At 38.5% G+C, this 135,299-nt stretch overlaps 5 protein-coding genes across 5 annotated transcripts; 3 read left to right on the forward strand and 2 right to left on the reverse strand.

Moving 5' to 3' along the window:
• Positions 1 to 8,764: 8,764 nt before the first annotated feature.
• On the reverse strand, positions 8,765 to 16,120 carry LOC119776867 (SH2 domain-containing protein 3C-like). Its single transcript, XM_038275493.1, has 7 exons — positions 16,066 to 16,120; positions 15,317 to 15,774; positions 13,699 to 13,814; positions 12,028 to 12,199; positions 11,446 to 11,557; positions 11,155 to 11,361; positions 8,765 to 9,225 (listed from the first exon to the last, which is right to left on the reverse strand). Exons 1-7 carry the CDS (start codon positions 16,118 to 16,120, stop codon positions 9,056 to 9,058), a joined length of 1,290 nt encoding a protein of 429 aa, XP_038131421.1. The 3' UTR covers positions 8,765 to 9,055.
• Positions 16,121 to 16,920: 800 nt separating this feature from the next.
• On the forward strand, positions 16,921 to 21,869 carry LOC119776868 (UDP-glucuronosyltransferase 2C1-like). The gene is made up of 2 exons (XM_038275494.1): positions 16,921 to 17,058; positions 20,247 to 21,869. Exons 1-2 carry the CDS (start codon positions 16,921 to 16,923, stop codon positions 21,549 to 21,551), a joined length of 1,443 nt encoding a protein of 480 aa, XP_038131422.1. The 3' UTR covers positions 21,552 to 21,869.
• Positions 16,923 to 38,905, forward strand: LOC119776866 (UDP-glucuronosyltransferase 2B31-like). Its single transcript, XM_038275492.1, has 2 exons — positions 16,923 to 17,058; positions 37,137 to 38,905. The coding sequence occupies exon 2, from the start codon at positions 37,151 to 37,153 to the stop codon at positions 38,729 to 38,731; it is 1,581 nt and encodes a 526-aa protein (XP_038131420.1). The 5' UTR covers positions 16,923 to 17,058; positions 37,137 to 37,150; the 3' UTR covers positions 38,732 to 38,905.
• LOC119776865 (UDP-glucuronosyltransferase 2B31-like) lies at positions 16,927 to 44,324 on the forward strand. Its single transcript, XM_038275491.1, has 2 exons — positions 16,927 to 17,058; positions 42,617 to 44,324. Exon 2 carries the CDS (start codon positions 42,631 to 42,633, stop codon positions 44,209 to 44,211), a length of 1,581 nt encoding a protein of 526 aa, XP_038131419.1. The 5' UTR covers positions 16,927 to 17,058; positions 42,617 to 42,630; the 3' UTR covers positions 44,212 to 44,324.
• Positions 44,325 to 47,068: 2,744 nt separating this feature from the next.
• LOC119776869 (SH2 domain-containing protein 3C-like) lies at positions 47,069 to 91,410 on the reverse strand. Its single transcript, XM_038275495.1, has 6 exons — positions 91,294 to 91,410; positions 84,312 to 84,936; positions 54,028 to 54,067; positions 52,855 to 52,977; positions 48,034 to 48,413; positions 47,069 to 47,219 (listed from the first exon to the last, which is right to left on the reverse strand). Exons 1-6 carry the CDS (start codon positions 91,310 to 91,312, stop codon positions 47,069 to 47,071), a joined length of 1,338 nt encoding a protein of 445 aa, XP_038131423.1. The 5' UTR covers positions 91,313 to 91,410.
• Positions 91,411 to 135,299: the final 43,889 nt, after the last annotated feature.

Raw genomic sequence — 135,299 nt, forward strand, 5'->3', positions numbered from 1 at the left:
TTCCTTAAGTTTTTGCGCCTGCTCCCTGAGCTGCATCTCATGCTCCTCCAGAGCTCTTTTTTGTTTCAATGTAGCTGCTTTATTTAACAGCGTAGCTTGCTCTAATTCAACTTTTAGCCGTTCAGCACGAACTGCTGATATCACAGAAGCAGAGGAGACAGACCTAGCTTTTTTACTCCTTCTGGATGTAGCTGAAGCGCTATCTTCAGGATTCACTTCATTGTTCACTTTTTTAGACACTTCTATGCGAAGCATTGCATCCTGCATCCATGAATCAACTTCTTGCACAAAATTACTGTGCTCATCATATCTTGGCTGAAACCAATCACTTTGATCTGCCTTCATGTTTTCTAGACATCCAAGCTGACAGTACAGATCTTTGACATCAGCATTTATTTTACTGAATTCTTCTATCAGCTCTTCATACCTGTTTAACAGTTCCTGTGTTATAATTTCCGCGTTTGCATCTTCATCCATTAAAGCAAGGATTTCATTTCTTTTCTCAGTCAATTTGCCTAGCTTGGCTCTTCTGGAGCTGATTTTTGTTTGCAAATTATTTTCCAATGACACGTGTTGGTTTAACCAAACGTTTTTCCCCCGGAGGGCTTACCGTCTTTCCCTCTCCGTCTGTCATGATGCCTTTTTTTTTTTTTTTTTTTGAAAGTCAGTCCAGTTTTTATTTTATTTTCCACTTGCGAAGGTCCCGTAGCAGTCACTAGCCAGTTGTCCACTCACCAGTCACCAATGCAGTGCGTGATCATGCTGCTTCAGAATTCCCTCCGTAAATCCTTTGCTTAAATCTTCTTTCCACCTTCAGAAAACCTCTCCAATGTTTGTAATCCAATGTCAAGCAAGTCTTCTTACTAATGTAGAGGTTTAATCTTGGTGAGACTGCAAGGAAAGTGCTATTTCTTACGCTGATATTCTCCGAACCAAAGTTACAGTTTCCACTGTGAATGTCCATGTAATTGAAATAAATCCACTCCACAACGTCTTGAAGATGAAAACTGAAGTTTAGTATTCTTCTTAAAGCTTACAAAACGTACATGAATGAACAAAAATATCCTATGATGAAAATAAAAGGTTTAAAGTCTTTCATAAAGTTGAAGAGCAACAGCTAAGAAGACTGTTCGCTTCCACGGTTCCATGCAATCTAAAAATAAACATGCGAGAGGCTGAGGAAGCCGGCTCGTCCATCCTTAAAGTAGGGTGACCATATTTTCATTTGGGAAAACCAGGACACCTTGGAGCGGGGGGGGGGGGGGGGGGGGGGGGGGGGTGATATTGAAAGAACAAATGTCTCATCATCGGGATTTGCTCCGTGATCAGAGGAAATGTTACTTGGCGCAGAACAGTTGTGAAAATTTGAAGTTCAGTTTAATATAATAATACAACTCTGTGAATAGTTCCATCTGAAATTAATGAAAATAGTTGTTTTAATGGTTATTGAGTCAGATATGTGGTGGTAATGTTTGGTTTATCTAAAGGTTTTTATCTGTTACTCTGTAAATGAGTTTGGCTGTAATTTAAGGACAGATTCTAATAGATCTGCAGAGTGGGAACTATAAATCTGATAGGATTTTAATTTTTTTTATTGTTGTTTTGCACAATATGCTTAACTAAGTATTTTTTGTTGTTGAATATTAGAGATTTTGCAGATATATTTTGTAGATACATTGTTTAGATTTACTTATATATTTCTAACCCTTTTATAGAATAGAATAGAACATCCCTTTATTGTCCCACAATGGGCAAATTTACAGCAGCAAAAAGATTATTGAAAATGGTCACACAAATGAGGACCTTAGACAAATGTATAAGAATAACATAATAGGGAAGAGTTAAATTATAAAAAATAAAATTCTGTAAAGTGTTTTAACAATATAAAACTATCATTACATTTGATTTGATTTGTTCCTGCTCCCGGTGGTTGGAACATTTATTCCACTCTGGATTCTTGTGAGTGTAGTCTTTGTTCACTTTAACTTTTTAAAAAATAAATAAATAAACAAACAGTTTTGAAAACCTCGGTATTCATTCTTTTCCTGCTTTGTGTGTCAACTTTCACGGTTGCTAAGCAACAGAGCATACCGCGGTAAAACCCGCCGAAGGGAGGACCTGTTCAAATTTACAGACAGAACTCTTCCGGCCTCCTTATTTTCAAGGACTCCGAAGGATCCAGTCTAGGTAGACCGCGTCCTTGGAGGATGCAGCCCAGGATTTCGAACGGAGGCTCTGATTAAGAACAGGGCTGCCCGCACTGACGCGGCTCAGGGATTACGTCACACGGAGCGTTGTGCGCAGTGAAATCAGGACATTTCCTCACTTTCTAAAAAAAAACCCGGGACGCCCGGGACAGGACGTGAAATACTGATATGTCCCGGGAAATACGGACGTTTGGTCACCCTACTCGACAGTACACATTTTTTTTTTATCCAAAATCCAAGTAACCTTATAAACATGAATTCTTATTCTTTTAACTTTGTACATAAAATATTTATCATTTTAATCATGAAATATATCCATCTATCAAATTAGAAATTCAAATTAAATTATTATCTATCTTTTTAAGCATTCTTAAGCAATTTCTATTTATTTAAACTAAAAGTCCACTTTGGCCGCTACAAGGAGTATTAATTAATATTAACAAAAATTAATAAAGCAAGAATGCTGAAGGACTGTTGAGGGGAGCTTCTGTGCTGAAAATGTTTGGCTCTAATCAAAAGGCAGAAAAATGTGGCACAAATCTGTTCTTTTTCTTTTTTGATGAATTGATCAGGTCATAATTTTTAAAACAGATATAAGCGCTCAGATTTGCCCCATATCCAATTTATTCAAAGTAACATTTGGTCTCACTCATACACGGTCTTAAATGTAATTCTTCCTGAACTTGCAAACTGATGTCATTTTCCATCAACATCTGTCCCAATTCTGCGCCGGTAGAAGGTGATAGCTAGCCTGACGTAGTCCGGCTCAATTCTAGTCAGAATATGAGTCTGATACTGCTCCATAGAGCTGTGATTATGCGGCGTGTTTCGAACGAACCAGGAAAAAAAATGCCTCTGCACTCAATTGGATAGACCTACAACCAATAAGAGCAACGGAGTGCGTGACGTATGTTAAGCGAGGCATAGTTGTTGTCCACAAAAATCAAAGCGTGCAGTTTCACGCCTAGAATAAAAAGATGAGACTTGATCGCGTTTCTCTGTTCCTCTTTTAAAATTAATTTGCTGTCGATATCTTCTAGAACAGACCTAATAGCAGAATCTACTCACCCAAACTCTCCAGCGGCAGCCATTATTGTTTTCACCCAAGCGCGCTTTGGTCACGTGGTTGATTACGTTACTCTTGATCATCTGTCCATCATCGTATAAAGTCCGCCCTGACAATTTGATTGGATCGCCTGACAGTGGGCGATAATACTCGCGCTACTATGGAGCAGAGCCAGACCGAACTTCCCCGAACTCAAACCTTGTGGGCGGGACTAAGTTCTGACTGGCACCCAGGCTAGGTGATAGCAGCTAGCAAGATGGAAATCTTGCTACTTAAAAAAATTAAAGGAACACTTTGTAATCAGAGTATAGCATCAAGTTAATTAAACTTCTGGGATATGGATTTGGCCAGGTAAGTAGCAGAGGAGGTCGTTAATCAGTTTGAGCTGCTTTGTTGTTACTGAAATTAACAACAGGTGCACTAGAGGGGCAACGAGAGGACCATCAAAACAGGAATAGTTTTACAGGTGGAGGCCACTGACATTTTTTCCCCATTTCATCTTTTCTGACACTTTTTCACCAGTTTTGCATTTGGCTAGGGTCACTGTCACTACTGTTAGCACGAGGCGCTACCTGGACCCTACAGAGGTTGCACAGACATTCCAATTACTCCAGGATGGCACATCACTACGTGCCATTGCCAGAAGGTTTGCTGTGTCTCCCAGCACAATCTCAAGAGCATGGAGGAGATTCCAGGAGACAGGCAGTTACTCCAGGAGAGCTGGGCAGAGCTGTAGAAGGTCTTCAACCCATCAGCAGGACCGGTATCTGCTCCTTTGTGCAAGGAAGAGCAGGAGGAGCACTGCCAGAGCCCTACAAAATGACCTCCAGCACGCCACTGGTGTGAATGTCTCTGACCAAACAATCAGAAACAGACTCCATAAGGGTGGCCCCAGGGCCCGACGTCCTCTAGTGGGCCCTGTGCTCACTGCCCGGCACCGTGGAGCTCGATTGGCATTTGCCACATAAGACCGGAATTGGCAGGTCCCCCACTGGCACCCTGTGCTTTTCACAGATGAGAGCAGGTTCACCCTGAGCACATGTGACAGACGTGAAAGGGTCTTGAGAAGCCATGGGGAACGTTATGCTGCCTGTAACATCGTTCAGCATGAACGGTTTGGTGGTGGGTCGGTGATGGTCTGGGGAGGCATATCCATGGAGGAACACACAGACCTATACAGGCTAGACAACACCACCCTGACTGCCATTAGGTATCGGGATGAAATCCTTGCACCCATTGTCAGACCCTATGCTGGTGCAGTGGGTCCTGGGTTCCTCCTGGTGCACGACTATGCCCGGCCCCATGTGGCGAGAGTATGCAGGCAGTTCCTGGAAGATGAAGGAATTGATACCATTGATTTTTTCGCACGCCAGCCTGACCTAAATCCAATAGAACACATACATTATGTTTCGATCCATCCGAGGCCAACCAGATTGCACCTCAGACTGTCCAGGAGCTCAGTGATGCCCTGGTTTAGATCTGGGAGGAGATACCCCAGGACGCCATCCGTCGTCTCATTAGGAGCATTCCTCGACGTTGTCAGGCATGCATACACGCACGTGGGGGCCAAAAAAATTACTGAATACCATTTTGAGTTGCTGCAATGACATTTCAGCAAAATGGACTAGCCTGCCGCATAATTTTTTCACTTTCATTTTTGGGGTGTCTTTGAATTCAGCCCTCTGTAGGTTAATAATTTTACTTTTAATTTCCATCAAATGATGTGGCATCCTTTTGGTCCTAACACAATGAGATCTGATGTGTTTTCAAAGTGGTCCTTTAGTTTTTTTGAGCAGTATATATATATATATATATATATATATATATATATATATATATATATATATATATATATATATATATATATATATATATATATATATATATACACAAACACACACACATATTCTGATGTAGTATTTAACAATTTAATGTTCAAATGGCTTTTGCCACATTTAAGGTTTATTTTTAGTTTAGTTTTTGCTACATTATTAAATATGTCATATTTTCAGTATGAAAACATACTGTAATTTTGTTCCACAATCCATACCAGGAGGTGGCGGTAATGCACTTTCAAATGTTTTGCCAACCGCCATTAAACCATTAAAAATAAAAACTACTCCTGTTCGTCTATACTGGTCCAAACTCATCCTTGAAATAAATTTAATTATAATGTAAACAGGAAGTCCCACTGATTGCATTAGTTTGTTTTGTTTTCGTTTTGTTTTCCCCCCAGGGGTTTGGGGTAGTGATGGTTAATAAGGCATCTTGAAGCCAAACTATTGATACTGTGAGTCTCACAGAATACTGACACCTACTGGACATTTATAGACACTACAGGCAGCTTATTTGACAGACTAAACTGAATTGATTTGATGACCTAGTACAATGATATTTGATAATTTAACTTATTGTAGGTTATATTGTATTATTTTATATCTATGTTTAAATTGAAAATATCTTTGATAAATAATGTAACCATATAACGTGAAAATTTAGGGGAAAATTTGAATGAGGATGCTTGTGGAATACATTTAAAAATGTGATTTAAACTCCAATAAGTAAAGTAAAAACAGTAAATAGACTAAGAGTCAGTTTGAAATTAACTGTAATTCAGATAAATTGTGTGATAATTGAGAGGAAAAGTATGACACAACGAAAAAAGTAAAATAAAGATGCAACGGTTCAAGTGTTCCTATTCCTTTTAGACTGCTTGAAAATACTGCAAAAGATGAGATATTTTTTTAGCAGATGCATCATGTTGACAGATATGTTTTTAATTAATTATAATAATTTAATTGAGCCACTCAGTTAGAACCGATAAAGTGTTTTTTATGGCAAGCCAAGAGCCCCACTATTCGCATCTATTATCATGTTAAGATAGAAATTCACCCGTTTTCAAAACAGCACCCATTTTCCAAAATTGTGCCGCCTTTCACATCTGTCATGATGACAAGTACCGCTTTTTATATCCGTCATGATGTCAAGCGTCGCTTTTTACGTCCGTCATGATGGTTCCTGACGCGCGTCGTTACCCAGACAACACTCGTCGAAGACACACATTTTCCTATTATGATATTGTATTATAATAATTATTTCCTTCCTTCTTGTCGGACATGAATCGACATGCATCGCTAACCAATGTTTTGTGCTGTACAGGTATTACTTGCAACAGTTCACATTTTCTACAGCTAAGTGTTGGCGCAGTGGTTAGAGCGACAGCACGTCATGCAAATCTCTTGCTTCAACACTATGGCGAGTCAAGAGTGCCACTATTTGCATCTAATAAAACATGATAATTAGAGTTGAATAGTGGCCCTCTTAGCTTGCCATAGTTTTCTCTATGGACTCGACGCATGCATGCATCGGTGTTAATGGACCCATCGCTAGTTTGGGGGGAGGTGGAGATAAACCTTCCTCTTTATCAAGTGTTACTACAAAATACCACATGTTTAATTTGATTTGCTGCCTACATCCATGAACTAGAAATTTGTATAATTTTAAGTTTTTTAAAACAGCAGCATATGAAACAAATTCAGAAGCTGATCATCACTGAAGCCAGCTCATAATTATTATAGAAAGCAACAGCATCAAATTCCAGAGATTTGTTTTCCTAAGAATATATTGGCATCAAGAAACTATGATAAAAAAAAACATCTGAATAGATCAGGATAGGATTAGAAATAAATTTAGTAAAAGAAAATATTTTCCTGCATTTTATTTGCTCTGAAGCTGATCTTTATTTTATCAAAACAATAAATAGAGCACATGGTGTTATGATTTCTTTTAAACACTAGAAGGCGCTATTTCACACTACAGAAGTTAAGTTTTTCTTTTCCTAATCTTTTAATAAACTCAGAAAAAAAAAACACTTCAAAGAAACTCACCAAGAAAAAAAAAAAAAGTTTTTTTTATATATAAATTTATGTTCAGGAACATTAGACATCAACATAAGTCCATTACATTTTGAAATAACATTACAGAAACAAGAATCATGCAGGAGGAATTTTTATTCAATTAAGATCATTTTCAAAAAGAAAAAAAGAAAAATATTAACAGTTACAACACCTATATATAAATATTAGATATCAACAAAGTTTAAGACTAAAAACATTTCTTTACATATTTGAGTTATTGCTGTGAGAAGCTGCTTCCTCAAACGGATACGGCTTTCATATCTATTTCTTTAAAACATTTGAATATTTACTTTAATAAGTTCATTATTTTATATTAAATATTGATTGATAAATGTAGTAAATTAAGATTTGAAAATAAAACTGTAGAGACATTGTCGTTGTATGAGTTATATTCAATGAAGGTCCAGCCTTCAGGCGGATTGAAGCATTTCTACACATTGCTTGGCTATTTGCTTCTTTCAATCGTGTTTGGAGTTTAATCTTTTTCTTGTTTTTATAAATGGTCTAAAAGTTTTTATATATTGTTTGTTCGTTTATCTGTTTATTATTGTTAAAAATTTGTATTTTTTTATTAGTACAGTTCTTTTGTGTTTAGTTTTTTGTTTATTCTTGTTTTATTTGTTCATTCAGATTTGCTTTTCTTAAATCAGCCTTACTCTTTCACTCTGTGTGAGGAGTTTCTCTGTATCTCAGAGTCATTCTGTTTGAGTTCATTAGTGTTCCTGCCTCAGCTCCCCTGCTTTCATTAACCAACAGCTGTTCCACACCTGCTTTGGATAGCTCATCTGCTTCCTTAGGCCTGGTTTATGCTTGATGCGCGGCCAAATGATGTCATTTTGGACTTCTACCCCCCCCCGCGAGGTGGAGCACCTAGGAAAAATTTTTAACCACGCAGATGGATACATGCAGAAAACATGGCGAACAAGCAGCAGCTCTTGCTGGCGAGGGTTCGCAAACGTAAACATCTACAGACTTCCTGTGATTTAGCCCCTAAATATCAGCACATTGTGGAAAAACTCCAGGAAAGAAATATTAATCTGGAATGGCATGAAGTGGCTGAATAACGAGGCCTTCAGTCATTTCCCACTCCTGCCTCACAATCTAAGCTCCTGTTTTCCATGTATTTCGCTGAATTCTTCCATTATTACAGTAACCGTTTCTTTGCCTCTGCTCCATATTCTTTACAAGACCTGTAAGATTTCTGTTTTATTTTTAGTAAAACCTCCACTATGCTCAAACTAAATTCCTGTCTTTATTTCGGTCCAACAAAATACCTACAACACCTGACAGGTTTATCTTTGTCTCAGTTATCGTTTTCATCAAAAGAAACCAGGTATCGATCGCAATATTAGCGGCAATGTTAACAGCCTCCTGCTGGGACGTTCTGATCTGGACTTTAGTTTCCTCTGTGGCTCAGGAATACTACAATGATGCAAAAAAATCTGTTAAGTTTTAAAGTTACATATTTCTAGGGTTTAAGAGTTAAAACTCATAAATGTAAACACGCAAACAAAGCCATAAGATATTTTATATTATATTCCCTTTCAGCAAAGAAATGTTGTCATGTCAGAAACCATTTGTGCTTTGAACCATTTTGAACGGCGTATATAAAGTTACAGGTCTTTGTTATTTTGCATTCCCTGCTTGTTCACACTCTTCTTTAGACTGTTTGGAACAAGTTTCCCTCAAGCAGGCTCGGATAAAAAAACAAAAACTGGCTCAGATAAGAAAAAAAAAAACCCACCTCCATTTGGTGACATAATGATGTGGGACATTTAAGATGACATGAACTGATGTCAGTTACATAGAAGCAGGATAATTAATAACTTAAAGCTTGTTGCACAGTTTATGATCAAAGGTTTGGATCAATGTCGTCTGGTTGCCGGTTCGAGTCTGTTGGACAGGGCGGTCAGCACCTGGTCGAACTTGGAGTATCTAAGAACCTGGTCCTCCTCGGCTCCCCTGCTCCCCCATAGCAGCCTCATCTGGAAGTCCGTGAGGAAGATCTCCTTAACCCCTTCCTGCTCCTGGAAACCTGGAACAAAACATTCCAACATCAGCATTTTGGCTCCAGCTCACATCAGTTACACGTATTTCTTTTACTGTTATCAGCAATATCTTGTGCAATTTACTATTTAATACCCTGTGCAATAACCTGTTTCTCTACATTTGACACCCAATGCAATAACTAATATATAAATATCCATTAATGTAAATACCCATGTAAACACCCTGAGCAAATAACCCTGTATAATAATCCTACTATAAAAATCTGAAAGCACTGTATATACTGTATATATCCTTGCACCTTTTCTTCCTTTGGCACCTTTTTATTCTTTGACAATTTAAGCTGAGGTCACGAGAAAATTTCTCCACTGTGAGATCATTAAAATCAATCAACCAATCAATTGATCACTCAATCACTCGTCTTAACAATGCCACCTCTGAGATTACAAGCATGTGTTGCTGCCACTCAGAGTAACTTTTATCTTAATATTAAACTGGGTTCAGTTTTTTGTTGGGGCTTTTAGAAATCACATAAAATGATCTTCACTATATTCAAATGTTTATCCTCTAGCAGAAGTAGCGGGTCTAGCTAAAAACATAAATAACCAATGTTTCAAATCAAGAAGCCGACGCATGAGGTTATTGTTGCTTTAACTCCTGCTAAATGACTTAGGGGAACTTTTTTAAACTGGTGTTTTGTTTTCTTCCTACAGAAAATATTTGTTTGTAAAGTCTGTTGGATTTATGTCCCGTATAGACAGTAACTGTGTCGACATACATTTATTTAAAATTCTATTTACTTTTTCCTCCCAATTTTTAACTTCTTATCATTACATTCAAATTTTGATAGAAACAGAGTCTGAACAATGTGAGACAGATGCAAAAAAAGAGGAAGAAAACATTTTCACTAAAATGAATATTGAGGTTTCTAGCATAGAATCTAAACAGTGTGTAGTGAAGCTATTCTCTATTTTATCACTTTTTTTAAACAGTCCAGAGACACATTACGACATTACGGAGTATTAGGGCCAGGCAAGAGATTTTTTTTTCTTCTATTTCGGGAATAAAGTCATAACATTACGAGAATAAAGTTCTAATATTACGAGAATGAAGTCATGATACCACTACCCGTTTCAGAGAGAAAGCTTCGAGCTCCGACCAGCATCTGATGGCCGACCAGCTCCACCAATCAGCAACCTGAGTCCATTTTGACATCCTGGCTAAAATATTTCCTTATTTGTCAAACCAGAACCAAAGTATAACTTCACATAATGCTCGACATTCCACATTTTAGGGAAGAAAGTGCTTCTTGTAAGAGTTGTCATAAAACACAACTTGTTTCTCGTAATTTTAGGACTTTATTCTCTTGATTTTAGGACTATTCTCATTGTGACTTTTCTCTCTTAATATTATGACCTTATTCTCTTAATGTTACTACTTTATTCTTGTAATTGTACGAATTTATTCTCGTAATGTTACAACTTTATTCTCGTAATTATACGAATTTATTCTCGAAATAGAAAAAAAAAAAATCTCTAGCCTGGCCCTAATACTCCGTCATAACAAACAAAATGCAGAAAGAGCTTTTTTTTAAAATCTCTATTGTCAAAAATATTTTTAATACAGTCCCTAAATCGTTTACATAACATTGAGTAGAAAAATGATTAATGTCAACGTGAACAGGTCCTTAGTATACTGCTGCGGTCTCTCTACACATTGTTATAAACCTTTGGCCAAATTATTGATTCTAGAGATGTTTTTATTTACATTATAAATTATAATTAATTTGCTGGTCGTAGGTCGTTTTAATGACCTGAATCCTTTTCTGGCATCCACCATGATTCTGTCAGTTTTAGAAAACTCTTAAAATGAAAGAGAAATAATAATGTGGGGTAAAAGAGCTTTTATTCATCACAATTCAGGAATCTTAATGGAACCATAATTTCCAGATTCTTACCCCGTAATCTGCCTTCAGAGTTAGAGCTGTAGATCCCCCCCAGCTGAGCCATAGTTCTCGCTGCTGCCAGGTGCAGCATGACCACCTCCACCCCGACCTCTGCGGTCTCCCAGGGCTCTGTCCCGTCTCCAACTGCAGAGCTCTTCTCCAGCAGGGTGAGGAGGGGGAGGACGTGGGGGAAGGTAGTACTGGACAGCGGACAGCTTTCTGCAGGACAAACAGCAACAGAGACTCATTGATCAATTCAAATCTGGATTCACAGATTTTATTAAATTATGTAATATTATTTACCTCTTCCATCATTCAAGCCCTTAAGAAACGGACGCAGGGTTTTCTCAAAGAGAATGGCGCCCTCTGTGTGTCGCTGCCGTAACGTTATCCATGTCTGCTCCAGACGAGACACCTGAGACATAAATCATCAAAAAAGACCCAAACGAAATCAGACAGAGCATTGAATTGCAGAAGCCTCACAGCGGGAATCTCACCATCTTCCCTCCCTCAATTAAAAGCAACCAGTAAAGCTATGCAAGAACATTTTGTGGTAATTATGACACTTTTTTTCTAGCAAAACCTAAACTAAATCTTCACCTTCAACATAAATAAATCCCTCAGGATAGTTATGAAAGCAATATTCACATCTTTACGACCAGAGATAATGAAGAAGTGCTGGTAATGTTCAGTTCTCTGTGTGTAGGGAGTAATATTTTATGGTTTACTTATGACAGACAGTGTATTTATCAATAACCTGTAGATCTTGTTCAACTCTACCACAGTTGGAAACAAGCCCACTGGACATTTGTTGCATGTCAGCTTGTTCTCTCCTATCTCCATCCATAAAGATAAACAAATAGCACTATCATATGCTTCTCTCACCTGCGGCAGCTCCAACGCTCTCATAACGGCGGCAAAGCCGAACATGTTGCCCAAGGTTGTCTTTAATTCGGCTGCGATCTGGATTATTTTATGCAGCAGGGCGGCTCTCTCCTCCGTCGTTCCAGTGCAGCCCAACACGTTTACAGCCAACATGGTGGCCATGGTCTGAAACCTGCAGAAACACATCAGATCCTGATCAGCAGTGGTATTCACTCAGTTTAGGCGGATATAGTTAAAGCCACAAGTCATCTGAGAAAAGTGAAATAAACTGGAAAAGTCATGCAAAATTATACTAACAGTACTTGGTCATTTTTAGATTTGCAGAAATATTTTAAAGTCTAAAAAGTCAATTGTAAGAATCTTTGGGTTAGAGCAGTGCATTTGTGCTCTGAGAAGGTTGCAAGTCCTGGTTTGATCCACACAGCCTCTAGTCTGGGTTCCTGAGCAAAACCCTTAGCTTCACACTGCTCCCCGGGGGCCACACAATGGCAGCCCACTGCTCCCCAAGGGGATGGGATGAATGTAGAGAGTAAATTTCCCCCATTGTGGAAAAATAAAGGGATTTACATTCGCATAAAGTCATAATGGTGACCTGAATTAGAACAAAAAGTTACTACACTGAAATGCTATATTTTTAGTTTTTCTGTTTGCAGAATATAGAATCTGATCTTTGGTAGTTTTGACTCAGCTGAGCTTTTAAGTAATCAGAAACATCAACCATTCGTTGTTTATTCCCTGCTTGCCGATGCATGGTTACGGGTTTGGCTGGCGAACATTTCACTGGGAAAAAAAGTGGGACACAGCAGATCAAATACAAGATTGTGACATAGAAGAAACAACCATGTGCTGCATGTATGCCTTGTGGGGATCTAGAGACACCACTTTACCCAGTTATCATGATTTTAGGCTGCTAATTAAATCAGAAAAACTGACTTTCCGTGCATTGTTAACTCAGGAGCCTTTTCTAGATCAAACATCCTTTCTTATCTGTGCAATATTTTGCAGATTGCGCTGAGTTTCATTGGTGACTGCTAAATAAGGGAGCAGCAGAAAAAACGTCTCCATCTTTATCTTATTTTCTTAAATGAGTAATTCTATGGTAATGATTTGTTTTAAGCGTTCCAATCAGGTTTTAAAGTTCATCAAAGCACTAAAACAGTCCTGGTCAAAGTCACCAATGATATCCTCATGGCTTTAGATAACAGACTTTTGTCTGTGCTTCTTTTGTTAGATTTCAGTGCTGAATTCAAGATACATTAGTGTTACTGTTATTATTAGTTTAAAACTATCTTTGACATCATGTCTTATTTCTAACACTGTGTCTGTAAGAATGTTTTTAATCAAACACTATGTAAATCTTCTGCTATTATTCCTGTTTTGCTTAAGTTGCTTCCCTGTGAAATGACAACCTCAAAAGGATGTTTTTCTAATGAATTTGGTGTAAAAACGTGTACGCATGGAGGTGTAGTCGGTTCATGGACAGAAACTTGAGCAATCAGAAACTGAATCTGAATAGGATAGTGTCAACCTTAATATGAAAAATATGAAATTAAGTGTATTGGTTTGAAAATATAAGTTAATATAAACAATATATTAAATGAAGCAAAGTATGAAATTGTCTCTTTTTTTACAGAGAGAGCAGGAGACTTTGTGCCTTAATGTGGGACTCACCTCTCCAGTAGGTCCAGTCTCAGCTGCTGTCCATGTGGCAGCGTCAGCAGCTCCATCCCAGAACCCACTCCCATCTTGCTTTTCATCTCCGGAGTTACTTCCAAAATTCTTGCCACCTGGGAAAATAGCAGTTATTTCTGTTGCATTGGCCATCAAAACATATAAGAATACTAGAAATATGGCATATAATATTGTGTATTTTGGTTATTTTTCAGAATATCACCAGAAAAAGCTGAAGACTTGTTTGAACCAGATGCTGTTTTAAAGATTTGAAGTCCATTTAACCCCTTGCTGCCTGAATTTATAAACATACACATATATATATACACTGTTTGCCTTTAAGTAGATGAATTTGTTTAATTTCTATTTATCTGAAAAATAAGAAAAATGTCTGTATAATACAAATCTGTGACATTTATAGCGGTCAATTATAACATACACTGTTAGGGGCAGAAAGAAGACCTTGCCCTGAAAGTGAAGGGTTGACGGTTCAAGCCCCAGCTCTGGCTTTCATTGTCATTGTATCCTTGGGCAAGACACTTCACCTGCATTGCCTACAGAGTGGGGGTGCCGGCGTACGGTAGCCTTGATTCTGTCAGTAAGCCCCAGGGCAGCTGTGGCTACAATGTAGCTTGCCACCATTAGTGTGTGAGTGAATGACTGAATGGGTGAATGAATGAATGTAGTGTAAAATGCTTTGGTGAAGTCTCCTGACTTTAAAAAGCGCTACACAAGTACAGGTCATTTTCTATTTACCATTTGTGAAAGGTTCCTAGGTCCACACTGAACATGTAATATTACATATGCTATCTTGGTTGTGTATGTAACATAAAGGGTTTATTACATATTTGCAACAATGAGTGTTAAGGGGTTATTAAAAAAACTTTCATGTTTAAAAGTTTATGCCGCAGATGATGAGCTTTATGACCTGGTGCATCTTCTTGTTGAAAACATCAACCAGAGGAAGGGGAAACAGTAAAAGAGGGGACGGACTTATATTTTCCTCTTTTAGCTAAATTTTAATCAGACCATTGCGGCTGGACCTGAGAATAGACCAGGCAATGTTTTCCAGGTTTATAGTCAGTTCCCTGTTCTTAGCAGACAGGATTAGCCTCATGGTTTGACCTCATGTGTGACTGGAAATGGTGCTTTACATTTTTTGTTAATTACTAACTTCCATTGTCATTGACTTTCTCATAATAACATTTTTTGCCTAATATTTTATGCCAATTTTTGTTTTAGAACATTAACTATAAACCCAAAAGTTGATTTTCTAGATTTCCAAATGCAATAAATTGTTTCTATGTGACCAAAGATTTCTTATTTCATGCTACAAGCCTTTCAATAGATGTGTCCAGTGGGTGTACACAGGGCAGTATATTAAAATTCTTGTTTCGAGGTATTTTTTATAAGTACTGATTTAAAACACACTTAAACTTAAATATAATTTTTTTCTATTTTTTTTCTATTTTTTTTTACCAGGCTTTTAAGATAGTAAAAATCAATTTAGATGGATAAAAAAACACCCACAGGTTAAAACATTTAACCACAGCTTTAAAACATTTTTTGACTACTTTTGTTACTATATAGCCCTTGATTCATAGTGCTTCAGTATTACCATGCAGTCAGTCTTGGTGATGTGTTTGGCTGCTATCCTGGGGTCGACCTCAGCCAGCAGCTCCTTCACCTTTCGCAGGATGCTCACTTCTAGGGGCTTGTTTTCTTTTGGCATCAGTGGTGAATTGTACATTCTAGGCTTGAAACAGGAAACCGTCTCCACAACCGCAGAGAAGAACACATTTCCTTCCTTTAAACTCAGTGGGTCTGCATTCAATGGCCCTTCGTCGGTCTGGAGCCTCTCCACGTAGCTCTGAGGGTACAGCTCTGTATAGCCATCTTTAATGGGGGAAGCCAGGCCCTGATGAAGGGGAGGGTTTGAGGGTACATTAAGACGCCTTCTATGCAGGGGGCAGCTGGAAGAGGTCAGGGACTGAGCATTGTCTGACAAGTTTGATAATGACGGAGATGGTGCGACAATGGCTGCCCGGCTGCAACAAGGGCTTCTGGATTGTGGTGCTGGAGGAGAGAGAAAAAAAGAAAGTTCAATGCTTCAAAGTGCTTTACAGTACATTCAGTCACCTTCATGAAAACCTTAGCCTTAATTTGATGCTAAAGTTCTTCTCTTATATAATAAATGTTCGTGTATATGATCCTTACACTCAATCAATGGATCAGTTTCATAGAAATATGAGAGAAAGGGTTGCTCTTTTTTTCATATCAAATTTGTTCACAAAGGCACAAATTAACTCTGCAAACTATGAAACATGTGACCTGCTTCCTGGAAATGATCCATCCATCCGTCCTGACCTCCACCATTTCCTACAAAATCAGTGTTTAACGTCAGAATGGAGTAAACCACCATTGCCTAATGTTTTTTGTTGATTACTTATTTAAAGTCTGGCAGTCTAGGGGCGAGAGGTGGGGTACAACCTGGACAGGTCCACCCTCAAAAAACACACACACACACACACAATACAGACACACTGTGTGCTACATTGATGAAAAACCATCGTTGATTAGAGTGATATGAAAATATATCTTTAACAAGTTCACGTGATCATCTGCATTACAGCACCTTCCCTGAATTCACATTTTTATCCATGATTTATTTGCTGCATGGAATCAATGATCATCTAAATCTCACTAAGGCTGTGATTTGTCTGAATCTCCACTTGTGTAACAGCTTTTTAAAAATCCTGCTCTGTTTACACCACTTTGTTCCCTAAAAAGAGTCACTATAATGTAGGCTAATGTTAAGGTTTAATACTCAGGGTAGGTTGTTCTATTATTTCTTATTTCTAGGATTTTTAAATGTCTTTTTCAGATCAACGGATTTCATATAATCATGTAATAATCATAATGATATAAAATTAAATGTACTTGTGCTAAAGTATGTATTTATTCATCAAAGTTTAAAAGCCAATCTGTTTTTAAATCTGAACAAAAGCAGAATTGACCACGGCAAATATTTGACATTGCCATTTAAAATTCAATCAAAAGAAAAATGTTAAGATGTAAGAGGAGCAAACAAAAGACATGCCATATGGTTACTGTCTTTGCTCTGCATGAACCTGCAGCCACCGGTCAATATTATCTCAGTACTACATCTAAAGTTCAGCACAGGGCCATTCCTGCTGTTCCTGAGTGCTGTAAACCACTCACATGCTGAACTTCAGCCCACTTTCCTCACTGCCAACACCTAACGCATACCTCTGCCTGTCCAAGCTTGAATTCACTCAAGGCTTAGCTCAGAGGGAAACTGGAAGCACAGAGAGGTATCTGCAGGCTGCAGCGCTACAGGTGAGTTTTACCATCAAAGGGCAAGAAACTGATCAATGATTGATGATTAATGAAATGATCAGTGGAAAAAAAAATATTATTCACTACAGACGTTTTCTTAATTTTTGTGATTTTTTTTCTTCATTAACAAACTCAGAGTAGTTACACATGGTGCTATAGCTTCACTGAGGCAGATTGAGGGTTTCCAGATGTTTTCTGCAGGAAGAAAGCAACGCTGAACCTGATAGTAAGGTCAAACTAGAGGAGACTTGACTTTGCCGGAACATTTCTGTGTGTTTTTTTAAACTGCTTACTGGATGAAATCCAGTCCCAGTTTGCAAAGTGTTCAAATTGCATGATATAAGCAATAAAATCTGCAGGGAAGAATGTTAATGTTGCTTACTGCAACTAATAATATTCCTTTTTTGTAAACATCCTAAATCATTACCTTATATATGACTTAATTTTGTTTTCATTATTTCCATGACAAAATCATGTCAGTGGTGAGTGTCAAAAAACAATCTTAATCCGTTCTAGAACAGAGGAATGTAGATGTGCTTATAAATAATACAGCTGAAACCTTTTCTTGCTACCTTTAAACACAAAGACACTTCTACTGTTTCACTTACAGAGCAAATGTACACTTCAACAAAAAAAGCTGGGAAATCTGAGAGAAACAACTTACTAAATTTCCATGTAAACCTCCTGAGACTTAAAAGAATTTCCCCATTGTCGTTGTGTAATCAGGAAACCATTACCGAGCTGCACATGGTCTTGGAGTTATGTAAAGTGAAGAAAAAAGCCCCAAAGCTTTCTGAAAACCTTGAAAACAACCCATGTAGTGAGACTTTTTTTCCCCCCCAGATGCATTTGTTTTGTGCATACTTTGAAGTATTTGCTCTGGAGCAGGGGTTCTCAAAGTGCATGTTCAAAGGTACAAATCAGGGTTTCAGATAAGGTAAAAGGTCAGCTACTGTAGCAATGAGCAAACACTGTTTAACAAACACAGAGTAATCTTTAATGGTAACACAGAGATGGTGTTCATCCAAGGGTTTATATGCTGGTTTTAAATATTGGAGGCAAAATAATCTTGTTAAGGTAATGAACTCTATATGCTTCAGACACATGGATTTGGCCAAAAAAATAATTATTTGACAATAACTATGTCAAAATGGTAAGACTGCAGTGGCGGCTGCTCCTCTGAAACAGGGGAGGCTCAATGGCAGTGGCTGCTGGCCAATAGAGGGCGCTAGGGCACCACCCCACCCAATAACCTTGATTAAGACATAAAAAAAAAATAAAAAAAATTTAAATGTAAAATTTAAATATTTCAAAATATATATTGATACATAATTTTTAGATGTGCAAGATAAATATTTAATCTTTAATGGTGAGTAAAACATTTTATTTATTTTTTTGTCGGATTGGTGATGTATTTCTGCCATGAGGTGCAAAAATGTTCGCCCATTGACTCTCGTTAAAAGCTGTACATGTGCAGTAGCTCCTCTGCAATACATAGATATAGGAGAGTTCCTGCGCCCCGAGGTGGCAGGTACTGTCGTCACAGTTGTAGTGCAGGTGATTGATAGGACGAAGGGAAGCAAAGGGAAGCAAACTTACCAAGAGAAGCTGGAGGTGAAATCGTTTTGACCTAATCAGCCGAAAATCAAAATGAATAAAAGATGGATGGAGACGGTATACTGTCTTTTTCTACGACCCTGTTTAGCTGCAAAGCTTGGCTAACCATATGTAGGCTAATGCTTTATTCTGCTGACTTGACTTCCGGCCTCCTTTTTCAAACATCAGGATCTGAGCCAGCCTGGATAAAGACAGGTAGGACTGATTTAAAGGACTTTTTAGAAAAGGCAAAGAAGAATAAACAATCTTAATATAGTGTATTTTTTCTAGATGTTTGGTCATTTGCATAGTTGCTTAAATAAAAGACATTCTCAGAAAATAAATAGTTTTTATATATTAAAAAATATAAAGCTGTTAGGAGCTTCTCCATTATTAAACTGGTACATCATTTTTTTTTTTTGGTTTGTGAGACCAAACCAATTAGACCTTCTCAATGTTGCGGGTGGAACTGAGAATAGACCAGGCAATGGGTTGGACCATGCAACACACAGATTTGCCTCAGAAGGGATACATTTATGTACAAAAATTAAACCTGTACATGAAATTATGTTTTTGCTTTAATAAAGTGTTTTCATTATGTTTTTTGTTGTTGGCATTCATATAAATGTACTGGTGTAATAACATAGTATACGGTTTTTGGTATTCCATCTATTTTAAATTCATAGCCCCCTTTGGAGAAAACTCCTCCAGCCACCTCTGACTTGTACTCCTTTCACACTGGCCGAAAAACCTGTTAAAACCCAGGAACAATCGGCTTTTAGTGACAGTGGGAACAGGTCATTGACAAGGGTCTACCCAGGTCAAACGACTCAGCAAGCAACCCACGTTAAAATTGGCTCGGCTCCGATCCGCTAATTTATGTGACATCATTGAAGGCAACGAATAGACATCAACACACTCGGCATTTCGGTCAAATGGAAAAATAGCCAAAAGCGATTGTTAGCAGGTCAGCTCGGCTTTGAAAAACACAGATTTTCAGTGGCAAAGCGGCTTTAGTAGGAAAAGCATTACTTCTGCTTTTCATTTTGTTTCAAAGTCTTGTGACTCGTTACTAATAATTTTTACCACTGTATTTAAATAGATGGCAAATAAAGCTTTACATCTTGATGGATTTTTTTAGCGTAATAATGAGTAATTTCGTTAAACTGATCACGCATCAAACTTTCGGTAACTTTAAAATGGGTGTGAAGATTTGGGGTAAATATATATTCAAATGCATTTTGGATTGGATTGATCGCATCTCCATCTTGGTTTCCAGATTGGTATATATTATTATTTCCAGAAATTATAATATATACAAAATAAAATAGAAAGTAAATGTCTTTTCCATTATACCATTACTGGTAACTTTGATTCATACCTATCGTGTAGCCATGTACATATATTAGTACATAAAATTTATCTTGAATATTGTTTAACAGAAGAACTTTCTTTGTTAACTTTTGGTATATTTTCTTCAATAAAATGAACAAAGTATACCTAATATACCTCCATACAGATTGCCTTTGAACATGTGAAAAGAAACAGAACCCCACTAGATGTCAGCTTTTCTGAATAAAGCCAGATTATAGCCCAACACATATCGTCTTTTTGCTTTTCTCTGGACTCGGATAGTTCTAGAGTATGACCTTATGATACAAATGAATCAGTTGCATAAGCAACAGCTTAAAATGCTAGAGGCTATTTTTGAAGATAAGCAACTGATGCAGTATCTTATTGATGCTAAATATGACCTAGTTCTCACTGATCCTGCAGTTGGTGGTGGTGTTCTTCTGGGACACCGTTTGGGTCTTCCACTTGTCTTTAATGTCAGATGGACTATTCAGGGCGAAGGACATGAAGCCATTGCACCTTCCCCTCTTTCCTATGTCCCAATACCAGGATCAGAGCTTACTGATAGAATGACATTCATGCAGAGGGTCAAAAATTTACTATTTTATTTGATCTCACGCATGCAAGTTTGGTATATTACAGAACCAAACTACAAACCCTTTGTCCATCAACATTTCGGCAAAGACGTAAATCACATGGAGCTGTTTCAAGCAGCTGACATCTGGCTGATGAGAAACGACTTCACCTTCGAGTTTCCACGACCAACAATGCCAAACATTGTCTATATGTCAGGGTTCCAGTGCAAACCCTCCAAACCTCTCCCCCAGGAACTGGAGGATTTTGTTCAGAGTTCAGGAGAACATGGTGTCATAGTGATGACATTGGTGACATTGGTGGGACAGCTTCCTGAGGATCTCACTGAGGACATTGCTGCAGCTTTTGCTGAGCTCCCTCAAAAGGTGATCTGGAGGCACAAAGGAAAGAAACCATCCACACTTGGCAACAATACCTTACTCTTGGACTGGTTACCCCAAAATGATCTCCTGGGTCACCCCAAAACTAAACTATTTGTAGCTCATGGGGGCACTAACGGAATGCAAGAGGCAATCTATCATGGAGTCCCTCTCGTTGATTTGCCTCTCATGTTTGATCAGCAAGATAACTTCTTCAGAATGGCATCAAGAGGAGTGGCCAAAGTCCTGGACTATGGAACAGTGAATAAAGAAATCTTCCTGGAGGGCCTGAAGGAGGTTCTTTATGAACCTTCTTACAGAGAAAAGATGAAGAAGCTGTCCAGTCTTCAGAGAGATCAGCCAATGAAACCTTTGGACCGAGCCATTTTCTGGATCGAGTTTGTTATGAGGCATAAAGGAGCAGCCCATCTGAGGACAGAGTCCTACAAGATGTCGAAAATCCAATACTACTCCATTGATGTTTTGGCATTCCTGTTAAGCATTATTCTGCTTCTCTTTAGTGTTTTCATTTCTGTTATTAGGTTTCTCTGGAAAAGACTCTTTTATAGACCCAAAGCCAAAAAGGAATGACGAACATGCTGCCAGGCAGTAGCAAATGTACTGTATATAGAGGGCAGTTCTTAAACATGCAGCCAGCTGGTTATTGTTCTACCATTTTCTGCCTTTATTTTTGTAGTATATTTTTTAATGGCAAAGGCTATTTGGTAGAAACAACATTAAATACTTTTTAAACAAGTTGTGCCAGAAGGGCATGATTTCATGTAACAAAAAATATAAATATATAATCTAAAACCTGAAAGAAATAAACATCACTTCTCTTTTTCCGCTTTTAGCAAATGCCTTGGGGCAGTTTTCCTCTGTATCTTTAAGCACTGTTTTGAAATATATGCCAATTAAAGCTTAACATATTGACAAATTTGTAATGTCTTATTATTGAGTTAAATTTGTGAGTTTGATTTTGGTGAAAAATATAAGCACACTACATATTTAAGCTGCAGAGAATATCTGATGCAGGAAGGTCATATATTAAACTGAGTCAGTTTCAATGGTTGGGTAAATATAGAATGGGTGAGACTGAGTTTGGTTAAAATACTTAATCTAATGTACTCAGATTTATTACATCTCCATCTCAGGTATACAGATGTTTGCATGTGTTCATGTTTTACCTCCAGACATATAAATTATTAAATGCTAAATAGATGCTTTTTCAATAGGCCAAACAAACCTTTGCTAATGCAAAGTTTGCTGAGCGTATTATGTAGAGATTTTTTGTTACATAATGTCCCAATTAGATGTTAGCATTTTTGTCTAAAACTAAATGTAAGAGCTAACACGCATCTTCTCGTTAGAGACTAACAGATTGAGTCTTGTTAGTTAGTTTTCAATGTTACAGGACTGCTCATTTTTGTACAAAATTATCAGTTAAATTTGAGTAGCACTGCACCTTTTAATGCCAAATTGCCAAAGGAAGAGATGTGCGAGACGGAGAAAGTGGGGCTGCAGAGCCGGGCTAACTGTGAAGCTAAGGAGAAATCCTCACAGACCTCCGCTTCCATCAATCCTGCTCTCAAACGTTTGCTCACTGGAAAACAAAATGGATAATTTTCGACTGGAACTCTCAACAAAGAAGGAGATTAGTAACTGCTGCGTCATCATTCTGACAGAGTCATGGCTGCATCCAACAATACAATGCCATACAAAGACAATGCTATTAGCCTGAAAGGGCTAACGCTATACCGCACCGATAGGAACAAAGAACTAAGGGGTACGACTTTGGGGTGGTGGACTCTATGTTTACATCAATCAGTCGCCAGCTTCTGCTCTCGAGACATCGAGTTTCTGACTGTTAGTCAGAGTTCAGTGTGGTTAGCATCACTGCTGTTTATGTTAAGGTGACCAGATTTCTGAAATCAAATCTGGGGACATTTCTTGCTCGTGGATAAAAATCAATACATTTTATCGAGATGAAATTAGGAAATGGGGACAGTAATGGTTTCATATATTTTTACATATTTATTAATATTTAAACAACAAAAATCAAGTGTAAAAGCCAGGAATGTGCCTTTCCAAACGTTTAGTGTATCCTAAGATTAATAACATGAATAGTGTTATTAGTAGAAAACTAGAACTGTGTCTCTGGGCTGGGGCAAAGTGGTGGGGATGGGAGCGGAGGGGTCAAGGGTCATTAGCAGGGCTTTCCAATTTTGTCGGGCCCAAAGAGCTCTGCCGCCTCCTAAGGGGAGAGTGACATGAGGAAAAGAAATTTAGAAAAGTAAATACAAACATTTATTCTATGCCTGTGGCTGTCTGTTGAGACAGTTTCCCCACCTCTTCAAAAAAGTGCAACAAATACTTATTCTGTTTACATCTACTGTACATGCCTATAAGAAATATTTTTTTCTTCATTAACATAAAAAAACAAGTAGTAGTCAAGCCTGCAGGTAAAGGTTCATATATGTTTCTTATTGTCACCTAGCCACATCAGGGGCCTGTGTGTCTCAAAGTAGCAGGTTCATTTTTCCTACTAACCTGAGTATACAGCCACTCTGTGTTCCACAGCATACTTTGCACACTACATCACTCAATATGTTAGTTTATCACTCAAATCATGTCAACGCTTTATCACTTGAACTTTATTAATACATATTATACATTTTAAATATTTGAAACAGAAATATTAACTGAACAGGGTCTGAGGCAGTGGCCCTGGTAATTTGGGTAAAATAATATAAGAGAAGACATAGCAAGTAAAAAGCAAAATAACCTTTTTAAATATCTTAAACAAGTTTAACCATTGAACAGCAGAATAGGCTTAACATCAACACAATGTATATAATCCAAGAATAGTCCATATTTATAAACAGCAATAACATATACATATATAATTTCCCAATGGAAATTCTGATTATAATTTCTCCGTAAAATGACACTTCCTCTTCTTTGAAAGAGCCATCTGGTCATTCAGTCTTGTCTGTTTTCTTCCCTCTCCACCTTCGCTTTTGTTTCTAGCCCTCTTTTGACTTCTGCCTGCTCTCTGCTTTACTCCTCAAAGTAAATTTTTCTCCCTTCTTGTCAACCGTTTTTTCTATCAGAGTTCCTAGTTTCCTCCTCTCTCATTCAATCTCCTTTCTGTCTTTCTATCTTCTTCCTCACTCCTCCAGCATCAATCTTACATTATTCTAAAACAGAGACATTATATAATCAAAATCACCACCAAAACAAATTAGGATGTGCAACATGAAAACTTATTATTATTAATATCTCATCTAAATACTAAAAATGCTAATTACCACAATATTAGGAGCTACAAGCAAAAACCACATAATAAATAAACATTAAACAGGTGGTTATCTCTTCCTCCATCATTCTCAGATCATGTAGATCTTGTCTTATTCAGTTCTCCTGTTACTGACTCCTATTTTTTCACAAGGAACGTTCATATATATCCAAACTGAGCAGTAAAAAAGCACACCAAAAACTGGAAGTCTATGCTCATAAATCACAACCATAAATCATCAAAACAAATTGAAATAACTCTACTTATAATAACTATCTGAAATATAAACTAAAGGTCACCTATCCATTCTAAATCATCTTTATACAAACCCTTGTTGATCCCTGGAGAACCAGCGTACCAGATTAGCGCTTTACAAGGAGTTTTCAATCATTTTGCTACATTTTAACCCAGCGTCTTTTACTCATGCTCAACTCGTGGTCTTGTCTTACTTTTTATTATTTTTTTAACCTGGACACAAACCAAACATTCATCACAAGATCAGCCCGATCAGAATAAAATAAATTGATTAACACACTTACCATCACTCAGCGTAGCTCCCCATCAGTTGCCACAGGTTGTAAAAAACGAACTTCCACTTCTTCTGTTTTAAAAGTGATGCGCTCTTCTTCTTCTTTGTGTTTTAATGGCAGCTGACATCCAAACGGATCATTACCTCCCTTCTAGTGGTGCGCTCTGTTCCTTATCTTTATGTTATCAGCAGCGCAACCAGCTACCGTAATACCTATTTTTGCGCGCAACAGCTCTACCGTAATAACAGTCTCCATGCAACATTTTTCGCCTCGGTAAAATCGGGGACATTTCCGGGGACAGCTTTAGCCGGGGACAGGTGGTCCAAAACGGGGACAGTCCCCGGAAATCGTGGACGTCTGGTCACCCTAGTTTATGTGCCCCCCAGCACTAATACTAAGGAGGCCATGAAGACTCTATACAAGCTATCTCTGAACTCCAATCTGCATACACATAGGGTGTTTTCATCATTGCTGGGGATTTTAACCAGCCTAACTTGAAGACTATTCTCCCTCAATTTTACCAACATGTGGACATTTTAGACCTGGTTTACTCTAACATAAAAGATGCATTTGGAGAAGCCCCCCGCCCCAATCTCAGGTCATCAGATCATCCCCTGGTCATGCTTATACCTGCATATAAGCCCCAGCTGATCAGATCTAAACCAACAGTTAAAGTGGTCCGTATGTGGTCTGAGGGCGCCATGGAGACACTCAAAGACTGTATTGAACGCTCTGACTGGAACATCTTCAAGACTGCAGCAACATATGATAGCTTGTTAAATATTGATCAGTGTGCTATGATTGTGTCAGCCTACAGTACATCAACAAATGCATTGAGGACGTCTGCATTAAAAAGAATATCACCACCTGGGCCAAGCAACCACCCTGGATAAATGGAGAGGTTCAGAAATCGCTAAAAGCACGGAACTCAGCTTTCAAGTCTGGTGATAAAGAGGCAATGAGAACAGGGTGTGCCAACTTAAACCATGCCATCAGATCAGCGAAGCAGAACCATGACTAGAAAATCCAGGGTCTTTTCCATGACTACAGCAACACCAGCAGGATGTGGAAAGGCATTCGGATGATCACAGACTACAACACACCCTCCCCCCCGGTAGATGCAGCAAACACTGACTTCCTAAATTAACTGAAGAACTTCTTTGGAAGGTTTGAGGCACTAAACAGCACTCCAGCAGTGAAAGCCATTCCACACCAGGGGGAGGAGACACTAAACCTAGACGTAGCTGAAGTGAGGAAAACTCTGAGGAGGGTCAATCCAAGGAAGGCCCCAGGGCCTGATAACATACCTGAGTGGCTGTATAAGGAGTGTGCAGATAAGCTGGCTGGTGTCCTCACAGACATCTTTAACACCTCGCTGGACCAATCCATAGTGCCAGCATGCTTCAAGTCTGCTACCATTATTCCAGTCCACTCATTCAATGATACTGGCCTGTCGCACCGACTCCAATCATGATAAAGTGCTTTGAAAGGCTGGTTAAAGAACACCTACCAAAGAAACCATTCCACTGAGGACGCCATCTTTGCTACTCTCCACCTGAGCCTGGCACACCCGGAGGAGAAGAACACCCACATGCGGATGTTGTTCCTGGACTTCAGTTAAGCTTTCAACACCATCATCCCACAGCATCTGATGGGCAAACTGGAACAGCTGGGCTTCAACACAACCCTTCGAAATTGTCATTTTAGAGGTGGTCAAATGCACCAAATTTCTGGGGGTGCACATCACAGACTACCTCACCTGGAATGTAAACACCACCTCACTGATCAAAAGGGCACAGAAGCGCATCTACTTCTTGCGGAGGATGAGTAGAACCCACCTGCCCCCACCCATCCTCACCACCTTCTACAGAAGCACCACAGAGAGCATTCTGATCAGCTGTCTCACTGTGCGGTGTGGAGGCTGCAGCGCCTCAGACTGGAAGAACGTGAGGAGAGTGGTGAGAACAGCAGAGAGGCTCCTCTTCCTTCCATTAAAGAGATTTCATCCCATCATCAGTGACCCCTCACACCCCCACCATGGACTGTTCTCCCTGCTGCTCTCTGGGAAGAGGCTTCGAAGCATCTGAAGCAGTTCCAGCAAATTCCATAATGCTGCGTTCACACCGGACGCAGCTGGCGCGACAGAAGCAGCGAGTTTACATGCAAAGTCAATGGTTGACGCGCGTCAAGGGGCAGCAAAAGGTCCCGCGGCGCGTTTTGAGCAGCAGGCGCAGCGCGTCTGAGCAGCTGAAGCTGAGCTGCTGCTCGAGATGGAAAAATTGAATTTTTGCTGCTCGGCGCACCGCGTCAACCAATCAGAGAAGCTGATCTGGGAGCTGGCAGGGAGAGAGACACAGCGCTGATGATCAGAGCGCTATGATCACTCCTCTTAAACAGTTTATTGACGCCTAAATTAACTTAAAATGCAGAAATCTGCCGGCAGAATATGTTCGCTTTTATTATCCTGGTGCCTGCAGTTTGGATTATTTAGATGAAAAACACCTACCAGCTGCCGCGGTGAACCGCGAGGAGGTGACCCGGCCAGAGGCTGCTGATGAAGGGATTCCTACTCTCGGCGCACCGCTGGTATGTGGGGGTCTGAGCGGCTCCGACAGAAAAAATATTGCAAGGCAGGAGAATAATCTGAATGAACTGACTGCACTGATTACGTTTTCACTCACTTAAAATCATATTATAACTACTTTATTCCCACTGATCACAGCAAATATAGCTGCAAGGCAGAGAAAGGATAGTGAAGCTCCGCCCAACGCGCGCCAGACACACTTTTGCACCACGCAGGCAGAGCAGCAAAGCTGCTTCAGCCGCGCGTCAGAACTAACTGGTACAAGCAGCAAAAATGAAGCAGCAGACGCGATTTTTCTGCTTTTGCTGCGTCCGGTGTGAACATAGCATAACAGTTTCTTTCCCGCTGCCACCAGACTGCTGAATGTTGTGTAAAATGGGTTATTCTATTCATAAAAAAATAAATCTAATGTTAAAACTGTAAATATACAGTCATATGTTTATATTACTATTTTTTATGTATTTATTACTATTTTTTAAGGCTGCACTTTAAAAAATGAAATTGTCTAGAGCTATTTTAAACTAAATTTCTTTTTGTATACACTTGTGTATACAAAATGACAAAATAAATCTAAGTCTACATGTTTACCAAGGATTCAATCAAATCTTACTGTCTTATATCTGAAACAATTAGAAAGATGCAATGACTGACCCTTATGACATTGACAGTGTTGCTCTGCTCATCCTTGGTAGAAGGAGGAAAATTCCTAGTGTTTCCTTTAAATCATAAAGCCAGTGGGTCAAGATGAATGTCGTCATAGAGGAGCTATACTAGAGGCCATAGAGGCAGCAAGGTATGAGTTGCTCCCAGGGACATAAATCAAAATTAACTTGTATGTACACATATTAAATTAAACTCTTCCATATAATATACTGAAAAACATGCATAAACACTAGTGAAAAGCTCTCACATAAACTAATGAAAACATTTACCTCTTATATAACCTACTCAAAGGCTCTCATACAAAGTAGTGGGAACTGTTCATATAAACTAGTGAAAAGCTTTACCTTTCATAAACACTACTAAAAAGCTTTCATACATACTACTAGAAAGCTTTCATATACACTACTAAAAGCTTTTATACATACTACTAGAAAGCTTTCATATACACTACTAAAAAGCTTTTATACATACTACTAAAAAGCTTTCATACATACTACTAGAAAGCTTTCATATACACTACTAAAAAGCTTTCATACATACTACTAAAAAGCTTTCATATACACTACTAAAAAGTTTTTATACATACTACTAAAAAGCTTTCATACACACTACTAGAAAGCTTTCATATACACTACTAAAAAGCTTTCATACATACTACTAGAAAGCTTTCATATACACTACTAAAAAGCTTTCATATACACTACTAAAAAGCTTTCATATACACTACTAAAAAGCTTTCATATACACTACTAAAAAGCTTTCATATACACTACTAAAAAGTTTTTATACATACTACTAAAAAGCTTTCATACATACTACTAGAAAGCTTTCCTATACACTACTAGAAAGCTTTCATATACACTACTAGAAAGCTTTCATATACACTACTAAAAAGCTTTCATATACACTACTAGAAAGCTTTCATATACACTACTAGAAAGCTTTCATATACACTACTAAAAAGCTTTCATATACACTACTAAAAAGCTTTCATATACACTACTAAAAAGCTTTCATATACACTACTAAAAAGCTTTCATACATACTACTAGAAAGCTTTCATATACACTACTAAAAAGCTTTCATATACACTACTAGAAAGCTTTCATACATACTACTAGAAAGCTTTCATATACACTACTAAAAAGCTTTCATACACACTACTAAAAAGCTTTCATATACACTACTAAAAAGCTTTCATATACACTACTAGAAAGCTTTCATACACACTACTAGAAAGCTTTCATATACACTACTAAAAAGCTTTCATACATACTACTAGAAAGCTTTCATATACACTACTAAAAAGCTTTCATACACACTACTAAAAAGCTTTCATATACTACTAAAAAGCTTTCATATACACTACTAAAAAGCTTTCATATACACTACTAAAAACCTTTTATATACACTACTAGAAAGCTTTCATACACACTACTAGAAAGCTTTCATACATACTACTAAAAAGCTTTCATATACACTACTAAAAAAGCTTTCATACATACTACTAAAAAGCTTTCATATACACTACTAAAAAGCTTTCATACACACTACTAGAAAGCTATCATATATACTACTAAAAAGCTTTCATGCATACTACTAAAAAGCTTTCATACATATTACTGAAAGTTTTCATACAGTACACACTACTAAAAAGCTTTCATATACACTACTAAAAAGCTTTCATACACACTACTAAAAAGCTTTCATATACACTACTAAAAATCTTTCATACATACTACTAGAAAACTTTTTATATATACTACTAAAAAGCTGTCATACATACTGCTGAAAAAGTTTTCATATACACTTCTAAAAAGCTTTCATATACACTACTAAAAAGCTTTCATATACACTACTAAAATGCTTTCATACATACTACTGAAAAAGTTTTCATATACATTACTAAAAAGCTTTCATATGTATTACTAAAAAGCTTTCATATACACTTCTAAAAAGCTTTCATATACACTACTAAAAAGCTTTCATATACACCACTAAAAAGCTTTCATACATACTACTGAAAAAGTTTTCATATACTTTACTAAAAAGCTTTCATATGTATTACTAAAAAGCTTTCATATACACTACTAAAAAGCTTTCATATACACTACTAAAAAGCTTTCATACACGCTACTAAAAAGCTTTCATACACACTACTAAAATGCTTTCATACATACTAATAAAAAGCTTTCATATACACTACTAAAAAGCTTTCATACACACTACTAAAAAGCTTTCATAAACACTACTAAAAAGCTTTCACACACACTACTAAAATGCTTTCATACATACTAACAAAATGCTTTCATATACACTACTAAAAAGCTTTCATACACACTACTAAAATAACTTCATACAAACTAATAAAAAGCTTTCATTCACACTACTAAAAAGCTTTCATACATACTACTAAAAAGCTGTCATATAAACTACTAAAATGCTTTCATACATACTACTAGAAAGTTTTCATATACACTACTAAAAGCTTTCATACATATTACTAAAAAGCTGTCATATACACTACTAAAAAGCTTTCATACACTCACCGGCCACTTTATTAGGTACACCTGTCCAACTGCTCGTTAACACTTAATTTCTAAGCAGCCAATCACATGGCGACAACTCAGTGCATTTAGGCATGTAGACATGGTCAAGACAATCTCCTGCAGTTCAAACCGAGCATCAGTATGGGGAAGAAAGGTGATTTAAGTGACTTTGAACGTGGCATGATTTTTGGTGCCAGAAGGGCTGGTCTGAGTATTTCAGAAACTGCTGATCTACTGGGATTTTCACGCACAACCATCTCTAGGGTTTACAGAGAATGGTCCGAAAAAGAAAAAACATCCAGTGAGCACCAGTTCTGTGGGCGGAAATGCCTTGTTGATGCCAGAGGTCAGAGGAGAATGGCCAGACTGGTTCGAGCTGACAGAAGGGCAACAGTGACTCAAATAACCACCCGTTACAACCAAGGTGGGCAGAAGAGCATCTCTGAACGCACAGTACGTCGAACTTTGAGGCAGATGGGCTATAGCAGCAGAAGACCACACCGGGTGCCACTCCTTTCAGCTAAGAACAGGAAACTGAGGCTACAATTTGCACAAGCTCATCGAAATTGGACAATAGAAGATAGGAAAAACGTTGCCTGGTCTGATGAGTCTCGATTTCTGCTGCGACATTCGGATGGTAGGGTCAGAATTTGGCGTCTACAACATGAAAGCATGGATCCATCCTGCCTTGTATCAACGGTTCAGGCTGGTGGTGGTGGTGTCATGGTGTGGGGAATATTTTCTTGGCACTCTTTGGGCCCCTTGGTACCAATTGAGCATCGTTGCAACGCCACAGCCTACCTGAGTATTGTCGCTGACCATGTCCATCCCTTTATGACCACAATGTACCCAACTTCTGATGGCTACTTTCAGCAGGATAATGCACCATGTCATAAAGCTGGAATCATCTCAGACTGGTTTCTTGAACATGACAATGAGTTCTCTGTACTCAAATGGCCTCCACAGTCACCAGATCTCAATCCAATAGAGCATCTTTGGGATGTGGTGGAACGGGAGATTCGCATCATGGATGTGCAGCCGACAAATCTGCGGCAACTGTGTGATGCCATCATGTCAATATGAACCAAACTCCCTGAGGAATGCTTCCAGCACCTTGTTGAATCTATGCCACGAAGAATCGAGGCAGTTCTGAAGGCAAAAGGGGGTCCAACCCATTACTAGCATGGGGTACCTAATAAAGTGGCCGGTGAGTGTACATACTATTAGAAAGCTGTCATATACACTACTAAAAAGCTTTCATACAAACTACTAAAAAGCTTTCATATACACTACTAAAAAGCTTTCATACACACTACTAAAAAGCTTTCATACATACTACTAGAAAGCTTTTATATACACTACTAAAAACCTTTTATACATATTACTAAAAAGCTTTTATATACACTACTAGAAAGCTTTCATACATACTACTAGAAAGCTTTCATATACACTACTAGAAAGCTTTCATACATACTACTAGAAAGCTTTCATGAGGGATTGTATTTGAGTCAATGAGTCAATGCAATCAACTGGTTTTCCTTAGATAGAAAACTTTGTATCAATTTGACTGTATGATCTGGTAGAACTGTAAAGTGCCTTGAGATGACATGTGTTGTGAATTTGGCGCTATATAAATAAACTGAATTGAATTGAATTGAATATACACTACTAAAAAGTTTTCATACATATTATTAAAAAGCTTTTATATACACTACTAAAAAGCTTTCATACATACTACTAAAAAGCTTTCAAACATACTACTAGAAAGCTTTAATATACACTACTAAAAAGCTTTTATATACACTACTCAGAAGCTTTCATACATACTACTAAAAAGCTTTCAAACATACTACTAGAAAGCTTTCATACTGTATACACTACTAGAAAGCTTTCATACATACTACTAGAAAGCTTTCATATACAATACTAGAAAGCTTTCATATACACTACTAAAAAGCTTTCATACATACTATTAAAAAGTTTTCATATACACCACTAAAAAGCTCTCATATACACTATTAAAAAGCTTTCATATACACTACTAGAAAGCTTTCATATACACTAGTAAAAAGATTTCATACATACTATTAAAAAGCTTTCATAGACACTACTACTGAAAGCTTTCTAGTTCAGAACACATGTCATCTCAAGGCACTTTAAAATTCAACCAGATCATACAGTCAAATTGATTCAAAGTTAGCTAAGGTAAACCAGTTGATTGCATCGACTCATTGACTCGAAAGCAATCCCTCACACTCAGTGATGGGACTAACGGCGTTGAAAGTAACGGCGTTACTAACGCCGTTACCTTGTTTTAGTAACGAGTAATCTAACTAATTACTTTGACTGTAACTATAACGCAGTTACCATTGCAGGCACCCCGTTACTGCGCGTTACTCAGGTCGCACAATGAACCTTTTTTCATGATAGGACTCGTGCGCAGCTGCGTGAAGCTGACACCCCACCCACGTCAAAAAACTCTGCAAATAGACTGAATGGTTAGTGCAACGTTAGTGCAGATTTGTGCAGAAAAAAATATTGTTTGTGCTACTTTTGTTTAAGAGATATTAAGGATTTATTTTAGGTCATCCAGAGGTGCGCGCCTTGTCCTGAGAGGGGAGGATGAGAATGGCTGATGAATAGTGAGATTCCGTCTGTCAGTTGAATAGGTGGGTGTTTCTGCTGGCGGGTGTTAACGTACAGCACACACAGAGAGATGGAGAGTGAGGAGGATCCAGCAGCAAAACAGCGTTTTCCACATGGAAATACCGGTGTTACGTAGAGCTGCGTTTCCCCATCACATAACGGTTTCCTCTGCATCTCCACACAGCGCAGGCGGCAAGAGTCACCGCGCAAGCGACAGGAAACGCGCATGCTCGCTAAAGGCGCGCAACAGTCGCCCTGTGCTCGCGCCACAGGAGAACTATGGAGAGCGTGAACGATCAAATGAATCTGACAACAGCCAGAAATTATAGCCTATATGGAGAAAGGGAGAAATCTGGATGGATGGTTGGATGGATGGATGAATGGATGGATGGATGGATGGATGGATGGATGGATGGATGGATGGATGGATGGATGGATACTCTGCCTTCTCAACCTACTGTTTTTTTTATTTTAAACATTATTTGATGGCCTTTGTGGCAGGGGTGGAGATCCATATTTTATGTCACACACAGAGTATACATCTAGATAGATAGATAGATAGATAGATAGATAGATAGATAGATAGATAGATAGATAGATAGATAGATAGATAGATAGATAGATAGATAGATAGATAGATAGATAGATAGATAGATAGATAGATAGATAGATAGATAGATAGATAGATAGATAGATAGATAGATAGATAGATAGATAGATGTTGCAGTATCTATAAAAACCCAAACACACAGGATTTCAGAATTAGACATCCCCAGTTATTAATTTCATATACTCACCGGATCTGAATGTCCTGTTATAAAACTTCACATGGCGTTCCCCCCTGATGTCATTTACGTTGAGTTGCAATAAATGCTAAACTCTCTGCAGGTTCTTGTCTTTGTCGTCCGCTCTATTCAGCTGGCTTTGGAAACACACGGCGAGAAGGTGGGGGCTGGGTGGTGAGGTTTACGGGGGCGAGAAACTCAAAAGTAACGCAATAGTTACTTTTACTAGTAACTAGTTACTTTTATTGTGGAGTAACTCAGTTAGTAACTCAGTTACTTTTTGGGAGAAGTAACTAGTAACTATAACTAATTACTTTTTCAAAGTAACGTGCCCAACACTGCTCACACTAAGCATGCTTGTAGCAACGGTAGAGAGGAAAAACTCCCTTTTAACAAGAAAAAATCTCCAGCAGAACCAGACTCAGTGTGAGCGATCATCTGCCGAGGCCAACTGGGGTTCAAGGAGACAGAAGCAGACATACGGTAAGAAGCAGAGATACAAAAAGCAACTGTAAACAAGCTCCACAAGTGGACCCATCTAGAAAACACACAGCCCGACAGCCGAGCTATGAGCCAGCTCCGATGTCAGAGGATAAAGAGAGCACATCCAGCCGGTCATGGTCAAAGAAACAGGATACACTGGAAAACAGGCAGAGCTCAAACATCTATAAACAAAGGTATTGATGGCAGCAGCACAGCTGATATTTCTCTCCAGGATGGTGTCACAGCCAAAAAGGAACAGACCAGATGAAGCTACTTTTAGAAAAAGCAGAGAGCATAGCATTAAGATTGAACTAACAAATTCTGCAGAGTGATGAAGTAGAATGATGAAAATTAAGTCCTTATGTCCTTCAGCAGTCTAAGCCTATAGCAGCATAACTATAGAGATAGCTCAGGATAACCTGAGCCACCCTAACTATAAGCTTTATCAAAAAGGAAAGTTTTAAGCCTACCCTTAAAAGTAGACAGGGTGTCTGCCTCACAGACTAAAACTGATAGTTGGTTCCACAGGAGAGGAGCCTGACAACTAAAAGATCTGCCTTCCACTCTATTTTTAGAAATTCTAGGAAGCACTAGTAAACCTGCAGATTGAGAGCAAAGTGCTTTGTTAGGGACATAAGGAACAATTATATCTCTGATATAAGATGGAGCTTGGCCATTTAAGGCTTTATATGTGTGAATTTTGTGAATTTTAAATTATATTCTGGATTTAACAGGAAGCCAATGAAGAGAAGCTAGAATAGGAGAGATATGATCTCTCTTTTTAATTTTCATCAGAACTCTGGCTGCAGCATTTCGGATCAGCTGAAGGCTATCCCTGATAGAAAAGAATTACATTTACAGTCCAGCCTTGAAGTAACAAATGCATGGACTAGTTTCTCAGGATCACCTCTGGACAGGAGATTTCTAATTTTTGCGATATTCCACGGATGAATTCTCACCTTGCCTTCTATCTCTAATAGTATATAAAAGGACAACGGACTGAATAATTTTCAATAAAGTTTAATATACAAGTATCAGGCTGAAACTTATGGCAGCAGTCATAATGGTCTGCAAAGTTGTTGGTCTTTCATCTAGCTCTTGGACATCTATTCCTAGAGCTATATTGGCAAAAAAGGACACAAAAAAGAAAAAAGTTAGATCAGTGGCCCCCAACCTTTTTCAATGTCTGGTCTGAAGCTGTAGTACTCTGTGGTCACTATGGAAATCTTTAACCTGCATTTAAATAAGCCACCACAAAAGCTTAGTGTATGAAAATGGCCAACTAACTACTTACAATAGTAGTAAATCAGTGAAAGCTCTGAGTTTGTGGTATCGGGACCTACAGTGTGAAACATATATCAAGAGTGAGTCATAGACGCATGTTATGGAGACAATTTTATAAACGACATTTATAAACTTTAATTTTAACCAAATCCAGATTACGTTGGATATAAAAGCACAACATAGTCACCAATGGCGACTGGTGGAGTTTTGTCCAGGGAGAGCTATAACTTAAAAAAATATGTATACAAAAAACCAATCAAATGTATCCTAAGATAATACACAGTATATTTACATGAACGCCAACAACAAAAGACATAAAAAATAAAAAAAAACATTCTGAAAAGTTCTTTAAATAAGTCATACTTGTCTCTATCTATGCTGGGTCTGGTCCTGACATTTGAAAAAGGACGCAGGGAAAGTAGAATAAAGCATTAACCTCGCTGCATGCTGTTAGCCAAGCCTTGTTGCTAATTAATTATATAAATCTGTCAATCAGCCGAACTTTATAACAGACGTCAGCACTGTGGCGGGTGGTGGCATGCAAATAAAGTTACTTTCCGCTTTGGGTGTCCTAGAGCTACAGCCCAGGATGGTCCTATCATTTTGCGCTGAAGAGGAGCTACTGCGCATGAACAACTTTTAATGAGAGGCAATGGGCAAAGATTTTTGCGACCTGGGGTAGAAATAATCTGACGACAAACAAAACAGCTTTACTCGTCAATAAAGATTACATATTTATCTTGCATGTCTAAATATATATAAATATATTTAGAAATATTTTAATTTTATAATTACATTTTTATTAGTTTAGGCCTCGATCAAAGTCATTGGGTGAGTGGGGCGGCGCCCTTGCACCTTCTATTGTACAGCCACCACTGATAGGAATCCTTTTTGATTATTAACTTATAACCTAGCCTAAGCTGGGAAATCTCTGGGCTGCTGGCCAGTCTGGTAATAACGAGTCTCTGTGGGTGACATGAGCTGCAGGTACAAGGATGTCTGTTGTGTGCTTAGGGTCACATCAGCCAGAGCTGTAGGGTGTGAATAAGTTATACAGCTTCCTTCTGAAAAGTGCAGAAAGAGGGCAGGAAGAGGGATCTGAAGTGCTCGTCTTTGCGTTACGAAAACACATCACTGCTAGTTTTTGATTAATTTGGCAGCCGAAATGATCAATCAACAATGGAATATCAATCAAAAATCAAATATCTGTTATTTTATATTTAAATATAATTTAGCCCTTTTGTCTCTGTCATCAAGGTATCAAAATATGTTAAATGATACATTTTAATTGACATGCATTATAGCAGTGCTCGGTGAGGTGGATCAAATCTAACATCTCTCTATCTCCCATCAGAAACAATTTCAAAGATGTACCTACTGACCCTGCTGACACTGGCTGTGTTGCTCTGTTCATCATCCCCTGTAAGTGGAGGAAAAGTTTTGGTGTTCCCTGTGGACGGAAGCCACTGGGTCAACATGAACATCATCATTAAAGAGCTTCATATCAGAGGCCATGAAGTCACTGTGCTCCGAGCGTTAGACTCTTGGCATATTAAACCAAATTCCTCTCACTTCAAGACCATCACCGTGAACTCATCGACTGGTTTCAGTGAGCAAAACTTTGGGTCATTTGTGACAAGATTACTGAAGATGCGGCGCGAAGGAACTTCATTTTGGTCTTTCATTTCTTTAGTTCCCAACATATTGACACAATGGTATTTCATGCATGAGCAGGTTCTACAGATGACAGAAGAAATTTTTGAACATAAAGCAATCATGCAGAAATTGTCTGATGCCAAATTTGATCTGGTTCTTACTGATCCTGCATTTGGTGGCGGTGTCTTTCTGGGTCACAGATTGGGTCTTCCACTTGTCTTTAATGTCAGATGGGCAATTCAAAGTGAAGGGCATAACGTAATTGCCCCCTCCCCACTCTCATATATTCCCATACCAGGATCAGAGTTGACTGATAAAATGACATTTAAACAGAGGGTCAAGAACTTTCTCATATATGTCATAACATGTATTCAATTTTGGTACATTATAGAACCAAACTACAAACCGTTTGCTCATCGTCACTTTGGCAAAGACGTAAATTATATGGAGCTGTTTCAAGCAGCTGACGTCTGGCTGATGAGAAACGACTTCACATTTGAGTTTCCACGACCAACAATGCCAAACATCGTCTACATGTCAGGGTTCCAGTGTAAACCCTCCAAACATCTCCCTAAAGAACTGGAGGATTTTGTTCAGAGTTCAGGAGAACATGGTGTCATAGTGATGACATTGGGAACATTGGTGGAACAGCTGCCTGAGGACCTCACTGAGGACATTGCTGCAGCTTTTGCTGAGCTCCCTCAAAAGGTGATCTGGAAGCACAAAGGAAAGAAACCATCCACACTTGGAAACAATACCTTACTCTTGGACTGGTTACCCCAAAATGATCTCCTGGGTCACCCCAAAACTAAAGTGTTTGTGGCTCATGGGGGCACTAATGGAATGCAAGAGGCAATCTATCATGGAGTCCCTTTGGTTGGCTTGCCTCTGCTGTTTGATCAGCAAGATAACTTCTTCAGAATGGCATCAAGAGGAGTGGCCAAAGTCCTGGACTATGGAACAGTGAATAAAGATATCTTCCTGGATGCCCTGAAGGAGGTTCTTTATGAACCTTCCTACAGAGAAAAGATGAAGAAGCTGTCCAGTCTTCAGAGAGATCAGCCAATGAAACCTCTGGACCGAGCCATTTTCTGGATCGAGTTTGTTATGAGGCATAAAGGAGCAGCTCATCTGAGGACAGAGTCCTACAAGATGTCAAAAACCCAATACCACTCTGTTGATGTTTTGGCTTTCCTGTTTGGGACTGTTCTGCTACTCTTCACTATTTTTCTTTCTGTAGGCAAATGTATCTGGAGGCGAATGTTTCACCAAAGAAAAGCCAAAAAGGAATAACAAATATGTCCTTAGACATCCTTGTCTTTTGTTTGAGAAACCTTATAAAAAATTAAGCCAAGTTTTAATATTAAGCATTAAATCCAACCTTTACTTAATCTGCTTTATTTAGCCATAATCTAACGTTTCCAGTTCTTTAATTGGTTTAGATTGCTTTAATTTATATAAAATATTTTAAATGTCTTAAGTCTTTAATTTGATAATGATTTATCTTTTCAAAAATGAATGTGTTTACAAAAAGAAAGCAACATCAGGATTTTTGATCTAATCTAAATAATCAAACTAGAGGATGCTAAATTAAATCAGTGGACATTTAGATTCTTTGAACCACAAAAATCGCTTTGTGAAAAACTCATTAATTTCTTTCTTTAAACTAAGCTGATTTTTTTGTCTCAGGTTTACAATTTTGTGTACAGATACCAATGTCAGTAAAATAAAAATACAAAGTGAATATGAACTGAACTCTTGGATTCAATTTTTTTAGTTGAGATGACTGTCTCGACTGAAGCCCAATCTGTCAGCAAGCAACATGGAGACAGTAAAAAAAATGGTTTTATAAGATCAAAACTTGACAATCTGCATCTTTATGGAATAAGCCAGACTACTGTTGCATGTTTGCAACTGGCACAAAATTCAGATACCTGATTTTTAACTTAAACTGTTAAGACAGAGAATATTTCTCCAATTTTGACATCCCTACATTTTAAAATCACTTCAATATGATTTTTTTTTCTTTAATAGTTCTGCCCCCTCTCATCTCTCTTATCTGTGGCAGGTATATTGTATTTCCCACAGCTCTCTCTAAAGATCAGCCAATCAAATGGCATCATTGAATCCATGAACCAGATATAAGCTCTGTGTTTGCAGAGCTTCCTCTGTTGCAGGTCCAAAACAAGCTGATCATGTAAGACAGGCTACCTCTATGTTTTTTCTTTTGCTCTTGTTTAAAAACACACTTTTGATCCATTGCCTTTGAACCTTTATGGGTTGTTCTTGACCTCATTGTTTGAACTATACTTTCTATTGTGAATGCCTATTTTTCTATCTTGACTCTTTTATGTATTTTTATAGCTTTTTCCTTTTTTATATATCCTACAGCAGTTTGGTTGGCCTTGTTGCTGCTTTACAGTACTTTATAAACAAAGTGGTATGGTAAAAGCAGTCATTAATAGGGGGAAAAGATTTTAATCTTCCTTCAGACATAAAGCTTTTATTTACATTAAACATTTCTTCGGAGTTCATGTAAATACACACACATATGGAAACAATAATAACTGAATGAAGTCTGAAATTACGCTTGTTCACCTTTGTTCTTGTATTTATGTTTATTTGGTACTCTGTGTTTTATTTCGCTTCTTACAAGTAGCAACTTTAAGTGCTAAATTTTAAAATGCAACTTGAAAAAATACCCCCAGTTTATTCCAGCCTACAAGTCCTCATTATATTTTTTAGATTTTAGTTCAAGATTGTGTTTATCGGTTAAATGAAGTTTAGTTAAAACCTATTAGATGTTGAGGTAGGTCAGCTAGACACGGATTATAGTTAAGTAACAGTAATAATACTGCAGAACAGATTAATCCTGAGAGAGGGCCTTAGGGGCCCAAGCTTTCGCTGTTGCAGCTTCAAAGCTCTGGAATGACCAGTGTCCTGTCAGATGAGCATACCCGGTCAGACCAGCATACCCATACTCAATACCTGTTTATCCCTTTAGTTTATCCCTTTAGTTTTGTAAGAAGAATAGACTTTAAACTACCTCAACGGGTATGTATCTCTTTAGTCATGTACAAAAGAAATATTTAATTACTTGCTTTGTTACGTTTTTTGAAGCGTATGGTGATCTGACCTTAAATAGTCTTTTTTATTTTTTACATGACTAAAGGGATACACACCCGTTGAGGTAGTTTAAAGTCTATTTTTCGTACAAAACTAAAGGTATAAACTCAAATCTGACGTCTAGTGCATTCGAATTGACTATAGGTATGCTGTTCTGACGGTGTATGCTGATCTGACAGAACACCAGCCTCAGCACATCAGAAAGGCCTCTTCTCTGACCATTTTGAATCTCTTGCAAAATCCACCATCTCGCATTGGCTTTTAACATATAGCAAGATAGCAGCCTTTATTTTATTTTTATTCATTTATTTATTATCTTTTATTCCTTTTATCTTTTACCCAGTTTTATTGATTTGATTGTGTGAATGTCATTTTTACCCATATTTTAGCTGTTTTGTTTTTATCTTTACTATTTTATGTTTTATTTAATTTTTTCTTTTCAGTATAGCATGTTGGTCAGCCATTTAGTGTATTTGAAGATTTGATAGCCGAAGCTGTCTTTTAAAGCTCCTTTCAAAACATATTAAGTGGATTTAAGCCCAGGCTGACAAGGCAGCTAAAAAACACTTAGAGATAAAATAAACAGAGTCATTTGGATCATTATTTTGCTGTAAAACCAGAATATGCTGGAGCTCCAGATAATAAACTGACGATCTTTAGCATTTTCTGCCTAATGAATTCTGTTTTACAGCAAGACCTTTATATTCTGAAACAGGAAAACAGGCCCAGACCATTACCTTAGTGTAATGTTTGCGTTTCCTTTTACTAAAATACTGTGTAAGTTTAACATTGGATGTAATAGCATGCACACTATACAAACGCCTCCATACTTGTCTCATCAGTCCAAAGAATGGCCTTTTGTCAATATGTGTTCTTGTGTGTTCTCATGTGCTCATGAAACATCTTCTACTTGAGCTCTAGTAATGTTCCAACTCACAAGAACAGCAGATCGAGAACGGACAAAGTGCCCGGATGTTTTTCTCGCCCCTCCCTCTTTACTGAGTATGCATCAGAACATTCCTGTATGTTCTCAAGATTGACTGCTGTCCCAGAATGCACTGCGGCAGCAGCAGCTTGCAGGGAAGCACTAACAGAGCTCAGAGTATTAAGTTAAAAATGTAACTTTTCTGATGTTCCTCAAAAATACATTTTACATTCATTTGAGGCCATGACATTAAACTTTAAGCTTCAGTATATGGTAGGGTGACCAGATTTGGGCATCTGAAAAAGAAGACACTTTTTTTTGGTGGGGGGGGGGGTCGCTGACTGGACCGGATAAGGCAGGCGGGGGAAAGCACGTCATGGCTACCGTCAGCGGGTAGGGTTCGGTCACTCCGTCCCCCGCTGGCTCCATCCCTCCGTCGGCCGGACTTCCCGGACCAGCCCCCGAGCTCATGGCTCGGTTCTGCTAGACAATTTTGAAATTCCCCCCTGGACATTTTTTTAGGTATGAAAAGTAGGACATGTCCGGGAAAAAGAGGCTGTTTGGTAACCCTACTAAAAAAAGTTGATGTTAAGAGGACCGTGGCAATCAGCAGATCTCCGGGGCTAACCGCAGTCAGCGCTAATGTTAGCCTGTCTACAGCAGCCCTCTCTCGGCATAGGCGTGTTTGAAGCAAACCTGGCTGTTTTTTTTGTTTTTTTTTCAAAACTAAATGAAAAAGTCATACTTTATTATTATCTAGAGATTATAAATATAATGAGGCGAAACACAGTTCCAGACTAGCTTTGAATGTGGTGATGTCATGATTATGCTTCTGTTTCATTTTACACATATTTATTCTGCGTGCTCTTGTTCTACCTGAGTCCAAAATTTTTTTATATGTTATTGTCAAGAATGTATTTGGCGAGAACACAAGTCCATATTCGCATTCTTGTGAACTGAGAAACGACCAATGTTTTCCTAAATAATATAATTCTGTTTGAAAATCTTCTTTAAGGCACCCTTTAATTATAATATTGGAGGTCTCAGTAATTTATTCTGGTGTCCTCTTGTTGAAGGAAGTCTTTTGTCGAGCGCTTTAAATCTAACATCTTTGCATTTCCCACTAGGATTTCTTCCAGAGATGACCAAACTTACGCTGCTGACACTAGCAGTGTTGCTCTGCTCATCACCGCCAGTAAATGGAGGAAAGGTGTTGGTGTTCCCAGTGGACGGAAGCCACTGGGTCAACATGAACATCATTGTTGAAGAGCTTCACGCCAGAGGCCATGAAGTCACAGTCCTGCGTCCTTCAGACACCTGGTACATCAAGCCAAACTCCCCTCACTACAAAGCTATCACTATAAATTCCCCAGCTGGATTCGACAAGCAGAACTTTGGGACATATGTCATGAACACAATAAAAATGAGGCGTTACGGCTCTTCACTGTGGTCTCGCCTTTCCCTGGAGTATGACCTATTGCAAACCTTTTATCAAATGGGTAAGCAGGTGCTTGAAATGGTGGAAAATATATTTGAAGATAAAGAAATGATGCAGAGTCTCCGTGATGCCAAATATGATCTGGTTCTTACTGATCCTACAATAGGTGGAGGTGTGCTTTTAGGTCACAGATTGGGTCTTCCGCTTGTCTTTAATGTCAGATGGACGATTCAGGGTGAGGCGCATCAAGCTATTGCACCTTCCCCTCTGTCCTATATCCCCATACCAGGAACAGAGCTGACTGATAGAATGACGTTTATGCAAAGGATTGAAAATATTCTCTATTACATCTTTACGTGTTTCCAAATTTGGTACGTTGACGATCCACTCTATCCTCCCTTTGTCCATCGTTACTTTGGCAAAGACGTTCATTACATGGAGCTGTTTCAAGCAGCTGACGTCTGGCTGATGAGAAACGACTTCACCTTCGAGTTTCCAAGACCAACAATGCCAAACATTGTCTACATGTCAGGGTTCCAGTGCAAACCCTCCAAACCTCTCCCTAAAGAACTAGAGGATTTTGTTCAGAGTTCAGGAGAACATGGTGTCATAGTGATGACATTGGGGACATTGGTGGAACATCTTCCTGAAGACCTCACTGAGGACATTGCTGCAGCTTTTGCAGAACTTCCACAGAAGGTGATCTGGAGGCACAAAGGAAAGAAACCATCCACACTTGGAAACAATACCTTACTCTTGGACTGGTTACCCCAAAATGATCTCCTGGGTCACCCCAAAACTAAAGTGTTTGTGGCTCATGGGGGCACTAATGGAATGCAAGAGGCAGTCTATCACGGAGTCCCTTTGGTTGGCTTGCCTCTCATGTTTGATCAGCAAGATAACTTCTTCAGAATGGCAACAAGAGGAGTGGCCAAGGTCCTTGACATTGCAACTGTGAATAAAGACATCTTCTTGGATGCCCTGAAGGAGGTTCTGTATAAACCTTCCTACAGAGAAAAGATGAAGGAGCTGTCCAGTCTTCACAGAGATCAGCCGATGAAACCTCTGGACCGAGCCATTTTCTGGATCGAGTACGTTATGAGGCATAAAGGAGCAGCCCATCTGAGGACAGAGTCCTACAAGATGTCCATGATCCAGTATTTCTCTATTGATGTTCTGGCATTTCTACTTACTATTGCTTTGATACTCCTTACCGTTCTTATTTATCTTGTCAAGTTTCTCTGGAGGAGTATTCTTTATAGAAGAAAAGCTAAAGAGGAATGATGAACATGCTTTTAAGCTGAAGCAAATGTATTTGATTATTTCAAACACTGCGGCTTGTATACAGTGATTTCAAATGAAGGAGAGTATTTCACAGAAGCAAAGAAAAAGAAGAATGAAAAGTAGTGTTGCACCGATACCGATACCAGTATTGGACGGGGCCCAGGTACTGCCCTAAAATAGTGGTATCGGCGAGTACCAACAAATAGGGCACCGATACCATTTTGAGAGCCATAAGTTTATTCAACTATTGTCACCCACTCCTGGTGGGCAATAAAAAGTTCTACTGGATTCACTTTGTATTAGATTTTTTCCTGCTTCACAAAGTTAGGCAGCAGCTCGACAAAGCCATGATGGCAATTATTTTACATTATTGTGGTATCTGTATCGGCCGATACTGCACAGCCAGGTATCGGGTATCGGTATCGGGGCCAAAAAATGGCATCGGCGCAACACTAATGAAAAATGAATGAATGAATAAAAAAATGGTAATATGTTTATATATTTAGTTTATTAAATCGTGCATTAAAAACAATCAGAAACAAAGTTTACTAATATTATTATAGAAAATTAAATATTCTAATTTGTGAAATGTTTACTCAGCAGCATAAACAGCAGTAGCAGTTTTATTGTTTAGAGTTTGGTAAACATTTATAGAATCTGAAGGAGAAATATATGAAGGACAAATAAGATTAAGAAAAGTGATCATATTTTTTTGCAAACATAATTCCCTTATTCGTTGTAATTTGGAAGTATTTTTCCTAAGGAAAAATTTGGTTAAGATGTGTATTTGATATGGGAACATGTATTACTAAGTAAAATAAGGCATTTAGACAGGAGTAATTAGAGTTTTTGTTGTATAAGAACCTAAAATTTGTGTTGTAATAACAAGTAAGTGGTTCTATAGAGGATAAGCTCTTTATGGTTTGTTTCAGTGATATTTTAGCAACGTGTTTAAAGAAAATTTAAATGTTTTTTTGAAACAACTGAGTTTCATTCTATAGAAACTGTCTCCGAAAAGGGAGCCTGATGTTTTTCTTGTTCCTATAAAAAGCAAAATGTCTCTGTATATGTATGAATCACTGAAGGATAGGTCTAATTTAATAAAATTCACCAAAAATTACATTTCATCCTAACATTTGTCATTAAAGCTGATGTTTTATTTTTAATTATTAAACCCGTTTGGAGGCAAACCCTCCAATGACATAACACTGTAACAAAACTATAAGTATTTGGATTTAAGGACGAATGAACTGATCAATATCCAGAGAAGAGGCTGATTGTTAGAGCTGGATCTAGAACTGGAATCTTAATTAAAATTCTTAATTACTGACACATACTGACAACAGAGCAGCTTAGTTTAGCATTAATCAAGCTATTTTTACATTAACTGCATTTTATTCTGTCACAACCAAATCTGTTTTGAAATACTTGCAAAACACAGAAAAAAAAAAGTTTTCAGCAAAACTTCAAACTAACGACTTAAAACCATGCTTAGGGCAAGAGTGTTAATTAATATTAGCAAAATTGATAAAGCAAGAGTGCTGAAGGACTGTTGAGGGGAGCTAAAAAGCAGATAAATGTGGCACAAATCTGTTCTTTTTTTTGTTGATGAATTGATCAGGTCATAATTTTTAAAACAGATATAATCCCTCAGATTTTCCCTATATAAATTATTCAAAGTCCTATTCACAGTCCTAAATGTGATTCTTCCTGAACTTGCAAACTGATGTCATTTTCCATCGACATCTGTCCCAATTCTGTGCCGGTAGAAGGTGATAGCAGCTAGCAAGATGGAAATCAGCTTTGACAATACCGCAACATCCAACACCTCATTAATATATGAAGCAAAATCTTTATCTGAGCCAAATTAAAAGGATCCTACAGGAGCTGTTTGAATGAGGACAAATAATGAATACAGATTTAGGCAAAATGTTTTAATTTAATCTGAACAACCAAGTAAAACAGCCATCAAAACTTTTTAATTGATTATGATGTGGTAAGAAAGAGAAGCAGCGAGGTGTTTTCCTACCAGCTGGTCACTGCTGAACCTTTTGTTTATTTATTGATTTTACTAAATAAAGCATATAAATAAAACTGCAGGGAATTCCAAAAGAAACAGAAAATTGACAAAAATATGATTTTAATTTTATTCAGTAATCATTTTTTTTAGGGATTTTATTCCTCACAAGTCTTCCTACTGTTATGGACTTTAAGCACTGCTGCCCTGCAGCAAGAAGGTTCTGGGTTCGATTCCTGGCCTGGGGTGTTTCTGCATGGAGTTTGCATGTTCTCCATGAGCGTGCGTGGGTTCTCTCCGGGTACTCTGGCTTCCTCCCACAGCCCAAAAACATGACTGTTAGGTTAATTGGCTTCTCTAAATTCTCCTTAGTTGTGCGTGAATGGTTTTATGTCCTGTTTGTCTCTGTGTTGCCCTGCGATGGACTGGTGACCTGTCTAGGGTGTCAGGTGATGGATGAATGGATGCAGGCCAATAATGGAGCCAAGCAGGTGAGCATTTCCCCAGAGGAGGTGTGAAAATAGAGAAAACTACAAAATCAAATGTGATAAAGTACAAAAAAATTGATAGCAGAAAAAGTAAGAGATAATGAATGATGTTTGATGTTTTAAAGCAAGACCTAAATGCCTGGAGGTTGCCAAGTTGTCGGTTGTAAGGATGAGTACAGCCAGCAGATGGCGACAGCAAACAATGTTTATGTCTCCTAATTGTGTCATGATCAACACTGTTTTTATTCAAAAACATGACTTGGCAAATCTTTAAAGATTTAGTCTTTTATTTTAAATAAGATTATGCATATTTTTTAAATAGGAAAATAGACCAATAGATCCAATAGGCCCATTAAATAACCTTTGACATGTTGTACATCAGAGATAACAAGCAGATTAAAGGGAAGAATAACTCACTAGTAGAAGAAACTCCTGCAGGACTCAGTTTCCAACTGTCGTGTTTCCCATCAGTTCCTGTAGTTTTGTGTTGGAGGGAGGAAGGACTGTAAGGAGAATGAATCACAGAAATAAACAAATTAAAATAAGCTGCATTAATGGTCCCATTTTATGACATCATAAGGGGAAAGCTGTCCTGAATGGTCTGTAGCTACAGGGAGGGAAGGCATCCGCTGTGGATTGCAGTACAGAGATTTTTGTGTGGATCATATCCAGTTCTTAGAAACCCGTGCTTTTTTACTAACATCGTTCTCTACGTCTCACAATCAACCTGCAGCAAATAAGGAAGTACAACCTTCTACGGGAGCCACTGATCATCCTCTATACTCATAATATTTAGTTCTTCCTTCTCTCATCCGTCACTCTATAGTTTAGCTCATTAACATAACAGGAAAGATGCAAACTTCAGCAAACAATCAGGTCTACAGTAAAGATTACCTTGGCTAATAGACAGAAATTAGACAGAAATCCAGAAAAGTGACATTTTCTTCTGATTCTACTTCTGATTTAATCACAATGAATAGTCAGCTATTCTGCTCTTAAACAAAATAATCATGCTGCATGGCTAGAACCTCATTTTCTTTTTATTAAGAATAAAAGTTGCACATAGACACACATATTTCTTTTTGTATCCTTCATTCTATTTTATCTAAAGTTTTTGTATAACACTTTCAAATGTCTGAAACTAGGCCATTAGTGCTCAAAAGTCAGGTTCCTTATTTGATCTTTCGATCTCAAATAAATCTGATTCTGATTATTTAGTTTTTGGAGGCACAGCAAGGTTTGGTAAATTCATTTAGGAAAAGAATACAAACTCATGGGGGATAATGAAATAATGCAGAAACAAGAGTGAAGCTCCACCTGCTTGGACAGACCAGCTTGTCCCTTATCCCGTCCTCCTTTAGCTCCCTTTGGTTGGATGGTCCTCTAAAGGCGCTCTCCAGGAAACTGAGCGGTAGCCTTCTGTTCACCGGCTGGTTAATCTGAGCTCTGCTGCGCAGCGTCAGAGCCGCCCGGCTGCCCACATAGTAGTGAACCAGATCTGGGATGGAGTAAAAGGCCTCTCCTTCCAGGCTGTACTTGGTCCTGCTGTGAGCCTCAGCGGCCTGAATCACCGTCTTCCTGATGGGTAAGTGAATGGTTTCCTGCTCCCAGCGGCAGGTGAGAACGAAGCCGCCCTTTATGGACTGTGAGTCTCTGAGGAGGAAATCTCCTCCGTTCACCAGCAAACTTTCTGACACCTGCAAAGATATTCAATCCATCCAAAGCAACAAAAACAAATAAATATATATCAGTTTCTAGTGTTTTATTGGTCTTATAAGAGTAAAAACTAAATTCAACCCTTGTAAAAGGCTTTGCTTTGGTCCTAAATAAACTTTCCTCAAACACAAAAATATAAAATATGACAGATTTAATGTCTCCAAAAAAAGTACAAGTTACTGTACACAAAAAAACCTGTTTTCTTAAAAAGAATATAAAATGTAACCCATTTCCTCATTATATTCTTGTTCCTAAGAACCAGCATTGTTTATTTCTAAATCAAAATATAACTCAATTTATCTGGTATACATAAGGAGAATAAGAATTCATAATATTTATCAGTATTTTATTACTAGAGTGGGCATGCAATAAGCTTAGGTGTGGGAAGGACTCCCTCTTGTGGTCAAATTGCTGCATTGCGCTGCTGGTAAAACACTCTAAATGCAGGTTCAAACCCATAATTTTCTTTTAACATTCCAGATTTGTGTGGTTTATTGTATTAAAACTAGGAGTCTTTTGTGGCATAAATTAATTATAAACCATCTAGAAGCTGTTAACCTAATTTAAAACATTTGCTATCAAAAAACAACTAATACAATCCCTCAAATTAAAATCTAATAATGCAGCACAGGATTTGTATTTCTTACTGCGGTCAGTAATAAACACTGCAGAGACTTTACCTAGTAATCTCTAAGTTAGAGCGGATAAGTTTATGCATTAAAGCAAACCAACCAGGCTGCAGAGGCTAAGTTTGATGTTTACTGTTATAGACATTAAACATTTACACTTTGGTTTCTGTAGGAAGGCCATCATCACCCATCATCATTAACCAACAGCTAATTGTAACTCCCTAGAGGAACACCTGTGCATAGCAGTGAAAGTCAGTGCACAAATAATCACTTTGGGCACGGGTCTAACTGGCATTGATTCAGTAGTGATCTGATTGATTTTACTGAGCTACAATTGACAGCCAGATGCATTATTTACCGTTGGCAAAGACTGTTTCCTTTAGAAGAGGTTTGCAGTTTCATTTAAATGTTTTTTTTTTTAAGCTGGATTGTTTGACAATCAATATCATTTAGTTGCAAACAAATAGGTGGTGATGTTCTAATTTCATAACTTCCCACAGCCCTCAATGAGTCATGCAATGGTTTATGGTTTGTACAGTCTGTCTGACTGCTAACCAATATAGAGTTGTGTGAAAGGAAGTAAACCTTGTTTCATTTGCAAGATGTATGGGCAATATAAGGGGACAAAAAAAAAACAGCTCTGTAGGTCTGAAGGTGAAATAATTATAACTGATAACAGTCATGCATGGTTGTAGAAAAATAATCTTTAAGCTAAAAAGAATATCCTTGAAAGACCATAAAACAATTGTGATGTTTCACCAAAATGCACAGAGGCTTGTTTGGAGAAAACTTATGAGCATGTACGCACATCTACATGATACTAACTGTAAAACACGGTGGTGGAGGAGTGGGGGTTCAAACCTTTTCCTCCAGATGCAGGAGCGGGCTCTTTGTTGTCTGAGTGATCGTGAACTCATGTTCAAAAAGTATTTAAGTCTTTGTGACAGTTTAAGCTTGGCTCAAAGTGGCTCATCAATAGGAAAATACTGTAATCTCACATAAAGTCCAAATCTGAAACTTTTTAATAGTGTTACCCCGATCCAGCACTAAAATGGTGGTAACAGTAAGTACCAACAAATAGGGCACCGATACCATTGTGAGAGCCAAAAGTTTATCCAACTATTGTCACCCATTCCAGGTACACTGCAAAAAATATAAATCTCAATAAGTTATTTTTTCTTAAAATAAGTGTGTTTTTTCTTGATTTGAGGAGGTACAGGTGCTGGTCATAAAATTAGAATATCATGAAAAAGTAGATTGATTTCAGTAATTCCATTTAAAAAGTGAAACTTGTATATTATATTCATACATTACATACAAACTCATATATTTCAGATGTTTATTTTGTTTAATTTTGATGATTACAAATGACAACAAATGAAAATCTCAAATTCATCATATCAGAAAATTAGAATATTACTGAAGACCAATAAAAACAAAGGATTTATAGAAATGTTGGCCAACTGAAAAGTATGAACATGAAAAGTATGAGCATGTACAGCACTCAGTATTTAGTTGGGCCTCCTTTGGCCTGTATTACTGCAGCAATGCGGCGTGGCATGGAGTCGATCAGTCTGTGGCACTGCTCAGGTGTTATGATAGCCCAGGTTGCTCTAATAGTGGCTTTTAGCTCTTCTGAATTGTTGGGTCTGGTGTATTGCATCTTCTTCTTCACAATACCCCATAGATTTTCTATGGGGTTAAGGTCAGGAGAGTTTGCTGGCCAATTAAGAACAGGGATACCATGGTCCTTCAACCAGGTACTGGTAGCTTTGGCACTGTGTGCAGGTGCCAAGTCCTGTTGGAAAATGAAATCTGCATCTCCAAAAAGTTGGTCAGCTGCAGGAAGCATGAAGTGCTCTAAAACTTCCTGGTATGTGGCTGCGTTGACCCTGGACCTCAGAAAACACAATGGACCAACACCAGCAGATGACATGGCACCCCAAACCATCACTGACTGTGGAAACTTTACACTGGACTTCAAGCAACGTGGATGAAGTGCCTCTCTTCTTTTCCTCCAGACTCTGGGACCTTGATTTCCAAAGGAAATGCAAAATTTACTTTCATCAGAGAACATGACTTTGGTCCTGTTTCTCTTTAGCCCAGGCAAGACGCTTCTGACGCTGTCTGTGGTTCAAGAGTGGCTTGACACAAGGAATGCGACAGCAGAAACCCATGTCTTTCATACGTCTGTGTGTGGTGGTTCTTGAAGCACTCACTCCAGCTGCAGTCCACTCTTTGTGAATCTCCCCCACATTTTTGAATGGGTTTTGTTTCACAATCCTCTCCAGGGTGCGGTTATCTCTCTTGCTTGTACACTTTTTTCGACCACATCTTTTCCTTCCCTTCGCCTCTCTATTAATGTGCTTGGACACTGAGCTCTGTGAACAGCCAGCCTCTTTAGCGATGACCTTTTGTGTCTTGCCCTCCTTGTGCAAGGTGTCGATGGTCGTCTTTTGGACAACTGTCAAGTCAGCAGTCTTCCCCATGATTGTGTAGCCTATAGAACTAGACTGAAAGACCATTTAAAGGCTTTTGCAGGTGGTTTGAGTTAATTAGCTGATTAGAGTGTGGCACCAGGGGCCATCAATTTTGAACCTTTTCACAATATTCTAATTTTCTGATATGATGAATTTGAGATTTTCATTTGTTGTCATTTGTAATCATCAAAATTAAACAAAATAAACATCTGAAATATATGAGTTTGTATGTAATGTATGAATATAATATACAAGTTTCACTTTTTAAATGGAATTACTGAAATCAATCTACTTTTTCATGATATTCTAATTTTATGACCAGCACCTGTAAGTAAGACACTTTGCCAATGGAACAAGACAATTTCCTTTTAAAATAAGAAAAAACTATTTTATCGTCTTATTTCAAGTAAATATTATCTAACTATCTTATTTTAAGAGTGAAAATACTCATTCCATTGGCAAATCATCTTATTTACCTGCTCAAATTAAGGCTAAATATACTTAATTTAAGCCATTTTTTACTTATTTCTGGATTGTTTTTGCAGTGTAGGCAATAAAAAGTTCAATTTGTATTAGTCTTTTTCCTGCTTCACAAAGGTAGGCAGCAGCTGGACAAAGCCATATTAGCAATTATTTTACATAGTATGCAGTTCTTCATATATATACGCATATAACACATCAATTTCAAACAGATGGTATCGGTGTCGGGGCCCAAAAATGGCATCTACACAACACTAATTTTAAGACAGGGGTGGGCAACTCCAGTCCTGGAGGGCCTGTATCCTGCAACTTTTAGATATGTCCTTGACTTAACACACCTGAATCAAGTAAATAGATAATTAAAAGGACTCGGGAGAAATTGATTGCATACTGGGGAGGTAATTAAACCATTTGATTCAGGTGTGTTGGACCAAGGATGAATCTAAATGTTGCAGGAAACTGGCCCTCAAGGACTAGAGTTGCCCACCCATGTTTAAGCATAAAAATCTGAGATAGGACATTTACAAAAGCTGAGCTGTGGAAAATTTCCCCACAACAATGTGAGAAGGACAAAAACATCTGAGAATCACGTTGATAAAGGTGGTTCTACAAGCTGCTCCATTTTGAAGGCTTCAAACTCATTTTGTCTATAATTTAGTTTAGTTCTTGAAAAGTTTTATTGTCTGTTTACACTTGAGTACTCATTTTCATGACATATTTCTAGTATATAGAAACGCATGCTGACCTTTATTATTAATCTGAAGCTAATATTACTGTTTTTCAGTAGCTCAAGATAAAAGTTAACTGAATATCTTTATGCAGCTAGAACAAACCTCCCAGGGTATCGGTCCGTGGTACCAGGCATGGCTCTTCAGGTTGGAGTGACTCAGCCTAAGCTCCTCCTCCAGCTGTTTCTTCATTTTTTCCGACGGTGGCTCCAACATCTCCTTGGAGAACTTAAAGGCATCACAGGCAGAGAATTAGACAGAAATCCAGAATTTCAAACCAAAAATAAAAGAAAAACAAGAAGCTTAGTTGCTAGTTTGCTGCATGTTGTCTGCAGATAAAGTGGAGCCTTCCCTGCTTGATTTTTTTTAAAAATATATTACAGGACAGACAGTTAGGAAGGGAGAGGGAGGGAGGAAGGACAGACATCTCCGACATTCCCACACTGGCATCACAGCAGCGGCACTAAAGGCCCGAAGCGAGACCCCAGAACGCTGGAGTGCTGGCCTCGTCACCCCGGCAACGTCATTGTGAGATGGGGACATCACTCAGCAGCCTTTGTTTATTGTGTTTTTATACAAAACCAAAACAAGCAAAAGAAGCTACTGTATGTTAGGATTTAATGCTGAGGATGAGCTGGGAATGGTTCAGGCTGACACTTCCCACCCCCTCAGCCTGATGGTTCCTCCCTCTAAACAGAGAACCAGAAAGTTGGGAAACCTGCCAGGACTATTTCAAAACAGAGAAAGAGGACGTGTGTATGTCAGCGTGTGTTTGTACACATTTATGTCGTCTATTTGGGTCCTCTGTAGAATGATGGAGCTTATAGGGACCACAGTCTATCATCAGATCTATCATTTAAGGGCCTAACATTTATGTAGTTACTTCATTGAATGGAAGTCAGAAAAAGGTCCTAATAACGGTTCAAAACAACTTTATGTTACGGGTTATTTTAAGAACTAATAAAGACTAAAGGTTAAGGTCAATGCAAGTAAAGTCACTAAAAATATATTAAAACACATTTTATCATTTTATGGTTTTGTTAATCATCCAGATAAAAGGAAATTCTCCCGAATCTCTGCACTTCACTGTTTGATTTGTTATTTTTGTCTTCGTAGCACCAGATCAGGTCTTCCCTAACCATACAGTTTTACAGAAAAAGATTGTGTGGCAGAAAACAGGAAGTTAGGCAAGCAGACGCTGTTTAAAAAAAGCAACAAGGGAGAAAGTCATGGTTTGGATGAAAGAGGAAGATATGGATAAATGTTGAAGAGGCTCACTTTCACATATTCTCCACCACAGTTCGTCACTTTTGTGAACCTGTAAAACAAAAAAAAGAAAACAATTATTTCCCTATATTTTTATATCATTGATATACATTTAAAAAGAATGTCTCAAAGTTGAGCAGAAGGGATGAAGGTCCAAACTGGACATAATTTGGGTTTAAATCGAGGCCAGTGATGGGTACCTTTACACCTTATGAATACCCTTGGTCAGCATTCTATGCAGACACACACTCACACCAAAGGACAATTTAGACAAGCCAATTAAGCTAACAGTATTTTTTTCTTGGGGGTTGTTGGAGGATGCCGGAGTACCCAGAGAGAACCCATGCATGCATGGGGAGAACATGCAAAATCCAAGTAGAAAGAGCCCAGGCCAGGAATCTAACCCGAAACCTTCTTGCTGCAAGGTAGCATTGCTAAACTCTGCTCCAGACTGCAGCCAGATGCAACAATTCCTGTGACATATTTTCAGAAAAAGGTAAGATCAGGGGCGGTTCTAATAATTTGGGGGCCCTGAGCACAATTAATCTGTCGTTCCCCAATCTTAAAAATTATCAATACAGCATGTCTGTTTCTCTTTACTTCCAAAACAACATTTCAATATTATTGTTGCGTAAAAAGCTGCAACAAGGAAGAGAACAAGCTTTGGACCAACAATAGTTAATATATTTCCACACAAGATAACTTCATTTTACCAATCATGGAGGAAAATCAACCAAGACAACTTATTTCAAGAGGGGTTCAACAAGGAGGAAATAAATAAAGTACAATGCATAAAATGTACTATGTATCTAAGACTCATTCAATAAACACTCTTTAGAATTATCTGGAGACTTAATGAAATATGCATAAATAACCCTCCTATATCTGCATTTTATGTTGTGCATTCCTATGAACAGAAAACCGAGATTTTGCTGAAATTTCTGGACATCTCAAAGAGAATAAGACAAATAACTTTTTTTGATAACATTTATTTTTATTTAAAATGTGACATTGTCATGATTTGCTTCTATAATCAGTAATCAATAATTGTAATATAATTATATAGCTAATAAATATGGAATGGGCATAATTAGTTACAGGATATAATTCTATAATCACTATAGAAGTAGCTTTTTTCTCTCTAATTTCTGTAGAATAAAATAACCAATAGAAGGATCTGTCTACAAATATAAGCCATGTTTCTATTCTGTAATTATATAACTTTCAGTTGAGCACCAGCACAACTCACTTTAAGTTTCTCACTTTAAGCACTGCCCTCGGTTAGATATCAATCAACTCTGTGAGGGTGTTTTTATTACTTATTGTTCCCTTGATGTTTTATCTGACTGTCGGATGATCCTCAGACACCCTAATATCTTCTCATACCTGTTGGAGTTGTGTCAAATTCTCAAAAACTGAATCCTTTACATATTCAACCCTGGTCTGGATCATATTTTATCCTTCCTTCTGTGGGGATAACAGTATCTATTGTCACATATTGTATGGAAATTAAAATAAAACTGAAAAAAACGTTGCAAAATTCACCACATTGACTGATTTTATTTCCTGTTTTATGCTGAGTATACCGCAGTTTTTCTGTCTTATTTTGTCGGCAGACATCTACACTCTCACCTCTTTTTCAGAAGCTACCTAATAAAAACAAACAGGAAGTTCACAGAAATGTTATTTAGGTAGCATCAGATATATATAAGTATATGTAAACAAAAAAACTGTTATACTTTTTCATGTACCTCTCATGGTACCTTACCAAATGACGCTTTGCAAAATCTAGTACTGTGTCTTTTGTTTTGTTTTTACAGTAAATATTTTAAATTTGTCCTATCTGCTGCTCCCATGTTTAGGGTTTGCCACAACAAGTCATTACAAAGAGCTCAAAGACTATCTCAAAGTTTTCACTCCTGACAAGAGATGTACTGATCTGATGCTGATATCAGAAATCCGTCCGATATTAGCCAAAAAAAAACGAATTCTGAAAACATATCAGCCTGCGTCTAAAAGCTTATTTGTTAACACGCTGATAGGAACATTCTGCTTCTTACTCGTTGGTTAATGATAAAAAGTTTAGTTTTTATCATATATATTGTTTATCTATTGTTCTTTTTGAGAATTATCACTTGATCAAGATGTTTCTATATAAGAGTTTTTTATTACAACTCCCACCAATGTTGTTTTCGTCAACGATAAAGATGATGAAATCATATCGTTGACGCTCTTTTTTTTCATAACAATAACGAAAACTGACGAGCTAAACATGGAACTTTGATGAGTAAAACATCACTAGCATAGGTTTGAGTTTTAGTCCCACATAGCAGTCAGACGTATAAACTGCATCATTGTGCTGTAATCAGCTAAGCAAATAATCCGTGCTGCTGCGTCTTCATTGATCTGCCGCCCACCTGCCGTACAGCGCTACACGTTCTGCAGAAGCACAGATAGATCACGGCAGCAGCGACAGGGTCTGAGAGAATAATGGTCCAGTAATGCGCTCAACTCTGAAAAACTGCTCTAATCTTCCATCTGTTCTTGTGCAGAAATGCGTCTTTGTGCGCCTAGCTCCGAGTCTGTGCTTCATGCTCCACTCTGATGGTTCGCTCTCAGCACTATGGCTCTTCTATCTCTACTTAATAAACTATGTAGCTGATCATCCTCTGCCATGCGTAAAAAATCCCTTTGTCTAACTATCAAGATTTTATTTTATCTATCTCAAAAGAGGTAATAATAAACATGCTTTAAGGAATCCCTAAATTACATCCAAATAAGTATTTGATTGCATATTGTTTATTTTGGGATAAAGAGCCAGATGGGAAGGTACATTGATCTATGAATATTTCTCTCTCATTGTTCTCAATTCTATTTATTTAAATATGATGTAAATGTTTCCTTTGATAGTTCAACATTTTATTTAACATATTAATTCAATTTAGGTCTGGATTGCCATTGCAGTACAAGGAAATTATATAGTTTCTCTCTGTATTTTTTTATATCAAAACCCTATTAATTTAAATCTATTTTGACCCCTGAGCAGTGTCACTAAGGGGCAGATTCCAAGAAATAAAGCCAAAATTGCCAAAGTAGAAAGAGGAATGTTTTGTTCTTTGCTTTTTTAGAGCAATGAAGATTTTATGGATCTGTGTGTAATACATAATTCATGGCAGATCAGGAAGTGTTGGTCTAAAACCATTCCTTTATTCTACATTTTGTTAGCTTGTCTGTCTGCTATATTAACCAATATGACGTGTTGAACTAGATCTGCTCATTTAACAACTTTTGAGAGACACTTTATTTTAAAGCAGGCCGTTAATTCATAAAAAAAGTTAATTTTAATTCTGTAAATCAAAGTTTTCTGCCAACAGCAATGATGAACTGTAGAGCAGCATTCTATACCAAGCTATTGTAGTATCTAGGCTAGAGCTGTCAGTCTGATAGAGAATGTGGTTGTTATTCGACATTGTAAAGATTAACTTTTTTTTTTGCAATATAAAACTGACTAAAACTAGACTAAAACCTTTTTAAGTTTTAGTCGACTAAAACCGACTAAAGCTAAATCTAAGATGGCTGTCAAAAACATTCTCCCACGATGATAAGGAATGTCTTCTTGTAGGGTGGGGCGGTCTCGTGTGCACCTACCTCCATCCAGTTTGTAAGAAGCAGGTTATGAAGCATATGGGTGTTTAAAATAGCTGGATACAGAGTGCAGTTGGACAGTTATGGCTGCTATTCACAGGAGGGTACAAAAAAAGTTTACAAAGAAGATGCATAGTATCTGTCCACTGACATGATCATGTCTTCACCTTTGCTGGTACCAGTGTCCTACCTGCCTGTGCTTTGGGATGGAAATCTGCTGTTGCGTTCAGCAAAGTCCCACCTGGAAAACTTCCAGAACTTTTCCTCTGGAATAAAATGTAATTTATTCCTCAATTAATTAGACATTTTCTATGTAACAGAAAAATTATCTGTGACTAAAGATACGAACATAAGCAAAGATTGTTGGGCAAGCTCGTTTTACCAGGAAATTTTAAAACCAGCAGCGACGCTTCACATTAGTCTCATTGTGGGAGATTATACAGATGTAGTTTAACCAGAAGTGGCTGATTTCCTCAGCTCTATGGTAACAACAGCAACAAGCTTATTCTCATACTGTAGCAACGCAGCAACAGTTCAGTTAGATAATGAGTGTCATGTTAAATTGTCGCTGTAGGGACATCTTGCTCTGCTAACACTTTAGAAAAATAAAAACACACAAAGACACAGTAAGTCTTCAACACTGGCAAAAGCTGTCAAGAAAACCGTAAAGTGGAAAACACAAAGATATCTGATCATCAGACTAAGTTTATCTATATATTAGCCTTAGCAAGTTTATTTTTTCTCATGTACTGGTTGTTAATTGAAGGCTATCTATCAGACATGCTTTCCTGTCTCCTGTCTGTCTTCTTGCACAACCTTCTCCCAGCAGCAGTGAGTTCATTTGACACCACCCAGCAACAACTTGCAACACAACAAACTTCTCCAAGGACGACAGAGAATAACTCTGCTTCCAAAGTCAACTCATGCATCTACAAATTGTCTGCAGATAGAGAATACTTCTTCCTCTCCGCTCTATCTGTTTGTTACATCCGCTGGCTCATTACCAGGTCCGACAGGAGTCACAACACTGTGCTCAGAACTAAGAGGGGCTTATAAAAAAGACAGAGAAACACCCAAAGCGCAACGTCTTCATCCTGACAGCGGTGATGTGTTCAGTCAGTGAAACAATGCAAGTTGGCAGAGAGGAACTTCTTGTCTTTGTGTTACTCTGTTCTTCCTCAGCTCGCTGCATACTTCAGTGAGACTAGGGAGGCGACCTTTTGTTCCCAAACACAAACTCTGAGAGCAGACGGCACAGATGTGAGATCAGCATGAGAAACTCCACAGAGCTAATGTCATCAGAAGTCTAGATTCCCAGCTCGTGTTGCTCCAGCTTGTCAGGCTTAAGGTTATGGAGATAGCAACATGAAGTGACAAAACCCTCAACGTAAATCAGACATCTATTGAGGACAAGATTGATGTACAGAGAATAACTGAATCTTTCAAAAGAAGATTCCTCAGTTGTATTTTTAACACCAAACCTTAAAGTCGTAGGGAAATCATATTTAAATGTCAAATCATTCTGGCTTAAACATGTCTATAACTGTACTCTTTAACAGAGGATATTGTGCCAAAATTTAGAAAAGGTTTATTTAAAAAAAATCCTGTCTTAAAATCTGTGGTGGGGTTTTTCGTTGTCTTATGCAGGCCAGTTAGTTATACATCAGCTTGTAGACCTAAATTCGGCCAATCATATATCAACAGTCATCTGTCAATCAAATTTTTCGGTCATAGCATCTTTATTCATATGTCACAGCTAATATACGTACGGTTGAAATATGAAATAAAAAATAATTTACTTTCCCATTGAGTTCCGTCCCAGTGTTCACGGGGATCTTCAGCAGGCATAGAGCCAACAGAACAGGGCTCAAACATGGACGGCTGTAAGCCTTCTACAACAAACCAAGCTTCTGCCATATGTATGACAGAGGAGACTCATCCACGACCTCCGACACTAAACTCTCCTCCTAGGGCTGGGTACCGAACTTCGGTACTTTTATGGTACCGACCGAAATGCTTCGGTTCTACAAAGTATCGAAACATGCCTCGTCTTTCGGTACCAAGTTTCGGTGATTGGCTGTAACACTTAACGTGATTGCGTCATCCAGGAAAAATACACAGGTGGTCACGCCTACAGCCAGGGTTCATGTGAACTGGTTGTGAGCGTCGCGGAACCCCTTTAAAATGCCCCCCAGGTCAAAAGTGCGGCTTCACTTTATTAAGACTGATGCCAATAGTGCGCAATGCAATACATCGTGCACGGAAATAATTTAAGAGCAGAAAGTCGCTCGGTGTTTGACTGCAAGAAGAGCGGACCGCAGCCAGCGCGACTATCCTCCTCTCAGCAGCCCGTGGGCAGAGCAAAGCCAGAGCGGAGTGAATAATGCGAGACACTCATGGAGAATGCAGCTTTCAAACTGGACACAGCAGGAGCTGCAAAATCACGTCTGCTGCTTCTTTTTTGCTGCTTGTACCAGCTTCTATCGCGCGGCTGAAGCAGCTTTGCTGCTCTGGCTGCGCAGTGCAAAAGTGGCTCTGATGCGCGTTGGGCGGAGCTACACTATCCTTTATTTGCCTGGCAGTTATATTTGCTGCGATCAGTGGGAATAAAGTAGTTTTATTATGTTGGGAAAATCCACCTGAAAACTTAATCACTGCAGTCAGTTCATCCATATCAGCCTTCCAATATTATTTCTGTCGGAGCCGCTCAGACCCCCACATACCAGCGGTGCGCTGTCAGTAGGATCCCATTCAACGGGCTTGTTTGTCAGACATGGTAATTTTTCTAAAGGAAAACTGCTAAGTAAAAAGGTCCTCACAATTTAACAGTGAATATTAGACACTGAATTTTTTTTTTATGTAAGAGGAAAAATGTAAATGGAAAAACAGAGCTTAAAATAAAACTCAAGATTTGTACTTTTTTATGTTGTGTGATTTTCTTTTTTTTTTCTCGAATTGATATTATAAAACTGGTATCGAAAAAAGTATCGTTCAGGAACCGGTATCGAAGTGAAGGTATCGGTATTGGTACCGGAACCGAAAATTTTTTAACAATACCCAGCCCTATCTCCTCCTCTTGCATGTTTCCTCTGTCTATAGCGTTCCTTGACAGTGTCGTTTCTAAGTCACCAATTTAGTGCTACTTGGTCCCAATGGAATTTCCCATTGAGAACCTACTAGCACTAAGTTGCTAACTGGTTATCAAGATGCTCCCAAGAAAATGGCCACAATCAAACTTGCTTGCGAACCTTCTGCCACAACAATCCCGCCCCCTTGATAAACGACCAATCAAATTCACTTTATTTACTCGTGTAAAGTTGTGCACCACTCTGGAGAATTCGGAAATGCGATGGTTGAAACAGCCAATTTCCTGTGACTTTAAGGCTTTAAAAATGTACAATGGGCTAACATATAATCATTAATTCCCCTTGCAGATCTGGACTTAAATCGATCTTTTCATTTGATCAATACATTATTTCAGATTGAAAGAAATAAAGGCCCTGCCAGAGTACAGACTTTTTGATAAAACATCATCAGGATTAGCATTGTCTGGCTGGGCTGGTTGTGTTGTTCTTCTCTAGAAATCATGAGACCGCTGGCTGCTTTACCTATATCTGTGTGACTGCACACGTGTACCTTATCATCTCATCATTTGTGCAGTATAAGAGGAGCGGTTCACCTGTCGCTAAGGCCCGGAGATTAAACCCAAAATGAACCAATTGTTCCTGTGTTTACCCAAATCTCTGTGTTCCTGAGTTGACCCTATTGGCCCTTCTGTGTGTCACCCAAGGTACTTCAAAAAATTGGTTGATTCTGTCTCCAATCTAGAGGCTACGATCACTACCTCCTGGTTCTCGCTCTATTGCTGATTTACAGCATCAGGACTTCTCTGTGAAACCAGACAACCAGTCCAGCTCTCGAGTGTTGTTTTGGTCTCATCGTCCATGACTGTGAACAGCTCCTCCTTATTCCTCCTCGCTGGTGAATCTTTAAAGCGGCCTGCTCTAACAGCCCCTCCTGGCCTAAATCTACAAATCTATCTCTGGCACGTACTTGCTCACAACCCATAATCTCTGATCTGCTCACCTGTCCATGATGGCTAACTTCATAAAAACAGTAAGCCCAGAAAAATCTCCATCTGTCCAGTATACCAACAACATCCTCACAGTATTTCTCCATAGAGAACTTCTGATCAATCCCCTTGATCCATCTTTGTCGGATCACCTGTACTTTCATATTATCCTCTGTTTAATGAAAATAATTTATCAACTGAGAGTCCCTCTTACCTGTAGATCAGAAAGTTAGAAAAAAGATTAGGGTGATGGCAAGGAGGCCAGAGATGGCAAAAGTACTCACTTTCCGTACTGTAGTATAAGTACAGATACTTGTGTTAACAAATACTCTGGTAAAAGTGGAAGTACTGATTAAACTTCTTTACTCAAGTAAAAGTAACAAAGTACAGGCTTGTAAATTTACTTAAAGTATACAAGTGAAAGTAGAATCCACTCTTTTCATGCTGTTGCCTACATTTTAAATGGATGTCTGCCAATAGGACTAGATCTCCGTTGTGTTAATTTTCAATCATCTCGTCATCCATACTACTATGCTAACGCCACCGCCACCAAGCTGCAATGATTTGCCGCGAATGAATACCGCCGAATCTGTCGATTCATCTTGTAGTGGTGCTTCAAATGCAACGTAGATTCCCATCCAATTAGATTGAATTTGGTATTGATGACGTGAAAAATAATAACTGTAACTCCACTGAAATGATTCAAAACTAAAGTAACGAGCCAATTTTTTAAAATGTAAGGAGTAGAAAGTACAGATATTTGTGTAAAAATGTAAGGAGTAAAAGTAAAAAGTCGCCATAAAAATAAGTAGTAAAGTAAAGTAAAAATATCAGAAAAATCTTCTTGAGTACAGTAACGAAGTATTTGTACTTCGTTACTTCCCATCTCTGAAGGAGGCCTTCCAACATGAAGGACCTGGAGCTCATCACTGAAGATAAATTCTCAATTTAGGTAGAAATATCCAAAAACAAAAGCTGTTCTGCGATCTTAAAATTTGTTTGATTGCTTTAGAACCTGTTTTTTTTTCCTGTCAGATTCTATATATATTCTCGTTTTTGTCTCATTGCTAATGTTTTCACATTTTCTTTTTACATGTTTGAGAGTTGAAATAAGAATAAATTTGGAGCTCTGTAAATATCTCTAACTTAATTTTTGAGACACCAACCGACACAACTTCTCTCATATTACATGAACCTGTGAGAAACATAATCATTGTGCTAACACCTTCACTCACATGATGTCGCTGCTAAAACACGCCTGAATCATCAGTCCTGTACAACCCTGTTTACAATTGTTAAAAGGTCTGGGTGCCCATATGCTGTGTTCAGTCTTCTGCAAATGTTTTGGTGTATTTCTAATTATCCTACCATAAACTATAACCTTTAACCTTCTAACTTAAGCCTTTGGAGTCTCAAAGGAAGCTATGGGGGTATTCATCTAAATGCTGTCTGCTTGTGAACAGGCTTTCTTTCTGTTGAAAGATGGGCTTTAGGTAGTTTAGAAATTACCTTATAATAATTGGCAGCTACAGTCGCTTCACTAATGGCATTACCATGCTCCTTTGACTTACATTCTGTTAAAACAGAGAAGCTTCCAAAAATCATCCTTTTTAGATGCATTGATCAGTTAATCAATGCATTAAACCTTCAGTAAATGGGTTGAACTTTCTTCCTTGAACTATATGGAAGCAGCAGAGTGCTAGCAATGTTTTTCCTCTCCAACAGGACACAACCTATCCTTTTATACGGACCAGGCTGGAGGGGAGTTTTTGTCTGTGCCTGATTAGTCTTTGCTTATATCACTTAACCTTTGCATTGTTAGCACACACCCTTAAGGGCTAATTATCCTCCCGCAGCAGTGTGTCGCAGTGAGCTTGTCGCAGATATTTTTGATTTGTGCCCAATTTTGAAGCGTGCTCTGGGCTATGTTATTCTATGCCACAACGCAAGAAGGTCTATCACGAACTAGCTGTGGCAGGTTTGTTCGACAACCAAGGAACTTGTGGGCGAAAAAGAGCGGGGATCTAGGTGGAAAAAGGGTCCCAGCGTTCTCACGCACCTCGCTCTTCTAGCTGGTCCATCTTCACGAGTCGTTTTCCACAATGGCGGTCATACAAACAACACAAGCCAGTAAGGTACCAAACAGGAAATACGCATAGTGTAGAGCGGATGTAGATTTGACCAATCAGAGGCCTCCTGTCTGTGGCACTGTCTGCGGTTACCTACAGTTTTGGAGATGTGCAGGAGAGTGTCTGTGAGAGGGAGCGGGGGGCAAATTTGCGTTCACTGCGACACACACGCAGACGACCTGGTTTCTGAGAATAAAGACTCCAGAGCAACTTCAAAAGCTTTTATAGAGGCAGTCATAATTGCATACATTTTGTTATTCAAAGAACAGACGTACCTTCTTAGGTTTTATGTAAATCAACAGCCAAAACTTCAAAGTAGGGCTGCAACAACGAATCGATAAAATCGATAAAAATCGACTTTTAAAAGCGTTGGTAACGAATTTCATCATCGATTAGTTGTGTCGCGCGATTAATGCGTCATCCGCCGCCGCCGTCATCACATCCACTTGACTGAAGCGGGGGAAGAAGAAAAAATACGGCAGAGCGAGCCAGCGCTGCAGGTGCAGTGTTGCCAACTCAGCGACTTTTCAGACCACTCCAGCGACTATTTTTCAAAAAAGCGTCTAGCGACAAATCTGGCGACTTTTTACGGTGTCACTGGCGGCTTTTGGAGACTCTTACGTGAAAGCATGTATCGTTCCTACTCTGCCGTGGGGCGCCTCCCCCCGCTCCCGCAGGAGTCCCTCTCAGCGCTGCAGTCAGAGCAGCGGGATGTTTACCCTCAGCTTCCAGACTGCAAATGAAGCGCGCATGCGCCGGGATTGACGGCGCAAATTGATCACAATAATTAAAATAGCCTGCGCTTTGTACAGTGAAAAAAGTCGTAACATGCAACTTTTGTCAAAACAAATTAACATGGCACGGAACCACCATGTTTGTTTCGTTTAAAAGTGGGGAAACGTTACGTTAGTTTCTCAGGTAGCTCATCTGATAATTTCCTTACCTTGTTAGTAGGTTACAGACAGTGATAAGGTTGGCTACTTATTTTACTTTTAATTTTATTTGAATTAGCTTAAGCACCGTTTATATTTACTTTATAAATAAATTAACTTGCAAATGATGAGGGCAAGGCTTTTAAAGTTTAAATCTTCTGGCAAAGATAAAGTAAAGAAGATCCTGCAATTTATGGAAGTAAAGCAGAATAAAATCCAGCAAGATCAGTAATATGTCAATTAATTATATGCCACATTTCCATGTAAATATCTGTCTTTGGAGGATGTGTTTTTTAGCACCCCTAGTTCTCTCATTTTTATTCCAAATAAAATTTATAATTTGAATCACAGGGCTATTTTTATCTCTATGGTTCAGTATTTTCTCAAGTAGCAACTTTAACTGCTATACTTTCCTGTCTTAAAAGGCAGAATTCTATTAGTCTAAAAAAAACCTCATTTGTTGAAATGGGGGGGCCTATTGTTTGAACCCCTTAGGGGCTTTTAAAAAAAAAAAGTCTTTTTTTGCACTTTATGAAACAAAGTACCCAATATTTTGTGGAAGTACAGCTACATTTCTCATGTAAGTTTGCGTAGTTTTAACACAAACATTTATTTTTCATATTGCACCAGTACAGTTAATGATTCATCCGATTCATCGTTTAATCGAAAAAATAATCGGCCGATTAATCGATTTTTAAAATAATCGTTAGTTGCAGCCCTACTTCAAAGCTTATTTCCATTAGAAAAATCACTAAACTTCCAACACTGAGCTACTTGTTTTTTTTTTTTTTCTCCAAACATTTTTTTATTAGTTTTATGTTTTCACAAATAAAAACAATAGCTCATACAATGTACTGCTTATAGTCTTACATCGGTATGCAAAGAAAAAAAAAAAAACAAAAAAAAAAAAAAAAAAAGGGGGGGAAACCAGCGCCCAGTGTTACATTTATGTAATATCATGTATCCAATAGACATGTTTAAGGCCTGATAACACAAACATACCTAGCGGTGGTGGTAAGAGAAAGGAAAAGAAAAATGCCTAGTGATACGAAGGGAGGGTGTCCTTTAGTTAAGACCTGGTGAAACCTTCCACTTCATAGAATTCTGACCTCTCATCAGCAGTTGTGTCAACTCTTTAGGTAGATAGCTAAGCACAGGAGACCACATATCAAGAAAATGTTTTTCATTACCCTTAAGAACCGCACAGATCCTTTCATGAGGGAGGACCCTAAATATTTCCCTGTACCACTGTGTGACAGTTGGTGGCGTATTCTTAATCCAATTAATTAAAATGCATCTTCTGCCCAGCAGCAATAATTTGTCACAAAGCTTGAAGTGTGATTGTGTCAGAGTGACTGATTTTGAGGGGAGGCCAAGAAGAAACAGACCTGGGTCACATCTGATCTTTACATGAAACATGTCACTCAGCTCTTTAGAGATTGCAGCCCAGAATCTTTTAATCAGTTTACACTGCCAGAAATAATGATAGTATGTACCAACCTCTCTTCCACATTTGGTACATAGGGGAGAAAGCTGCCGATCCATCTTATTCAGTATAAAGGGTGTTATATGTAAGCGATGTAGAATCTTATACTGTGTCTCTCTGAGCGTATTACATATAAAAGTTGAATTAACTACATTAATGGCTTCTTGCCAGTCATCCTCGATGTATACTGTGTCAAGGTCTCCCTCCCATTTCCGCGCAATGTCCCCGGCACCACCTTGGGTGAAAGAGTAGAGCACTGCGTAGAAAGCAGAAATAAAGTGCCTAAGTTTTTCCCGGTTGACAAAGAATTTCTCAATCTCATTGTGTGTGACCAAGCCAGAAGGGGAAAGCCCCAAAGAGCCAATGAAATGGCGAATTTGAAGAAAACCGAAAAAGTCTTCTTTGGGAATACCAAATTTTAATTGCAATTGTTGAAATGTCATAAGTACGTTCTCTGTAAACAAATCTCCGATCACTCTCACTCCTCTGCCATGCCACAAGTCAAAGATGTTGGGCTTAAGGCCTGGGATAAAATCCTGGTTTCTTATGAGAGGTGTCAGGAGTGAGGAGCAGAGGCCACCTCCTGCATGGTTCCAAATCCTCTGCCAAACTCTAATTGTGTTGTAAATAATTGGATTATGTTTAATATCTCTTGGTAGCTTCTTCCTATCTCCAGTAGTGAGGCTCCACAAAGAAGCAGGCTTAGAGGCCCACGAATCAAGGCAAGAGTTTGAGTTAAGGTGAGCCTGTAACCACTCCCACAAAAAACGAGCATGGCAAGCCCAGTTGTAATAGTAGATGTTTGGCAAAGCCAGGCCACCTCTGTTAACAGGAAGTTGTAAAGCTTTGATTTTCTGTCGGGGTCTCCTGCCATGCCAAATAAATCTAGAGAATGCTCTCTCTATATCTATAATGACTTTTTTAGATAGCCAAAGAGGTAACATTTGGAGGGGGTATAATAGCCGTGGAAAAATATTCATTTTAATTAAGCTTATACGCCCCATAAATGATAAAGGAAGGTCATGCCACCTTTCTAAGTCCCTTTTTATTTTACTAACTATTGGAGAGAAGTTAAGCTTCCATAGTTGTGACAGGTTAGGGGACACCCTAATTCCCAGGTAAGTGAAGCCATGTTGGGAGCATCTCAGGGAACACCTAGACGGTAGGTCCTGTATCGTAGCAATACCTAATGGCATTGCCTCTGATTTATCAAAATTAATTTTATAACCTGAAAAGGAACCAAACTCATGAATAGTGGATAAGATAGCTGGTATTGAGATGTCAGGTTTTGTTACAAATAACAGAATATCGTCTGCATATAATGCTATTTTATGAATTTTACCATCGATCATCACACCATGCACCTTTTGTTGTGACCTAATAGCCACTGCTAGGGGCTCCAGTGCAAGAGCGAACAGAAGCGGGGATAGAGGACAACCCTGTCGAGTTCCCCTATGTATTGTGAAAGATGGAGATCGAACACCATTAGTCATGACACAGGCTGATGGGGAACTGTAAAGTATCTTGATCCATTTCAGAAAATCACCCCCTATCCCGAATCTCTCCAAGACATTGAACAAGTACTTCCATTCAATCCTGTCAAATGCCTTTTCAGCATCTAAAGACACAGCAAAAGCCCTACAGTTCGATTGGCTTGCGTACTGAATTACATTAAGTAATCTCCTCATATTTGTGAGGGAAAAGCGATCTTGTATGAACCCAGTCTGATCTGGGTTTATTAAGAAAATCAACAGCTTCTCCAATCTCATTGCAAGTAATTTAGAAAGCAGCTTACTATCTACCCCGATAAGGCTAATAGGTCTATATGAGCCACAGGAGTCTGGTGGTTTATCTTTTTTGAGGATGAGGTTTATGTTTGCCAGGTTAAGGGTTGGTGGCAAACCTCCACACCCAAACGAGTGCATAAACATGTCAGTAAGTGGTCCTACCACCAGGTGGCTTAGTTTCTTATAAAATTCTGGACAGAAACCGTCGGGTCCAGGGGCTTTTCCACCCTTAAGGGAGGCGATGGCTTCTCTGACTTCTATCTGAGAGATTGGAGCACCTAAGACTTCTTGTTGTTCATCTGTCAGGCGAGGTAGAGTCGCGCCACTTAAGAATTCCGTTATTTTAGCATCGGATGACCTGCATTCAGATGAATAAAGTTTTTGATAGAATTCCCTCATAACCCTGTTAATGTCTGTCGTTTTATGATATCTGTCCTGGTTGTTGTCTTGTAGTGATGAAATTGTGTTTGCTTCCATTCTGCCCTTTGTTAGCCTTGCTAGTAGCCGGCCCGGTTTATTCCCTGTCTGATATAATCTGTGTTTAGCAAAGAAAATGGTTGATTCTGCCTGTTTTGTGAGTAATTGATTTAAAGCTGAGCGAGCTGCTTCTAATTTCTCAGACAGTACTCTAGAGGGTGAATTTTTAAATTGCAGCTCTGTTTGTTGTACTATTCTTTCTAAGTGTAATTGTTCTTTGATGGCAGCTTTTTCTGAGCTGTGGTATATGAAATGACACATCCCCTAATAAAAGCTTTAGCTGTCTCCCAGAGTAACGAAGGGTTGACATCTGGGGTCTTATTAGTATCCATAAAGAAATTCCACTGATCTGTAATGTAGTCAACAAAAGATGGGTAGCTCAGTAAGGAGGGATTCATCCTCCAGTGGCGAGAGGCAGGATCAGCATAGGGGGGGCTAATGCATAAAATAACAGGAGAGTGATCGGAGATTGTACATGTGCTGATTGAACAGTTTCTAACTCGATCCAATACCATTCTTGAAGATAGGAAGAAATCAATCCGAGAGAATGTTTGATGGGGATGAGAAAAAAAAGTATAATCTCTCTCCCTAGGGTTAGTGACTCTCCAGGTGTCATATAGTTCTAAGTCTTGGCAGAACTCTTGTAATCTCAGACTTTTTCTTGAAGTTGTAGTAGACCTGGGAGGAGACTGGTCAACGTCTGGGTCGTGAATACAATTAAAATCCCCCCCCACTACTATGTACGGCGTATGTACTGAAGCAATGTCCGACAGCAGTTTTGGGAAGAAAGTAGCCTCGTATATATTTGGGCCATATATGCAACCTAATAAGATGTGTTCTCCATAAAGATAGCCTGATATAAGAACATAACGACCGTCATTGTCGCTTATTGTTTTCTCCAAAGTAAAGGGAAGACTCCGGTGGATTAATATAGCAACTCCTCTACTCTTAGAGTTATATGATGAGTAAAACACCTGGCCCACCCAATTCCTCCTCAATTTAAGGTGCTCATTGTCAGTTAAATGAGTTTCTGACAATAGTGCTATTTTTGTGTTTTCCTTTTTCAAGAATGTTAGAATCTTTTGTCTTTTTATCACATTATTTATTCCCTTAACGTTAAGGGAGACTATTTTGAGATCACTCATAATAAAGTTGACAATAATTTTATTATCTGTGAGCGAGTGTCACAATAACAGTATACCTCCATGAGTTTAGGAAAAGTAATTGACAAAAACGGCAGTTTTCTGACATGAAAAACAGGTAACTTACATTGTACGCTGGCATAAACAATAACGAGAAGAAGAAAAGAAAAAAAAAAAAAGAAAAAAAAAAAAAAAAAACATGAACAAAAGAACGGCCATCAACAAACGATGGCCCCAACAAACCCTCTAACCCCCACCCGCCGTCCCCCTTTCCCCTGTGCGGTTCTAGACCGCCAACAGTAGCAACAAAATGAAAACCGGGGCACTTGAACCCGAGAAGAATTGCCGCCGAGAAAAGAAGATCAGACATCCTCCCTAAAGCTAAGCCCCCCACCCCACCCCGAGCCACAACAATTTAAACGTGTTGGTGAAAAATCCCAGCAACCAGCATGTTTTATAATCAACTCTTGTTCATCCCTGTGAGGCACAAGGTAAACAAAAATCCGAGTTGTGGAACATCTGTCCAAGAATTAGTCACATACCGTAACAACAGGATTCTGCACTAAAGATAAAAGGAAAGAAAAAGCGGGGCATCAGCCTCCAGGGAATGGACCAACGCGTGTATTCAACCAGACCATAAGATGGTCTCAGTTCATTTCGTCCAGGAAAGCAAGTGCATCTTTGGGTGATCGAAACGAACGGGTTTTCCCTTCGTGCATAAAGGACAGGACAGCCGGATATCGCATGGAGAATCTCACCTCCTTCTTGATAAGAAGTTCACACACCCCGTTAAACGCCCGGCGCATCTCCTTCACAGCAGCGGTCATATCCTGTCTGATGAAGATCGGTTGGCCTTTGTATGTGAGCGGAGCCTGCTTCCTTGCAGCCGTCAGGATCCTGGAAGTATCTCTGGAGTGATGTAACTTAATAATCACAGCGCGCGGTCGGTCAGGTCTCAGCGGTCCAAGGCTCCGATGAGCCCGGTCGATCTTAATGACGCCCCGCTTAGACTCCAAACCAAGAAAAGTAGGGAGCCATCTCTCAAAAAATGAGACTGGTTGTCGGCCTTCCGTATCTTCTTTGAGATTGTAGATCAGGATATTATCCCTACGGCTCCGACCCTCCAAATCGATACATTTCTCCGTCAAAGAGCATACTTTCAACTCCAGCTCCTTCAACCTCGGTCCCACCGTCGACATGTTGTCCTCCACCGCTGAAATGCGGTGCTCTGCTTCCGTGATACGTTCCGTATTGGCTTCTATTTTGGCAGAGATGTTACCCAAAGTGGTAGAGAACTCCTTAAACTTCATGTCAATCAAAGCCGAAATCTTCTCAGTAACAGATTGGGAGATATCTGCGGCTAGTGTGTCAGAGCCGCTAGCTAGCACCTCGTGCTGCTTCCCTGTTGGCTCCTCAGTTGGTTTATAAGTAGAAGATTTGGCTGTTTTAGTGTTGGGCATGTTGTCGGGTTGCTATAAATATAAGCCTACAACTTGTCAGTTTAGATAGGGATATAAGAATAATCCAAATTGGCTCGAGAGGAGTGGGAGCCCAGCGGCAAGCGTCCGCTCAGGATAACTGCATCACGTGACTCCCCCTGAGCTACTTGTTAAGATCGAATACCAGAGAGAGATCCACAGGAAGTCAAAGTGCCTCTCTGCCTCGGAGGCTTCTTTCTCCAGACGGACGACAAATTTTACAGTATTTCCTGCTCCTCAAACCAGCACCACCAACCAGCATCCAGAACAGAGGAACACTCTGTGGCTCAGGGCTTCCCATTACAACCTCATACTGGGACAAATCAAAAAGCTGCTGACAAAAAACAAACACGGAAAAACATTCATTTATGGAGTTGAAATAACTATTTCAACAAAGGCCAGAATAGCCTCAATAACCACTTCTGTTTTGTTTGGTTGATAGAATGGAAAAATGAAATGCCTTCAAAATCACATCATTAACCTCAGCAGCTGAAATGTTCATACATGTACCGTCAACTTGAAAGGGTGATATGTTCTATTACCACAGACTTTTAAGAGTAAAATAACAACAATTATCCAAACCAACCTGACTAACGATCATGGCAGGTTTCCCTAGCAGTGTTAACTTTCACTAAACTCCCTCCAAAGCCATAATTCTGTTCTCTTTCTCTGAGACCAGTCAAGATTACCTTAGTGTTGTGCTCTGAATCTTTTCCCTGCAGCAGAACCCAAGTGCACTTGAGACACTTAACACAACAAACTGTCAGTATTCCTGCTAGAGAGCAGAGTTCATGGTTCCATCAACTACAGAAAGTCCTGAAGAAGAGAAGCAGCCATAGCTTATCGCTGCAGTTTCAATACTACTATAATTTCGTTATTCCTTGTTTTAGTCATATTTCCAGATTAATGTGGTCACACAGCTTTCAAAAAAGTCCACGTCTGTCAGTCCAATAAATATTTTCCATAAAGGCTTGTGGCTAAAGAATGGGATCCCATTCTTAAGAGCTACAGCGCTTCCACCATTTGCATGTGAACCTGATTAGAAAGAAATTTAAGTTATAGGATACTCCATACTCAAAACTAGACTTGCAATAAGAGTTTTTTTGATAAGTGTGAGACGACCTTTCGGTTATTTTCTTCTAGCAGTTATTTTAGCCTTAAAACTCTCAGAATCAGGCCGTTTCTCCAGTCTTTGTTTCTTACTGTTGAATCAAACCTTAACTAAGGTACAGGTCTGGGACCAGCAAAGGTTAAGATACGGTCCTGGTTCCTCTGTGACGTCATGGATTAGTCCTCAACGCACTTTGAACTAATTTTGGGAAGCAAGACCCTCCTGGGATGGTTCTGTTTGGGGACAACAGGGGCTCAGTGGCTAAAGTTGTTGCTTCAAAGGTTTTAGGTCCAGTGGCGCCCCCAGAAGTGTTTCATAGGGGGGGCCAGATTGGGCAACTAAAAATGTTGGGGTGGTACACTGAAACTAAAAGCCATAATTTCAGGGTTTGAATCTACTATTACTATAGTAAACGTGCCTGTAGAAATCACAGATAATTAATTAAACACATACTCATATCTTGGTTTATTGTTTTATTTTTACTCTTACGCCGCTGGCTGTGCATAATGAGATGAAATGCTGAACTGATGGTACTACAATTTACCCTGGCGAGTGGGGTGACCAGTGAGGTGGCCAGGGCATTGCACAGGGTGGCTGTGGCCACGACCTGATGGCGCCACTGTTTGGTCAGGGTTTTACACTTGGCTTTTTTCCTGGGAGCACTACAGTAGTTCTCACAAAGGAAAAACAAATCAGGAGAACAAGAAAAAAAGGGGGCACTAAATTTCTTGAGCACCAAATTACCTGCCTGATTCTGATCCTGGCATCATAAGGTTGTCCTCAAAGTCAGACCATGGGAAGTGTTTGATCCAATCTGATTAAAACCTTTAAACCACTGTTACTAAAAATCATGAAAACACAAATTGCTGGAGGCTTTTCCTTTTTGCTGACATCTCCCATTAAGAATGAAAACAAAGACCACTTATCTTGATCTAAATAATAATTTATGCAGGTTTTACCTTAATCTTTGTCCTATGGCATTTATTGCATTTTTTGTAAGACCAGTCAGAATGATGCCATATCATTTTTTCTAAGATTCCTGTTTTCCTCTGATAAATAATATACATATTAGAATAAATTGTTTAACCACTAACCGTTCAATCACTATATAGAGCAGGGTATATATAATAGACTTTATAGTGAACTCAGGTGACTGACCGTTCGGACACATGACCTCTACTTTTCGATCCCCATTGGTCATGTGATTTTGGCTCCCCACGGTGCCTGCATCATCTTTGTTCTTTTTCGCCCCAAAATCTAATCCCATCATGCTTTGGGAGGAGAGCTCTTGGAAAGCATTTTAGGATATATCTGCTTTTCTAGTGACATGGATGGTCACTACTTTTAAAGGAGTATTGTGGGAAATTTTTAGTCTACCTTTTTGTCCACACTCATAGAATGGCGTAACCACTATAAAGTGCTCTATATAAGAGTTACACAGTTTATCTTTTCAGGTCCAGAGGCCTTGTATATAAAGCAAGCATACTTACAAAAAACGTCCATCACAATATTTTAAGCCCAACTTGAAATCTACAAAAAGGAAAGATCAGTGAATATATTCGATAATTAATGCAAACTTATGTTGAATTTCAGAATTTCTTATTACTGAAAAACGCTGTTTAAAATTCTGGAGACTATTTCATACATGAATCCCTCAGGTTTTTAAATGAAACCTGGATTTTTCAAAAGTTAAATCAAGGGATGTGCCGATTTAACAATTTGGGCCGATATCAATACCTGATCTTATTATTAGTTATGGTTGATTACTTATTACTGATGTATATATTTAGCTTTCCTTTTGATATCCATCTGGGGAAAAAAAACACTTATACTGTTTCTCTGCTTTCATTTAACACCATACAATCAATATCACTGTCAAATTACAAAGATACCACATTTCCGACCCCCTAAAGAATAATAAACAGCAACAAGTTAGGTAGTGATTGTTATTGGTGTAGTTTTACAGTGCAGATCAATTTTAAAAGAAGTTACAGAATAAGTCTATAGGGATAGCATTGCCTATCAGCACTTTGGTAAGGAGTTGGACCAGATATAACGCCAGGCAGAGAGGAGCAGTTTGTAAAAGGTTTAACTGAAAAAGTCAGAAAAAGACAGAGCAAAATGAAGACGACAAAGCATAAAATGAACTGTAGTTGCATGGCAGAAAACAAAGGCAAGGAGAAACGGTGAATCTATGACCAATTGAGCAGGATACAGTGGGACATAAGCTTGATTGCAGCTGAGCTGTGAAGCAAGTTAGCAGGTAAGATGAAGAAGTTGGAAGATATGGCACGATGCAGAAAGGAGACCATAGCCTGAATGGAACCAAACCAACCATAATCTAACTATGCAGGGATCTTCAACCTTTTCCAGGTCAAGGACCCCAAACTAATGGTGAGATGGAGCGGGGAACTGCTAGTTATATATATTGTATGAAATGGTGTTACAGTATATTAAACTGGTCCTATAGTCACTCTATTACAGATGGAGTAATGTAACAAAAGTAGTTTCTCCCTGGCTTTATTAAGTATTTCTGATTCTGATTCCTGGTTGATGGGACAGGTGTTGTGAATGAAACGGTTCCCAGCTTGAAAGAGCTCCTGTGTGTCGCTGAATGTGTGCATTGATGACTGGAAGACATCTTCTGCCTCCATTTATCTGTTTACTAAAGTGTGTTGAATTCGTGTTAATGTGGATTTAAAGACATTTCAATTAGTGGAAAAAAATTGCAGGGGGGAATATAAAAAAAAAGTAGTCAAACAAAACTTTTACGACCCCCATGCAGTCCCTCTGTGGACCCCGAGGGGTCGTGGACCCCTGTTGAAGACCTCTGAACTAAAAGATCAATCTTAGCAAGGTTACAAAACTTAAAAAGCACCATGAACTAAGGATAAGAAGAAATAAGAAATTAGACCTAAATACCTAAATAATAACGATCAGAATCTGATCCACACAAAAAAAAGAATCAATTAATTAATTAATCAATCAATTAATGAATTAATCATTATGGTTATAAAGCTGTAATAGGGTAATAGATTGGTGTCCAACCTTAATCTTTATGCACAGCATCTCTGTACACATTATGTTAAACCACAACTTTCCCATTACTCAGGGACATTGTTGATTTTTTTTCACAGTGGAAGCAAAGTTTTACACAAATACACATAAAAACCCCTTCAATTGTCCTAACATTCGATCAGTAAGGGATTAGCACTGCTCTTTCTGTCTTAAATTTTAGTTTTTTTTGTTTTTGTTTTTACTTGTTCTAGTGAGGGATCAAATTCCTTCTCTTATATAATAAGAAACCCTGCAGTCTGAACAACATTCAGCCTGTTTTTCCTCCTCTGAGACTTTCGGACAGTAAACCAGCGCTGTCTGACAGTAAATATCCAGCTTTGAAGTTTTACGCATTGGACCAAATTAATGAGACACGCGTGGGTTAGTCCAGAACATCATTCAGATGCCAACTCTGAAAGTTGGTCATTAAAACTTAGACTTCTAAGCTCTGCTTAACCCCCAAAAAATAATAATAATCTAATCAAACCGTCAGCTGAGCCCACAGAGGAGGAGGAGGTTTCTCACCTTCCCCGGATCTCCTTCTCCCTGCAACGGACTGACAGCCAGCGCTGCTCCATGTTTCCCCGCAGAGTCTGATTCTCGCAGCGGGAAGCAGCCGGAGGGACAGTGCGCATGTCTGCTTCTAACAGTTAAAGGTTCACTTCTGCAACCCACCTCATTCAGCTGCTTTTTTTTAGTAAAAAAAAAACAAAACAAAACAAAAAACAAACAAAAACAAAAAAAAATAATAGAAAAGAAATAATATCTAGTTTTATTTCTTTTTCAGTTGCAGTTTTTAGCTTGGTTTCCAAATATGCGCGTCAGAAACGGAGCAAACCACCGTCAGAAAATAGGAAATGTTTGTTTCAATAATCACAATAATACGGAAGAGGATTAGGGCCACTAAAAAAATAAAAAGTACGGATTTTTATCTCAGTATAACATGAGAAAAAAGTCAAAATTCAGAATTCTGACTCTTTCACAGAATTCTGACTTTAATCTCAGAATTCAGATTTTTTTTCACAGAATTCTGACTTTAATCTCAGAATTCAGATTTTTTTTCACAGAATTCTGACTTTAATCTCAGAATTCAGATTTTTTTTCACAGAATTCTGACTTTAATCTCAGAATTCAGATTTTTTTTCTCAGGATTCTGATTTTAATCTCAGAATCCTTACCTTTTTTTCTCACAATTTTGACTTGAATCTCAGAATTCTGACTTTTTTCTCAGAATTCTGTCTCTAATCTCAGAATTTGACTGAATTTTGACAGCTAACAAAGGTGTTAGCGTCAAGTTGTAGCCATGTCTGTTTTAGAGACTAAACTAGCTCTCTTGTTTTAATCACCTTCTGCTCCTCCATTAATGAAATAGCATCACCTGGGACCCCTCTGGCACGTAAAAAGTCACCTAATTCCGTAATTTTCCACCAATGTGTTTCTGGCCCTACCAAACAACTCACATCTTTGTCATTGAAGCTGAGTGCTCCCACATCTCTTCCTTCATGGTGCCCATCTACATTAAGGTCCAAACTTCTTAATCAGAATTCTGAGATTAAAGTGAGAATTCTGACATTTTTCCCATATTAAACTAAAAATAATATTTAAAAATCAGTTAACTTTTTTATTTTTTTAGTGGCCTTACTCCTGTTCGATACTATAAGTAAAATAAAAATTTTAAATAATATTTTGGGTGTATTTTATCCTAACAATAGCCTTGCCCTAATTACAGTTTTTTTGGATTGCTTACACACTAAAGTTAAAAGTAGTACACTATTAGCAAAACCTTACACCCAAGAAGCAAAACATCAGCCCTTATTTGCACAACTATAAGCACATTGTCAACCTCACACTTGTTGCAAAACTCTACACACAGTGATTTGCAAAACACTAAACACACTTAACAAACATTACACACAAAAATCTATTATGAAGTCACTTCCTTGCAATACCAAAGCACTGACTGTCAAATTACCGCACCTTCCAACCAATTGATTCAACACAGTCATCAGGTGTGCAAACACTTGTTTGCTTAATTGTAGACACACCAATAAGGTGTATAAGCACTATAAAAAGCAGCAGGTGAGTTCATCGGTCTTCAAGCACAATGGAAAGAGTCAGAGAAATAGTAAGACGAGGTGGAGGACGAGGTGGAGGAGAAGGAGGAGGACAAGGAGGAGGACGACAAGGAGGAGGAGAAGGACAAGGAGGAAGGGGAGGAAGGGGAGGAAGAGGAATCAACAGAGGAGGAATCAATGGAAGAGGAAGAGATGGAGGCCATGCTGGAGGTAGAGGAAGAGGAAGACAAGAACGTGCTCAAAGAGGACCGAATCTGACAAATAAGATCCGTGCAACACTGGTTGACCACGTTGTCAACCACGGCCTGACGATGAGGGAGGCTGGTCTGCGAGTACAGCCAAATCTAAGCCGATACACAGTGGCAAGTGTGATAAGAACATTTCGACTGGAAAATAGGTATTGTAAAAATATCATTATATCAAAAACATCTGCACGGTTTCAGCAACTGCTAACAGTACTGTATTCTATGCACTATCAGCACTTCTGTTACCTTTTCCTGTGAAATTACTGTACTATTGTTTACTGTTTGTTTTTCTACATAGGATTGAGGGTCAGGAATGACGAGGGGGAAGGCCTCCTATGTTCACAGAACAGAAAGAGAGGGAGATAGTAAACATGGTTTTGGCCAACAATGCTATAATCCTCAATCAGCTCCAAGCCAACATTGTCAATAACCACGTCGGTTTCAACAATATCCATCAGGTCTCAACATCAACACTGGCACGCATCCTAACAAAAAACCATATTCAAATGAAGAAAATTTATCGAGTGCCTTTCGAGCGCAATTCCGAAAGGGTGAAACGACTGCGGCATGATTATGCAGAGGTATGTATTCACCTAAGCATTGTGATCTTGCCTATTGTCTCATAATCTTTTACTGTACTGTAATATGTATACTAGATCTACACTGAATACAATTTTGCCTGACACTGTTCTTCAGAGAGTTTTACAATGGATGGAGAGGAGATCCAGCATGAGTTCATTTACGTAGATGAGGCTGGGTTCAACCTGACGAAAACACGAAGGAGGGGAAGAAACATCATTGGCCACAGGGCTATAGTCAATGTCCCAGGGCAACGTGGGGGTAATATAACACTCTGTGCAGCCATCACACAGAATGGGGTCCTCCACCGCCATGCCCATATGGGCCCTTACAACACAGCACTCATACTTACATTCTTGGACCAATTGCACAACATAACAGCAGCAAATCAAATCGATCATATGCAATACATTGTTGTCTGGGACAATGTGTCTTTCCACCGCTCTGCTCTGGTTTAGAACTGGTTTCAGCAACATCCACATTTCACCGTCGTATATCTTCCACCATACTCTCCACTTCTCAACCCTATAGAAGAGTTTTTCTCGGCATGGCGGTGGAAGGTATATGATCTCCATCTCCAGGCTGAGGTACCCCTCGTCCAAGCCATGGAGGAGGCCTGTGACCAGATGGAGGTAGAAGCAATGCAAGGATGGATTCATCATTCAAGACGTTTTTTCCAAGGTGTCTTGCTAATGACAACATTGCCTGCGATGTTGATGAAATTCTCTGGCCAGATCCAGCTAGGCGAAGAGACAATGTCTAGTTTTTGTTTTGTTTTGTTTTTTACAGTAAACTTACAGTACAATACGTAAAGTGACATTTTGTTGCAGTATTATGAATCTCCATGTCAACATTTTGGGCGTGTTGAGAAATAAATGAGTTTCTTCAGTCTGCAACATTGGTCTTTTGTAGTGTTTGGTGAATTTACATTATATTTGTACTTTGTTGATGGTAGCCAACTCTAATCATAGGGAAGTAGAAGTGCTAAAAGTGTTTTAGGTTTATCACAACAGAGTGTAACTCGTGCAAACAGAGTATAGTAATGTGAAATGTGTGTGTTTCATATGGTAACAAAGTGTGGTTTTTAAACAGAAGTGTATAGTTTTTACAAGAGTGTTTAATTATGCAAAGCATCTGTAGTGTTTTGCTAATTGGGTGTGTGGTTGTGCTAATTGTGTGTAGTGTTTTGAAAACACAGGCCCTGTTTTGAAAATCGTGCTTAAGCAATCCAAAAAAACTGTAACAGGGGAAAATGGGGCTTGCTGTAAAATTGCAGTTATCCTTTCTACCAGAAGGTGCAACAAAAAAGTGGAATAGGCCTAGAAATTTTGTCATTTTTTGGACAAAAGACCTTTGAGCCTATGGGCCTATGTAAAATACAATAAATAAAAATAAATAAAAAGATTGAGATTCACTACTTTGTTGTCAAATGTACTTCAGTGCACGCTGACAGGGAGATTAGTCTTTTTTTCTGACTGAGTTCAGACAAACGAAACACAAAGTATGATCAGTCTCTCCACATAATGCAGCCACTCCTTTCTAGCAAACCAAGTCAGTGCCACAGAACATGAGAACGTGTCGTTACCACATCGCTGTGCAGGAAATTTAAAGATGGTTGTTGGCTGGAACAGTGGAGCAACCAGGGGGTGGCCAGGGGTGGCCACTGCCACCCTTAGCAATGCCCTGGCCACTCTACTCCTCAGTGTAAATTGTAGTGGCATCAGTTTAGCACTTTATCCCATTATGTACAGCCAGCGACATAACAGTAAAAATCCCACAATAAACCAAGATATAGGTGTTTACTTACGTCTTTATGATTTCTACAGATAGGTTTACCACAGTAGATTCAAACCCTGAAATTATGGCTTTAGTTTCAGTGTGCCACCCCAAGATATTTAGTGGTCAAAACCGAACCCCCACTATGACACATTTCTGAAGGCACCGCTGGGCTGGAAGGGCCTGCCTAATCCAATCATGCTAGGTTGGATTGCGGGTGCTGGGGCTGGGCCTGCCGATGCAACAGCCATCAGAGGCGGGAAGACAGTCTACTCCAGCTGTTCTCCGTTGTCGTGGTTGCAGTACTAGTGTTCTTCTTCACTGGTGATGGTTTTCCAAAAAAATCCTAAATGTGTTTCTTTGCCATATTTCCTCCTCATTTCTGTCATTAGACTACGTAAATTTACTAGTCTGCTGCCACAGCGGGATACCTCCTCACACAGCGACATCTAGCTTACCTGACGTTGCCATGAAAATGTAACTTCCATGAACTTGTGTTGATTAGGCCTCAAAATTATTAAATGGAAATCCAAATACATGTAATGGAAAATAAAAAAAAATCGGAATAGTTTCCCTAAAAATTTCATAAGGATAAATGTGCACAGTATTTTTAATAATTGTTTTAAAAATCTCCCCCACCCCTGATTTCCGCGGCCATTACAAAGTACAAAATATTTACTCTATATGATAATGAGCTTCACTCAGATGCTGGCTGTGACTGGCTTCCCAGTTATAAATCTGGACTTTTTATGGTAGATATTAAGGCATTCAGTTATACCTCAGTAATTGTTCTTTTTAACCTCACACAGATACAGAGCTAGCATTAGAAAACATGTTTTTTTGGGCAGTCATTTTACGGTGAGGTGTCACATGTGAGAAAAGGTCACCATGAAAATTTAACTTTATTTCATAGATGCAGTTTTTTTGGATTGCTTAAGCATGATTTTCAAAACAGGGCCCGTGTTTTCAAAACACTACACACAATTAGCACAACCACACACCCACTTAGCAAAACACTACAGATCCTTTGCATAATTAAACACTCTTGTAAAAACTATACACTTCTGTTTAAAAACCACACTTTGTTACCATATGAAACACACGTTTCACATTACTATACTCTGTTTGCACGAGTTACACTCTGCTGTGATAAACCTAAAACACTTTTAGCACTTCTACTTCCCTATGATTAGAGTTGGTTACCATCAACAAAGTACAAATATAATGTAAATTCACCAAATACTACACAAGACCAATGTTGCAGACTGAAGAAACTCATTTATTTCTCAGCACACCCAAAATGTTGACATGGAGATTCATAATACTGTAACAAATGTCACTTTACGTATTGTACTGTAAGTTTACTGTAAAAAACAAAACAAAAACTAGACATTGTCTCTTCGCCTAGCTGGATCTGGGCAGAGAATTTCATCAACATCACAGGCAATGTTGTCATTAGCAAGAAAACTTTGGAAAAAACGTCTTGAATGATGAATCCATCCTTGCATTGCTGCTACCTCCATCTGGTCACAGGCCTCCTCCATGGCTTGGATGAGGGGTACCTCAGCCTGTTTGCACACCTGATGACTGTGTTGAATCAATTGGTTGGAAGGTGCGGTAATTTGACAGTCAGTGCTTTGGTATTGCAAGGAAGTGACTTCATAATAGATTTTTGTGTGTAATGTATGTTAAGTGTGTTTAGTGTTTTGCAACAAGTGTGAGGTTGACAATGTGCTTATAGTTGTGCAAATATGGGCTGATGTTTTGCTTCTTGAGTGTAAGGTTTTGCTAATAGTGTACTGCTTTTAACTTTAGTGTGTAAGCAATCCAAAAAAACTGTAAAAGAGAGGCGAAAGTACCAGGATAATGAGAAGTTAAAAAGACAGAGCATGGCAGCTGCAGTGCCTGCAGTGATGCTGAGGGAAGTCAGGCAGGTGACCCTAGGAGTATGGTGAAAGATTTATGTCAACTACCATACTTTTGCACGGTACTGTAAAACATTCAAACCAGCTTAAATTCAGGGTATGACAGCAATCCCATTTACAATGTTGGTTACAAATCACTACGCTGGGTTTTCAGCACAGTGAGGGAACTGCAACTTTAGAACTATATAAACAGATCCTCTGAAATACATGTTAGTTTGTCTCCATAAGCCAGCTTTCTCATAAGGTGAGAAAGCTGGCTTATGAATTTGTGTTAACAAACTGCCTGCCACTGGTTTGGGCTGCAAGCAGAGCTATTGGGAAGCAGCGGTCCAGGTGCAGTGTATGATATGCAAAGGATGGGCATATAAAGAATGCACCCCTAGTATGCAAAAGCTATGCAAAAATTTCAGCTTAGATGTGGATAATAATAACTAGTGAGATTTTATTTTGTGTTTGATCATGCATGTTGCATATTAATGTTGTCAAAGGCATTTATTTTTTATTTTTGCTATAAATACAGGAAGGATGGGCGGATGATTATTTGCAGTGATGCTAAAATGAGTCTGTTTCTTAATATACTCATGACTAGGATTTCCATATAAAATTTTTCTTCAGGTTATTTATAAAAAGGCCAAATATAACCAATTCCAATTTTATTATAAATCTTAACTCTAAAATGATGTGAGGGCATTGAAAGGAAATATGTAAAAACACCCACTGAATGTAAAAGCCTCCTTTAAGTTATCACTTCCTGTTATTTATAGATAAAAACCCGCCGACCATCAGATGGGTAAGTATCAGGACTGTTGACTTATCCAGCCTGATGTCAGCTGCTTTACAGAAATGCCACACATCTTCATTTTCATAAGCTTTCGGCTAAAAATGGTCGGCAGGTTATTCCCTATAAATAAAAGAGGACCAGAAGACCTCACCTACAGTATTCAGCCACGCCAACAATTCCCTTTAGTGACACTCCTTTCAGAGACATAGACAGCAGTGGTGTCAAATGTACAGATATTTGTTACTTAAGTAGAAGTATCAACATGACCTCTTTACACAAGTAACAGTGAAAAAGTATGAGCTCCAAAAACTACTTAAAGTATAAAGTAACCTTTAACAAAAACAGCCAGATGCCACTATATGAATTTTAAAGCTCAATTTTTCAACTATTTTGAAAAATTCTTTGAGATAGGGCCAAGGATGAGGGAGGTCTTGTTGGTCTCCATCTCCCGTTACACTATCGCCTGTGTTCGACCTTTCAGACATTTCAACATCTTTTTCTGAATCCAACATTGTAGCATGGCATAGACAATTCACGTTTGCTGCTTGAAGAACACCTGCTTGCTTCTGAAGATTTCCTTTAGCTAACCAATGAGTGTTTGCGTTCAATGACTCATCCAATTACACTAGTTTTCACTAGATATGGGTGGAGCCAATGATCTACATTGGATGGGGCACATGATGTGAAATAAATATTTAGAAACATTAAACCGAAGCCAAGAGTAATGAGTAACGTTTGTTTTAAAAATGTAAGGAACAGAAAGTACAGATACTTGTGTGAAAATGTAATGAGTAGAAGTCAGAAGTAGGAAGAAAAAAAGCAATGGAGTAAAGTGTAGATGCCTAAAAATTGTACTTAAGTACAGTAACAAAGTATTGGTACTTGGTTACTTGACACCTCTGATAGACAGGTACAGTATGGGGCATTGCAGGCTAACAAGAGAAGCCAAACGACCACCATTCCAATGGGGTGGATCTGTTTGTCCAGTTCAATTTGCATGTTTTTGCAATTTGATGCAGCCTTTGTTGGGCTACTAAGAGCCTCGAACTCAATGCTATTCCTGACATTTTGATGATAATAAATAGCATACTTATGCTTAATATGTTATATTTCTGTCAGTAAAGCTCTGTACTTATTATACACTGGAGCGTTAATTAATCAGAAGCTAAAATCTGATACCCAACCACTGTCACTGGCCATTTCTTCTGGATAACAACCCTAAAATACGCCCAGTGTCACCCCCTGATGAAATAGTGAATAGGGAATAATGAACCAATTACAGTTGCTGTCATGTTGTTTTCTTAACAATATTGAAAGTTTCATTGAGACATTGGCTTTCTGATGAATGGTTGCATCTACAATAAAAATTCTAAAGTCCTTAAAGTCAAAATTAAGCCTTTGAACATAAAAAAACAGAATTTTTGCATTTTGTGTATTTCAAGTTCTCATTGTGCAAAACTAACTTGTCTGTCATTTTTAGCAGATACCTGTTTCTGCTTATGAACCAGCTGATTTATATTAAAATTTCTCTTTGCAGATAGATATAGGCTGTGTGTAGCCTTTTTTGTTCACTGTAAGTACTGTTAATATGTCTCTCACCTGCTGTCTGGCTCCTCATTCTTCAAAGTCTCAGTGGTTTCCTGCTTCTCAGCTTTTGGGTCAGAAATTGGGTCCATTGGAACATAAACGTCCTGCTTTATAACCATGTTTAAATCCTCTGTTGCATGTTCGCCCCTTTTCGCCTTGCACGGTTTAACCCGCTCATCTGACAGATCAGTGAGGCAGCTGGCAGGTGCTGAGGTCAAAGGTGAGGCTCTGCAGGGTGTAGCGGGAAGCGGCCGAGCCAAAACGGGCTGAGGCTTCTCCGTGCTGTTAAAGCTCAGTGTGGACAGAGCACTAAGGAGGGGGGAGTCTCGAACATGTTCCTCTGCCTTCAAACTCATCTCCTCTTTGCCCATTGCAGCCTTCAGGCCCTTAAAGCTACTCTTCTTCTCGCTGCGGGGAACAGTCCCAACATGGGTGTACATGTCGCTGGAGCGGGCATAACTGGAGTTGCGGAGACCCGAATCCATGTCGTCGACTGACTGCTTCTCTTCCTCCACTGCTGCTGCTGCTTGTTTGGCTCCACAGAGACTCTTGTTCAGCTGAGAAGCTGCTTTGTTGTTGCTCTTCTCTGATGAGCGGCGGGAGGAGAGGTTGGTGAGGCTCCCGAACCATTTAAAACCTGCAGAGGAGGACGCAGCTCATTAGGCTTCAAAGGAACATCCTTTTTATGAACATTTCTCTGCTGTCACACACCAGAGGCTCATTCTTTCACTTTTTATGGTCATTAAACTTTAGCTTTTAGGAAGGAAACTGCTGGAAAACTTTATATATTGGCTAAAAATGTTCAGTTAAATATCTCAGCCTTTAGTTATGGAGAAGTTTTCATGGACTAGTGAATAAGATGCTTTATACAAAGCACAAGGCAGTTCAAACCAAATATTATCTAAGAAACAATCATAATGATGATGAAAGTAAAATAAAACAGAGGTAGACATTGACTTTAAGGTCTGATAAGTAAGCTTAACAAAGTAATTAATTGGAATTAGTACATGAAATTTACACCAAAACATTTCAGCCTGTTACCCAAAAATTAAGACGCAACAGACTAGTGACCCAAGTTCACTTTTAAAGACATCACTATATTTTGCTAGACAAATAGTCCAGTGATAATGTTAATTTTTAAATAGATGTATTCTTTAAATCATTTTCTACCATTGCATTCATCAATTAAAATTTGTATTTAATCAATGATGCTTTTAATTGTTCCAATGTTCCTTTCAAACCGTATTTTTGAGTCATGTTTTAGATAAAAACATAAAAACATAAATGTGATGATTTATTAATTTCAGGATATAACTCCCCCCCCCCACCCCCACCCCCCCCCCCCACCCCCACACACACACACACACACACACACTCTACAGTCAGGGCAAAATAATGAAGTAAGTTCGGCTTAATTATTTTATAAAAAGTTGAATATTAGTATTTTTACCTCTGCAGCTTGTTGACATTACTATTTATGTAAGTGTTATACTTTATAGAATCTATCTCTTTATTAACATTATTATTATGGTCGATTTGATTCCAGATTGCTCCTAACCCCTAAATGTGTTCTTAATCAAGGTACCTAACCCTAAGATGTCTGTATCAGCGTATGAAGGTCTTTGTGTTACTGTTATATAAATTTAGCCTAGTTACCGTTTAAACACAGGCTTGTTAACATGTATAAAGGTCACTGTGAGATTTCACTTCTGACATGTTTTTCTATTCACTCTGATGAATAAATAAATAAAATCAATGTAAAAACAAACCAAAGCCCAATTAATTTTAAGTTGCTTTAGGGTTAGTTTAGGGAATAAACTATAATGATCATTACCAGTGACTAAAAGCCAGATGTTCTCTTTGGATCCATGGGCGAGGCCTTCACTTCCTCATACTAAGCAGACTATTTTCAGAAAACGAACTGGATCTAAAACCATAAATGATCCTGAAGAGCATCTTTGAAGGAATTCTATAATGTCAGATTTTAATGTTTTTTAACATAGTTTGATTTATTTGGATAATATAAGATAGGTTTGCTCAAAAGGTGATAGTTGGTGAGGAAACCTTGCCTTTTTTGCTAAATAAGTCGTAGTTTCTAAACATTTCGCTCCCATTCGGAGAGCAGCAGCCAAGGACTGATTGAGTCAGATAACCTTCTGCTGTTCAACAAACCTTTAACATCTTAAAGACTTTAAAACCTCATATAACTCCAGACCTTCAGTCTGTTTCCTGTCAAACTTCCGCATGATTCTCTTTAAAAATGGAGGATCGATGTGCAGCAATCTAAGAAAAAAACATTTAATACACAATTAACATTTTAATGTAACAATGGTGTTCACAGAGAGGAAATGAACTACTAATTTATCATGAATGTAAAGATGACATGGCCCTGATATGTTGACATTTCCTCTATTTTACTTTCCCTGAACCAGCTTTTCTGTTGGTCCACTGCTAAGGTCAGTTAGAGTCAGGTGATTCAAAACTTTTTAACTGGATCCAGATCATTAACCTCCAGTATTTTTGATTTTATGTTGTAAGAAAAAAAAACATCTGAGGATTGTTTATCCAGGAAAAAAAAACTTTCAACAGAACCAGTTTAGGCTCTGAGAACACTGCCAGATATTTATCAGCTCTTTTCTGGTATCAGACGTCACTACAGAAACACGCTTTATTAATTCATAACAGCAGCTTTGCTTTGTTGCTCCATTGGTTTAAATACGACATGTCTGAAAAGCGATGGACTAAGTTACGTTCAGCAGAAGTGTTTTCCTCTGAAACACTGATGTGTTTGGAAAGGTGTGACGGTGAAATGGAAAGCTGGGAAGTGTTATCTGAACAGAGCTTGAATTGGTTACCTTATAAAAATAATGAGTCATCATAAAATTGTTAAGAACTATTAACAATCCCTGATTTTACTGCTGGGGAATGTACTTATGTTTCTCAATCCCTTAAATGGGTGGAAGGAGCTTACCGCCTGTAAAGCAGTTATATAACATTTACTCACTCTGTTTGGATGATTGAATGCATTTGCATTGTTTTCATTTAGTAAATAAACAAGAAAAGAATAAAAACAGCTCTCCGATGTGTTTGGAAAGGCAGATATTTCAACTTATCAAATCAAAAACACACATATCTATGCGACAAAACAACATATTTTAACATGTTGCCTTAATTTTTACTAATCAACAGGAAAATATATTAACTTTCAATAAAAAAAAAAACATGTGTTAAGCATGAGATAATTTGTTTTGTTTTTTATTTAATACATTTTTGTTAAATTCGTCCATAAATAGATGACTTCCCCAGCGGTTCTGTGAAAGTAAAATATCTGATTCTCTGTTTCAGGTTGAAAACATTATTCCTCCTGAATTCAAGGTTCAACAATGCTTTGTGAACATGCGCTATGTTCTTCATAGGCATTCAATGTTAAATATTAACAATGCAAATGCATGATATATATGTGCAAACAAATCTACTATTTACGCTGCATGTTTATGTACACCATCTTAATTTAGAATAGAAGAACTTTGACATGTGCAGGTTTTCAAATTTCCCTTAAATAACAGCAAATGGGTTTGAGTTTTAAAAAGGAAAAAGAAAGCAACAAAAAAAGAGAACTCATAAGTGTTTTGGTTCTGGGTTTTTTGAGCACCCAGAATAGCGACATGTTCTGAAAGCAGCTGAGGCGTTACTGCTTATCAATTTGAAGCTGATGGTTCAATGACTCTTGCTGATGCTGTTCCCCCATTAAAACATCAGATAACTCAGTTTGGATCAAGGATTAGCGTCACTCACCCCTCATAGCACATTATATGATACATTTTATTGTTATTTTCTTTATTACAAATACCTGTGTCCATTTAAAAACATGCCTAATGATTATGAAAGAGGACATATTAGAGCATGAAATAAAAAAATCAGGCCTGATAACCACGATACTGCATCTGACAATTATGACTTTAAGAACCTTGTAAAAAGCCTCAGGAGCTGAAAGATAGATCAGCCTTTAGTTCATTTATGGTAAGTTTTATATTTTTTAGGAATCAGAAAAGACCCAGATGATTGGAATTAAATACAGTTCTCGGCTTTGTTCATTACTGGTTGACAACATACTGTTATATCTGTGTCAAAGGGGGCTACACGGTGTAGCAGTTTGTAGCCCTGATGCTTTGCAGCAAAAAGGGACCTGAGTTTGATTGTCCTGAGCTATCTCTATAGTTATGCTGCTATAGGCTTAGACTGCTGGAGGACATAGGGACCACTTTTTTTTCCATCATTCTGCCTCATTCTATCTCTATTCTCCCATTCTGCAGAATCTGTTAGTTCAATGTCTAACAATTTGCTCTCTCTGCTTTTTCTCATAGTAGCTTCGCCTCGTCTGTTCCTGTTTGGCTGTGACTCCATCCTGGAGAGAAACATCTGCTGTGCTGCTGCCATCAACACCTTTGTTGTTCGAGATCGGCCTGTTTTTCAGAGTAGTCCTGTTTCTCTGACTGTAACTGGCTGATGTGTTCTCTTGTCAGCTCCTCTGACATGGGAGCTGGCTTGGAGCTTGTATGCCTGGCAGTGTGTTTCCTGGACGGTTCCACCTGTGGAGCTGGTTTACAGTTGCCTTTTGAATCTCTGCTTCTTTTTATATGTCTGTTTCTGTCTCCTTGAACCCCAGTCAGTCTCGGCAGATGGCTTCTCACTCTGAGCCTGGTTCTGCTGGAGGTTTCTTCGTGTTAAAAGGGAGTTTTTCCTCTCCACTGTCGCTACAAGCATGCTTAGTGTGAGGGATTGCAATCAACTGGTTTTCCTAAGATAGAAAACTTTAAAGTAATATAACTGTATGATCTGGTGAACTGTAAAGTGCCTTGAGATGACATGTGTTGTGAATTGGCGCTATAGAAATAAACTGAACTTAATCTAATTGAGTTTGATTCCTGACTTAGGGTATTTTTGCATGGAGTTTGCATGCTCTGTGTGTGCATACATGGGTTCTCCCCTGGGTACTCCAGCTTTCTCACACAGTCCAAAAACATGACTGTGAAATAAATTCCCTAAGTTGCCATTTGAGGTGTGTGTGCAGGTTGTGAGTTTCTATGCTGCTCTGTAATAGATTGGCCCTATCCATGGTATCTTCACACCCATAGATTGCTGGAGTCATAGGCATCATTCATTTCTGATGGTTAAGCAAAGTAAGATGCATTCTTGGTTCAAGGTTGGACCATCTAACTCATCGGTCTCAAACTCTAGTCCTTGAAGAAAAGTTTCCTGCAACATTTAGAAGCTTCTGACTTCAAAATGAGCCCTTTAGCTGAATTGCTACGTTTGAGTTAGTTTTATAAATTAGATCCAGGTATGAAGGACAAGGAACAAATCTAAATGCCACAGGATACTGGAACCTTAGGATCTGAGTTAAAGAAAACTGATTAAGCTACCATAAAAATATTTCTTTGCACAAACAGCCTGATACTGAAGGTAAATGGTTGATTTAACTGCCAGATTAAATCTCTAAAGACCCTCAAACATCATTTCAGCTCCAATTAGTAAGGTGAAGTAGATAACAGACAAGATAAACAATTTCCAGCTGCAACATGACTATAATTCAGCTTATGATTGGAATGAGAAAGACACAGGGAGGTGTTGTCCCTTCCTGCAGACATGTACTGTCCCCTCTCTGCTCAGCCGAGGCCCCGTCCTTTCTGGCCGCACAAAGAGGACCCTGTGTTTATTTTACATCGGTCCGAGAAGAGGTTTGTTAGTGGAACAGTGGACAAAGAAAATGAAGATCCACCCAGACAAGTGTCAATTCATCACATGTTGCCAGGAGCTTACACAACGCTCACATCAGCATCGTCTCTCCAGCTTTCAGCGTTTTTAATCAGATGGATCATTTTAAGAAATGTTGAAGTCAAAACAGGGCAATCTGTTTTTTGCAGATTCATCGGAAGTTTCAGTATCTGTTAAAAAGGGAACTTAAACTTAATTGATTATTCAAGGCTTATTTGAAAAAACTGTTGACTCATAACAGAAGTGGTAAAACATTGAGGTTTTATATCACCACTCTATATAAAAGTGAAATACCCAAGTGTGTACAGTAGGTGGTACTTTCTCTCCAACTTCCAGAGGCTAATTTTATTTTTACTGAATTATATATACTTTATTCCAGATAACCAATAAAATAAATATTTAGGGAGACACCTTTTAATATTTAATTAATTAAAAATGTACCTGTTAGTGTATAATCCTGAAAGATCAACCAGCGGGGATTGAACCACCACCGTTTAGCAATGACTTAACAAATAGTTGACGTTAAATCCCAGAAAACCATTTCAAAGAGCAGGATGATATAAAAGTTCAAAAGATAACATTGTCTATATTGTTCTGCTTGTATAACCCAACCAATACCGCAAAGGCCACCAAAAGTCATGCAATAATAACCTTAATTTGCACTGTATTTAACTGGAAATAAATATGGCTCTATCTGAAAGATCTTTTAATCTGTATTGGTAACTTTAACCCGAGCTAATAGCTTCTTACCTGCAAGGAATCATTATCATTTGTAATGCTAAGGGAGATGTAAGCATGTAAAGGACATAAGGAGGTAGAGTTACAAAAAAAGTGGATAATATCTTATTTTAGTCCTTAGGTGTGGCAGATGTGCCTTGGATATCAACCATGAGGATTTATCAATTGATTATTTAGGCTTTTAAGTATATAATTAGCGCTACGGTCTATATTCTTTTATGTATTTGTTTTAAGTTGTATTTTCCTCAGGGATTTGATTATTCATTATTATATAGTAATTATTTCTTAACACAGAATGTTTCAAAAAGGTCTTATTAATCTTATTAGTCTTATTTTCCTCTTTCATTTTCTAAACTTCATTGTGAGTGAAGCAGAACTTTATTGAGTGACAAAAAACTGAATTTCAATGATGACAGGACTTTTTTTTCCAAAAGCTTCCCAGCTAAATAAGATAAAATAAAAGCAAAAATTGAGCCCTTACCCTTTTTTCTTTTGCTCATGGCTGTAAGGTTGAAGACACGTTTAAATATCAGGTCACGAATGTGGCGACTTCCACTTGTTCCTGCCGTTTGACAGTGAGCCTCATGCTCTTTAATCAACAGACTAAATCTGCTTCCTGTCTTCTGAACACAGCGGAAATGTTCGAGGGGGGTGAATTTTATAGTGAGTTTCACATAATGTTGCAACTATTAGGGAAAAGTTGCTCAACTCCCATTGAGTAGGTGTTTTTTTGTGTATTTTATTCTATTTTGGTGACAACACCCAACAACAAACTCCAATGAATCCACCTTTGAATGACAACAAGAAAAAAGAACCAATTGAAGGTTTTTGAGGGGCTTAGTTAAAGTCTGAGTAAGATGTTTGGGCTGCTGAGGCTGGAGGTACTGCATGGGGGTCGTGAAAGTTTTGCATGATTGGAGGGTTTTTTTATATTCCCCCCTGCAATTTTTTCCACTAATTGAAATGTCTTTAAATCCACATTAACATGAATTCAACACACTGTAGTAAACAGATAAATGGAGGCAGAAGATGTCTTTCAGTCATCAATGCACACATTCAGCAACACACAGGAGCTCTTTCAAGCTGGGCACCGTTTCATTCACAACACCTGACCCATCAACCAGGAATCAGAATCAGAAATACTTTAATAATCCCATTACTTTATCTGTATTAAAGTGACTATAGGACCAGTTTAATATAACACAATTACATACGATATATATAATTAGGGGGTTCCCGCTCCATCTCACCATCATTATGTGTATCCTTGGCCTGGAAAACGTGGAAGACCCCTGGTCTAATGACTGAATTACAACATTTCTGTAAAGCAGAAATTCACCCACAGTAATATCAGGCCCCCATTGCTGACTATCACAAACACTTGATCCTGCCAAGGTTTAAGGAGGGGATTACTTCTTCAAATAGGAATTGATGTCTGTCTATAATAAATACCTTTTCATATACTTTTCTGACATTAAACTCTTATGAGTTTAAAATTGAAATCAGAAATCTTTAATTGTGTCAATGAAGAAAAAAAAATTTGAATTGGCAATTTCTCCAAATGTTTTAACGAATGGATCACGTTTGACTCATTTTACGACCCCCCCCCCCCCTCCAAATAGTTGAAAGACAAAGGGGCTTCCAGGTGACGTCCCAACAGTGGTGAAACTTCCTTTTTCTTTACTTCTTCTAAAAATGTTGACACCTTTTCTCTGCTTATGCAATGGAGCTTTCAGACACAAGTCCAAGAAAAACTAAAAGACGCATTTTAATTCAAATCATCAAAGGTTTTAACGAGTGCAAAACCAGCTCCTGTTTTCTGGAAACGGACATGAATCAGGTCCGCAGTAATTAGGTTATAGGTTTCTTTCTTGCCTATTTTGTCTCTGGAACAAGTTTATAGCAACTCAAAAACAAACAGACAGGATTGATTTGTTTCTTTAAGGGATTCGTCAGATTCATTTTTGTATCAGTAATATATTCATATTAACACAGTTGATAAAAAATACTCTTAGAAAAGCTTATTGCAGACATGGCATGAAAAAATAGAGTTTAGATCATTTAAAACAAGCAATGAATAGAGAACAGAATCCCTTTGCAGGCACAGTTGGTCTTTCACTGATTTTTGAGACAAACAGACAAATATCGTCCACATAAAAATCTCACTGTAACATTTCACACTGACTGGTTTGTTGCTGGTTTTCTTCTCTAGAACTGGGTTTGTTCTACACTGGCAGCGCTGACTCAGTCTCTATGTGCAACAATCTACAGCTGTAATGCCCCACATAGTAGGATTTTAAGGAGAAAACTGAAGGCTTCATCAAATCCACCCTGTTACTGACGTGTTGCACAAACTGAGTAGTTTCCTGTCAGGAAATGTTTCAGCTTAAAAAAGGGTCAATGTGTCAACGCAGGATGACACAACTTATAGAACATACTGACAGTGCCAGGCTACAGCATGAATAGCGCTCTTAATGTGGGTATAAAACACAGCAATGCTCATGAGAAAACTTTAATTTTTGCATGAAGTTGGATTAATTCTTTACTTCAGTGCATATAAATAAAATACAGGGCAATCAATTGGCTCCAGGATTAACCTAGTTAGTTTATAAGCTCCGCCTGTTGATACATTTATTGCAGAGAATTAAACATTTGAAAATAACAGACAGAGGAAAATACAAATTAGTGTTGCACCGATATGGATACCAGTATCTGGCGGGGCCCCGATCCAGCACTAAAATGGTGGTATGGTATCGGTACCAACAAATAGGGCACCGATACCATTTTGAGATGCCTACCTGGAATGTCACCCATTCCAGGTAGGCAATAAAAAGTTCTACTGGATTCACTTTGTATTGGTCTTCTTCCTACTTCACAAAGGTAGGCAGCAGCTTGACAAAGCCATGATGGCAATTATTTTACATCCAAGTAGTATGCAGTTCTTCATTTATACACACACACACACACACACACACATCAATTTCAAACAGAGGGTATCGGTATGGTGTCGGTATCTACTGATACTGCACAGCCAGGTATCGGGCCCAAAAATGTCATCGGTGCAACACCATTAAAAATATAAACATGCTAGGATTTGAGATAATGTTTTAACCCTCATGTAAAATAGAAATATCCTTCGTTGTCTCACAATGCGGGAATTCATGAAAAGACAAGTGAGAAAAACATGATCAGAACAAAGATGTGTGCAGGAGATGCAGTGGTTAGTGCGCACAACCCATGTATGGAGGCCTTAGTCCTTGACGCGGCCGACCAGGTTTTGAATTCGACCTGTGGTCCTTTGCCGCATGTCTCTCTCCCTCTCTCATTCCCCCTTTCCTGTCAACCTACTGTCAGAAAAGTGAGCCACTAGTGCCGTAAAATTCAAGGTTAATGTAGTAGACTGTACAACAAATAAAAAAAATAAACACACCTCTCAGATAAAGGAAGCACTGCACAGATATGTCGCATGCTTAAAAAAAAAATTAGACAGAGCAGGGAGACACTTTAGTTAAGAATAAGGTGAGAGAAAAAATTAATAGATGAGCTTAATTTTATAAACCTGTTGACTCTGATTGAAAGAAATAAACCTGTTACAGGCCACACCTGTTCTATAGGGTCGGCTTCAGCGCCTCAGACTGGAAGAAGGTGAGGAGAGTGATGAGAACAGCAGAGAGGATCATCGGGGCTCCTCTTCCCTCCATAAAAAGACATTTCATCCCAGCGCTGTATGTGCTGAGCCTGTAACATCATAAATGACCCCTCACACTCCCACCATGGACTGTTCTCCCAGCTGCCCTCTGGGAAGGGGCTTCGAAGCATCCGATGCAGGTCCAGCAGATTCTGAAACAGCTTTTTCCCCACTGCTGAACTTTTGAAAACACCCTAAATCCTGTCACAGACTTTCACCATATATTTAATGCTCTGAACTTCCATATCAATGCATTTTTTTGGCACCATGCTTTTATTTCTCCCAAATTGTTTACATTTGATCACTGCTTCACCTCATGGAATGGAACTGTCATGAGAGCTGTACAAAATGAAATTTTGAAGCCTATATACTCCCCATTTACAGAGTCTAACCCAAAACATAAATCTGATTGTGATTATTTTCACAGGAATTTTTCCTCAATGTTCACCGATAATCTCCATTTAATCTGACTGAGCTGGAGCTATTAGAAAAATAGGCTGAAACTTCAGTCTCTAGTGGTAAAAAGCATATAGAATCAGACACATGTAGAGCTGCAGCCATTAATCCATCCATTCATTGAGGTCACAAGGGATGCTGGTGCCTATCTCCAGCTGTCTGTAGGCGAGAGGCAGGGTACACCCTGGACAGGTTGCCAGACCATCACAGAGACAAATAGGACAAACAACAATTCACACACACACCTAAGGAGAATTTAGAAAAGCCAATTAACCTAACAGTAATGTTTTTGGACTGTAGGGGGAAGCTGGAGTACCCGGAGAGAACCCATGCATGCTCCCGGAGAACATGCAAACTCCATGCAGAAAGACCCCGGGCCAGGAATCAAACCCGGAACCTTCTTCCTGCAAGGAAGCAGTGCTACCCACTGTGCCACTGAGCAGCCCTGGAAGCTGTTAATAACATCTTAAAACACTTTGTTCACCTTCCAGCTGCTGAGGTCAATCTATCCTTAATTGTTTAGTCAAAACTTGACTTTTATATCGCAAAGGAAGAAGACATACAGCTCTCATTTTTTACTATTCAATGCTTGTCAGACATTCCTGTTTTAGCCGCTAGATGGCAGCAAAAGCACGGTTAAACAGAACAGTGAAGAATCACATCACTCAATCAGTGTCCAAAGGGAATGGCATGTAGGAGAATCTGACCACTGCAGTTTTATAAAGATTTACAAAAATCTGCAGAATATAAAAGCATGCCTTCAAACCACACTGAAAAATAAATACTATTACATTTCAGTGAATAAGAAACAAACTGTCCTTCAAGTTAGATTAAAGTGGAAAGAAATACTTTAGACTTAGACATTATTGTCAATGTTTATAAACAGAGATTATACAAAACGAAATTTTGTTTTGAACAGCTTTAAGATAGTGAATGAGCAGCAGCTTAGCAGTGATATAACCATTTCCATCCTATTAAGTGCAGCAGTGATCAAATGTAAACATGTTTATGGTGCAAATATACAGTATTTTGGTTTGGTGTTATCAGTATGATGCAGAGTCTGTGACATGATTTACAGTTTTTTCAACTGTTCAACAGTCTGATGGCGGTGGGGAAGAAGCTGTTGCAGAATCTGCTGCACCTGCAGCAGACGCTGCGAAGCCTCTTCCCAGAGGGCAGGGAGGCCCTGCTCAAGAGTGAACTGATGCAAGCTTGCCTACTACAGTAAGCTTTTTAAGGTTCTAGACAGGAGCCAACAATGGCCAGTGCCCCTGCAGAACAGCTGACATATACTGCAAAAATCAATATTTCTTAAATCAAGTGATTCTCCCCGTAACTGGAGCAGGTAGGTAAGATAATGTTTAATATAAGAAAAAAACAACACTCTTATTGTCTTTAAGTGCATAATATCTAATTATATTATTTAGGAGAAAAATACTCATCCTTTTTGGCAGATTGTCTTATTTATCTGCTTGAATTAAGGGCCAGAACGCTTATTTTAAGACATTTTCACTTATTTCAATCAGTTTTTGCTGTGTAATACTATATAAAGTTGCTATGGATGACAGGACAGAAGAGACTGATTTTTCCTTTGGACAATACTTTAACAATTGTTTAGAAATTACAGTAAACTTTAAGCCTGTCTTTTTAAGATAAAATCACAGTTTTGATCTCTTAGATCAGGCGTCTGCAACCTTGGCTTTGTGGCTCACTTAATATACTAAACAACGCCCCTTTGCCCTTTTTATTGTTGTTTTTGTAATTTTTTGTTCTATATGACATGCGAAAAAATTATAAAAAGAAAAATGGGAAAAAAAATGTTCTTATGGAAATTGATTAATATTTATTGTGCGGATTATTCTCTGCAGAGAGAGAAGAATCACAATGTGAATGTTTAATCTCCTACCTACCAGTCAAACCTCGTTTGTCTTCAAACTAATAAATAGGAATCAGCCCTGGAGATGTTGGTTCATTATGAAACACCTCAGATCAGAACTCTTCTGAAGTTTATAGGTGCAGACAGGATCTTAACCTGATGTATTCCTCAGAGCAGGAGCTTTGTTTCAATAATGCAAATATTTTTTTTAGCTGTCTGAAAGCAGAAACCGTCAGCAGTTAATTTACAGTAAAAAATAACTGAAGACACTGCAGAACCAGCTGGAATGTAGCATTCCCCTGAGGTTTGAGAGGAAGCTGTCAACGTCTCTTTACCACAATTAAAGCAGAAGAACATAAAGCCATCTGGTTTATCAAATTAAAAACCTGTCCTTCTGTCAACAGCGGAATCTGACACAGAGAGTTGTATATCCAGTTCATTTCTCAGGGTTTTTTTTTTTTTATTATTCTCCCGGGTTTTTTTAAGAAAAGACCAATTATTGCACATTAATTAAACGTAGATCACTTTGCTGTTGCATCAGATTACATTGAGTGAAGCAGAGGCTAAGATGGTCATCAATCACTTGAAAGTAATCTTTATATTCTTGAAACAGCCTGTGGGTTCCAGGAATATGAGTTTAATAAGTCCCAGGAGAGTATGCTGTAAGATCTAATAAAGTATAGATCTGTAAGTTCTGGCTGAGTACTCTGTAAGTCAACAGAAGGTTTATTTTGAGTCGCAACAACTAAAAAATCAAAATAGTCCATGGGTAGTAAGCTTTGTAGTAGTGGGAAAGAATTTGTATGTTCCAAGAGACTAAGCCATATTTTATTAAATTAGCCAATACCCGTCATGTTCTAGGATGGTAACTTGGACATCACGATGAGTGCAATTCAAATTCCACAAAAAAACTGTTATTTTTTCTGAAAAATAGCCTATAATGCTGAGAGGTTCAGTTGAAATAAAGAACGGTAACTTTTAAGTCAGAGAATGTTCTTGGAAGATCCTTTTAAATTCCAAAAATTTTCAAAAAGCATCATGAAACTTTCAAAAAGTAAAACAGAAGTTGTTATCCTGGCAAGTCAGACTTAATTACACCACATAATTTAGTCTGGTAAACCCCCGGACCAATCACAGCGGGGGATGGGGGACTTTATTTATGATGCACATCCCTTAGCACCGGAATTACCCATAAGACAGCAGCACTTTAAGCCTGGTTTATGCTCAGAAACCTGGTCTCCTGCGTGTGTGTCTCAGTTAATGCAGATATTCTCCCCCTTCTGCAGACACCTCCCGAAAAACTGTAGGTGACTGCAGACAGTGCCATAGATAGTGTCACAGGAAGGAGAGAAAGGACGCCTCTGATTGGTCAGTTCTACATCAGCTCTACACTATGAGTGTTTCCTGTTTCGTACCTAATGAAAGAAACTCTGGCTGTAGTGCTATCCACAACACCCTGCACACCCCGGACACTAACCAAGACACCGGCGGAGGGGTTGTAGACAGCGAACAAGATTTTTAAGCTGACATACGGACCTACCCACAATCCTAGCAAGTTCGTCATTGTACCTCTTGCCTTGTGGCGTGGAATAACATAGCGCAGAACACGCTTAAAATTGTGCATAAATCAAAAATATCTGCATCCTACCTATGACAAGCTAACTGCGACACACTGCTGCGGGAGGATGCACAGCCCTTTATTGCATAGCAACAAACTAGTGACTGCAGCAGAGCAAATGTTGCAATAAATTTAAGAATGTACTAGAAAGCACACCTTATATCCTCATATGTTTTAGGCAAAACCAACAGAAGGGAGAATTTCTTTGACGGCTTGACATGTTTTACAGGTTTTAAAATTTCAAAAGCAGAGTTTTACATCTGCAGTTATCTGATTGGTTCTAACCTGATGAGGCTGGCCGTTAGTACTGCCTTTGAAACAGAGGTCTAACAGCTCTATACCCGACTGATATACCGTGTATACGTCATATAAGCCTGGCTGTCCAGGCTGAGAGGCTGTAGGAATATGAATCATATGTTTCACAAGAGATCAACCTGTAGGTTTTTGGAAAGAAACCTGTAAGTTTAGAGAAAGTACTGATTGCATGATGCACTACTACAAAGAAAGTTATAGACAATAAACATTCCCCCTTGTTCTAGTCTTTAAAGGAACAAAAAGGGTCTGCAAAATTCAACTAAGTCATTACATTTAGAATGTTTATTTTTCTTCTGTACAGCAGCCAACCTGTAGACTGCTTATACGAAGAGGTAAGCGAATGAGGTGCTAAACTTGGGACTACACTTCATCTTAGACCTCAATGTCAAGAAGAATGACCTTCCACAAGAGCTTTTATTCATCTTCTGCACAGCTGTTGTTTTGTCTTTGTGCTAATTGTTATGCAATAAATTTACATCCAAAGCCAATACTAAGGTTGAGGTTGTGAATATGTTATTTAGTCAAATAACTTTCTGACTGTCATATGTTGTCCTGTGAACACTTGCACAACTGGCTGTGTCAGGAACGCAAGGTAAATGGAGCTCAAATAACAATCAAGCAGTTAACTTCACAACCACTTTTATTTAAACAAAAATGATTTAAAGATATTTCAGTTAAAAACCAAACTAATGAAGTGGCATACGTTGTATGATTTTTTTTTTCTCCTTTTCAGGCCAATTCTCCAGTCCTGTTCGAATTTTTTGATCGGGCCGAGTTGCCTCTCCGTGCGTCCTGTAGTGTACAGGGGGTAACGAGGGGCGATTAGCCTCTCACAACCACATCCGATCAGCAATTGTAAGGTCAGGAGAAAATCAAACAGGGTTGAAATTCAATCGGCCGTCTTAAGGTGGCATCAGAGTGTCGGGTCGCACCGTGTGAGAACATGCATTGTGATCTGTGAACTTTTAAACCCTGCAGTTTCGTTGTATGGTTTGAGCTGTAGATACATGCAATGATTGAAAATATTGCACAGTGTATGCCCGGATTAAGCTACCTACACAAAGACAAATGAGTGAAAAGAGATTGAAAACCATAATCGATAAAATAAACAACGCCGTCACAGTTCGGCATTAATTTTAAGTTCAAGAACCAAAGTTTATCTTGAAGAGTTTAAAATGAGGTCAAATTAGCTTTGAACTAATTTAGAGCAAATTCAATGTGTCAAAAGCAATTCACCATGCACATACAAGGAGGCAAGTGGAGATTTGGCAGTAGGTAGCTCATTTGAGAAAACCTTTTTTTAATGGAAAGACATGTTTTACCAAATTCTAATAATTTGCGAAAGAAACGAGGTACTGAGGAGGGTTGAAGTCGACCTGCAGATCTTTCACCCCTGAAAAACCAAGTGAGGTCATCTCAGGCTCATACGTATCAGCTGACCGGTAATCATGTGATAAATTTGGTTGGAACTGCAAGCTGGCCGGGGGATTTAATGCACAGGCAGAGCACCTCTCTGTGGTGCACTCAGGTGAACATCCTTTGCTATTATAAACACAAACTAAATGAGTGCTGCTTCATCCCAGCCAAGCACTGCATCAACAGCAGCTATGCTTGAAAACTGGACAAAACTGAAGCAGTGGGACTGATTTGTTGAACCTATTGGGATGTTTTCTGATAGCTTTTTATATTTCACTTCTTTCCCACTGAATTTAGTTGGTTAACCCCAGTTTTTAATAAAAACACCCGCTAAGTTGCTCCCCTTCCATTGGCAAAAGAAGCTGAGTCTGACCCCCTGCACAGGCTGCGTGTCCTCTGTCCTCAAACCGCTGCATGTCTGGTGACGCCATCGCGCTGGATTAGCACTGATGATGTCGGCAGACCGATAGAAATCAGGAAAGTAAACAATGGAGAGAAACATGAAGGGAGTCAGGGTGTAGTTATTTTGCTCTCTTTTCTGTCCAAATCCCTCTCACCAGTTCTGTGAGTCTTTTTGCCTTACTATATCAGATGGCATGATATATTGACGCATATACTTTGCCCTCAACAATTTCATGAAAATTAGCAGGTCGAACCCAGTCTGATATTTCCACTGTATGCTGATTGGAACCGAGGCGATTTTATACCGGGTTATTGTGACTTCCAATCAGATCCTGGCCTAGCCGCTAAGAGGTCCTGGTTTGTTGCCCTACTTGTGACGCGCTTAATGGTTTATTACAGATACACTGACATCCAGGATGCTTTTTGTTTGGATCATTAGCACCAGCACAAGTTATGACAGTGCAGCAGGGATGATTGTAGCCAACAACGTGAGATCAGTTAATTAATATAGGGAACGTATGAATACTGATAAACAAAATGAAACGAAGCGTAGTGCATTGAAACGGTCAAACAGAATTACGGCATCCCCACCCTTACTCATTCATCAGTGAGACAGATGAGTGCGCACCTATACACATACTTCCTTCGTGCACACACCCACCTCCATTTGAGTCTCCACCTCCACAACATGCATTAATAACCAGGCACACCATGCACCACATTTCTATATATGTCTCCTATAAGGTCACCTGCCAAGTGGTTTGACTGTGAGCCATTTATTCACAGGTTGGAAAGGGGTATAAGATGGTCTATATCTACTCTGCAGAGCTGGACTTCACCTCTCCTTTGGTTTCATATTTGCTTGATATTATTGAAAGCTGTCATGAGTGAGAGATATTGTGATTTAAGATTGACAAGGGGTTGCTTAGTGAGAGGTTCAAATTTAGTTTACTGTAGATGTGTCATGAAAGCACCATTAAGATGAGATAATCTCTATTCTGAAACCATTATACCATCACTCTGACCTCTGAACCTTGGCTATAACTGCAATTGAATGATTTAAGGCCATTGAGAGCAAATTAATGCTCGCTGTCCTTTGCTCTAAAGTCTTTTTTGCACTTTTTGGGCTGTTCTGAGACTCTATGGGATTTCACCTTTGTTGTCAGAAATAGTCAATTTGTCCTCTAAAGCTTTAATGAAGGACTCCCATCTTTATATGAATAATGACAGAAAAGTCTGCATAAAGCCACTGGCCTCCTTTGTGTTGTCGAATGCTCTAAAATATAGATGAGGCTCCCCTTTCTACTGTTGCTGCAGCAGATATTTGCCTCCGACTGATGGTTGTTAGAGTGTTTTTCCTTCCAGGCAACCAGGACTGCAAAAAGCTGCAGAGCAGGCAGTCCTTTCCAAACCGCTTTAGACAAGGAGGTGTCACCATCCCACAATCTGCATACTTTCTTTCCATTTTTTCAACATACCCGCTTTAATGTAAAGCTTCTTTATTTGTCATTCTTTTTTTTTTTTCTTCGGGAAGTTTCTAATTTCATCCCGTCTCCTCTTACTCTCTTTGACTTATCTGCAGAACAAATCTCTTTGACTGTGATTTATCTCAGCTCTGCTGCTTCTTGGTAATTCCCAGGTGGTGCTACCTGTCTTAACAGTTCCCAAAAATAAAGGACTCATTATTTGGAAGTAGGTTGAGGAGGATAACCGAAATCCTCCCCTTTCTGTTTTCTTCCACATGTGTAGCTCCTTGCTGAACTGATTTCTTCATTACAGGCAGGTTCATATATATTCTTTTGTTTTTTTCTATTCCTTCTGCACAATTAGTAACGAACTTCAAAACACTTACATATAGTATAAATACTAAGATTTACAAGGGTAAGAATTTTGCCCAGATGATTATTAAATGGCTTTGAGTGAAGGCTCACCTTTGGACTCATGTTGATGCATCACCTATAATACATGTCTCCTTTTGTGGCATCATAAAAGGAAATCCAACAAATCTCATGGAAAAGGTTGTGGAAACATCCATTGTTTACAATCCTTAGATGTCAAGGATGGAGTTTTTATCTGTTCACACAATTACAAATAAGATGAGAATCACAAAATAGGCTTTAACCTAATGCAACTTCTTAGGAATCCAGTTTGTGTTAGTTGTTTGTGTTTTTCTCTCTCCACCACCAGGTGGTGCCTTGTCCTCATTGGGCCTCCCTGCACACCTGCGGCTTGTTGGTTAATTACTGGAGGAGTATTTGAGCAGTGGGCTGTCACTACCTCGACGCCAGAGTGTTTGCCATTTTTGGATACTCTAGCCAAGCTGAGATTAGCTGAGTCTAACCTAAGCTTTGTTTCTCTGAGTCTTATCTAGTTTTTGTCTTTGCTCTTTGGCAGGAAGCCTTGCTAAGTAACTGGATACCTGGACCTTCTCCCCCTGGAAGGATTTACTGAGTTCACACTGAGCAGGGGAAAACCTCCACATGATCCGTTCAAGTCCTCTTCGGAAATCCAAGAGACAGTCCACTCCTTTACTCCTCCGGGTCCAACGCTTGTCTATCTGTCCGCCCTCCAACAGTTTCTCTCTCCTCTGGATTAATTCCCCACAAACTGGATTCAAGGATTGACAAGAGTCCCCACAAACGTGAGTCCCTCATTCAAATTCCCTACGGCCCCTGAACTGATCACTGTGATCTCCCCTTCAGACTTTCCAGTTCCGGTTTACCAGTCCACTGAGTTCCAGCTTGAACTTCTGTTATTCTTCTACATTTAATAAACCTGTTTTTCCCTTGGTCTCTGAGTGGTTCTCTGCATGTGGGTCAGATCGCTTAAACCAATCATGACACAACTGGATTAAACTGGTTCCTCTCAAAGACAGAAATCCTAAATTGGAGAAACCAAGCAACTACTTCACAAATGCATGCCGCAGAACAGGAGAGCCAGCAGCTCTCAGAGGCAGATTTAGTTGTTCATTTGCATTGCAAGAAAAAAGGAAACTTAATTTCCAAAATGTTCTGATTTTAGACAGAGAGGACAAAAGATTTGAAAGAGGAATGAGTGAAGCTGTCTTTGTTAAAATGGAAAAGTCATCACAAAACAGAGGGGGAGGAACTCATTCCAATTAAATTATACAAGCAGTCATCATGATTCAAATGTCCAAACACATAATCCATACACAACCAAGGACTTCGACAATCTAATAAAACAAACGGTGAGGCTTTCATTTGCACCTGATTTGGAACGTTCGCAAGAGGATGGACGTCTATGGTGCTTAAAAACAGCTGAGCTCATTAAAAAGAATTTTCAGGTGGAAGCCGACAAAACGGTTGAAGAGCCCTGGATAGATGTCAGAAAAATGGAGCAAAAGTCCGATGGCCTCCACTTTAAGCACATTTTGTGTTTGCAATGAACTGATGACTGACAATTTACACAGGTAAGCAAGATGAGAGTGTCTAACAAACCAAAGAAGAAATGGAGCAGTTCTTTGTTGAGGAGATGAACAGGTTTTGGTGGGTAATGAATGAATCGACTACAGAACAAAAGCTTAAGACCTTGTGAAAAAGCTGGCTGCCAGTGATAACAGAGAAAAACCAAAATGTTTAAGCCCATCTAGTAAGGAAGAAACCATTACAAATATATATACAGGACCAGCCCAGGATGGGTCCTGGGCTGTTCCCTTACAATTCCTTTTTAAACAATAATATTACTTATAAAATATTCTGTCATGATTTGTGGACATAAAGATCCATCATTGTCTCCCTTTTATCTCCTCTTTCTTTCATCTTTTCTCCTTTTTCCTGTTTTTTTCTTTCCTGTTCTACTTACATTGCAGTGTCCATATAATCTGTAATACTCCCTGCATGAATTATAATAAAGCAATGTATACTGTATGCATAAATCAAGTGGAACACTATGGCGATGTGAAAGTAAAATCTGTTGGGCCCTTTTTTGGCATCAAGACAATTGTTCTTATTGCCATATTGCCAGACAGGACACTGTAAAATAAATAAATAAATTAAAACTAAAGAGAAGCGTCATCTTCTGGTCAGACCCTGTAATTCAGTGAAAGTGTGGAGTCAGAGTAAAAATATATGCAAGAGGGGGTCACTCTAGTGGCTGGAAGTTGGAGGGGATTTTGCTGGGAGTTGGAGGGAAGTAGGCTGCCATTTGGCTGGCGGTTGAATGGGAAGGCCATTTTGAACGGGTGCTACTGTACACTAAAAAAAAAAAAAAAAAAAAAAAAAAAAAAAGAGCAAAATTATAGTTTGCAAACAGATTCAGTGATAAAGTAGAAAATACTGAAAACATGTCGTGCATGTCACATTTTGAGAAAAACTAAGAAAGCTGACAGACTATTGACAGACTACACATTTATGAAGTATAGAGGTGGCAGTATCATGCTGTGGGAAGGTGTTTTACTGCAGAGGAGACTGATAGACTGAGCAAATTAGATCACCATGAGAAAAGGGCACTGTTTGTTGATTTTTCTAACCAGAAAAACACAAAAATCTGACCGAAGCTGAAGTAAACCAAAATGTAGGAAACACTGCAGTTAAGAGCATCTTGACCATCTGGTCTTTAAAATAATAAATAAGTTGGCCTACAGCGAGCATCCTCCTCAGTGTCTTCAGTTAGAGGCTCCTACAGATCGGGTGCAGGACAGGCCAATACAAAAGATCCTTCCTGCCAACATGTACGTATCAGCGCCTATAATAACTCGATTAAAAAAAGAACAACCTATGAGATACTGCAACAGTTTTTATTTCCCTTAAGGATTAATAAAGTGTGGTAGAATTGAATTGGACTTGGTTATCTTTCACCATGCATGTTAGTGTTTTTTTTCTGTAATGCAGAATGCAACACAAGGAAAAACCAAATGTTTCACAAAGTGTCCCAGTTACAATAAAACGAATGAAATAAAATGATCAGTTATAAATCAAAAAGAGAATTAAGTGGAGGATAAATTGGAGGAGTGTTATGACAAATTCTGGGGGGAGAAGTTGATCACTTCAAAAGCGATTCATGTGCAAAAGAAAAGAAGATTTTAGGGTTTGTTCTGTTAGCAGTATGTAAGAATTTAAATATTTCCATGTATAGCCCCTCTCTGTGTGAGGATGCAGCTCACATAATTGTATTTCACCAATCAAGCGACTACAGGATGTCTTCATCTCCTTGCAGGCAGAGCCGGATCCTCTGACTCCATCCGTCAGATGGCTAACATCTCAGTGAACACCCTGTCAGCTCTGTCTGTTTCACACCACATGGATGAGAGGCACAGCAGCAGCAGCATAAATCAGCTCAGAAGGGCTGATGCAGTGGATAGATGGAGGTGTATGTTTCTTTTCCTCTGATCACTACAGACAGCTGGTAAATATCAATGACTTCTGTATTGATGCTTCTTTATTGATGCACCAGAACACAAATAACACTGAGGGGATTTTCTCTGAAGCAGCAAAGAGAAGTGAATGGTGCGTTTCAACAGTTAATTCAGAGTTCATCACAGCAGCCAGTGAGTTTAATCAACTGATTGATTGGATAGGCTTAGAAAGATATAATATTTGAGCTTGCCTGTCTGGAGAATCCAGCTTTTACCAGTTTTTTAATGTAACATATTAAAGGTTTATTTAAATACTGTGCCATCTAGTTCAGGCTATAAAACCAGGCATAAAAGCCATCTCTACAATTTTATATCTATTCTATTTGTTGTTTGTTGTTGTTCTTGCATTACTGTTGATAGGAGTAGAAGATAAAAGATAAAAATAAAATAAACAAAACTGCTGAAATCACTTTAACAAAATGTAAAGACATGTGGGTCTTTTTTCAATCATGCTTGAGGAATTAAATATGGGAGGCTATTCTTTTGGTACTTAAAGATAGGAATTTATAATTAGAATTTTATTGCAAACTTGGATGTATATACTGTAGTGCCTTCAACTATTAGGTGAAACAATACAATTAAAAAATAATTAATTTTATATATCTGTAGACTGCAATAGAAGAAAATTATATTATAGGTTAATTTCAGATACCTTGACTTCTTGGTGTATTTTCAGTATAGGCCTTCAGAGAACAGAAGAGCAGAGCTCAGGTTGACCTTGAGTACAGCTTCAGGTTTGGAGATGAACTAAGGAATAAAGAAGATAAAGCCTGTATAATATTTCTATGTTTGATAATAGGCATCTGTTTGACATGTGGGAGAATTTATGTTTGGTAGTTGTGTGTGTAAAAAGACTGAAGGGAGAGAAACTGCACAGTCTTGTGACCTTGAATGCCCGTGAATCTGCAAGAAACAAGCAGCAGTTCATCAAATATTTACAACTCTGTCTAATTCAGGATCTGAGCTGAGCTGGGCGGTGGGGCTGCAGCCTGCTGGAAAGGAGATGGAAACACTGAATCTACAGATCCAAAATGAACATTTGAAAAGGAGAGTTTACACCTTAGAAATGGCCACACATTAATGTCCATACCCAGCTCAGGTCCAGAACTTATATACAACAATTAAAAAAAGATAAATATGTACATTAAAAATATCTTTTTTTTTTTTTATTAAAAAAGCATATGGACAGAAACAAGTCTGGTCCGGAGAAACTTTGGAGTAAATTGTGACGTAGTACCTGGGATTTTGTTGGTGATGGCTTTTTGTTCTAAGAAATATATTAAATCTTTTCATTATTAAAGTATGTAAAAGCTATAAGAGGTGCAAGTGATATACATCAATGATTCAATTAGTTTTGTTTTCTAAGCTTCCTACAAATTGGGACACAACTAAATTAATTACCTGACACGTTCATCATTCTAGAATATTAACACATTCTCCACCTTAAATATAAATTCAATATTATTCCAAACACCATATTTATTGTGTCACTTTATAATAATTATATACAAACATAAACACCACCTTAGAATTAAAAATCTTACTCGTTCCAGAAGCGCAATGTCATTTTGCTAAATTTCCTAGCTTAAAAGGCTCACTAACATATGCACATAAAATTATGAATGCCTGTAGAAAGACAAAACCCTCTACAAAGAAAAAACATGCATTAATAAATATATATTGTGTACGTTGAAATATTTTAATTGGAGTAAAAAATGTTGAGGTATGTCAGGTCTTAGCTTCACAAGCTGCAAACGAAGGTCATGAGAGATAAGAATGAGTTCACAGAGCCTCCTACATGGCATGAAGGGGAGGACTGCTGTTTTGAGGAGATCCATCTGGCCAGTAATAGATATAGTAACCTAACAGCTAATGGCCTTGATGAACTCAAGTTATTTCTCCTCCAAATGTTTGTGTGTGAGAAAGTTGTTTGTGTAGGGGTGGGATAGTTCCAAGGGAGAGAGTGTGTGTGTGTGGGATTTTTGTAAGGTATAAATGTATGTCCTGAGCTTTGCCCAGTCAGAGCTATATCCCTCCGTCTGCGGACGTTAAATAATTTTGAACCTTTTTTCTTGCAAGAAAAGCCTCTGTCTCAGCTTCCAAACTCCACAGATCTTTTATGTTGAAGGTTTAAGCTATGGACCTTTGATATTCAGTGTTCCAAGTATTCTCTCACATTCAATGAGGATGTTATCTGCTGTTAAAGGTATAGCGGAAGATTTTTGAATTTTTGAAAAGACTCACCCTCTCCACTCTAAAAAAAAAAATGCACATGCACAACCCTGCACCCGCTCCCGAACGCCTATTACCGCCTGCGAGAGCATGCACAAGCCCATTTCTCCTTAAGCATGCTCTGTTTAAAGGTGTCAGTTGGAACGTTCATACAAGCTTACTTTCCAAAAGCAGATTTGCAATTTTTTATCACCGGTAAGTGAACATGGGTAAGAGCACTTAGAGCGGCCTTACGTAAACATCACCAGAATGATTGACAATTTGGAGAACCACTTATTTTGATGATCCACCTGGAAAAAGACCAATCATCTAGATATGACAAGAAAACAGCTTTCTAATGAGAAAATTATCTCTTTATCACAAGAAAACGCCTTTTGTTATCTTTTATAATGATAATATTAACTAATTTTCTCGAGAAAACCACTGAAAAATTATCGGAGGGACACGAGCGCTCTTGGCTTCCATAGAAAATCTGGCAACAATAGTCAAGAACCATAAGAGGCGCCCCCCTCCATCCTCTCTGAATAACGTTAAAGGATGGGTATGGCTGCGTGACGTAGCTATAAAAGAACTGAGGCCAGGACCTGTGGACTGTGTTTGCATTAATACAGACACAGTCATCACATGCCATCACAGCAGCACAATTCTTCATACAGTGGCTGGAAACATTTTGTTTTCATCTATTTTCACCCCTGTTTACATTTCACCTTCACCTTAAGAAATGTTTGTAAATCAGTGGATGCAATGTGGCAGTGGAAAGCTCATGTCCAATTCTATCAGACAGAATGGGCTTCTTATAGCTCTGGTCCATCATTAGTCTGCCTCTCATGGATTTAATGAACCTTGGCTTGTAAAGTTTGTTCTAATTAAGAGTTCAGTTCTGCACATAAATTCACCATCCAGGGTCATTTATCACAATTTACTGAAGGGAATATTTTCTACTTTACTGTTAATATATGCCCCATTTAAAAATGTCCCAGCGGAGAGAAAATAAATCATTTTACTCTAACAAGATGTAGAAGAAATAAAAACAATATGTCTATATTTCATACTGGGTGAATGTCGGATTTGATTCGTTCCAATTGGTTTCATGCAGAGGCTGCTGGTTCTGGTGGTGCAAAAACAGCAAATTAATGATAGTATTCAAAGGGAAAAACACACTGAAACAAATTATATTTCTATGTTTTATTTTTGCTTGTTCCAAAAATATTTGCTGTTTAGATATAGATTAGTTTCTTTTATTGTTGCTCCCAGAGGTCATATTGTTTATATTTTTTTAATATTTCTAATATGTTTATGTACAGACATACATATATATCAAACCAAACATAATTCATTTTGTCCACTTGGCCCTGCTCTACTCCACCCTACCAATTCTCAGATATTTCCATTTCTGCTTTTTATCTACCGGTAATTATTTTTATTGGCCCTCCTAATTTCTGATCGAACCTACTTCTGAGCAGGCCTGGAAAAAAATCCATTACTGAAAATGAAAAAGCAGTAATGGAAGCTTCCGTAAATTAGTGGGGTTGAATAGAGCCCAGCCATGTGGAGCCAGTGGAGAAGCTGGAGGAATGTTTTTATTTTGTCTTATACTGTATTGTATCATGTTGTGTGGGTCAAAAAATTTAGCACTGCATCACACATCATTGTATAGTGGGACATATTCCATTATATCATGCACTTTATAACAGTTTCTCTTATTGCATCGCACATGATCATATGCTATAAACAATTAGACACAAAGGAAAAGTTTTAAAGGACTTCTTACATCATAATTTACAGGAACAGGGTCTTCTGGTTCTCCTTGTTTGGCTCTAGAACGGATACCTTAGTCTTATTGTTTGAAACTCAAAGCAATAAAATGTGGTGAAATATAGGTTGGGAATTGCGAAATTAAAGTGAGGGGAGTCTAGGAAGAGTTTGGCATGGAAGGTAGTGGTAGGTGGAGCTTTTGGTTGGTGTCCTATAACTATATTTTTCCAGGATGGGCACCTCACAATGGTAGCTCACTGCTCCCCAAGGGGATGGGTTAAATGCAGAGCACCCTCTGGGATTATTAGAGTGTAGAAACTCAAAGAAAAAAAAAATTAAGTGTCATGATCTTAGCACTAATACTGATCTTATTCCTCACACCTGCTCAGCTCTGCTCTATTCTCATTACTACTGATCTGATCCACCTTCACCTACCAGTATATAACCAGCCTTTAGACCAAACATCAGTGCCAGATTATTTCGTTGGTAAGATCTATTCCAGCATTCTGATTCCTGACTGTTCTACCTGACCCTGATCTGATCTGTTCGTCTGCCTGCCCGTCCTCCTGAATTTCCATGTGGTGCTTCATTGGGCTTCTGACCACCTGGGTCTGACTCTGGACCCTGGATTCCGGTTTGTCCTCCTGTTCCTCCTCCCTACTATTGTCTTCACGGCTCTGACCCTCTGCCTGACCCCAGATCATTGTAATTCAGCTGGGGTTATTCTCTGGGACTTCCTGACCAATGACAGTGTTACAGTGTCTAATATGCAGAGGGTTCCCCTTGTAATACATTTATTTGGTTTGGGTATAATGGGGATGCTAGTTGGTGGTGATAAGTGGAGTGTAAACAGCAGGCATCCCCAAAGTCGGTCATCAAGGGCCGCTGTCCTGCAGGTTTTAGAGGTTTCTCTGCTTTAGCACAGCTGATTCCGATGATTGTAAGCCTATTAATCAACTATCAATGTAAATCAGCTTTGCTACAGTAGGGAAACCCCTAAAACCTGCAGGACAGGCCCTCGAGGACCGACTTTGGGGATGCCTGGTACACAGGAACCTCGTTGCCAGTCTTTGAATGATGAGCACCAGGTAGGTTCAATGACGGCACGCTGATATATTGCATGTTTTACTGTTATATTTGTTAGCCAACTGTAAAGTGTAAGTAGATTAGTGAAGATATTGATGTATTCAAAGGAAATTTTATTCTTCATAAGGTGCTGTTCCTTTGGTGATGAGCCTGAGCCCTGCTGATTTTGAGTTTTTCATTTGAATACAGATAAACGACCTGTTTTAATTCATCCTGTCTCCTGACCATCTTTAAATACAATAACAAGAACAAATGAAGGACAGTTTGCATAATTAACAGGAAGAGATGGGAAACTGAAGGTTACAACAGCAACATCAGCGCTACTCTCAACCGGCTTGAACCTAACCTTGTTGTTTTTCCCAGACTAAGTCTTTAGTAAATATAGTGGAACATCACTTGCTTGTACAGGGCCCGATCAGATATTGTCCCGACTGTACATCATCACGTTAAATAGTCGCAGAAAAATATCTCTGCTTTTGATCAGGACGTTTTTTTTTCATGTTTAAGGTCTCAGAAACACAGATGTTTAAAATGAAACATGGGCTGTTTTCTTATTTCATTAAAATGAAAACAAAGTTTGAGTTATTTGTTTACATTTTATGCAAAAAATGATGGGCGACCAGTGTTGGTCTGTTCGGAAAGTTTTCTTTGCTTTATGTTTTTCCAAACATCCCATAGTGTTTCAAAATAAGATCATAAAGAGACTAATAGCTGAAGTTATTTCATAAGTGCTTGTCTGATTATGTAAACATGACATATAAGAATATTGATTGGGCATTGGGTCATGGACAGCAGTGGATGTTAAATTGGGATTCACGACTCGAAAAGGTTGAGAACTACTCTGTGAGTTCAGTGGCACCTTTTAAAATGATCAGATTGCATATTCTACTGGCAGTTTGAGAGTGGTCTTAAAATAAATCAGATGAGATTCTTCCTAATGAGTGATGATAGGATGAAGCTTGAGATGGAGGGATCAGGCCAGGTCTGCAACAATATTTACCCATTTGTCTACATTCAGTGCCTCTCCTGTCGTCATGAGATATAGAACATGACTGAAAGAGCAATATCTTGGATATAATCAGCTGGAATTAGTTTTCCTTCAGGCTGGCCTCAGCCAAAGAGATAGACATAGAAGCTCCGTCATTAGTTCTTGGTGCCTAAAGAAGGCACAAAAAAAAGAAATCCTACCATGTACCAACATTTTTGAGCTGCAGACATCAGGTAGACAATACACAGTTACACAAAAAGTTAAACACACTCTAGTCACCAGTCTGCAGATGTATGGAATTTTAAGCTTGGTGCAAAATAGCTTGTATACATGCCTCTGTTTTATTAGTTTCTAGAATGCGGTTTTGCTTCTTCTTAAGCATTTTACCACAGACAGCTTTCAAAATCTTGGATGGTTCAAAGCAGGATTTGCTAAACTTCTTTTACTGAAACGAGGGGCTGTTCCTTCCGCAAGGCCATCACAGCCGCAAGCTGTAAGTATGATTCTGTCGCTAAGCTGTTGATCGCAAAGTGAGATGGCTGCTGGGCCGCCGACTGGACCGGACAGGGAGCCAGCAGGGAGACAGAGCGACCGAACCCTACCCGATGACGACAAGCGGGGTATTGCCTTATCAACAATTTGATGTTTCAGTGAGTGAGTGCTTGTTGCTATGATGTGTCTTTGCTAAGCAGCTTCGCTCGTTGTAAACCAACCAATCTGCACACAGCACATCTAAATATTCATGAACATACCATAAAAGGAAGAAAACTTGTCGTTTCTTTCTGGGGCTTTTAACCAGGCTGCATTAGGGCTCATGGAACAGCAAATATGCCATTTTCAGCCCAACCAATGTTACACACCCTATTCAGAGACCTTAAGGACCAGCACCAAATGCCCTAAAGAATCATTCTATGACCCCTTTAAGGTGTTATTTAAGGAGTGATTGCTCCAGTTATAAACAACAATGAGTAAACCTGAAAGTTTAAGCGCTTCAGAGAAAAAGCAGCCTATATTACACCCCAGAATGCTCTAAACAGGGATGCTAGGAAGAAGGATCTCTGTGCTTTCCCCCTGGACCTGTCACCTGCAACATGATCTCATGAAAGTGGAAAACAACAGACAGACGGTAGGATGGACGGATGAAGGAGTCAGATTATAAAATTTTTTGTAGTATCAAATTGCACTTCATTAAACTGGGTTCTATTATCTTATTATATCATATGATAGTTTACTGTTTGACATCCATTTGGTTTTAAGTGTAAAGCCATTTTTTTCGGTGCAACAACTGTATCACCATACTGGATTTAAATGCAGAAAATACTCTAATGTCTTTTATTAAACAAACAGAAGTTAAATATATTGTGGAGCTAAACATAGGAATTGCATCATGCAGCCTACCTTTATTTATTTGGAGGTAATCATGAATATTGGATTGCAGTCTGCCAGCCTTTTTCCCAACACCTTTTCAGCTATTAGATATGCATATATACAGCAAGCACTGTTTCATTTCAGTCCAGAGCTGCATTATTTTTTCCTTTTTTTCCTTCTCTCTTGATCCCTTGATTGTAATTCAGCAGATGGATGCGATGTTCAGATCTGCAGTGAGAAGAAGCGGGATGTTATTAACAGGGAAGGTAGAGGTGACTCCTAAAAGAAAGGAGCTATGAATGAATTTATTCAGGAGGTGAAATAAGTGTGAAAGTGAAAAGCAGAAGAGGAAGGTGACGAGTGGTGAAGTTTAAAGAAGCTGATGAAGGTATGAAAAGATTTCCATCAGATTTGGATTCCTCATCTCAAAAGCTATATGGTACAAGAGTTTAAATGTTTATTTTCTTTTCATTTTAAAGAAAAATGTCAAGCAGTAGCATAAATTACCCAAGATTCTTTTAGTCCCACAGAGCATTTCAGCATAATTTTACATGAGTGATTTCAATTTCCTGGAAACACACTTTCATGTAAAAATAATCCTAGTCTGGGGTTAAGACTTTAGGATAAACTCAAGAATACTGAAGGGTGGGGTGAAAGAAATTTGTTCAAACAGGAGCACAATGGTGGAAGAGAAGTCAAATATAATCAAAGTTTCATCTACAACACTTTCAGTGACATGAAAAGCATTTTTACTACATGATTAGTAAAAATGTTATCCTCTGGGTTCGGCAAGTTATATCTTAATTATCACATTCCAATGTAAGTCCCATTTATTTCTGTTCTAGCTGCTTTTAGAGTTAACACACCTCGCCTGTTGGTTGATGGTCCAGGTCATCTGATGACCTGGACCAGGTCATCAGATGACCTGGTCCAGGTCATCAGATGACCTGGACCAGGTCATCTGATGACCTGGTCCAGGTCATCTGATGACCTGGACCAGGTCATCAGATGACCAGGAAGAAAAAAAAGTACCAGGAAGAGCTGATTCCTGGTACTTTTTCAAATTCCCTCTGAAATTTACCAGTGAGGGGAAGATAAACACAGATATAATTTAGTCAGGTGATATTGGCTCACATTTGGTTTATTTCACATTTACCACCAGGTAGATGGGCTTGGACAAGATTAAAGTGAAGGTTTTTAATGGGGTAGTTTTCTTTTACCTTAACATCACGCTTTTGAAAAGAATATTTTAACAAATACCAGCCAAGAAGGTGTAACCAAATAATAAACAGAAAAAAGGAGAGAGAGGATGGCTCAATTTTAATGGATCTGTTTTTGCTTCGTTTTTTTTAACTTTATTGATCTCACAATGGATAAATTCACTCATTGCATTTAACTCATCCCCTTGGGGAGCAGTGGGCTGCCATTGTGCAGCGCCCGGGGAGCAGTGTGGGGTTAAGGGTTTTGCTCAGGAACCCAGAGTGGAGGCTGTGAAAAAAAAAATCGGGTACTTGCAACCTTCTCAGAGCACAAGCGCACTGCTCTAACCACTAGGCCAACACTCCCCTGTTCTTCGTGTTGTCATGGCTTTTAGGTGACAGAGGTTATGATACTGATAAACAACTGGTGACACATTTGCAGACATCCCAATTCTCCTGGTAGTTCCAGGAGTCTCCCTGCTATAGATAGTTGTTCATGGATGCCAGCGCGTTGGATGAATTATCCCGGATTTATCCAGACTATGCTTGACTATGCTAATGTTTTTTTAATGCGAGTGTGAGTGTGCAGGCAATACAATAATTTGTGCACCATGTGCAGATTAGAACTATTTTGATTGTGCAGGCACAACAAGAGAAACGGGGTGTAGGAAGGTGTTAGCTTGTGAAACCTGTGCGTATCTGTCCAAAACGATGCTCTATTAGACGATTCCAGGCGACTGGTTGGGGGTTTTCGGGGGCTTCAATAAGCATCTCCCTGAAATGAGTTTTTGGAACTTGTGATATCTGCATTTAGTTTCTCATTATATCCCCCTGCTGGACTTATGGTATTGTGCAGTTTTCCTCACAACTTCCACTTAAGTCATTAGACTGGTTTAAATAACTATTCTGTGGTCTATCAGAGGTGTGGAAACAATACGGAGAGCACCAAAACTAAAAAAACAACAACTCTAAATTATGTCACAGACTTTCTATCACACCAAACCAAAAATACTGCATAATGCACCAAGTATATTAATGCTATGAACTTCCATATCAATGCATTTTTGCACCCTGTTTTTTTATTTTTTTCTCTCACTGTACATTTGATCACTGCTGCACTTTATTGAATGGAAATGTTCATTTGCCGTCTGAAAAGCTGTACTAAAGTACTTAAATCCCTTTGAATGTGAAGGTGGATAAGGATTTTGGGGATTTGATATGAAAATACAATCTTTATAATGATTAATACATGGAATAACTTGCTTAGGGTGAATATGGGATCACATTTGATTGAACAGATTATGTCCACCGCTTCATTGGTGGGCTGCGCTCCAACTCATCTTCTGTCCTTCATTGTTGAGGTTAGGTGATCTGATGCTGTAGTTCATTGCTCTGCTTTAACAGCCTTTTGAGAGCTCGGAGTTCACATCATTATGAATTCACTGCTGGATGTTTGAGATCACTGACGCGGCCTTTCAGCTGTGGCACATCCATTTTATTGAGGCAGGTAGCTCAAATAAACTTCCGTTTCATCAAACCTTTCCAATGCATTTATTTTACCTTGAAATCCTCTGCACCTGTTGACCCCTCCATCTTTATGATGCTGCTGTACCTTATTGGGTGTCTTCTTTTGTGTAAAAGCTAAATCAGACTGCTGTTACGGGGACACAGCCAAAGCTCTCATCACATTAAAACCAGCTGGGTATTGTTGTTTTTCTGTGAAGTTTAGTGTTTTGATTGATGATAAATGGAAGGAAAGATCTGAAGGAAGGAGGCAACCTTCAGCTATTTGATTTACTGCCTCATCATTAGTCTTCATGGTAAACTTATCTCTGGTCAAAAGGTGGAAAAGTAACGAAGAACAAGTTGTGTAAATAAGCAGTTTGAAAATGCAAATTAAACTCATTATTTCAGTGGGGCGTTAGATTCAGAAGTGACATTTTTGCTCCTTAGAAGGGATTTTACATCCTGCTTTGACCATCAGGGAAAAACAAAATGTGCAACTGCTTATTTGCATCTTATTGGTCAATACATCCATCATCTTCACCTTATTTCTCATCTCCCTTTTAAAATATTCAGCTGTTCTTCCACAAAAGAGTGTTTGTATCAGTCTGAGACATCAGACTTTGAAACTTATCAGAAAAGACACCAGTTATTACTTCATTTATTAAGCAGCTAAGTTGCAGCTCAACTTTTTTTGCTGAGTGAATTGCCTCTCAAGGGGGATATCTTTATATTTTATGCAAATACTGACATTTTCATGTAAACCTGCCTGATCCTGCAGTATTTTTAAAGCTCCCTACAGCAGGGGCGGTACAATCCATACCAGACAACACTGGAGTTTGGATAATTTTACCTTTTCTTTTAATCTGATTTGTTAATAATCTTTTATTTCAACCTAAACGAATTTAACTTATTATTATCAACTTATTATACTCTTATTTCACTATCTTTTTACATGATTGACCCCTGTTTGCAGAGATGTTTTTACAGTTTTTCTGTTTACTCCATTGTCTATATTTTAGCCAAGCTTTCTATTATAAAACTAAAAACTTCTTCAATAATCTCAGCACTATTTGGATCTTATCATGTTGACAACTGATGCATTTCCACTTTGCCTTTAATGTCTGTACCAATTTTATCTTCTTGGATGGACCATTGAAATATTTAGCTTAAAGGCGTCTTAGTGCTGCCCTCTTTTTATTGGAGGGTGGCTACTGCAGGCAAAACTTATTGGTTTCAAGCAGGTACAGGGTCCATCCAAATATGATGCATATTTTGAGCAAGCTTTTAAAAAGTTGAAAAAAACAAAAATGCAAATTAAGACATGTTTCAATCTGTAGGAGTGAATCATTGAGACAAAGATAAGCGTAATGTCATCATACATTGAAAGTTACACTTGATTGTATTAAACAGGAACTAGAGTTAGCATGGGCTACAAACCAGTGATGGGCCGAAGTTTTGATAAATGTGTTGAAGTCAGGCTTATTCTATTGACTTCATGTCAGCTAGGGTTAGAAATGCGATCCTCATGCTGCATTCAGGACACAAGCAGCAGAAATGAGCTGATCAATCATGTATCAGGGAAATATTTGCTTTGTCAGAACATTTTCAAAAAATGTGGTTCCATCTTGTCTGTAGCTTATTTAAGCTTTTTCAAGAAATGTAAAAAACACCCGAGCAAGCTGAAAAACTTTTTTTTGCTAAATTTAGTAACTTTATTCACATTTCGCCATTTCCATCAAGCTCTTCTAATACAATACTTGGAAAAGCTGATGGAAACCATCTTATGTCGCAGGCTCACTGTTTGGGTATAAAGCCATCTTCCATTGATTTTCTACTTTTTCTACAGCCTAATCTGGATACCTGCAGTAGTAGCCATTCGAAATTTCCCCACTTTCCTTAATGGACCTTTAGCTGATCCTTGGCTGGTCCCCTATAATTCCCTTTCAAACCTCTGTCATGATTTGTGGACATTAAGATCTAAAGAGAAGCGCCATCGGGCTGCTCAGTAGTGCTGTGCATAGCACTACTGCCTTGCAGCAAGAAGGTTCTGTGTTCAATTCCCGGCCCGTGGTCTTTCTGCACCACCTTAGGTGTGAGTGTATATAATATATCCAACCCATTTTCCTCCGCAATTTTAAATAAATGATTATTTAAGTACAACAACACACACATACACACACATATATATATATATATATATATATATATATATATATATTAATTTAATGTACTGCCGCAGTAGCATATGCTGGCTTTATGTGGTCTGGTAAAGATGATCCTTACCGCTTGTAAAGCACATTGCTTTCAAGTGCTTTTGTTATGGTAGAGAAGAGAAAGAGGTTAGATCCTAAGATTATCCTGACCTGCTACTGAGGCAAGACAGTTTGACCTTCTAGTTCATCTGCTACTGCAGAAGAGGATGCATCAAATGCATCGACTGACTACTAGCGAGCATCTGATGAAATTAAACAATAACGGTCATTTTAAAAAACGACACAAAAATATATATGTCACAACATTGTTTAGGCTACAAACACGAAAGGAGAGAATTAATGATGTAGCATTCATCATACAGAATACTATCTACAAAGTTGAAAGTTTACTATATACAAACCCCCAGTCAGTCATGGCAGTGGGGCACTCACATTAGGCCTTGTGTTTCTGATAAAGGTTTCTTTCTGGTAAAACGTTGTTTGTTATTTTCTTCTATACACTGTCGCTACATGCATACTCAGACAGAAAACTTTTCGATCAATTTGAATAATAAACTTAACTTGACTGAATTATTGGATGATTGCGATCAATTAGATGGATGTTCTTATCTTGGAATCTGACTGTATGATTGGTTTAAATGTAATTTTTATTACTGTAAAATACCTTGAGATGTTTTGTGAATTGAGAAGATATAAAAAAACTAAACTATCAGCTGTGCTGCTGCCATCAACACTTTTGTTTGTAAATGTTTGAGCTCGGCCTGTTTTTCAGTGTAGTCCTGTTTCTCTGACTATGACTAACTGGATATGCTCCTTTTGTCCTCTGACATGGGAGCTGGCTAGGGGCTCGTCTGCCTGGCTGTATCTTTCCTGAGCGAGGCGGCCTGTGGAGCTGGTTGACAAGTTCCTTTTGTATCTCTGCTTCTGTCTCCTTGAACCCCAGTCGGCCTCAGCAGATGGCTGCTCACACTGAGCCTGGTTCTGCTTGGAGGTTTCTTCCTGTTCAAATGGAGTTTTTCCTCTTCACTGTCGCTACAAGCATGCTTAGTGTGAGGGATTGCCTTTAAGTCAATAATTAGATGCAATCAACTGCTTTTCCTTAGATAGAAAACTCTGAATCGATTTGACTGTATGATCTGGTTGAATTGTATCTGTGAAGTGTCTTAAGATGACATGTGTTGTGAATTGGCGCTATATAAATAAATTGAATTGAATTGAACTTAATTGAAAAAATACTTATTAACCTAATGGTTTCTAAGAGAGGAAACAGAAATAGAACCCGCATATGAATGAAGAATGCTCCATGCAGAAAGACACCAGGCAGCTCCAATACCTATTTTTAAGTTTCCCATAAATAAAGGTTAAAAAGTAATCAATGTGGGTGACACAGACCTGCTGCTCTACCTCATTACATCCCAGCTTCTCAGTTGCCACATTTATTAGCCATATATGGTTTCTAACTATGAAAAGATAATAACTGAATTTGGTTTGAATCCCAGCTTTATAAACAAAAACAAATGCCCAATTTGCACAGTTCATTTCATCTTTCCTGTGTTTAACGAGGCAGGTTTACTTTGAGTTTACTGACTCTCGGACAGCATTGCTTTTACATGCAGGCTGAAACAACAAGTCTTAATGCCAAACATGATTAATAACAAGCATAAACAATCCTGGAATCTGTGATTAGTGGAGCAACAATGTTAAATTTGATGCTTTCACCCAAACCTGATTAGGATTCTGAAGCTGTGGACCGGAACTTGCCTTCCAGGATGTGTTTATGTGATGGTGAATAAAGTCTGCAGCTTATGACAGTCTGATCTTCACATGTCTGAAAGTAGGGATCTGAGCGGCTTTTTCCAGACACTGTTTCTCTCACGGAGGTGACTGTTGGCTGAGTGACGTGTTCCCATAAGTCATTGCAGGACAACATTTCCATGCAGCACTGCAGTCATCACCCACCTGTTTATCCTCTGAGATTAAATATGAACAAAGAGATTATAGAAAAGCATGATTCAATCTAGATCCCCTCACTAATTAAAGCAGAACCTCTCTGTAAAACTAAAAGCTTTTGGAGACCAAGGTCTGACGTTTTTACAGATTAAATAAAATGTTCACATAACACTAACTTGAAAAGTGCACTAACTCACTTGGGAGGTAAGAAAAGAAAAATGCCCTCCATGAGAGTCCTAAGCCACAAAACCACTGCTGAGCAAAATTAGCATGACACCTGCAACACATTAGCAAAGACCAAGGTTTCTGTTTGTGGCTTTTAGTTCAAGCATAGTGTAAAAATGATCCTGGGTTCGTGAGTCCACCCCTGAACAGCCCCAGGCTTAGACTTCTGGAGGACATAGGGACCCCCATTTCATCATTCTGCTTCATTCTCTCTCTGTTCTCCTATTCTGCAGAATCTGTTAGTTCAATCTCTAACGTTCTGCTCTCTCTGCTTTTCCTCAGAGTAGCTTTGCCTCATCTGTTCCTGTTTGGCTGTGACGCCATCCCGGAAAGAAACATCAGCTGTGCTGCTTCCATCAACACCCTTGTTTATACTGTAGATGTTGGAGATCGGCCTGTTTTCCAGTGTGGTCCTGTTTCTCTGACCGTGACTGAGTGGATGTGCTCTCTTCGTCCTCTGGCATGGGATCTGGCTCGGAGCTCGTCTGCCTGGCTGTGTGTTTCCTGGACGGGGCCGCCTTTTACAGCTGCTTTTTGTATCTCTGCTTCTGTCTCCTTGAACCCCAGTCGGCCTCGGCAGATGGCCGCTCACACTGAGCCTGGTTCTGCTGGAGGTTTCTTCCTGTTAAAAGGGAGTTTTTCCTCTCCACTGTCGCTACAAGCATGCTTAGACTAATTTGAGTCAATGAGTCAATGCAATCAACTGGTTTTCCTTAGATAGAAAACTTTGTATCAATTTGACTGTATGATCTGGTTGAACTGTAAAGTGCCATGAGATGACATGTGTTGTGAATTTGGCGCAATATAAATAAACTGAATTGAATTGAATAGATAGTAAATTATGTAAATTATTAGATTTAAAACGAGCTCTTATGTTGGACATCCATCTATTTATCTATTCTCTGTTGCCACTTAGCAGTGGTTATTGGCTGAATTTATCAGCCAGTATTCCAAAAAAACAACTGGACTTCCTCACTGCACAGTGAGCATTCCTCACTGCACTGAACTGCAACATTATATGCAGTTCAGTGCAGTGAGTAATGCTCTGATCTTTACACTGGAGAAACCAAAAAAGCCTCTCCACAGATGCATAGCTCAGCACAGAAGAGCTACCTCTTCTGGACAAGACTCTGCGGTACATCTCTTTTTACATTGGGCCCTTGATTTTACGTTATTCCATCATGTTATACTCACCCATATGAGTTTTGTGTCATTTGGAGCCGTTCTGAAGATATTCCGTTATATCCAAGTAAAGTCCTCCTATGGGCAACGACTTGAAGGCACAAACTAAACTGTTCATAATTTGTTCGTTATGATAGGCAAATCACTGTCCCCCAGACATCCGCGGTTATATATTTTATATTTATATTTTTTAAAACAAAGCGGAGTGTGTATGACGTCATTCGTTATACTGTTATCGGAGATTTTTTTGCTTTATTTTTGATTTATGCCAAATATTGAAGCATGGTCTGCGCGATGTTATTCAAGCCACAACGCAAGAAGGACGAACTAGCTGTGGGTCTATATACGGCCGAGGCAGTGAGGAAGTGGGGGCAAGTTTGTGCGACAACAGAGGGACATGAGGGCCAAAAAGAGCGTGGATCCAGGTGGAAAAAGGGTCTCAGGGTTCTCGCACACCACTCTCTTCTACAGTAGCTGGTCCAACTTCATGAGGCGTTTTCCACAATGGCGCTCATACAAACAAAACAAGCCGGTAAGGTACTGTACCAAACAGGAAATATGCATAGTGTAGAGCGGATGTAGAATTGAACAAACAGATGCCTCCTGTCTGCGGCACTGTCTGTGGTCACCTACAATTTGGAGAGGTGCAGCAGAGTGTCTGCGGAAGGAGCGGGGGCACATTTGCATTCACTGTGATTTACCGCCATCTAGGGGTGCACTAAATGAACCATAAGCGACAGAATGGTGCCTGGCTTTGAAGTGAAAGACTACATGTACTCTGAGTTACATGCTGCTCTCGGAATGGATGGAGACATACAAAACTTCATCGCTCTTGTCTAATCAAGTATAGTGGGGAAAAAGTATTCAACTATTCAACCCAGGTAAATAAACGGAGATCGATGGATTTCACTCAGTCGGCATTTTATTTTCATATCTTTGGAAAGAGAGAACAGTTCCTTTATACAGCCCTTAGTGCTCTGTATTCAGCCCTGTTCTGCCTGGGCAGAGTGTGTCCCCTTTATTTACAACAATGGAAATTAGTTAGAGTCAAAACAAATTACAGACACTTTTGTTAAACAGCAACATGTTATGAATAATCCTCGAGAAAGAATCTGGCTTGTTTTGGGAAGGAGCTATGTCTGGTCTAAAAACACAGTCACACCGGAGACCACACAAGTAAAATGAACAACAATACGCATAAAACATTTAATTTAAAACAGGACTGAAAGAAGCCTATGCCCGTTAGCTGGTAGGCCTTCTGTGAAGAATAACAGCAGCTGATAACTGTTGCATCAGAGCTTGTCCAGTGTTGGCTAGCAAACAAAATAGCAATGTCTACAGGGAACAAATCAACCTTGAAATATCAGCTAGAATAAATTATGAAACACATGAAAAATCCCTCTGAAAACAGCAGAAAGAAGCTTAAGGGCGCCTGCATGTATGACTTTTGTGAAAAATAACAGCAGTTGATAATTGTTGCAACAAGAACTCCTACAGCGGACGACAAACAAACCAGTTGTCTCTGCAGGGCAGCAGACTAGATACTGAACCTGTTTATTTTTCCTTTAACATAAGTAAAATCAACAGTTATGTTGAGTTACCTTATCTATCCAGCTGAAAGCCTGAAACCTCTGCATCCGTTTTAAAGGCTCACTCCTTTATAAATTCCCCCCACCTGGTTAGCACATTTACAGATACATTCAAAAAACATAAGGCTGACAAGTTTGTCCCCTTTCAGCTGCTCTTAGTAAAAATGACGAGGCAACATCAGCTCCCCTTTTAGCAGTGATGGGACTAACGGTGTTGAAAGTAACGCCGTTACTAACGCCGTTACCTTGTTTTAGTAAGGAGTGATGTAACTAATTACTTTGACTGTAACTATAACGCAGTTACTATTGCAGACACCCCGTTACTGCCCGTTACTCAGGTCGCACAATGAACCTTTTTTCATGATAGGACTCGTGCGCGCCTTGTCACGAGAGAGGGGAGGATGAGAATGGCTGATGTATAGTGAGATTCCGTCTGTCAGTTGGGTAGGTGGGTGTTTCCGCTGGCAGGTGTTAACGTACAGCACACACAGAGAGATGGAGAGTGAGGAGGACTCCAGCAGCAAAACAGCGTTTTCCAGATGGAAATACCGGTGTTACGTCGAGCTGCGTTTCCCCATCAAATACGGTTTCCCCTGCATCTCCGCACAGCGCAGGCGGCACGAGTCACCGCGCACGCGACAGGAAACACGCATGCTCACTAAAGGCGCTCAACAGCCGCCCTGTGCTCGCGCCACAGGAGAACTATGGAGGGCGTGAACGATCAAATGTTAGCCTATATGGAGAAAGGGAGAAATCTGGATGGATGGATGGATGGATGGATGGATGGATGGATGGATGGATGGATGGATGGATGGATGGATGGATGGATGGATGGATGGATGGATGGATGGATGGATGGATGGATGGATGGACGGATGGATACTCTGCCTTTTCAACCTACTGTATTTTTTATTTTAAACATTATTTGATGGCCTTTGTGGCAGGGATGGAGATCCATATTTTATGTCACACACAGAGTATACATCTAGATAGATAGATGGATAGATAGATGTTGCAGTTTCTATAACAACCCAAACACACAGGATTTCAGAATTAGACATCCCCAGTCATTAATTTCATATACTCACCAGATCTGAATGCCCCGTTAAAAAACTTCACATCGCGTTCCCCCCTGATGTAATTTACGTTGAGTTGCAATAAATGCTAAACTCTCTGCAGGTTCTTGTCTTTGTCGTCCACTCTATTCAGCTGGCTTTGGAAACACACGGCGAAAAGGTGGGGGCCGGGTGGTGAGGGTTACGGGGGAGAGAAACGCAAAAGGAACGCAATAGTTACTTTTACTAGTAACTAGTTACTTTTATTGTGGAGTAACTCAGTTAGTAACTCAGTTACTTTTTGGAAGAAGTAACTAGTAACTATAACTAATTACTTTTTCAAAGTAATGTGCCCAACACTGCCTTTTAGAAATATTCTAAGCTATGAGAACACTCTCATTTTTGATGTGATTTCATTAGAATTACAACAGATATATATTTATTAAGCAATAATTGATTTTTGCTAATACAAAGCCAAATCGGTTACAAACTCTCCATTCAGCTTGCTGAGCTGCTTTAAATTTCATCAGGGTAGAGTAGCATAATATTAGGTATGATTATCAGGATTTTGCGGTGCCAGAGAACTTGGCTAAAATGTATATTAGTGTTTCATAGAGTTTCTAAGTTGCAATGCTTATGCTACAGAATCTCTCATTATCTCTACAGAATCTCAAGAAGCCTGTCTCAGCTGGGGATTCAATGATGTATGATCCAATAGCAGAGGCATAGAGAGACGATGATGGATCATTAATAACTTCAAGCAACACATGTTCATAGGTTACCTAAACACAAAGCAGATGAGAAATTATGAGGTAGGATTTTAAAACAAAGCTATCCAATATTTTCAAACCTTTCATTTAAGTTTCAAATAAACCTCCTGGTTACCATTTCCTGCATTAATCATTTTAGCCATCAGTGATTCTGTTTCTGTCTGACAAAGTCTGATTCTTCTTCTCTTGTGATTGTGAGTGGGATGTAGGCGGGATCAGCTGCTTATCATCACAGCTTCGCGCAGAGCTGTGATGCAGCTACGCCCCGGGTAACCTGATGGCACGTCAACCTGTTCTCACTTAGGGAGAAAAATGTGTTTGCTTGCTTATGGAGTAATAAAGCGGCGTTTCATGCAAATAAATATTTTTCTTCAAACAAAATCCATATCTATCAGTTCCTCCTGCTGATAATTCTTTGTACATCTCCCTTATATTAGTACAACAGTCTCCTTCAACATTGGCCAAAGCTGTAGTTTGCAGACATGGGATATTTTTGCTGTTTATTCTGTATTTTTAGGTTAAGCACACACAAAAAAAAAAACATACCATGCTTAGAAAATGAGAGTTAAAAAATGCTAGTTTATGTATCATTAATATATATTGTGAATGAAAACTAAAAAAAAGATACAGTTTATACAGAAAAAAAAACAATGACGTACACATGGTTTTATTCTGCTGTTGAAGCTCTTTGTAGCTATTACATAAAAAAAAACAGTTTTGTCTAAACTTATCAAGAGATGCTTTGGAAGGCCTGAAGAAACAAATGGGGCTCCAGGGCTGCAGGTTGCAGACCTGCCGCCTCTGTCTGTAAAATACGCTTTTTTTAGATTGGGCCAATGCTTATGGTAGATGAACAGGCCCACAGCATCACACACCCTCTTCCCTATTTAAATGAGTATTTATATACAATACTGTCATAATTGTTTTTAAACTCATGTCTAAACACTTTTAGGTGAAAAGAAAAGCTCCTTTAAATCCCATTCACACAGGAATTTCACTTGTGTGTATCAGTGTTAGCAACATTAGCAGTTAGCCATTGTTTCAGGTAAAAATTACACAAGCAGCAGCACTTATACACTGCCTGTAAGTCAGAGCCTAATTGGTGGAATAAGCCCTTTTAGTGAAATAGAGACAGGTGTGGTGATAGCGGGGTGGGCTTAGCCCTGTTCCTTAAAGGACATCAATCAAGAAGGAGAACCAAAATCATGCTGTGTGGAGAGCACCTTGGAGGGCTATTCTGGTTTGAAGAAAGATCCCACAGATAAAAAACATCCTACAAAATCGTATTTTCAATCAGGTTTTAACTGAAACCGAACAACAAACACGTTCCAACACAAACATTTCAGGGTAATGAGTCCTTAGAAAGGGACAAAAAGTGCTTTTCCAATAAAGTATCCTCTGATCTGATTAGATCATGTTTCTTATGCCACTTTTTAAAGCAAGAAATCACACCTTTAATTACAGTTGCACGGATACCGATACCAGTATCATGTGAGGCCTAGATCCAGCACTAAAATTGGTGGTATTGGTATCAGAAAGTACCAACAAATACAGTAGGGCACCGATACCATTTTGAGAGCCAAACGTTTATTCAACTATTGTCACCCATTCTAGGTAGGCGATAAAAAGTTCTACTGGATTCAATTTGTATTAGTCTTTTTCCTGCTTCACAAAGGTAGGCAGCAGCTTGACAATGCCATGATGGCAATTATTTTACATCCAAGTAGTATGCAGTTCTTCATATTTACACACACACATCAATTTCAAACAGATGGTATCGATATGGTTTCAGTATTGGCCGATACTGCACAGCCAGGTATCGGGTATCGGTATCGGGGCGAAAAAATTGCATCGGCGCAACACAACCTTTAATTAAAAAATCTGTATTTTACCAAACAGTAGGCAAAGTTTTTACAAAGATTTAATTAAGGACAGGCAGCACATATCTCTGTCATGCTGCTCACTACAGACTTAGCTACTAATACAGAGCTTGATTGTGGGCAACTCTTGTTTCTTTGCAATAATAATAATTGTTGAGTATTTGCTCAGTCCTATTATGGATTTTTAGTACAGAAAACTTATATTTATGAAATAAGGGTATAAACACATAATGAGCACAAGGAAACCAAATAAATTAAATTATGTGTCACTTTTTAAGCAGTTATTTAACCTGTTTTTTATTACGTCTATGTATCTTTAATTTAAAATGTGTGTTTTCATGAGCTTTAAAAAGAAAAAGGGATTTTTATTAAAAACATAACTAATGTGCACAAATAAGTGATAGCTGAATGAAAAAGGAGTTTTATGGGGCCCCTAGGAACTTGGGGCCCTAGGCAACAGCCTAGTTTTGCCTAATGGTAAATCCGCCCCTGTTCAGAGAGTAACTTTGGTATTTTGTCTCAAATTTTCTTCATTCATTTTTAGATTGAGTTTTATGAATTGCAGTCTCTGCGAATTGTTTTCTCTTCACTCAGTGCTCATAAGACATAAATTTAGGGAGGACCAGCTGACCAATAAAATGTTGCTGCTAACATCCACACAGACCAGAAGAAACTCCACCAGAAGTGAAGACAATGGGATCCATTAAACGCAATTCATAAATCTCATTCTGAAAAAAAGAAATTTGAAAATAAAAAATCTTTCAATACTAATGAAGATGATGTTTGACATCTCATCTGTTTCTAGTAGTAGTGAGGCTTGATCATTTTTAAGGCTAAAGCACAAAAGCATGGATTCTTAGCCACACTCCTCCCACCATGAAACACCTTGCTTCACACACTTACAGAGCCCATACCCTCCATCTGGCATGTGCTTAACGACACATCTATCTATAACAGAGCGCACCAGCAAACGGCTCCTTAAAGAGGGGAGGAGAAGACTGTTCCTGTGCACCACAACACAGCTCTGCATGCTCAAGTAACTCTGTTTCCACAGAGAGACACACTGCTGCATCAGCAGAGTGCAGGGTTACAGGGTGAGAATGTGTGCACACATGTGTGCATGTGTTTGTGAGTTTGCATCACTTACCAGTAGGCGGACTGTATCAGAGAGAGAATTTTCATCCAAACATGCATGAGTTTAGATCATTTTTACACATTTGCTGTAATTTATAAAGACGTGACAAAAAAAAACTAAATAGATTTTAGAAGCAAGGTTGTTTGGAGAACTTAACTGCAGCCATGATCATACTGTAGCTGCACAACCAGCTATCAGCATGTTCTCTGTTTGTCATGATGGGTTCACTGAAAAGCGACCCAAGAATGCAGAACACCACTGACGGACACAAGGATGAAAGTTTAACAGTTTATTTATGCACAAGCACACTGAAAGTTCTGGTTCAGGTTCGGGGCCTGGATTCTGGTTCACCGGAGTCTGCGTGAGAGACAGTTCAGTTAGCGTTGCCAACAGAGGTTTGATTTCCAGAAGTTTACTGATTGTACCTTGAGGGTTCTTGAGGTTAGCTTTGGGAGAGTCACAGTTGGTTCTGGAGAAGAGTTCATCAGCAGAGTCTGAAGCTGCTTCAGCGTCTCACGTCTACTTAGAACAGACCTTGGCTTTGGGTTTCCCAGCTCTAGTCCTGAGCTGCTTGGAGGTTCTCTGTGAATCTTCAGGTTTGGCTCAGAGGGTCGGCTCGGCAGGTTAGCTCTTCCAGAGCTTTCACAGAGGAGACACAGGTTTCCTGGAAAACAGACACAGGGGTTAGAATCCAAGCTGGATTCAAAAGTCATCGAATTACTCTGAGGAACTAGGCTTAAGCGCTGACCAACTGGAACAACACTGCGGCGTTGAGGCAAGGTCTGAAGACAGCTTAAGTAGTGGATCCTCTGATGATCTTGACGAGCTGCAGCTGTGCAGGAGGCTCCCTCAGAGGATCCACGGCGGACTCTGCTGGAGAAAGGTGGGATTTCTCCAGCTCCCAACACTGTTTAGAGTATTTGGGAGGAAATCCTATGAACAAGATATAAGCTGTTTATTGAAGAGGAAATCTAGATAATCTGCAAAATATTTTTTTAGCTGTCCAAGAAAATGATGTGTGTTTTTTGTCAAAAAAAAGGAGGCAGATTTTATTTGAAAATATATTGTTTTATCAGACTGGAAACAGCTTCACTGCGATTTATTTATTTGACCTTTATATGGAGGCCTGAGAGAGTCAATAAAAATAAAAAAACATAAAAAAAAACAGAAGCAAAATATAAAAAAAAATGAAAGGCATTATGTAATGGCATATTTTAAATTACATTATTAAAGATGAATCGTAAATTATATATGTTTTTCTAACATGTATAAAATACTGCAATTTCAAAATGTATTTTCAACTCCTACTTCTAAATGGAGATTTAAAAAAAACACACAATTCATAAATCTGATTATAAATTGTTTTCTCTATCATTTATTTAAAAGGCAAATCTTTTTTCCTTGTACATTTTCTTTTTCACTTTGCATTTTCAAATCCTGAAATTGTATTTTTCTCCCCTCCGTTCATTAATTGGTCCCTGTGTGTTGTCTTAACAGTTTCCTTTTTAATTTAGCTTTTGTGTGACCTTTATAAATAAGGGTTTACTACACTGTTAAAAAGATAAACTCCTCCTAAGCTGTTATTAAAATGTGAATAAGCTGTTACCAAACAGTTAATAAGTTGAGGCTAGAGTGTTAATAAAGTGCTACCTGTAATCAGGCTTTAAAATATTGTTAGAAAGCAGGTTTTGGGACACTGAAATAAGTGAAGAGGACGAAAAAAAAAAAAATGCAGTTGCGAAAAGTATTAGAAAATGCTACTTGAAAAATAAAATACAATCAGATTTTTCAATTGTTTTTTTGAAATTCATTCTGAAAAAGGTATTCAATAACAATTAATTGAATGCTACCGTAATGACCCAAATATAGGATGACCATGATTATAAGACAACCCCCTTTTACCAGGACCAGTCTTTAGGAACAAAACAAAAAGACCAAAAAGAAAAAAAAAAGGCTGATAAACCACATTCATTTGGCTTAAAGCTACAGTGTATAATAATTACAGGGATATACAGTCAGAAATGTAATATATTATACATAACTATGTTATTTATCATCATCTACGAGCTCAGCCTCTTAACCTTAATATTTGCGTTGCCTTAGAATTCGTTATTTATAATTACATAGGAGCGGGTCTCGCAGCCATGGAGGCAGACATCTTTGCGCTACGGCAGCGCAGAGCCAACAAACTAGCGATTGCGAGATCGCCCATTAAAAGTAAGTAACTACGGCAAGTTGAGAGAGATGAACTGAGACAGTACTGAAATCTATACCCTACACAGACTAATGAAATACTATCTGTAAAATTATCTATGTAAACAAACCTCATCACTTGAGAAGGTAGGTGATGCGGACGTCGTGGAAGACATTTTGTCCCGTAACGCTCGCCGTACTGTTGGGGGGAGAAGCGGTGGGGGGGAGATGTTCATGTTGCTGCGGTCTGCAGTCTGGACGTTAGATGTCGCTGAAAATTACACACTGTAGCTTTAAAGAAACTATTTTATACGAAAGTGCTAATGTGTGCTTCATATTAGCACTTCATAGAAATAATATTGCATTGAACGATTTGTGCAATTTTCACATAGTTTTTAATGAAAAAAAAAAAAAGTCTTATATTCGGGCCAATACGGTATTTGCAATTCCTATATTATAATATAATTTACCATGTGGAAATGCAAAAACTTTAGAAATTGAATTTTTTAATTCTATAATTTTATTGTTTCACTTAAAATTGTTTTGTTATTTTTTTTTTTTTTTCATTTTGAGTGACTCTCCCAGACCTCCATACATTTGAGTCGCCATTTTCCAAAGTAATTTGACTATTTCTTAGTCTCTGACAAGATTTTATTCCTTATTCATATTTGTCTCCTGCGTTTTGTTGAGATTCAGGTTTAAAGAGCGGCTGTTGTTTTCCAGATTGATCATTAGTTAGGGACCTTTAGACACCTCAGTTTCTAAAAACATTGTTGTTTTGGAAACTGAGCTCCAGAATCGTTTTTGGTGGATCTAGCAGACCATGCTGCTGCAAATCTAAGAATTAATTTCTATTTGGTCTGAATCATGGTATGATATTGGCCCATGCCGACATGATCCACTTCAGAAACTGGAGTGGATCATGATCAGGCAATAAAAAGCACAGGATTTTTGGTCCAACTATAAAAGGTTGTGGGGATTTTCTAAACTAAAGGAGATCCTCCTGTCGTTTACTGCAAGTAAGATGCTGACTGCTGAGACCAATTCCATAAAACCACATTTAAAGAGTGTCATTACTTGAAAAAATATTTTCCCCTTTGGCCAGGGAGATGTAACTCCCTGGAGGACTAAGCACCAACATCCCTTCATCTGAAGATTAGACATAAAATTTTTCTGCATAGATAGAGAGCATTTACATAAACCGTTAAGGAGCAAAATAGATTTTCTCTCTACAGTAATTTGACATTTTCTGCTGCCCTGTTGGAAATTTAAATGTCTCCACATGAAGCTCTTTGCAGCTAAAGAATGATTACAAACCAAACCGTCCCCACATAGCAACACATTTTAGTTTTACAAGATTGAGCTTAAAGAGGCGCATAATGGAAACTTCAACAGTTTTCCTACCTTAGCTGTGAATCTTCTCACCGATCTGCTTCTCTTTTGTATTCAAATGAGCTTCACACAACAGGAAGAATTCATCCATCAGATTTCATCAAATAGATCAAAATTTACAAAACAAATATCACATCTCATAGCCTCTTATCTAAACACGAGTTAAATATATAAAATAATGATCTGAATGTATGGCTTCTGCATAAAATAGGCAAAGGAAAGCTTAGGATTTTTTTTATTTTCTATTTTGTTTTCCAAAATGTTTAATTTGTTTCTATATGATCCAAAATTATTTCGATCTGAAGCATAAAGAGATCATTTCCCATAAACTATAGACATGAGGTGTGCAGATGATGCTGTGCAGCTCATGAACTCTGCATCACCTCTAAATGTAAACCAGTTATCATAAACATCTCTGTTGTGGGTTTTTACACTAAAACAGTGAATCTGAAACCAAACTTGCTGAGGTGGCAGCTCGCTGAGTCATCACGGCAAGGGCGTAGGTTTGATTTGAACTTTGGTAGGGACACTATTGGTCTGGTGTCATTGGTGCTATGCAATATGCATGCCCTTTTTTATGCTCGATGTGAGCATCCGTACTGATAAGAGGAATTCATTGTTAAAAGAGAAAAGCAACATTTTGCTCCATTAATAAAAATGTTATAAGCACTACACTAATTAGATGCTGTTTATCAATGTTTGAAGTATCACCGGCTCTGATGAATGTGGAATTAGGACTGTTTTCCACTTTGAAAACGGTTTCATTTGAACGACTAAGAGAGAAGGTAAATACAGTATTTTCTTTTGAAGATATAGAATTATGCAGAGTTAAACCCCACTCTAATATTTGTACCTACTATTCTCTCTCTGTATCAAGCAAAATAATACATTCATTAAAATATTAACTTCACTATAAAAGTTGAACATCTGGGCTGTAGTTACTCTGTGTAGCCAATTTCATGTATTTAATCTGGGGCTGAAAAAAATGAATCATATTAATTGATTATTTCAATAATCGTCAACTAATTTAGTAAGTGATTCATCATTAACTGGAGTATAGAGACTTTAAAACATACAGTAATATAAATGTAAAATGTGCCTTTCCCCACAGAGCAACCCACTTAGATAAAAGTCTCAAGAACCAGGGATATTAGATTTTTTATTTTTTTACTCAAAGCTGTTATGATGGTTTAGCTCACAATCTGAACTGGGAATCGGATGCAGAACAGGTCTTTGTTGTCTTTATCTCTCATCTCCCACTCCACAACACATTTGATAGAAGGATACTCGCTCTTTACTGGTAATGAAGCAAAATTGTAAAAATAAAAACAAAAAAATGAAAACAGTAATATCAACTAAATATCAGTAAAAAGGAAACCCTCACATTTTCTTTTTTAGTTGGCTGTGGCTAAGAATCAGAAATGTTGATGCTTACAGCCTTTATTTGCAGCATTTTTCCAGCAGTCTTCAGAACTCCTGGCTGACTCAGAATATTTCGTTTTATAAAAGAAAAAAAAGGTTTTTGTTTTTAACTGTAGTTCGTTCTGCAGGAGAACTTTTGTTTCCCTCCTGTTCTTTATGCTAAAATATGAACATGGGGAATTAAAAAGTAAAAAAGTTATACTTCACAGTAGGAATGTGTGTTCACATATATTTTTTTCATAATAAATCTGTTTTTATGTTATGCTCTATGTAAGTTAACCCAGCAGTAAGTGTTTCCATTAGCTTTTTCTAATGTGCATTTTGTAGTATGGAATCTGAAAAGCTTGATGGATGCAGCAAAATTCTATTAAAAGTCCCTCAAATTTGTAAATAAGTTTTTTGGCTTTTGCAAAAATGGTACATGGAAATATGAATTTCAATTGACCTTTGATGAAGCCAATTTTTTAGCTCTCATGACTGGTCAGCTGGTTGTGCTGTCATCGTCTTACCAGATGTTTCTCTTATGCGCGTAAACATGCCATGACATGTCAACCTAAGAAAAACTACATTGCAGCCTATACTTCCTGTATATTACAGTCATGTGTGATAACATGATGTGACAATAAAAAATTACAATGCTTTGCTTTGTGGTGCTTGGTTAATTCGCCTTAAACCAAATAGAAAATTTGCTAATTCGCATTTCCTTTTATTAAACTTTTTATGTTAATATGCACTTCAAATAAGATAATGAAGATACTGTTTTTTTCTAAATTTTAAACAGAAATCAACTTATTCAGTTTATAAATCTTTTTGCACCATGAAATCAGGGGAAAATACACTTGGATCAAGGTAAAATTACCCACTAATAATAACAATTTTGCTGTGTGTGTTTTCAGTACAGTGGCCATAGTCGGGGCCAGGACCCAGAGATGGCAAAAGTACTCACTTTCCGTACTTGAGTAAAAGTACAGATACTTGTGTTAAAAAATACTCTGGTAAAAGTGGAAGTACTGATTAAACTTCTTTACTCAAGTAAAAGTAACAAAGTACAGGCTTGTAAATTTACTTAAAGTATAAAAGTAAAAGTAGAAACCACTTTTTTCATGCTGTTGCCTACATTTTAAATGGATGTCTGCCAATAGGACTAGATCTCCGTTGTGTTCATTTTCAATCATCTCGTCGTCCATACTACTATGCTAACGCCACCGCCGCCAAGCTGCAATGATTTGCCGCGAATAAATACGGCCAAATCTGTCGATTCATCTTGTAGTGGTGCGTCAAATGCAACGTAGATTCCCATCCAATTAGATCGAATTTGGTATTGATGAAGTGAAAAATAATAACGGTAACTCCATTGAAATGATTCAAAACTAAAGTAACGAGCCAATTCTTTAAAATGTAAGGAGTAGAAAGTACAGATATTTGTGTAAAAATGTAAGGAGTAGAAGTAAAAAGTCGCCATAAAAACAAGTAGTAAAGTAAAGTAAAAATATCAGAAAAATCTACTTGAGTACAGTAACGAAGTATTTGTACTTCGTTACTTCCCATCTCTGCCAGGACCTGGTCCAATGGGGCACTGGCCCCTGTAGGCCCCTTGTTTAGAACTGTCCATGTGTTTTTAACATAAAAAAAATTCAATACATTTTTTTATTTTTTTTTTACATATAACTGGAAGTGGGTTGTTATTAGTTACATTTACTCTGTTAAATTACTTGAGTAACTTTTAGGAAAATATGTACTCTTAGGAGTAGTGGTACTTTCCTGTACTTTTTATTTAAATTTTCCGGTTATTCTACCCACCATGTGTAATTTCAAGTATTTGGCGATCCGGTGAAATAACAGTAAACTGTATAGATTTTAGTTTGACGTTTTTTTTTTATTATTTTCTAACATATATTCTTAACTGTACCTACTGGTTGTATAAGTTTATTTTGAAAGTTTGAAAAATGTTTACAGTAATCCATGCAAGTTTTTTCTCATGTCATTTATTTGTATTGTTTATAATTGTAGCATATTTTAAAATACTAGAATTTGCAACTTAACTTAGACTTAGACAGATTTATTTGTCTTTTTTTATCATATCATAAACATATCATGTTATTCATCATTCATTTGTCATATCTCTCTGGTGGCAAAAATTTAAGCAACAAATCAGACGTTACAAGCCAACAAGTACTCAGTACTTCAGAGGTCAATTTTACC

The sequence above is a fragment of the Cyprinodon tularosa genome, unplaced genomic scaffold (assembly GCF_016077235.1).
Source record: "Cyprinodon tularosa strain WSP-4 unplaced genomic scaffold, ASM1607723v1 ctg961, whole genome shotgun sequence".
Classification (NCBI taxonomy): Eukaryota; Metazoa; Chordata; class Actinopteri; order Cyprinodontiformes; family Cyprinodontidae; genus Cyprinodon; species Cyprinodon tularosa.

What these genes read in the sequence shown, in the direction of transcription:
- LOC119776867 (XM_038275493.1), bottom strand. Translation starts at nt 16,120, where the DNA reads ATGGTGGTTTACTCCATTCTGACGTTAAACACTGATTTTGTAGGAAAT. An exon ending in TCACCAAGACTGACTGCATG is followed by an intron (nt 13,815 to 15,316) that starts GTAATACTGAAG and finishes CTATTTTCCCAG; the next exon opens with GTGGCAAGAATTTTGGAAGT. An exon ending in AGACTGGACCTACTGGAGAG is followed by an intron (nt 12,200 to 13,698) that starts GTGAGTCCCACA and finishes GTGTTTCTGCAG; the next exon opens with GTTTCAGACCATGGCCACCA.
- LOC119776865 (XM_038275491.1), top strand. Translation starts at nt 42,631, where the DNA reads ATGACCAAACTTACGCTGCTGACACTAGCAGTGTTGCTCTGCTCATCA.
- LOC119776866 (XM_038275492.1), top strand. Translation starts at nt 37,151, where the DNA reads ATGTACCTACTGACCCTGCTGACACTGGCTGTGTTGCTCTGTTCATCA.
- LOC119776868 (XM_038275494.1), top strand. Translation starts at nt 16,921, where the DNA reads ATGCTGAACTTCAGCCCACTTTCCTCACTGCCAACACCTAACGCATAC. An exon ending in TGCAGGCTGCAGCGCTACAG is followed by an intron (nt 17,059 to 20,246) that starts GTGAGTTTTACC and finishes GCCAGATTATAG; the next exon opens with CCCAACACATATCGTCTTTT.
- LOC119776869 (XM_038275495.1), bottom strand. An exon ending in AATGAGGAGCCAGACAGCAG is followed by an intron (nt 54,068 to 84,311) that starts GTGAGAGACATA and finishes TTTGTTTTACAG; the next exon opens with GTTCACAAAAGTGACGAACT. An exon ending in GTGGTGGAGAATATGTGAAA is followed by an intron (nt 52,978 to 54,027) that starts GTGAGCCTCTTC and finishes GATGCCTTTAAG; the next exon opens with TTCTCCAAGGAGATGTTGGA.